The 121,896-nt window shown below is 43.5% G+C and overlaps 8 protein-coding genes across 19 annotated transcripts in view; 3 read left to right on the top strand and 5 right to left on the bottom strand.

The window, feature by feature from the left end:
• LOC125771549 (ATP synthase subunit d, mitochondrial) overlaps positions 1 to 260 on the top strand; it is a 941-nt gene extending 681 nt beyond the window's left edge. Inside the window, exon 3 of the mRNA XM_049442267.1 lies at positions 63 to 260. Coding sequence (XP_049298224.1) covers positions 63 to 155 — 93 coding nt within the window. The 3' untranslated portion in view covers positions 156 to 260. The remainder of the gene's footprint in view (positions 1 to 62) is intronic.
• A 44-nt stretch (positions 261 to 304) lies between these two features.
• Positions 305 to 1,180, bottom strand: LOC125771548 (DNA replication complex GINS protein PSF3). Its single transcript, XM_049442266.1, has 3 exons — positions 974 to 1,180; positions 808 to 913; positions 305 to 738 (listed from the first exon to the last, which is right to left on the bottom strand). The coding sequence occupies exons 1-3, from the start codon at positions 1,074 to 1,076 to the stop codon at positions 336 to 338; spliced, it is 612 nt and encodes a 203-aa protein (XP_049298223.1). The 5' UTR covers positions 1,077 to 1,180; the 3' UTR covers positions 305 to 335.
• An 86-nt stretch (positions 1,181 to 1,266) lies between these two features.
• LOC125771545 (inosine-5'-monophosphate dehydrogenase) lies at positions 1,267 to 4,864 on the top strand. Its single transcript, XM_049442261.1, has 4 exons — positions 1,267 to 1,664; positions 1,803 to 1,953; positions 2,294 to 3,492; positions 3,558 to 4,864. The coding sequence occupies exons 1-4, from the start codon at positions 1,582 to 1,584 to the stop codon at positions 3,661 to 3,663; spliced, it is 1,539 nt and encodes a 512-aa protein (XP_049298218.1). The 5' UTR covers positions 1,267 to 1,581; the 3' UTR covers positions 3,664 to 4,864.
• Positions 4,865 to 43,496: 38,632 nt separating this feature from the next.
• On the bottom strand, positions 43,497 to 79,963 carry LOC125771645 (LIM/homeobox protein Lhx1). Of its 2 annotated transcripts, none has more exons than XM_049442468.1 (6): positions 78,179 to 79,963; positions 75,556 to 75,751; positions 72,291 to 72,505; positions 60,710 to 61,122; positions 46,682 to 46,946; positions 43,497 to 46,581 (listed from the first exon to the last, which is right to left on the bottom strand). In XM_049442468.1, the coding sequence occupies exons 1-6, from the start codon at positions 78,219 to 78,221 to the stop codon at positions 46,235 to 46,237; spliced, it is 1,479 nt and encodes a 492-aa protein (XP_049298425.1). In that variant the 5' UTR covers positions 78,222 to 79,963; the 3' UTR covers positions 43,497 to 46,234. The 2 variants fall into 2 exon arrangements, with proteins under 2 accessions (XP_049298425.1, XP_049298426.1); XM_049442469.1 differs by having other exon boundaries at positions 46,455 to 46,598; positions 78,179 to 79,962.
• Positions 79,964 to 85,892: 5,929 nt separating this feature from the next.
• On the bottom strand, positions 85,893 to 89,752 carry LOC125768510 (synaptosomal-associated protein 29-like). The gene is made up of 2 exons (XM_049436278.1): positions 89,329 to 89,752; positions 85,893 to 89,201 (listed from the first exon to the last, which is right to left on the bottom strand). The coding sequence occupies exons 1-2, from the start codon at positions 89,422 to 89,424 to the stop codon at positions 88,077 to 88,079; spliced, it is 1,221 nt and encodes a 406-aa protein (XP_049292235.1). The 5' UTR covers positions 89,425 to 89,752; the 3' UTR covers positions 85,893 to 88,076.
• A 117-nt stretch (positions 89,753 to 89,869) lies between these two features.
• Positions 89,870 to 92,336, top strand: LOC125768504 (testin). Of its 3 annotated transcripts, none has more exons than XM_049436262.1 (4): positions 89,870 to 90,059; positions 90,131 to 90,389; positions 90,487 to 90,636; positions 90,713 to 92,336. In XM_049436262.1, exons 2-4 carry the CDS (start codon positions 90,263 to 90,265, stop codon positions 92,149 to 92,151), a joined length of 1,716 nt encoding a protein of 571 aa, XP_049292219.1. In that variant the 5' UTR covers positions 89,870 to 90,059; positions 90,131 to 90,262; the 3' UTR covers positions 92,152 to 92,336. The 3 variants fall into 3 exon arrangements, with proteins under 3 accessions (XP_049292219.1, XP_049292220.1, XP_049292221.1); XM_049436263.1 differs by having other exon boundaries at positions 89,870 to 90,039; XM_049436264.1 differs by having other exon boundaries at positions 89,870 to 90,033.
• A 252-nt stretch (positions 92,337 to 92,588) lies between these two features.
• LOC125768511 (ketimine reductase mu-crystallin) lies at positions 92,589 to 94,231 on the bottom strand. The gene is made up of 3 exons (XM_049436279.1): positions 93,923 to 94,231; positions 93,260 to 93,856; positions 92,589 to 93,197 (listed from the first exon to the last, which is right to left on the bottom strand). Exons 1-3 carry the CDS (start codon positions 94,131 to 94,133, stop codon positions 92,896 to 92,898), a joined length of 1,110 nt encoding a protein of 369 aa, XP_049292236.1. The 5' UTR covers positions 94,134 to 94,231; the 3' UTR covers positions 92,589 to 92,895.
• A 933-nt stretch (positions 94,232 to 95,164) lies between these two features.
• Positions 95,165 to 121,405, bottom strand: LOC125768494 (unconventional myosin-XVIIIa). Of its 9 annotated transcripts, none has more exons than XM_049436234.1 (9): positions 121,137 to 121,405; positions 119,303 to 119,691; positions 115,775 to 119,227; positions 115,469 to 115,687; positions 109,920 to 110,282; positions 99,471 to 101,509; positions 99,226 to 99,405; positions 98,076 to 98,893; positions 96,569 to 96,682 (listed from the first exon to the last, which is right to left on the bottom strand). In XM_049436234.1, the coding sequence occupies exons 2-8, from the start codon at positions 119,588 to 119,590 to the stop codon at positions 98,290 to 98,292; spliced, it is 7,146 nt and encodes a 2,381-aa protein (XP_049292191.1). In that variant the 5' UTR covers positions 119,591 to 119,691; positions 121,137 to 121,405; the 3' UTR covers positions 96,569 to 96,682; positions 98,076 to 98,289. The 9 variants fall into 9 exon arrangements, with proteins under 9 accessions (XP_049292198.1, XP_049292191.1, XP_049292195.1 ...); XM_049436238.1 differs by having other exon boundaries at positions 121,288 to 121,400; XM_049436237.1 differs by lacking the exon at positions 121,137 to 121,405 and adding an exon at positions 120,843 to 121,090.
• Between the last annotated feature and the right edge of the window lie 491 nt (positions 121,406 to 121,896).

A 121,896-nucleotide genomic window follows, 5' to 3' on the forward strand; every position in this document is an offset into this window, starting at 1 on the left:
CTTTCGGATGACCATAAGCGTCATCGTTTCTAATGCTGTCCCTATTCATTCTCTTCCTACAGCAAGCTCTGGATCCCATCAATCGTCCCTCGTTCTGGCCCCACACTCCGGAGGAGCAGGAGCCAGGTGCACCGAACGCTGAACCGCACCATTAAGAAACGTACGTCACAATGCCGAATTATCAGTGATGCCGACAGTTGGTGCACCCGGGGTAGATCCGGTATAGAAATAAAGCAGTTTGCTGTTTACTAACTCCGTAATACGCCCGAATCGACTGTAGAAAAGTGCAATGAGAAAGAAGAAATGTCTACGCAATCTACACCAAGTGGTTCGATTTATTGTTCTTCCTGCGCTTCAACATCGGGACTTCGCTTGCGTTTGCGCAAGTTGACGGCAATTTCGGTCGATTTGATGTGAACCTGCTTCTCCTGGAGCCAATCATCAAACAGTTTGTTCGTTTTGCCACCTTCGTTGAACAACAATCGTTCGATGAAGTCAAACTTGCTGCTTACATTCAGGCTCTCATTTCCTACGTTTTGGCACAGATCTTTCAATACTTTCATCCGTTCCTGGGCCGTGACGTGCAACATTTCCGAAACGCTGTTGGTTCCATCGTAGCGCGTCAAGTATATTCCTAGCTCGAAATAGAATTTACACAAAGCGCCCAGTTCCACGTAATTAGCATCGGCTTTGTAAATTTCCTTGTACGCCGCACTGTAAATGTCCGGAATCTGTGCTCTACGAATGAAAGGAAATTACACACACCATAACTGGCAATCGATCAATGTGCGGTATTGGGTTACTAACTCAAAATGTGGATTTCTCTCATCTTGCTGCAGAACAGCCCAAAGTGGAAGCTCGAGGGCATGGTTGTTACTTAGGTTGGTCGACTTTTCGGAAGCATCCAAAAATCCTGCAAAACAAACAATTTTTCAATACACCACACACGGCTAGTGCAACCGCTTTTACTTACCCATCATGTACAGATCCTGAGTCGTTCGACATGGTACGCGTTCTTGTGTTACCGTTATATCGTCTAGGCTGTAGTAATTCGGACGATAGCTTGGAATATTCATGGCGTGGGAAAGCTGGTGAGAATTTGTTTTGATTTCAACGTTTTGTGCGCCTCCGAGCGAAGTGCAACCGCGCTGTCAGCTGTTATCCGTTTCCATGCTACAGTTGGTTTCTCGGCTGAAGTATCTGTTCTAAGCAGCTTTCAAGCGGGCCTGTTGTCAAAGCAGTCTAGTTGATTGGACCCCGTTCTTGTTTCACATTGTTTAATTTCTTGTGGCAAATGTGGAGTGGAAGTTGTTCTCTGTGCCAATAATCTTTTGACCCAAAAGGCTAAATAGTTCCCTCAATTTGACCGAACGCAACACCAAACTGTTGCGGCTACAACGAATCCGGTTCAGTGAAAGTAATTTTATTCGACCGTGCATTTATATTGTGTGAAGAGCGTGGTGAAATAGCAATCTCGAATTCCCTCACCACCACGTGTTTTTGCGCAATTCTCAAGAGGTTTTGCCGATCGCAAAACAAGAAACCAAACCAAACGGACTTATCTCCCATCGTTGATAAACAATGGAGAACGGAACTTCCAACAATCTGCAGGATGGACTTTCGTGCGAGGAGCTGTTCATGAAAAGCGATGGACTGACGTACAAGTAAGTGGAGTGGGTGCAGGAAAGGTGTTGCCAGGCCCACCCAAACCACCCTTTGCCTTAGCTTGACGAAACATATGTTTTGATCTGTAATTACTTTATTATGCTTTTCCGTCGTTTGGTTGCGCTTTATTCCAACAGTGACTTCATCATCCTGCCCGGGTACATCGATTTTACTGCCGAAGAAGTGGATCTATCATCACCGTTGACGAAGAAAATTATGCTGAAGGCACCGCTCGTATCCTCTCCCATGGACACGGTTACCGAAGCCGAAATGGCAATCTCCATGGCGGTGAGCATAACTCTTTTCCTCCCTTTATGCTTTCTCTCTCTCTCGCGCGCGCGTATTGTTTTTAGCTCGATTCCCATGTGGGTGAAAAACAAAATGCTGCTGCATGAGGAATGGGCGAGCGACAGCAACAACAATAATAATTCTTCCACCCCTTTGAACTTGTTGCATTTGACAACGTTCCAAAGGCTTCCGGCCGGCATTCTGTGTGAAAGAGATGAAGAGAGAGCGAGGAAGGGTTAGGGGTAGAAAAAAACAGGAATCCATAGAAATGGCCAGACAGACAACGTTTGTTTAATCGTAATTTCATTTCTCGTTTGTGTGATATGTGTTTTTCTTCCAGCTGTGTGGTGGAATCGGCATTATCCATCACAATTGCACTCCCGAGTACCAGGCGAACGAGGTTCATAAGGTGAAAAAGTACAAGCATGGCTTCATCCGTGACCCACTCGTGATGGGTCCAGAAAATACGGTCGCCGACGTACTGGAGGCTAAACGCAAGAATGGCTTCACCGGGTATCCGATCACTGAGAATGGCAAAATCGGTACCCGACTGGTGGGCATCGTTACGTCACGCGATATCGACTTCCGCGAGCACGACGTGGATATCAAGCTGAAGGACATTATGACGAAGCTGGAGGATCTGATAACGGCACCGAACGGGGTAACGTTGCAGGAGGCGAACAGCATAATGGAGAAAAGTAAGAAGGGAAAACTTCCGATCGTGAATAAAACCGGCGAGCTGGTAGCACTGATCGCCCGAACCGATCTGAAGAAGGGACGTACCTATCCGAACGCACTGAAGGACAGCAACAAGCAGCTGCTTGTGGGTGCAGCCATTGGCACGCGCGAAGAGGACAAAGATCGGCTGGAGCTGCTGTACCACAACGGGGTGGACGTGATCGTGCTGGATTCGTCCCAGGGCAACTCGCTCTATCAGATCAACATGATCAAGTACATCAAGGAGAAGTATCCTACGCTGCAAGTAATTGCGGGCAACGTGGTGACAAGGCAGCAGGCCTACAATCTCATTACGGCCGGGTGCGATGCGTTGCGCGTGGGCATGGGTTCGGGCTCGATCTGCATCACGCAGGAGGTGATGGCGTGCGGTTGCCCGCAGGCAACGGCCGTCTATCAGGTGTGCAATCTTGCCCGTCAGTACGGTGTGCCGGTGATAGCGGACGGTGGCATTCAGTCGATCGGACACATCGTGAAAGCACTGTCACTGGGCGCATCGGCTGTGATGATGGGATCGCTTCTGGCTGGTACATCGGAAGCGCCCGGCGAATACTACTTCAGCGATGGCGTACGCTTGAAGAAGTACCGTGGCATGGGCAGTTTGGAAGCGATGGAACGCAAAGATGGTAAGGGTTCGGCCAGTTCCCGTTACTATCACACGGAGATCGAAAAGATGCGTGTTGCGCAGGGTGTCAGTGGTAGCATTGTCGATAAGGGTTCGATATTGCGCTTTGTGCCGTACTTGTTGTGCGGTCTTCAGCACAGCTGCCAAGATATTGGTGCACGTTCCATCACAAACCTAAGGTAAGTCGGTGCGAAATCGTGCCCGAGTCGGACAACTTCAATAATACCATTGCGGCTTGTTTCAGAAAAATGATCTACAACGGAGAGTTACGTTTCATGAAGCGTACCCATTCGGCCCAGCTGGAGGGCAACGTGCACGGTCTATTCTCCTACGAGAAACGTCTGTTCTGAGATCAACCCAACGCCCCGGAGCATCCGTGAGGGACCATGGGACCCTTTCGATCGTCCTATCCGGTTTGATAGAATGCCGAGGGTAGCGGCATTCGGTGGGTTCGTGCAGAAAATCCAAGCCTCTGCCACGATGACACTTAAAAAGAAACACAGAGCGTAGGTCTGAAGGTGTTCAGATTGATGCTACCACTGTACTAAGCATGATTTGTAGATCGTAAAGTTAAAAAGTAAGAATGAGACAGACACAACCACAGCAGAGGGTAACAGGAAAAATAGGCTAATGGCGTATAACGCGTACCAGCGCTCCTGCAACCGATGATTAATTTGTAAGCATTTATAATTTGCAAACCAATATGAAACAATCAATCGTGAGGAAGTGATGTCATCGGGAATTATTTTAAGTTCCTTAATTATGAGACGTTTTAGTTGAGTTTTTGGTACTGTCGCCGCTGCACCGCAACAAAGTAAATCGTTCGTCTTCTCCATGTTGGAGAAAGCACCAAAACAACCAGCTGTGTGTTTAGTCATGATAAATCCAACTGATTGAATATAAATTTCAAATACACACACACTTATCTTGTGTGAGTGCAGTAAACATTAATTAAAAAGTTAGGGGGGAAAAATCTAAAAACGATCGTGAAACAGTTCTGGCGTATCATTGGAACCGCTTGCCTTCAGATTGTGTAAAACACTGCTAGTAAGATTGTACTAGGGCTGTTCAATTGAATTCAATTGAGCGGGGGTAAAAAAATGTTAAGCTTAAGCAACACCATTTGCATTGCAATACGTACGCAACCTTCTGTCGTACGAGGACGCCGTTAATGAAAAAGGATTATTACACACCGATTGTACTAATAATTCAAAAACAATGAATCAACTTCTCAGAGCGTGTACAGGAGATATTGCAATTCACAACCACTGCAGACTTTCTTCTATGACTTTTCGGTTATCTTAGAACGATTAAATTAAGTGACTTTATTCCTTTGGAACATGCTTGAATATGTTGCGTATTACGTATGAAATGGAAATTCGAATGATGGTTAAATGTCCAAACATTGCTATTGTACGGTAATAATGAGAGATACTTAATGAGCTTTTATGGGAAAAAAGTGTACGTCTGTGTCTAATGTTAGTTTGGTACAATCGGCAATGGAAAATGTAAAGAAAATAAACGTTAATGAGAGTGGGAGCTACGAACCAATTGCACATCTGGTTATTAGTACTATCCGATTACAGTACAGTTTGAGAAGATTTTTGATATGGTGACTTAGTTATCTTAAAGTGGATTTATAGGATGTGAAAGGAATAGTTTTTAACATAAAGTATGGTTTTGGTAGCATTTTTACTTAAAATTCTGTTCATTTTGATCAATTTTATCTTTCAATGTTGATAAAAAAGCTCGCCATTTTTCGCCTTTTCTGGGAAGCTGTGCTTAGTTTACAGAGATGTATTCTATGAATTTAGCATCCTAATGTAAAACGGTTCTATACGAACCACAGAAAAAAAGAATGCAATTCCGTCCAAAAACCAATCTCATTTATTTTGTGTCTGTGAAGCAAATACTTCAAATCTCTTGTCCATTTTCTCGTTATTTTATACACTCCGGACGTCTTTCGGCAAGTTTTCGGGGAGAATTGGAGGCCAGACTGGTACAGGGATTTATTTTTCGCTCGTTAAACACACAATGCGACGGTGCGAAATGTCATCCGAGAACGGTCGACATCAACACAAAGCAGACAAATCCTGGCGTATTGGTTCGTCCTGTAGTGAAACACCGAAGTCAGCGACGGTGTTGAACCTGGGACGTTTTTTTTTTCTTTCTTTATTTCGTTGAGCGCCAACCGTTCCACGTGCCAAAGCGCACGTTTCGCTTACGATCGAGCGAATCGATAAAAGTTGATTGAGTTGTCCCGTGCTGCCTAATCCCGGGATGTTCTCTCTCTCCCAAAAACGTTGTACGAGACGGATTCGCGATTTGTGATGTTGACAGATTCGAGCGAAAATCAACCGCGAACACACTCGAAAGTTCATCAGAAGACCACCTCCGCTGTGTACGGATGAAATGGAACATTTTTTTTATTTTGTACCTTTGGTCTGGTTGCCATTTTCCAAAAATATACACACCAGCAGCAGGTTTGATGTTCCGGAGATCCTGATGGTTCGATGTACTCCACTGCCAAGAGTGGTTTTGGGGGTTTTTGTGGGTGAAATCAAGAAGATACTCCTCACTTGATATCATACACACATCCACAGAGGTTTGTGGATCTTCTCGCGTGTGAAAAGGTATAAATTATTCCCCGTTCAATTAATGTGCACCGACTGTCAATCAAGGGAAAATTGGGTTTCGATTCTTCGGCATTCTTCAACTCTTTTGATGATTTTTTGAACTTTTGCCATCTTGTCCTATTTTTAATACAGAGTTGAAGAGGGGAAAAGGATAACCTTTACTATTAAGTAAAGTATAATCTGAGATAAAATTATTTCTTCATGACTTTCTGTATAAATAAATTTAATATCTGAGTAACGTTGTAAACACTCTATATTTTCCACTCATTAAAAGTTTTTTTTCATGTTCCATTTTTATGTAATTTACGTTAAAAAATGTTTTATTTCACCTGTCGCTTTTCGTTACAGTAAACCGGCTCTTGCGTGTTAACTATTTAAGTCAGCGTGTGAAACACGAATTAAGAAAATAATTAATCAATAAACTGGTGCTCTTCGGACGACGGTATCTTGTGGGGAGCAAACATTTCGGACACGAATGATTAAAACATTTTTATTTTTTATATCCATTAACTGTGACGCATACTTACGAGCACATGCTTGTACAGGTACGTTTGTTGATAGTTGATACAAGCAAAAAATTAAAATAAAACAACATTCTTTCCACCAATCCTAGAGATGGAATAGTATTTTCAAAGACGATCTTTACGATCGATTAAATATTCATAGCTTTTCATATATTCATAGCGTCGACAAGATCAAAGGCCGTTTCCTCTATCTAGCCGGCCGCTTTTCATCGTGTGGACAGCATTGATAGGAAATGTTCCATAATTTATACGGCACATCATCATTGCGCACCATTTAAGAGCAGATGGAAATGGGAGAAATAAACCATTGCTTTATGACAATCGTGTGAATTATTTCTTTGGACCTTTAGAACTTTTGAACATTTCTTTGATAAAGTTTTGTGTTTAATAGAAATGGAGAAGAAAGGTTTCTTATCTGTTCCGAAACAAACACTAACTTACCTAACAGAAAGCACAGAGTTTTTGTTGGTCGAATCCGTCTCTGCAAAACTGTTGATAAACATCATCGAACGAAATAAATCAGTTCCTCGTTATTATTCACCCCAGCTTTCTGTATAGTCGGCTGTTTGGGAAATCCTCGTTGTCCTTTTGCACCGTTTTAATGTGGGACATGGCAATGTATATAGTACACCCGTACAATAATGTACACACCAGTACGCTGTAAACGGCTTTAGCTAACGTTCGGCAGGATCGCTTGTCACTCTGTTAAGCGAAATTGGAAAAAAGGCTCGGACCAAAAAAAAAGTGTAAGACTCACCTGTAAAGTACTATAACAGGGATATGAAACAGGGAATGGAAGTGGGAAAAAATTGCGTTACATTTAGCCAGTGGTTTGGTGTTTTTATTTTACTTTTTTCTCGCTCTCTTTTATTTGGCTTTTTGGAGTTTTGTTCTTCCGTACCACAGTCCGGGGGCGCATGATATCGATGGTAAAATCATGGCCGGTATCATCACCATAAGCAAGAGATGACCTCATTCGTTATTCTATGGTTTTGCAGGTCGCAAGATAATAGAACCTATGTACAGTATCGGGCGAATGTTTAGTGGACGACACACAAAATGAGAAGTGTTTTTGTTGAGGTATTTAAAATACATGAAACGGATGAAGATTTTAAACTTAAAAGGAAGATAGTTTCACGAAATCCAGGAGATCCCAGAATCATAGAAAATATGTCTATTGGATTGTCAGACAATTGGGTAATGTCAGACAAATGGGTACAAAAGACTTCGTTTAAGAGGTGCCTCTTCATATTAGAAATTCAGAGATATGGTACTAATACATGAAGAAACTCCTCCATTAGAGTTACCCGAACGTTTGTAAAGGCTGACTTAGAATAACACCGAACGACCCATCTCGTAAATTCTATTGAAATAGTTAGAGAAAAATGTAGTCGAGGAACTCCAAGTCCTTATAGAAGAAAACAATCAACCTTCTCAGGCAATCCACCTAAACGTTGGAGGAATTATATACCCAAATGCAGATGAAGAGATCATGGTAATGGATCATAATTAATTTTGTGAAGGATTGTTACTGATCGTACGAAGATCGCTATATTGCGTTCATTCAAAACTATGATCTTTAAGTGATGAGCACTTCTTTAATTTCGGATTATATCCTTAATTTATAAAAGATTATTTTCATGACAAAGAATTCAATTTTATTTACAGTGATTGATTGAAATACATATATGACTTCCCACTTGTGGTTAACACCTGTTAGGCGAAGTTAAATTTTGTGGCCGCAAGTACTTTCTCTCAAAGCAGCATATAATTTGTAAGGTGTGAAAACGGACAACAAAATAGAGACGACCTTCACGTTTCATGTCCTCGAATGCATTAGCAACAACTGGCCAATTTGAAGATCCAATAATTATGTTCATCCCTGTCCACCAGAGTCCGATAACGACACGAAGATTAAAAGTTGCGATCTTTTGGACAAAGTTCAAGAAGAATTTTGAGTTTTTCTAGAAGAATAGTAGAATAATGCAGACAAGGACTGTCTGAACTCCTGTTGGTTGGTCACGTCTGTATTATAAAATACATAAATTATTTTTCTCTTTACAAATGATTAAATATTTAAATTCGATAGAAGCTCATAACTCAGATCACTAAAGTGCTCAAGTTCTAGATTTATAAATTTCCAATACTTCTATTCGCATGTTTCTTGTGTCCTTCAACCTGCACCATACACTGTAGTGCCACTAGGTTGGCCAGAAGATAAACACCACAAACCAACGAAACGAAACCACCAACATCAAAATCCTACCACCCCGGTCAGCCCCATCCTCCCGTCCCCTTTCCACGCATCCTTCGGCCAAATGTTAATGTTGGGGGGTGGTGAAAAATACCACCCACCGGGGGCAGAATAAACCCATCGAGCGTATAAGGGAGGGTGAATTGTCTCCAAGTTTTTCCACCCTTCCCGTGTGGGTGGGTGTGGGGTTTGTGGCTATGCAAAAGCCATCGACTGTGGGCTGTACTGGTCGTCCGATCGTCACCAGTCTCTTCCACAAGAACCCCCTTCTTGTGCAGCCTGTTCTACACACTGGTAGGGTACCTACCACGATTATGTTGTCGATCCAATTTTTCTTCCCATTTGTGCTGATGGTACACAGCGCAACAAACACATTTCGCACCACGCTCTGTGGACTAGTCTCTCTGTGTATGTGTATGTGTGTATATATATAAATGCCAGGGAATTATCCTTGTTGAAAACTCAACACTCTCGTTTATCTTTTTCTTTTTCGCATCCTTTTTGTATTTCCTTTTTGCTCTCCGGATGCCCACACTTTTCCTCTCTAGAGCGCATTTTCCTTTTGGCACATAAAAAAGGCGATCTTTTCCTTTCTCCGAATCCGGAGGCCATTCGTTCGCTATTGGACTTTTCCCACCCCCTTCGCCATCATTACCATCGCAGCAACACGCTCCAAAAAAGAAAAAAAGGACTCCATCTTTATCCCTCTCTCTTTCTTTCTCACCATCCCTCTCGCAAGGTATTCTCATCAGCATTTGGAGTAAAAAAGAAAAACAAGAGAAAATTGTCGAACTCCATCGTGTATTCATCGTCACAGCAGGCGATGAAGGAGTAAAGGTGGAAAATATAGGCAAAGCGAACGTACGTGTGTACGTGTGTGCGCCAGGTCCCGAAAAAGAGACACACGCTCGGCGTACGGGTGGTGTTGTATCCGGTTGTGCGTGGGCGTGCGTGAGAACGGAAAAGTCCTCCGGTCCGGTATTGGACCGTGGCGGGACCGATCCAACAACCATCAGCCTAAGGTTTTTTTTGGGGAGGGTGGAAGTGGTGGTCTCCGGTAGTGGTAATAACCAATCTATATGCATAGATTTTTCTGCTCCTTCACCTTCTTGTCCCACCAACCCAAACCACCCCTCATTCTTTCTCCGAGAATCGTAGCGAAGCTCTAACGATAGCAAGGCGTGGGCTGGCAAGGCTGGTTCCGAGCGATGCGCACCGGGGATGAAAACTACCTCCAAAACATTGCCACCATCGTCGTCGTCGTCGTAGTCGTCGTAGTCGTTACCGTCGTGGTCCTTGCTTGATGGTGCAAGGATCGAATGTTTCCCCCGTGGGGAAAACGTGGAAAATATGTACCATTGTGAATGTCGTGCCTGTGTGTGCCTGTATGGGTTTGGTAAAGAAATGAACCAGCTGAACGAGGAGACTTAAACAGTGTGCCGGGAGGGATGCGAGGCAGGAAGGGATTATGGAAGCAGCGAACGGGATGGTGGCAAATCGGCAATGGATGAATGAGTTCGCCGGAGCGATAGTCAGCGCAGGATAGACACGGGGAAGACAAAACGAGAGCTTCAGCATAAATGCTATTTCTGTGCTGTTGAGACACGATGATGCACAGAGAGAAAGCGAGAGAGAGAGAGAGAGAGAGAAGAGAGAGTCGCGCACGAGCACGGCTGCAGGGGACGTGGTCGCAATATGATTGGTGTCGGAGGTACGGATGTTGTGGGGGGAAGGGGGGGGGAGGTTGAGGGTGTAGAAGATAGCGTCCCGGAGGCGACGACGATGACGACGACCGGCAGGAAGGATGATGGTTCCCCGGGACGGATTTTGGAGTGAGTGTACCACAGTACTACTTGTGCCATGGAACAACGAAATTTCATCTCCGTGGCCACCTGGCGGTGTGCAACCGAACTACATCCACGGTACGGGGTTTTTGGTTCGGCTTTGCTGGCGATGGTATGGTGTGGCGATGATGCCCAATCCTCCCAGAGGGATGAATGGTTCTTTTTTTTTCTTTTGCTTCTCCCCCATTTGATTCGGCTTTATTTCCACCGGTCCACCGGTCCAGAAGTGTGAACACAGGGCTTAAAACACTGCAAAGTTCAGCCAAAAAAAAAGGTTCCCAACCAAACACAAAAATGTTGTACAAAGTTGTCAAGATAGTATTTGTCTTTTATATAGTTTTTTTTCTCTTCATCTCTTAGCTTTAGGTGCACATAGTTTTCCACGATGCACATTTTAATTTGCCCTTTTATATGCATCATTTAAGGGAAAAATTTAAGTTTTTCCCTAAAAAGCATTTTTGCACAATTTTCTTTTGTTTCTTTATCAACTGCAGTTTTACTATCTATCTTTGTTTTGTCACATTTTCAATGATAACTATTTCATTGTTTCTTTGTTATGCAGCATCTGAGGGAAATTGGTATGTTTCCATACTGTTTAAAGTTTTCTATTTTTAAAATTTATTGTTATATACTTTTCTTCTATCTTTCTTTACTATAAGACAATGTATAGAGAGATTAAGTTGTAACATTTTTTTTAACTATCTTATCACAACTTTTCCATTTCTGAAAATAGTAAAAATTAATAATATTAAGTATAAGAACTAAAAAGTTTAATTGTAAATCGAATTAAAAATTCAAAACAAATAGGTAAAATGAGCACCAAAGAAAGCTACTTAAAGAAACAAAAACTCTTAAAGCTCTGCTAACAATTCCCAACGAGAAGTTTTCTACTGGCGCCATATACGCTCAAAGTACGTTTTCAAATTTGTAACAATTATTCGCCCTTTACGTTCAGCCACCAGCGGGTACATCACTCATAGCAAACTACACTAAAATTAATACGTTACTATATCAAAATGGACGGGATTGGGATGAAAAATTCCCTAACTACCCTTTAAAGCATTCCATCACACTCTAATCGTGCGGGAAAATCGGTCGGTCGGTTTGAAATAAAAAAAACGCACACCCACACACACACATACAGCTGAGGTTTCTGCTTTAAAACCTATCGACAAACCAAACCGCCCCGGTTGTACGAGGAAAAAAAATAACTCCCCTCACCCCCAACCAAATGATGGTTTTTCATTTTCCCCGCATCAACCATAAGCCGCGTGGCTCAACGTGCCGCAAAACCCGAGTCGCGCATTACTATTGTGTGTGTGTGTGCGCAATCGCTCGCAGACGCAAACTGGGAACCATGCTACCAAGGTACAAAACGAGAGAAAAAAGAAAAACGATGACAAACGAATTTCCCCTCATCTCCCGCTTCCGTCGTTGCCCCTTGGTTTCACGAATCCCCGGGAAATATTTGCCGGGATTCTGGCAGTGCTGACAACACTGCTCGGGGTACATAAACCAGTGGCATTATGTTTTTCGGGTTGCCATCCATTCCAATCAGATGGGGAAAGGTAAGGGGGGAGAAAATGGCAGGATTGTTGAGTTAGGTAACAGACCCAACGTAGGGCACGTACACAACGGTGGCAGGCAACGCATATATAGACCGTACCGAGTCCAATGTTTTATAGCATCCGATATGGAGTGACTTTCCAAGTCCGATTCCGATGGGGGACTCCCGAGATATTGCCTCCTCACGAGGGGGGGTTTGGTTGTGCGATACGGTACGCTGTTTTTTTTTGCAAGTGCCCGCATGCGTTCGGTACACTTTATTCACGAATTTATATCCCTATCCCCACTGCTGGTGCTCGCTTTTCACAACCCTGCACGGCATTACGTGCCATCTCACCGATCTTAATCCGCCGCCTTACGGAAGTTCTTCCGAGAAAAGGTTTTGGAGTATCTTTTGCCGCCTGCTTATCCTGATGCGTCTTATTACGGGTCACGGCACGGCACCGATCAGGATTGGGAAATTGGAGCTACGACTCGTATTGGCACTACACAGCGACGACGACGATGATGATGATGGTTTCGGTGTTCCTTTGGCTCAATTTTTGGGGATCCCGCTCGGCCGTCCTTATTCTCGACATGGTGGCTCCATCACCACAAGATCAAAAGCTTGCCTTCAACCAAAAAAAAAGATCTTGCGCTCTCGATTCGATGGTGCAATTTTTATGCTGTTGTGTGTGTATGTATGTTGGGAGTTGCTCTTTTTGTTTTATCCCCGTCTTTGCTTTGCCTCCCATTTTTTTTATTCCATTTTTATGCTGTTTTACATAAATTATGTCTAACCTTTCTTTCTACCTTCGTGATCTTGCCGTTGGTCTTTCGCTTTGCCAATGTGCTGTGTTCTTGTGCTTTTCCTTTCTTTTATTTCCCTTTTTATCCACCCCATTTTCTTCGCTTGGTGCGGGCTCCATCTTTTTGTCTTTTCTTGGTTTATGTTTATACGCTTCCCATCCCTTTTTGTGCTCAACCACTACCCACCCACCCACCCACGGTGTGCGGTGAGTGGGGAAGGATTTACGTGCCCAGGCACGAAACCCGAATCGAAGAAAATGGCTCATCGACCATCGGTGCCACTGTGTGCCACGAGATTATTCTGGTCCCTTTAACTTATCCCCGTCCCTAACCGCCCGCTTTCGCAAAAAAGGGCATCTCACGATACGGTGGATTTCTTCGGTTCTAATACGTTCCTTGCCTCGGTGCTCGGTTTGTACCGTAATTTACAGTTACCATCCACCGCCACCTTAACGCCTTTGTGCCACCCATTTGCAACCATGGCCATTTGGAGGATAATTTAAAGTACGACCGTTCAGGCGCACCCTAAAGTGCCGCACAAAATGGCTTTAAGTGGTCTTACACGCTGCCGTGTGCTGTATCGGGTTTTTCCGGTGCACGCACGTGACGATGGATCGTTGCCGGTGAGGTAGGGAAAGCGCTGAGTGTGTGCTGGACACATTATGCTGCCCGGCAGATTGCGAGCTTTGATCGGGGGTCCCGGTCAGGACAAAACGTTGAAAGTGGATTATTTAGATACAAGGATTGTCTACGAGATGATCCGAGAAATAGAGATAGAGGGTATCAATAACCGGCAAACAACGACAACGGATTCCAATTATACTTCAGCAAAAAGTGGGAAAGGCGAGTGAAAGGCGAGTGAAGAAGTGCGGGGTAGATCGGTCGCTAATCAACCTCGATCTGGACATTTGAAACCGAGATTTATCATAACAAAACGTTCCGATTTGGATTGCATCCGTGCGATCGATTGAAATTTTGCAACGGCCAACGGCTCAACAAAGGATAATAGCTGTTCGGCTATTGTTGTTTCTGGTTGCATCACTAAGAGAACGCATATCATTTAGAGACGATTTAATTGGAACCAATAGACTGTTATAAGCGCTATAATTAATCGAAATGGAGCGAAATTCAATAAACATGTTAGTGCAATCGATTTCGTTACACAATTTGGTGATTAACCATTGCTTTTTGCATAATCAGCAGAAGTTGTTTAATGTATTAAATGCAAGAAATATATCTATATTTCTAATCTTTAATTTCTAATATATCTAATGCAATACACTGAATTTATTTATTTGTTTTTATTTATTGCAACAAAGTAGGGAGCATTGGACGTTTTACAATTTTTTTTTTATTTTTTTTTTTGGGAAAATATAGTTACCTTCACTAGTTCAGGTTCCTTCAAATTGCTTCAAATCATGCAAAAAATGGACTTAATTTCTTTGCACAAATTTTGCACAAAATAATTGCAAACTTTTTTTTATGAAATGACGAACTGTATAATGTATAACAACAAATTACAAAAATAAAACTTTAATATAATAATAACTAATAAAACTGGCTAAATTTCAATAACTCTTAGGAAAATAAATGCAATTGCACATACATATCAGGTTAAAGTTGTAAATAGAACATAACCAAAAGAATTCGTAAAGTCGCGTATTTTATTTATCCTGCAAGCCTGCTTTCAACACTACCATTAACCTCAGTCTGGAAGATTTATCGACTTTTATCGATCTACCGAATAATCGAAACAACTTTAAGCGTTTGAAATAAAATAAAACTTTTCCATGTCCCGGTGCGTCTCCATCGCATCCCATCGTTCTTTGTTTTGACAAGAAAACTTCTTTTACGCCACGCCAACATATAAAACCTTCCCCGGCAAACATAATCTCTGTACCGCGAGGGCGGCCTCAATCTTGAAGCGAAACTGCTGAAACAAAAGACCCCCGAACGCAAAAGGGGGGACTGGGGAATTAAATCTCCAGCAGAATGCAATCCACTGCCGCCATTGCATAGGCATTGCAGCACCAACTTCCAGATAATCATTCCAGTATCCAGCCCCCGCGGTTATTCAGGCATCGTCACAACCAGTAGGGGCAGGCAATGGCATCGAGTGGTTCACTTTGATATGATTTTCCCACCCCCAGTGCCAGCCAATCTTCCCTTTTCCCAGGAAACCCCCTCCCGCGAATGGAACGGTGTACCGCGATGCACAAGATCATCGGCATCTTTGGGCGCGTTTTGCGAGAGCGAAGTGCATTTATCTTCCACCCCAAAAACATTCGGTGGCATGGGAAGGCGTGGTATGGCATCGCAAACTCTCGGCGACTTCGCCGATGACTTATTTCCTTTTTGCACCGAGTACCGCCGAGTGGTTTTTGTTCCATGCCGGGCACTTTTCTTTATTTTCCCGTTTGCCCGTTTGGTCTTTTGCCTGGGTCTGGCAACGATCAGCCCATTACCGTCCGCAGAAGCCTGGGTATGTAGAGAGAACCCGGGAAAGTGGACGGTTGCATTTTTTTTTCGATTTGGAATCGTAAGCTACCGGCATAATCATGGCAATTCCAGTTTTCTTTAGCCACAGCCAATATCGGTGTGGTACTTCTTTTCTGATGCTCATGTCCCCAACCAACCAGCGAGTTCGGCCACTGGTTCCCTCAGAGTCCTCGATGGTTTTCTTCTCTCCTTGTTTTATCTCAACTCACACCCGTTCCCCGGGTCGGTCGTCAGTTTTCTCATTAGTCTTGGCTTGGCCTTACATCCATCATGCCAACCCGTGCACGACACGTTGCAGCTTCTGCAGTACGGTGTAACCGATTGGACATTTTGTTTTGTTTTCACAAATCACCATCAACACCGAACCTACTCGGAACAATGTACGAGATTGATTTTGTGCAATTCTTTCCATTCTGTTCCACGAGCGAGCGTGGGGGATGAGGGGAAAAATAGAGACAATCACAAAATTACAGCAAATGTGCAGCACCCGTATCTTTCCACTGACGAGCGACTGCTCCGGTTTGACATACTGATACATTGAGGCAGCAGCAAGTTAAGTTCAAAAGATCACCGAGGTAAATCTTGTGTAATGGAGAGGAAAATGGAAAAGATTGATCGAGCCCAAGGGCAATGTGGAACGTACAATATGACCCACACGCACTTATGTATGATTGAGCGTTTCTATAGAAAATGTTGCAAAAACGCAACTTTTGTGAATAAAAAATTTCATTCTACAAAATATCATTTAAATTAATATCATTACCAGGACATTCTGTGCTTCAACGTTCCTCAGCTTTGTCATTTAAAACTTCTTAATGTAGAATTCTTTGGGAAAATAATGTTGGCAACATATTTTATTGAAAAGGATTTACAATAAGGACATCAGAATATTTGTGGGAAAATATTCTTTCTTTTCATTATGTTATTTGATGTTGATCATTGCTAAGCGATTCCCTTTTAGTTGAAGATAGGAATCTAAGATTCATATCCTTCTTATCAATCTGACTGCATATAAAGGTTGTGTATCTGTAGAACTGGTGAGACCACGCATTGATAGTGCACGATGCAGATCTTGGTTGAGTATGTAGCCAACTCTAGTCAATCAATTGTCAGTCTTTTTGTGCTAGACATCTGTACTAAGAAAATAAAAAAAACTCCCGTATTAAACTCCAGTTTTGCAGATATTATAGAGATCTTGATCTTCCAATCGGTAGTATAATGAAGAATATTATCATTCATGTTTTGTAATATACTCAATCTTCTACACTTCATTATCGTGACATTTTTTTCTGGGAATAGGTACACCTGACGAACTCAGGGAAGTGCAAACATATCCACTGGGACAATAGCTACCCCGAATATCCTTGGAATTACATAAATAGTCATTCATGATCTTAACAAAACATGATGTATGATCAACACCAAACAGCTTACAAAGGGGACCTTCTCTATTGTTTTGGGCTCGCAATTATTGGAGTTTTGAATTAAATTTCTAGTTATCAAAAAAGTTTAAGGGGCGGCCCGGTGGAGCATATGATAAACGGCGCCCGTCCACAGGGCAGGACCGGGTTCAAATCCCATCCGGACCGTCCCCCCGTAGCATGGATTGACTATCCTGCTACGTGGTAAAATAAGTCTTGATATGGCCGGACCGTTCTAACCGAGCAAAACAAAAAAAAAATCAAAAAAGTTTGATGAATCACATCTGAGGATCATTGGGACGTCTAAGTTGACGGACACCAACTATTACAATGTCCATCTTTTATAGGAACTTCTTTATAATTTGACGGATTTTTTCCGGCCTCTTTGTGGAACTGTGAGGTTAGTTTTTTCACCATTTTTATTACTACAAAATGCTGTTTGCTTTTGTTTTGCTAAATCGTTTAAGAATTGAAATTGATTCAATGGCCTAAACATCCCAGAACTTTTCAATATTGCAGATTGGGTATTATGATATGTAGAAAAATGATTTTAGGAGAATTCAGTGATTGTGCCACAAAAAAACTAAAACAAATGAATGAAAATAACTAACAAAATGAGAAAAGAGCAAAACGTTTTCATTCAATTTTCTACCTCCCCTAAACCTCAAGTGAGTGTTTTTCCCGCCATATACCATATTTACTCCACTTGTTTCGTATTCTTTAGATAAGAACCGTGTAATACTTGTTTCCCTGAATCAAAAAAAAAACTTCGAATGCTGAGAACATAATTTTAGTTGGCCTTACGATTGAACTCTGATTGCCGGTAACTTGTCGATTAAGGCATGACCAGCGCACGGTAAGCGAAGGGAAGGATCATTATTCCTTCGCATCGATCGGCTCAACCCAGTCAACCCAATCGCGTTGGCCGTGTTTTATTTTCAATAGCCGTTAAAAAACCGTTCCAACATCCGGCCATGGTAAACAACGAAATAAAAAAACAAAACAAAAAACACGCACCAGAAGTAAAAGCTCCGAAACGCAGCATCCGATCATCCGTATGAATGGAGCAGTTACGCGCACTCTTCACGCGAGGAAGCATTGAAGATCCGAATTTCGTGGCTGGAAAACCGACACGACCGTGACGCTAAATTATACCTTCGCGGATGCTTCTCGAATATGGGGATGTGAAGAACAGCGGAGGATAGTGTTCTGTGATGAGTGGAATAGGTGTAAACGGTTCTCGGTGCGGTTAGTGCGGATGGTGCAGCAAACGAAAGCAAAATCGTAAAATTGGGATAGTTTTAATACTTCCGATATGGTTTCGGTTCGTTTCGATTCGTTCTGGGGGTTTGTTACTTGTTCTTCTTTTTTTTTGGGAGCTAAAAACGACTGCTGAAAGGACGTTTCGATCGTGACGGTTGGGAAAACATCGCTGTTACTGTGTATGCTTTGTCATCGGTTGGTTTGGTACACCTGTCTTCAAACTTTTACATTTTTACACTCAAAGTTTATTTATTCAATAACAAAATTAAATGTTAACAAAAATTTTGTTTATTAACTTAGATAGACACACTAAAAATTATTTCAATAATTCAGTGTCAAAAAGTATTTCAACTTCAAATAAAAAGGTTGGGGATATTTCTGGATTTTTTTTAAGTGGAAATAGATTAAAAGTAAAGTATAGGAAGCTTTGAAACCTTTTTATTTTTCCCTTTGTAAATTGAAATCACTTCTGTTTAAAGCTTTTTTAATTCATATATTTGTAAAACTTTCTTTATGGTAGTCGAGAAAGCTTTAAAAAAATTAGTACCGTTTTTATTAAGACTCAGAAAGTGAAATGGCATCCCAACGACCTTAGAGGTCGTTAAGCCAAGAAAGAAGAAAATAGTGACAACGATTTCAGATCTACCTCAACAAATTATAGTTGAATTTTATGCAGAATTTATTTATCTTAATAGAAATTCTACAAAATTAGAAGAAAAAAATTATAAATCTATAATAATATTTAAATTCTTAGTAATTCAACACATTCCAGTTCAATTTGAAAAGCATCCAAAAATGGCATCAAATTTATCACTTAAACTCAGCAATCCCAACATGTTATCCTACTGCCGTACAAACACCCCTCCGGAAAAAGACAATCCCCAAAATTAGTGGCTTTCATCGTGTGCACGCCTGTTGCCACTTATCTGATCGGGGTTGAAGTTTTTCCAAATCAACGTCACATCATAATTACAGCGCTGTCCGTACCACCACGGTACAAGCGTAATAAGCTCATGTACCGTGCACGTTCCCAGCAGCAAAAAAAAAGGCCCCAAGAGCTTGATGGCGACCGACATGTGTCCATCTGCGCGGGCTTCTGCTTGCGCTTTGCTGGCAACAATATCGCTGCGGCCCCATTTCGCCCTCAATATGAAAGGGGTTGGTGGTGTTTTTCTTATACCTTATAATTTTTATGATCACTCCTAAACGCGCTCGATCACACCCGCACGCGCACCTTTCTCACGTCTTTGCATCTCGCCGTAACCATCGTTTAGGGACACACAATTTTTCAACAGGACCCGGCGCACCAGTGGATCCCATCGAACTGCACCGAACCCGCATGGTCCGACGTGACGATGGACGGTAGAAAAAAGGGGGCCGCCGCTAGCGTTATGCTTCTGCAACCGGACGGCTTACGTGACGTGTGATGAACGTAGTTGGTCGAAGGGCGACGGTTTTGGGGCTGAGCCTACCGCCGGACCAGTAGGGATTACAATTTGAAGGCAGAAAAACGGATATTATGCTTATAATGACCATAATTACAAATAATTTTGTGAATTATCGAAAAAATCCCAAGAGACAGAGCGTCGCGGTGAACCGTCGCGCAACACAAACATACACACCTGCGACAGTACGTATAAGTATGTATACCGGGCGTGGAAAATAAGGCCAAACGGTCTATCGATTCTGCTCGGTGGCACGGTACGGACGGGATACGGGACGACAGTGAACCATTTGGTGGCGCTATTTCCACCTGGACAACTGCGCGATCGTTTACTCACTTATGATTGGAACATCGAGCGTAAAAGCTAATTATCTCCGTAATAGGTTGACCACCATACGATATTACAACAGTCCATCGCGTTTCGTGCCGATATTCCGTGTCTCTAATCATGCTTAACTCCATCCGGTGCGGTACGCGACCCCGGTGACGTTCGTTCGGTTCATCCGGTTATTCGACGGCAGCGGATTTCCGAACTTGGTGCCGGGAAATTGTTGTATTTTTTTCCTTCTCTCTCTCTCTCTCTCTCTCTCTCTCTCTCTCTTCTCCGGTTCAACACAAATGGGTCATTTTCTCTAACGATTCGGATATGATCATAGCCACTCTACGATCGAGCAATTGAACGGGATAGAAATTGTAAAATGAAATTAGAATTGCTATCTTGCGTGGTGTACGTGGCCGCCACAAAACACTATCAGAATGTTCAGGTGTAGTTTAAGACATAAAGCTTATCGATGATGAGAATATTGCTAACACTCGAACAACATGAAACTGTAAAATTATCTTGTTTCACCGTGTTTTTTCTTTATGAGTGAATAATATTTTATTGTCCTCTTTCCCATTTCAACAGTTTTGTTTCTTGTTTCTTGCGATCCACGAACCATTAAAATTGAATTCAAACAATCAAATTGATCCACTATAAGACAGCACAAAATCGACAGCTTCGACATCCCGATACCGGGAACCATGTTCATTCATGGCCAACGCGAACGAGTGGACATTCTAGGAAAGTTGCCCTTCGGGAAAAAACACATAAACCCAGGAAGCACTACAACATTTGGAAGGCGAGCGAGCATCCTTCGGACTGTTGATTTTTCCTTAAAAACGATTATGTTTTATACCGCATAATGGGGTTTTGCGCGTCTGTCCCGGGTCCCGATACCTTCACGATCCAATTATTGTGACCATCCGTTTCGTACGCGAGACGCGAAATTGGCGCTAATCGTTAGGTACGAGGGTTTTTTTTCTTGGCTTTTACGAGTCGATCATCCATCCATCAATGAGGGTATCCATTGCCTGGGTGGCTTTCGATCGATCGATCAATTCCTGTTCCGGAAAAAGGGTTGCAGATCGAACACGATGCGGAGTGCGATTAACGAAAACTGCACCGTGACGGATAGGGGACTTCGAAGTTACGTTGGTTTTGATGGGTTTGAAGGTACGATGTCGACGGCGATCAAAGTTTTTGGCTATTATGGTGCATGAGATGGTTGTAGTTTTACCGCGGTAAGTGGTTCTATGTTTATTTTGTTTTATGTTATTTTTCTATTACATGAAGGAAAGAAATAGACAAGTAATCTTACAAGATTATATATCCTTTGACTTTACATTTAGGTCAGAATCAACAGGTTCCTAACTTATCAAGCGAATGTTAATCAAGCAATACGAATTTTAAATGAGTTTTGGTCTGGACTTAATTGTGATTTAAGCAAAACTTTCAATGGAATAAAGAAGATACATAAAAAGCTCGTATATGAAGTACCAAGCAAAGAGACAGCCATCGGAACTCTAAGTCTACTTTGTGTCCAATTCATCCAACATATAAATCCATCCAATCAGAAGAAAAAGGTTTTTTCCCATCACCTAGTAGTTAAATCCATCAAAGAATTGTCTATTGTATTCATCTTAAAATTGATAACAAGATCAAATGATCAGATGATAAATAAATATAAATACAATCAAACAAATGAGCTGCGCTGATGATGACGAGGGACATTGTGAGGTCCTTCGTGCCCGAAGGGTAAACCTCATAAGTCGTTGGAAATTATAATATTTCCAATGTATTCTCTAGAAAAAATAAAGTCTCATTAGGAGTTCTAGTCATAGTATGTAACAGGAGATACTTAGCAGATGAAAATCGAAACCGAAAGTGACCTCATCGTTCTGCCGGGAACCGCCCAAAAGTGAAGAAGAACCTGGACTACATGGACTACAATTTAGAAAGCGCTAGTGACAGTCGTGGTCTGCCGTATTTATGGATATGTCAATCAGCAAAAAAAAAGCGTCTGAAGCGGCTGAACTTCATCTGATCTTCATCAGCAGGAGCTACTAAATCTGAAGAAGGTGCTTCTGAAGAAATGTTCAGGAAATGATTCAGGACATATATCTATTTGGGATAGAGCCACAACATCTTTTACAGAAGATTTCTGACAAGAAGTACAATGTGTTCTATAAGATCTGGCCTCATGATAAGAAATAACTGAAGGAACCGCCAAATATATCAGAATTTGTTGAAGACAATCAATGCTTCCGATGACACTTACGTATATAACTTTTTTGCCTCAAAACCTCAAAAGATGTACTTTATCAAATTTGATGCCAAAATGATTGGAACATTCTATTTTCAATCCCACGCAAAATCTTGATTCCTTCAACTCCAGTTTGATCCTCAAAAAAACACATCAGAAAGTAACAAAATCTCTTAGGCAACCGAACATTTTACTCACACCAAATGCCCCTGAATTGATCGCGCCATCAGTAAACCGAGTCAGCAGCAGACAATTGTTGCCTTGAAGTTTTCCCTATGCCGATCGTTACAGCCCAAGCCTTGTTTTGAGCTAAAAATCCTGTCGCGTCACCGTCACTCCACGGGGGAGCCCGCTTGATGTGAGTGTGCCGCCTCACAGATACGGTTGTTGGCGGTACGGACAGGATCTTCGCGGTGCTGTGTCCGGGGTTCCTTAAAAGCGAAAAAAAGCCGTCAAGTCAGCGGGAGTAAAAGAAGCGCACCGGTGAAAAGCCACCGAAAGGCAAGTTTGGCTGTTTAGTCTGCCGTTTTTATCTGCTTTCGAACCATTTTCGAACCATGGTGACGAGGCGAAAACTTGCCCCTTTTCGGACGTGCCCCTGCACGTGTAGTGCCGTTGGTACAAAATGGCCGCAAGGGCCCTAGCGGACATAGGGATGGAACGTTGCGCTTGTAACAGAAGAAGCACACCCCCCGTTGGCCGGAGCCCGTTAACCCAGAAGCTAGAAAGAGAAGCCCTGGTTGCAACTTCAACAGGCGTACAAAGATGAAGAAGAAAAGTGAACTAAAATTACGTTGTATATTACGACTAGATGACGATGCAACAATTTCGGCGTCCGTAAACATTGCCCACCAATAGGGCGAAGGAGGGCGACTTGATCCGAAACGGCAGCGGCCAAATCGAAGGCCAGCCAGTGTCGAAAGTCGATCAATCGATCGTCGCTATAGCCATTCCCGCCGCACCGGACCAGGACCGAACAGCAACTCATGCTTCCCGGCCTTCGACTGCGACTCGAGGCAGGCGCGCGGTTTTGATTCGTTCCCATGGTCCTCCCTCCGACGTAACACCGGCGCATGGCTTCGTAACACGAATCTATTCCAAAAAAAAAACCCCTTAACCATAGGCTGATGATACTGGCGGTGAGTGGACGAAAAAACAAAAGACTTCAATACACACTGCATGCGAACACCGCTTTTGGCCAGCGTCGCCGTCGCCGAATGGGAAGTCGAACGAAAAGATTAATTATTATTTTTTCTCTGCTTTCTGTTTTAATCTTAGCATTTCCACCAACACCAGCCGGTTTTTGGGATGCATCCTTCCGTTCCGGCATGGTCAGGGTGGTCTAGGTGGAAACTAGATCTCGTCTTCCGAAGGCTGGAAGGAAAAACCACACAATCACCCACCCCATAGACACAGACACACACACACGGTGTAACGTGTCCGAACTGCTCACTCGTAACCGATTGTTTGCCTTATGAAGAAGCACCAGCTAAGTAAGCCTTTTCCGAAAGGCTTAAGCTGGAAAAATAAAAGGCAAACAACAAAAACTCCACTTAAATGGATCAATGATGACGTGATGAAATTTCGAAAAACAAACGTTTGCTCACATACAACACCCACCGATCACTTCGGGGATGATTATTGTTACGACACTTACGGCACACTCATACACACACGCTGTGATGGTTCCATTGTAGCGGCCAAACATCAAAGTTTCACCTGCCAACATGGGGACGATTTGGCCAACTCATTCGGGGCCAGGCTTCCTTGAATTAATGATGTTTTGGTTATTGAAAAATTTATTACCTTTAATACAGACGATGGGGATGATCCGTGAGCATCAAGCGAACAAGCGAGCTGTTGGGTAAAGAGGTGGAAAAAATGGCAAAAGCTTCTACAAAGAAAATTAAATACGAATATACTACAACCCTTTAAAAAGCAGCCATAAATTTCTTCCATAAAGAGTTAAGCGTGGATTCGACGAGTAGCAGTGGAACACATTCTTACTTTATTGCTCGTAACAGAAGGTCAAATTAATCATTTTCTGGAGCATTTGAAAGCAATGGAGCAATTCTTCGGTTGCTCTAACTTCCGTGTAGATGTTAAGCTTTATTATTCTAGGGACGGTTCCATGATATTCTGCCTATCAATTTTTACTTCAAGTTAAGCCAAGAGTAAGATTTGCGTATTGCAGTTCTTAAGGATATCCATAAAATTTAAGAAAATATCTATATACTTAATGTGATAAATGAATTAAAAAATATAGCAAAACAAAACTGTAGCTGTAGGAAAACAGATATTCAGTTAAGCTGTATGTCAGTTTCAAATCGGGATTGTTACAATGAGTTTGTAATAAAGTATAAAGATTAACTCTGATCAAACGTCACATAACTTAATTGAACTCTCTATTAAGACTTTTTTTATAAATTTTGCCTCTTCATGACTCTCTCAAAAGTGTGTTATATAAAACACAAAAAAATTGTCCAAATTTTTAAAGAAGTTTTGTGCTTGCTGAGTGTTTCGGTTTTAGTTTTGCTGTTTTTTTATGGGACTGTTTTTTATAGCACATTAGTATCAAATTGTTTCATGCTCCTGTTATACTGTTCTATATACTACTAATTTAAAAAAAAAACTTTCATACAACAACTTTAAATTTGTTAATTTGTATATTTTCTTCAAATATAGGAACAGCAGAGCCGAATTCATATGACAAGACCGTTAAAAAATCCCATTCGAATCGTTTGAACGTAGTGAGGACTGACTAATCGGCTATGTATACAATAAGCCTAGAATACAACCGGGATGTTCATTAAGAAAACAAATTCTTCGACAATCATTGAGATGATTCATCATTGATGACAATCATTGAACATGAGATCACTGATACTTATCACTTATGAGTTTAGCGGATTTTTAGGTTTGACCGTTCAGTGATTTTATTGCACAAACTTTTAGGAGATAAGTAAAACTTGAATTCTTAGTGCTTTCTAATACAGTTTAATACTGTTTTAAATGTTTCTGCAAATGTTTTTCTTTTAAAAATTAGAAATGTTTTTCTTTAAATATTAGAAAGAATAAAATTGATTCTAAAACATTCAAATTTAAACCCAAATTGTAATGGGGTGGATCGGAGACTTCCGTTGATTGAAATTGATTTGAAATTCTTATCATATTATCTAATAGATTTCGATCCAGAAAATGTTGAACATAATATCCGTGCATCTTGTTTTGTTGCAGTTATAATTCTTAACTTGTTCCATTGCCTTACTGAACCAAGGACGTCATTTTTTCAAATTATTTCTCCCAAGAATGCCCAAACAGTTTTTTTTGGATTCTTTGATCTAGTTTATCGAATATTTTTTCAACATATTCACCAATGAATAAGGAATAAAAAGATTATTTTAAGCAAATGTGTACAGAAATTAAATACATAAAGGCGGTGTACCATTACAGCTGTATCATGAAGTACTTAATTATACATGCTGGGTTGTAACTACGCGACATCTACCTTATGACATAACCCATCGTAATCCGTAATGGATTATAACTCCTCCACCATTGCTGTTCGTGTGAATAATTTCATCGATTTTTTTCTCTCTCCCTTTTGCCACTTATCCCTTAAGGGGGACGAGTGTCAAGGCACCAAGGCAAAGGGCAAAAAGGAACGTCATCCCAGCATCCCAGCCTGACGGATAATCATTCATATCTGACCGACATTGCACGCGTTTCACACTACCCTATCCTTTTGGACCTACCTTAGCCCACGGTACGTCACATTTCTTGCCCATTTCCGGCCCGAAAAGCCGCCTATCACGAAAACCCATCATTTAGCTGTGCCCGTGAACCGGGGACGCCCGCTTCCGGTAGGGATCTGCCCAAAACCAGAAAACGGTCCCGATGCTGCTGGTGTGCACGGAAGCGTAAAGCGAATGTCCTCAAGCCGAGCACAAGCGTTATCGCTCCCTTTCCGGGTTGACGAGTTTCAGCAGTAGCTCCGGACCGAACCGAACCAATTGCTGCCAGGGCGCAATACTCGTCGCCTGTCGTTTCCTGGGGCATCCCGGAGAAGGGTAAGAGACTGCACGTGACTACACCCGAGCGTCACTCCGTGCCATCGTAAATCAGATTTCTGTACCATCGGATTAGTGCACCTCGGGACCAACGGGTCTTCGCGCGGAACGGTACTATCTAAATCCTTTAACGTGACATGATCGCAGGATAAAGCCGAACGACGGTCGCACGTTTTGCACCAAAAGGAGTTGCAAGAGTTGCAGGAGAAGGCAGAGAAGAAGAAAAATATAAGACACCATCTAAAACAACATCACGACACCGTCAGGCACGGCCACATGCGACGCGTACGTGGTTCACGGGGTTTGGCCGTGGTATGAAATATGAAGATTATCTGTATGTTCCCAGGTGAATATATGCATGTGATGCGAGAATTTTAGCCTCTTTGTTTTTTGGTGTTGTGTGGGGAATACATCTTTTCTCATCGTTCAAAGTGCATCTTGGATTCCCGTGCTTTTTCCGGCGATGCCCCATAACAAACGCGAAGCGAATATCTTTTTGGTGTTTTTGTTTTTCCTTCCCAAAAAAACGAGCTGCTCAGTGATTTGTCTTCCGTGCACTTCAATCGTCTTACACTCTGCGAATGGAAACAATTTTGCCCGTTATAAGGCAAAAACAAAACCAGAAAAATGTTGCAATCAAATGTGCAATAGACGGAAGTGGGTTGGGCAACGATAAAATCTGGTTTCTTCTGTTCTGTGTGTTCCCCTTTTTGAGTTAATTTTCGGTTTGTAAGCCCTTTTCTGGTGGACTTCAACTTCTGCAGCGTTTTAGTGAGTTTAGAAGCCTTCGTGTTGTTTTTGTGTTTTTCGTTTTAAAAAGCCTCCAGTTTTAAAGGGTATTTCATCCATGTCGGCATCACTGCCGAATCGCTGGACGCGTCCATATTCATTCATGCAATTTCATTTTCATTCATTCACAAACTACTGGAACGAAACGATTCCAACTTCCAAAGGTTTTGTGGCAAGACAACCAGGGAACAACGGGAAAACCCTCCCAGTCTGTCCAGCTGTCCAGCATCCTTTTGCGCAGCAGGATATATGCGAAAACGGGAATGAAGCACCTACAGCGGAGGCAATGCAACGGAATTGAAACTTAATCAAAACTTGAGAAACGCATTTCGTCGGCTTTTTGGGGCTTTTTTCCACCGGTTAAAGTTAAAGCGCAGACTTTCAAAGCTACAGTCAAATGGTTTGGGGCTAAAATAATGGCAAATTCCGAATGGCATTCCGCGTTGATTTATTATTAATCAACATTGTTTTGAATTATGCATAGGTCCATTTTTTCCGATGCAATTTTTTAATCGGTATGACATAAATTATTAAATTTGCATTCCTTTTGCGTGGGTTTTAATTACGATTGAACCTCAAATGCAAACCCATTATGAGAATTCAAAAATATTGTAAAACATAGTATAAAAATCTATTATTCTTTTGTTAAAGAAGGGAATTCTCTGCGTAAGAAAAGATAAATCTGTGTAAGAACTTTCGCGGATTTCACGGAGTGGATGACAGATTCATGAGCAGATATGCCAACTCGTAACTTCACTGTTCCTGCTGTCCCCATTTGCGTCAAATCCTGTTACAGTTCTATCATTTGCTACATAAACATCACTTTGATCTTCCGGTGTTCGGTATCGGAACACGCCACCACTTCTCCATTTCTTCTGCTGCTGCTGCTGATAAGCTTCATTCCACCATCGTTCCAGTTGAGCTACAACTTTTGCTTCTGTTTCTGACTGACATGGAATCTACAGAGAGGGAGAGAGAGTAGACAAAAAAAAATCGCCAAACGTCGGCAAACGTCACTAATCTCGGTACCCGGAATACAGCCCTCAATAGATGGTCTAAAAGTTTCCGAGCAAATAACTATATTTATGCACCCAATCTCGGGGCGTTTGTTTGATAATTCTTGCACGTGTCCGTCGGTACGGCACGTGGCACGCGCGAGGACACCTCCGGACACCGGGCGGGAACGGGAATACCAGGAACCGGTGCCACGTGGCTGCGTGTTTTTCATTGTTATCATATCATGTTCCACTTACAGCATTTATACTAGTGCCGCCGATCTAGTTCCTCAATGGCAATAGTTGAATGATTTTGTCGTACTTTTACCCAAATCATCTCCAGCACTTGATTGACCCCGGAACAGTACGTCGGGCCCAACGGGTACGCGGCTTGTTACGCGGCCAGTTAACCGTTTCGTCATGGAGCTGCATCGAAAACCGGCCTAGGAAAGTCGTATAAGTCGCTAGTTGGCGGAAACGATGACGGTTGGTTGGCGGTGGTTCTAATGAATAGACGACACTTGCCAGATTTCCTAAACAGACAGAGGAATGGGCAGGAAACCGTTCCGTATTTCCTAACTGAATTATGTTTTTTTTTTTTGTGTTTTCGAGGGTCCAAACGAAATTGGTAATGGTTTAACACATTAGCTTCGCGCGTTTTTGGGTAGTTTAAGCCAATTTTGACTTAATTGAGTTATCGAATGGTTTAGAATGATTGAGGTTAAATGTGGCAGATTTTTATCGCTTTATGTGTGAACGTACATAATTGGTAAACGATCGATTGTTTTAAGTTTTGCTTTGTTTTGTGGAGGGTTCTGATGATAAAAAAAAAACATTTATTTTTGTTTTTATAATCTGTTCGTAATATTTTTAACTTTTGAGCCTTTTTTCATGTGGATCTGCTCTGACCAATTCCTATACTAATCTTTTGATTAATCGTGTTCATTTTATGTCACTCACTCTCTGCGCCGACAAACAACTCATTCCTTTGGGATTAAAATCAATTTATTAGCCGTCACCGATCAATTAGTGATTGAAGATGTTTAATTTCTTAGGTTTACTTAATATGTGGAATGTGTATGAAATTTGGTTTTATTGTGTATTTCGTCTATTTATTTTAAAATCAAAGGACTAATAAAGAATTCAATTTAGAATTTGATATGGGTAATTGGAATGTAACTACGTGGAATGTAAATGAAATAAACTGTATCTTTTAAATATATTTTCCAATTTATTGTGAATTTTAGAGACATTTTTTATAAACTAATATATAAATTTCACAATTTTCCTCTTCAAAACCAAACTAAAATACAGTTTTTTTTATTTATTTGGTACTTTGTTCTTAAGAAGTGTGGCAATCGTAGCACATTGAATCAGGTTAAACTATAACGCCCTCCATATTTTATTATACTTTTTCCATTATGATCTCAACAGTACATAAACCAAATATTTCTAACCATTCCTGACTGAATAAATTTGCTTTTGTTAAGTTGATCAAAATTACATCATTTTTTCTATGTTTTTCATAATTTCCTAACTTACTTTTTTACTTACTTTGAACTTAGTATACCTTCAAAATAAAACGCTTGCCATCAAATATAAGAGAATTTTTTTCTTTTAAAAAAGACGCCCATTTTACGAGCTTTCTGAGTGTATATTTCCCTTCCATAAAACACCGAATCTAGCAAAAATGTCATTTACCTGCAATCTCATCCGCAAGAAAAGAAAACGATTTGTATATTGTTTTGTAATCAAATTCCCCCAAATCAGTGACTGTCAACTGTCCACACTATCAAAAAGTCAAACCAACCGTGGTAGAGCGGTGATAACATTATCATAAATATATATCCACCCATTGTTTTATTGTTGTTTTCGTAGCAAATACACAAGAATGGGGATGGGGTGGGTATCCTTGTACCCTATCTGAAGGTACACGCGAAGATATATTTATTCATACCAAAGCCAAAAATCAAATTGTTCCACTTTCGATTCCGGTACGCAGCGCCCGCGGGGAGGGTAACTTGTATGCGGTGCTGGCTGCATGCGCAGGAAAAGACACAAACCCTTCGGGTAACGCCTTTACAGTGATGCCTCCCACGAGGCACGGTTGCAACATTTGGCAAGGACCGGAAATTTTCCCTCTTAATTTGCAACACCATCTGTCGTCACCGATGTCGCGGATGGGCGATGCCACGGAGGGCAATTCCGAATCCCTTCGGCTAAGCAGAGGGAAATTATAAAACTGTTACAAGTTTACCATTGTCCGTTAATCTTTTTCTTCCCTTTTCGAAATTCGTTATTCTACGATTATCCGGCGGGTGAGAACTCGTCGCAACAACAGGCCACCTCGGTGCATGCTGAGTTGTTCCTGCTGGTAAAGCTGCCACGGCGGGGGACGGCGGGTCCTGGTGTGCATCCTTTCTTGTCGAGGGTGTTTTACTCGAGCGGAGGGACAAGTGCCAGCAAGTGGATGACAAATTTGAGGACGAAATCGTAAACGGACGCACCCCGCACAGTGCAATGTTCGCAATGTTCGCAGATACTTTGGCCCAAACATATGGGACACACCATCACCCCGTTCGGTTTGGTGAAGTGGATTGTACTCTTGAAGTGTAACAGCACTTGAGTCTCTTGAAGAATTGAACAGAAACAGTGACAAACATACTTTAAATCGATTTTTTTTTCGAATATTTAAATAAAGTAAAACAAAAGTGTATTTTGGGCTGCCCTTTAAAACGAACCACATTTAGCGATCCAATGTCCGCACAGGACATTCGATTTTATACATTTTTTTTATTTTACATCAAACAACTTTCAAACGCACCAAAAAATAATCCCGAATGTCCTGCTCACTGTTCCCTTTGGCAAGCAAAATTTTCCATCACACAGTGCGCGGGTTGTCTCCGCAGGAGCAGAAAAGGCCCCTAGGGTAATGTAGAGGGCACACGCAAAAAAAAAAACATGTCGCACCGAGTGGTTTTCGGTGGCCTCATAAACAGCCGGTATGGTTATAAGAGCATTAGCAATTATGATTACCGATCACATCATCCCAACGGGATTGACTTTTCTATCCAGCTTCGGTTGATGTTGTCGCGCGGTCAGCAGGGGATAACTGCCGCTTGGTGGACCCTTTTCGGACGCTTTTTTTGTTGTTGTTGTTATGTGCCTATTTTTATTGACACCTCTGCAAACATGGTTCGGTGTTTGGTTTGAGCTACTTCAGCTGAAGAACTCTCTGAAGGGAATTTCGGGATGATGACAATTGTTGGGTGATGAGATTTTTTCCTACATGTTCCGTACGTTCGTATGCAAACACTTTACGATTGGTTGTCACAATTTTATGACCATAATCATTACAAACTGCCTGGTATTTTTTTAAGCATATTTTATTAGATTTCGGTTTAAGGTTTGAATATAAGGAAGAGAGTAAACATCCTTTTTGCTGTTTTAAAGCATTTTGTTTAAGCATGACACATTTTTTTTTTTAATGTTTTACAAAATGTGTTTTACACATCGTTTCTCAGATGATATCGTAATGTCATCCACATTTCTTGTAAAAGCTTCATATGAAAAGTTAAATATCGTAGCCGCTCCAGATAACAAGAAGGAAAAGCACTTTTTAGTGTAAAGTGACCATATGACTGGGCATTCTAAAACCTGCAGGTATAAACGCATACAGGAATTTGATGAAAAGTATTATTTTGAAATGAAATATTTTCAAAAAATGGGAATAACAGTGACGCGCAAAGGAAAATTTGATTCCCAAAAACATATTTTCATTCGTGAGATTAAGTGTATTTTCTTTTTAAAAAATTTAATGCTATTTGTTAATTAAAACGTACATTATATTTACATTAAATTTACATTTACATTAAAACGTACATGCCCCTCTATGTCAAATGGCACGTTTACGATATCAACTAACGAGTTTACCTTTTCATATGAAGCCTTCTCAAGAAATGTTTATGAATTTACATTATCATGTAAACATATATAAGTTTTTTTTAGTACATCTTGTTGTATTGATACATTTTATTTGGATTAGTATAAAATACTCCTTTTCCGTTACCTCAAATTATTTGTTTCATTCCCTTGAGTCTTCTCGTTTTTCTTCACGTTTCGTTACAAAGTCTTCTGTATGTTCGGAACTCTACTAGTTTGAGAGTTTAATGATACTTTGTTACAAGCGACTGCTAACTGACATACCAATTTACACCGCACCGAAGTACATCAATGGCAGCTTCTTGCTATCCCACGGTACACCGGGTACGCCCGTGGTTGTTGGAAAAACTAAAACCTATACAACCATCTGTACACTATTTCTCATTTCCCATGATTACTTCATCAGGTTCGGGAAACGGGAATGGAGCACTAGTGACAAGTCAAAGATGACACGTGTACACAGCCGAGACGTGCCCTTTTGCCCTCGCTCCCCTCCACCCAAACAATCCGGGAGAAGCGAGTGAGCCGCATGAGCGAAAACAATCTGTCACCTGTCAAATATCGGAATACGTGGCTGTGGCTGGGGAACGAAAATGAACTCGCGCAAAGCAAAAAAAAAAATCAACCCTGGAGGAATGCACATCGCTACTGATGGACATTTTTCCGACTGTTAATCTCGGAAGGAAGGAAAAGTCGTAAAAAAGTAACAAAATGAACATGAAGACAAGGCGAAAAAAACAAGATCAATCGCTTACCTCACTGTGTTGGGGGGCAGTAAAAACCCGATGGCCCGAAATGATGATGTGTACAGCCGTTTTGGATTCCACCATCACCGTGGAGACCTGCCTTCAATGACGGTCGTTCGCAGTGGTTCGCTGTTTTCCTTCTCAGCTTATTGTTTAATTTTCTCGCTCCCGATTGAATTGAAACGAATTCGTATTCGACATCCTTCAAGCTTCATTCACATCCCGCAGCAGCAGCAGCAGCACAAGCAACAGATCGTCTTCAGACGAGATGAGCCCTGATGAACTCAAACCCCCGTACGTACGGGGTACATAGACAATGTTTCGCAACCCCCGATTGGTAGTACGGTCCGGCCTTCGGGTGGGTCGATTCGTTCCGGGCCAAGTTTATTAAACACCAGCCGTTTCTTTGCCAAACAAAACTGCGAGCTCCCATCCGAATACCTCCGAATCGGGTCCGAATTGGAATGGCTTACGATGGTGTGGTGTGTTTACAAATAAATTCAAATTAACACACTCGCGCACCTTTCCCCTCTACACACCTTGAGCACTGACCTTGCCCATCTGACCGGGCGTTCGAAAGGCGTGAAAAACGGAAAATGCTTTTCCGATTTTCGAGGGTTCTGATGATCGTCTCGCTTTCACTTCCCATCACTCCGCTACACTCTTCAGGCGTGTGACTGACCAACTTGAACGTTTTGGAAGGATCTCCTTGTCCTCCTTCATCGCTTCCACTTTTCCACCCAACAAACGACAAGGATCCAACAAAACTGGAATGAGAATGGCTGGCTACGACCACATTACACGCTCATGTTCCTACAGTCTGCTGACGGTTTCTGCCTGGCGGTCGTCGTAGGTGGATTGCGTAGTGTTTCCCTCACTCAAACCGGAACGGGCTAGGAATTCGTGAATTTTTACGGATGGTCATCGGGAATCGATTCGCTCTGCCAGCCGCACTCGATTGCTGTTGCTGTGGCTGCTGCCATCGATTGGTTCCGGATCGGTTTCGGCATCGGAAATTCACGTGCGTCAGCGAAAAGTAGCTATCCCAGTACTTACGCCTCCTATGCTGTGGTGCGTGTGTGTGTATTGTGGGTAGAACGCAAGCAAAACTGCATTTGGTGTTGAGGGTTTGATTGTAAACGTAAACGGTAAACCATTCTAGGAAATACTTATTTGATACGTTTTATACATGTCGACCAGGTAGCAGCGTATTCGTTTGCTATTGTACTTGTATTGCATTGTAAATAATACTACACGAAATGGGCAAAAAAATGTCTGAAGGAGTCCCACAAGGATCAATCGTTGGATGTATCATAAGGAATTGTATGTATGAGAAGTTTCTAAGATTACAGTCACAGAATCAACGATCAAAAAGTATGAACGCCTGCCATCAATCTATCCTTAGGTCGCATTGGTATAGCATTAGGTCGACATTGGTATAATTGGTGATATAGATAGATTATTGGACAACAAGTAGTCGAAAGAATTGACGCCAGGATCTATATATATCAGACTTAAATCTCAAGAGAGGTTTTTTACTGATAATTCTGGTTTTCCTCGACTTTATTCATTCGTAGCTGGATAATTAGTCCTCCGTATGGCGAAACGGCCCGGATGGGATTTTACGGTCGTGTCTTGTAGATGATTAGTGTCACTACCACATGCAGCACTTGTACAATATTCTAACTAAATAGCCACAGAATGGCGCCAGGATGTCTTCGCTAAGATATAAGTCTACATCCCCATCTGTAACTGGAAATCGTTTGGTAAATCTCATGAAGATTTTAAACAGTAAAGTCTCACGGAACCCAGGATAGTTATAACACGATTTGGAAAAAAAATCTTGAATGAAAAAACATCTGAGGGTCATAACTGACAAACATTACGAAAACGGTAGAAATCCTGTAGTAGCGGCAGTTATTGCCAGTGTTATTTCACCAAGTTGCTCCTAGAGAAGGAAAAGTGCAACGCTCTAATGAGTTCTTGTTCCCGGAATATGTAGAGATATTCTTGGATCATGTCTGTTGCTGGCGGAGCAACTTCCAGATCTTCAAGTTAGAACTCTATGAAAAGGAGTACAGGAGTATGTCAAACCTGTCGGAGATCAAATGCAGCCGTGGATGGAGGACTGCAGCCGTGGACCGAGTTTCCTGGAAACGGATTGGCCAAACCAGGTCAAGTCTACGCGACGTGCTCGACCGTGAGCAGGCCAGAAAAGAAGAAGAAGAAGATGTCCTTAAACATTCATTCAATCATACTCTCGTTAATTTGCCCTGCAACGATTTGAATGTTTTCCCTCCAGAAAAATCTCATCTCAGCGAATCTCTGGGAAAGGTTTGTTTGGAGAGAATAAAAAAAACATAGTTATCAGCAAACATCAGTTGATGAAGAATCCAATGCAACTATGTAGAATCATTCCAATTTTATCCACAATTTATTCACATTATAAAAGTGAAGCACATGAAGCAAATATTACAATTTGTGGACCAAACTAAAAACAAAATTGTGTGTGACTACACACCGTTCTGGCTTTTCATCCCCCGCGCACTTATTTCTGACCTTTAACGTGATAGCACAGGACAATTATAAAAATCCCGTCTAATCCTGCCACACCGCCATCGATTACAAAGCACACCCGCCCTAATCGTACAGTGTCCATCATGTGCATGTGCGTGTGCATTGCATGATCAAACGCATAACAAAATAGCATGAAGCAAAAGTGTCTGAATGCACCTCGTAAGCACCTATCAATCAACAATAATTACTTATCAATCATAGACGGTTTCCCCGTGTGCCCGTATCGATAGATCGCAGCAAGACAAAACGGTGTGCAGTGTGTTTTGTTTGTGCCCAAACCGATTGAGTTTGTTTTTACTTCCCCCGATCCCTTTTTTTTTTTAGGTTCAAATTCCGAGCCTGCGGCAAGGCTTAAATGGGAAAGCCTTTTTTTCATCCCAAAAACCCTACGCCGGTGGAGGACATAATGGGAGCAACGGTTGGAAGAAAGCAAGAAACTAATTGCACACAATTAACTTGTCGTCGGTGTCATTCGGGAAACAATTCCGGAAACGCACCCAAACAACGAAGAACCCTTCCAACTTCGCGGAATATCCACGTACGTGCAAGCGTGTAGTTTCTGTTCTAGACAGCCGGGTTTTACTTTCGAAGACAGTTTTTGTGTCGATGGTGGAAAGCATGTGAATAACAAAACCAAGTACCGCACCGAATTGGTGGACAACAAAAAAAAAGAAGGAAGAAAAAAAGAAAATCCCCACCCCATGAGAAGGACGGCGGCGCAAACGGATAAAGCCCATCAGGGCTAACGTTGGTTTGACATGCAGGTGAGCACCGTCGGTATTGTTGGGTTTACGCTGTTTACGGTGTGGGCAAGAACCGCTATACCGTACCACGAACCACGACACAGTGATGCGACATATGTGTGGCCGTCCCTCGGTTGTGGTTTAGCCCATCCGCATTGCTTTCGTGTATGTGTGTTCGATGATGTACGTCGGATGGATAACGGTGGCAGTGATGTTCCGGACGTGACGGTATCAACCTTACCGTGAGCATATACACCCGGGGTGGTCAATATCTTGGTTGGGCCGGAATTGCTGTTGCGGTGTGCTACCGGGTTGTTTTATCGGTTTTGCTAGGTGGTGGTCGAAGCCTTTTGCGGGCCATGCTGCGGGTCCCGGCCACAAACTCTGTCATGTCTGTCATACTATTGTTGCTACCGTTTTAGTGTTTGAGGGTTGCACAGCGATCGCTAAAACATGAGCACTTTGTACGAGTGTTTAAAGCAACGTTTGAAAACGTTTTACAAATGTTTAAATTTTGCTGTAAATGTCCCCTTCTGTATGCATGATAATTGTTTGTGCTATTTCTAACGGCTATTTTAGCACTAGAGTTCAAAACGCTACTAATCTGCATCTGTCATCAAATCACACTTGACAGCTGTCAATTCAAAACAGCGCGCAAGCATAAAAGACGTTGCACTGTAGATACATTTTAAATTTAAAAAATCAATTCATTTCAAAGGCAAATATTGAACGTTCTACATTGTTACATACCACATTCTATGTAAATAGTAGGAAAAATCGCTTCTCAATCTCCTTACACAACAAAACCCGTAGCTTCTCTCACTACGAAAGAAATTAATCTTCTTCACAGCCATCCTTAACAATAGCTTTAAATCGTATGGAAGCCGAAAGACCGAGTACACTCCCTTCGATTGTGCCACTATTGTGTCGCTCAGTGTGAGTGTGTGCTCCTGTGCGCATTCGAAGCCCAAGCCCATCCGCCTATCAGTCATTCTGTCCGGCTATCCTGTTTGGCAGGTGCCATTGCCACTTCCTTTTGCGCTGTAGCATTCTTGGTCTTGTGCGCGGAGAATGAATGAATGAGAAATGAGGCACGCTGCCGGTACGCCCGGAGGAAATGCGGCGTCGATCATCATTGTGCACATCGATGAGCTTCTGGTCTTTCGATGCGTCACTCGCTCTCCCCCGGCCCTCTCTCTGTGTGGTCCCTGAATTCGATACGTTTTCTTGCATTTATTGAGGCCACAGACCGCAGACAGCACAACATACGCACTTTTCACGGCAACGCCAACGCCATCTGCCATCTCACATAACGTCCACAAAACAGGGAGAATAACCCCCCGGGGGAGGGTGGAATTCACGGCAGAAGAAAATGATTGATTTTTGTCTGCAGTTTTTCCTATTTCTGTTTTCTTCAAAACATTTCATGGCGCTGCAATCGACAAACTCCACAAAACGTATGGGCAACAAGGGGAAACTCTGTACTGGTATAGCGTACTGGACAAGTTTGTGGAAAGTCCATCGTGTGAATTAGCCATCGAAGGCGGAGGGCAGTACTGCAGACGGAAGAAGGACATCGAACGCTTGCCGTTGTATGCACGGCCAATTGTAGTCCACCAAGTAGTCCATGAATGATGTACCTCTGGCACGCCATCGATGGGACAATCGGGGTTCCGGGGAGTGTGAAAAGAAAACCTCAAACAACTCATCATCGATACAATGTAGGGTGCCGATGGGTCTTACACACGGTACAAAACCTTAGTTACTGCACGAAAGATACAACGGACACGGATGTTTCGTGACATCCAGACCCGAGACTCAGGTACACGTTGTTAGCACGCAATCAACACCTTCACTTTGCTTTAGACGACCGCTTACGGTCTCCGGATACGGTGTTGGGGGTTTTTGGGGGAGGGTTCCGAACAAAGCGGCCAGTTAAAACCAACATTGAACAAACCTTTAAATATACTGTTTTGATTGTCATCAAAGTTGTTTAGACAGGACGTTCGGTTCGGAACCATTGGTGTCCTCGATGACTGCACATACATTCACTTGGTGGCCACAGTTAACGATGTTGTTTGATGTTCCGTTTCATTTGGAATCGACACAAATCTTGTTTGTTCGATAAGAATCTTTTAGATTGCATAAGTAGAAAAATACTAATTAAGTACCTATTTTTAGTAGCTACTGTACTCTATAGGAAAATCGATGAGATTTCTTCAAAAACATTCTGCCCGTTACCATTTCGGATTCCCATTTTAATTTCATATGTAAACCAGTTCTTAATGTCCTCATCATCATTTATTTTAACCTGCAAAAACACAGTCCCACATACAGTTCAATATTTTCTTTCCCATTTAATCGAATCGAATGGTAAACTTTTGAGTTTGAAAAACGGTTATTAGACAAGGGTGTAAAAGCTGTAATTCGCAAAGTAACTTCTGCAATGCAACAGGTCACAGTCGAGCAAGAGGGAAACCTGCCATACACTGGCTGCAATACGGCCACTATCAGCCGTAGAACAAACTTCTTTATGGCCACCAAAAAGCCAAACCATGCTGGTAAGTTTCGTTTCGAGCAGTGGGCGCCAATGCTCGCCGGCAAGCAGTGCCGATGACAACCGGTTTTATTATATGATACGATTGTTGCTGAACTATCATTAGCACAAATCAGCGTCCATTTGCATCCATTTGCAACACTTGTATTATGATGTTTCGCTCAACATTTGAAAGCTAATTGACATCACATTTGGACTTCAAGTCCGTTCTCACGGTATCAATAAATAAAAGTATATATGCATATTACGAAAGGCATATTAGCCTATTTGCTTTAAAATGCAAATTTAATTATTATAAAATAATTTCACATAACCTTCGAAGCTACGAGAGCTACGAAAGCGAAATGTCTTCCATCATCATAAAGCACGTTTTATAGCAAAAAAAAGAGGAAAAAAAAGCTCACCATAATTTTTACGATCATTCGCTTTTACTATCTCTTTCATTAACAGTAACAACACTTAAAGCAAACCTTTATCGTCACCATGTTTGGCCGTCTTGGCAACTCTCTCGGGCACTTCCCGGTACAGTCCGTATTCTTTATTAATAACGATCATCATCAGTTCTGTTCGTGTTCGACATAAATGCGCATAGTTTTGCAGGGTAATTAACCGTGTTACGATGCGTATCAAGTGAGAAGAGTAATGAAGAGTTCCTTGCTGAATCGTGCTCGAGCTCGTGTTAGCTAAGAAATAGGGACAGACCAACCATCCGGAGCGATTGAAGTGTGACTGCAAAATTTGTACTGACACTTTTGTCTCTTGCGTGTCTAAACGAAGGCACGCGGAATATGGTAGAACCGTCCTCTTCAGGGTTAGACAAAAAGCGGAGAACGGAATTTATTTGTCAAAGAAGAAGAACATGATAGGGAGGTGGTAGTAAAAACGAAGCACTATTCACGACCAGATTCACAAGAATGCCATAAAAAAGGCAGGCAACATTTGTGTTCCTGTTCCCTTGCCGTTCACATTGTGCACAACTCCCGAAGGAATCTTTCCAGCCTCGACTGATCGCTCGACGACGGTCCAATGCATCCTGGCAAACCCCCGGGGGAGTCCTTCCTTTGAGCTTCGAAAGGGATTTAGCCTTTGGCGCACAGATAACATTCAAATACGACGCATCTGTCATCATTTAAACGACACTAAACAAACATACACTCCTGGGGCAATCTCGACCGCTACGGACCGCGGGTGCGGGTGAATGATTGATACGCGATACAAGATGCGCGTGTCCTACCGGTGTCCTGCAAACCCTGTGATAAACCCCTTATCGGTGCGTACACCACACCCGTTTGTACATGTACACCCATCGACAAGTGGCAGAATCGTTTGCTGAAGCTGCAACTGCTTTAATCGTTTTTTTTTCCTTCCTAAATTCCATCCCCTCGTAACCCTCGGTGGGAAAAATGGGACCATTTTTCCCTACGCGTCATCGCGCACCAGACAAGGTAGGGATGATGGAGTGGGATTCGTCGAGAGTTTTGTGTGTGGCTCGGGATCAGAGGGAGATTCGTAGTAACCGATGCGTGGATAACTTTTTACCGACGTCAACAGCAGCAATCGAAGTAGGCTACACGCAAGGGTGATGGTGCGCGCGTACAGTTCAGCAGGGGTTGAGCAAAACATGTGCTTGACTTGTTACTACAGTACGTAATGGAAAAAAGGTCGACAGGGAGTGTTCCCAGCACAGCAGGGCGATAAACCCGTGTTGAGCTCTCGGACCGGAGTATCAAACTCCGACCGAGGGTGAGAGAAGGTAGAAACTAAACTAATTTATCCGCGGCCAACCGAAATAAAAAGGCTTTTTGTTCCGGTTGTGAGAAAGCTTATTTATTTAGGGCTACCTCCCCGTAGCCCCCTTTTATCGTACATGCTGCCTTAGCGATACATAAGCGATACATTTCCTTGACGGCGACGCATAACCGTGTTTTCCTCGCGTTTCTCAACCCTTTATTCACCCTTTATCCTTTCGCCCTACTCCTTATTCATATTATTAATTCCTGTAACTATGTAAATTTATCTAATTCCTCTAATTTCCTGTAATCAACTATTTCAACTATTATTTCCTTATTTGCCTAATAAATGTAATAATTTTGGGGAGGATTTTTCGCGCCGATCCCCGCATTGTCCTTGCATTATCTGTCTGCGCCTGCAGGAGCAAGCGAGACAGACAGAGACGCTTAACTTCCCTCTCACTCATCGCTTCACGGTGAAGCGATGCGAGAGAGGTAAGCTTAGTCTCCTAGCTTATCTTTACGTTGAGAGCGGCTAAGTCCGCTCTCCTGCTACTATTCTCCTAAGCTAGGGACCTTTTTTGAGCGCGGACAGCGGTTCCTAAAAAGGACATAATTTCCGTTAGCGACAGGGAGAACTTTTGTTTCTGTTTTTATCTTCGAGAGAACATATTAAACTTGATAAGTACATTAAACAACAACAATCAATTTAAGAAAAAGACGGTTAAAACAAAAAAAAATAATTTTAAATAATTATAATTTAAAAAAATATCATCAAGAGAGTAATTTTTTTTATTTTTATTTTTTTGCTCGGTTAGAATGGCCTGACCGTATCAAGACTTATTTTACCACGTAGCAGGATAGTCAGTCCATGCTACGCGGAGACGGCCCGGATGGGATTTGATACCGGGTCCTGCCGTGTGGACGGGCGTCGTCTATCACATGCACCACCGGGCCGCCCCACAAGAGGATAATTGTCAATAAAGAAATTAACAAATGTATGCAAATGTTGACCAAATTGATATCATAAAAGGGATAAGATACTATGAGTTATTTTTTTTACTGTGAGTTATTTTTAAATAACGATACTGTGGGATATTTTAAAATACTTTATTGTGATGTTTTCTCGAGTTCGAGGGAACTAACTAACCAATGGGATTTGGTACCGTCTCTGTCTTGGGGTAAATCAACGACACTGCCGTTACAGTATCACGTCACCCCAAGGTGATGTACTAAACAAGAGAAAATGATTTAATTGATCGCTTTGTCATGAAGAGTATAGTATCTTTTAATAAAATTTGTAAAACCTTTCTAAAACAGCTTTCTAGCAACAATTATTGAAAAATTGTTGCATAAATAGTTTTACATTTTTCCACTACAACTATCGGTAAGGAACATGTTGCTCAAAATTGTCAATCACTGTTGTTGTTCTGCTGAAAAATCTGGCCAGAACATCCCGGGGACAGAAATGCTGCGGTCTTATCGACACAAATGCAACCAACCGATACAACCGGAGCAGAAACGATGGATGGGTGTAGAAGAGAGATACTCTCTGTGTGTGTGTTTTTGTATGTCCCTTCCACCCTGCCAGGAAGGAAAAATGGTAAATCTGTTTCAGGCCCTCGTGTACCGCACGATAAGCTATTCCGTACCGTAAACCGTTTCTCCCCTAATTCCATTGACCTGCTTCCCCTTTTTTTGCGTAAGGAAAAACCCATCGGCCCATCGAACGTGGTGCCACTTGCAAAAACGTTCCCAAAAGGGCGCCCAACCCGGCATTTTACGATCGTTTGAAAAATGTTTCATCTTCCGCATGAGATCCGCAGCACCCGGAGTGATGCAGGGCTGTATGCTGCTACCCGTTTCCTGATTCGATTATTCTACCAGAAATTGCGGAAAAATTAGCGGCTGATTTAGTTTTAGTTTAGTACGACGGGATTCGTGTTGGTGGTGGTGGTCACCCTCTCGAAGGGATGTACAAGCCCAGGAAGAGACAGTTCTCAAGCGGAGGGTTTGAATAAATTGCTTCTTACTGAGGGTTGATTTTGTGTACAAAACGAAACCAAAAAAAAAAAACAGGAAAAGATAGAAGCAACCTAGAAGGACTTGATCCGTTCCGTGTCCGTGTGTTGTTTTGTTACCGTTGTCGAATTTATTATTATTATTATGATTAGTTCCATTAGCCTGGTTCCATGGCCTATCATTATGTGCCGCGTTCCAGGGTTTACAAATGCAGAAAAAAGGTGAGGAAAACATATCATAATTGATAATGTAACGTGTTCTCGTTTCATACATCTTAACGTTAAACAGAACGCCGCCGTTGACGACCATGCTGGGCGATGCCAATTTACAAGCGAAGCGACAAGCCCGAATTCGGTACGGCCGGGAAGCAACCTATGCTAATTAACTCCCGACATGCAAAGTGCACCCATGCAGACAAAAGGTGATGAAGGGATCTTCGGCCGTACCCGGTCGGATGAAGACATCCAACCACACGACCGGGGAGTCCGCACTTTTGCGCTTCGTTGTTCGCACGTGATCATTCGAATTCCGGAACATTACTTCACGCGCACATTCGGACATATGTTTCCCCGCCGAACCGGTTTCCCTTTTTCGGCTTCGGTACCGCATCGCACCGTAATCGAATGTCATCAGAGCCTTCATTAATTAGGTAAAGCGATGCCTACACACTGTGGCGTGGCGATTCGTGAAAGGCGCGAGCATTAAACTTAATCGCTGTACTAATGGAACTGTCCCGAAACAGGGGACTCCCCTTTGCTGTTTGTTTGTACCGTATAGGGAATCCCTGTTGTTGTTTTTATTTTGGGTCTTTTTGTCTTAAATTTCCATTTTCATATACTTACCGATTAAATGGTAACTTTATATTTGTAGCAAAGAGGGCTTAGGAATTAATTGGCCTAAAAATAAAGGACTGAACCAAGCAAAACAATCATCAATCCAGACTCACCAGCAATCAAAACAAGCTGGTCAGAAAACTCCATCAACACTTGTGAGATTTCTCTGCAAAACAAATGAAAACAATGAAAGTAACCAAAACAAAAAATACGACCATCTTAATGAACTTTCTACCTACCTTCCCCAAGTGCACAACGTGAAAGTGAATTAGCAAATCGGTTTTTACTTCTTTGCGTTTCTTTCTATACTGCAAAATAAAAAAACACATCCCCCCGCTGAAAGGGGGCACTGTATTATTTGTCGTTATTATTTTCATTTATTATTTCTCTTCCCCACCTTTTTTCCATCCCGCTCCACATAATTGTCCTCTTTTTTGTATGTTTTCTCCCCTCTCTCTCTCTTTGTCTCTATTGTGGTTGTTGTTTTTTTTTCAGTTTTGTTTCTCTACTTTTACCTTTTTTTCTTTATTCTCTTCCTGTTTTTTCTTCCTAACTGTACGGTGTCCTTAAACAAATAATAACACAATTGGGTCGTTTTTCTCTTTCCTGTTTTTCTCTTTTCTAAACTTCTCTTGATGTGATTTTTTTTCTTTCTTGTTTTTGCGTTTTCTATTGTTGTGATGGTGTTTCTTTTTTTTTTACTGTGTGTACATTTTTCATTCGAATGAACCCCATCACCAGATTTTACTTACGGCGGGAATATATGTACGTTTTATATATTGAGTTTCAGTTTTTGTTGTTATTTTCAGTTTTTTTTGTTGTTGTTGTATTTTCAAAATCCGCACAATATGTTTTACTTTTGCTTACTTTCATCTTCTTTTTGTTTTCACTGTTTCACTAAAATTGTTAATTTTACAACTCGCTAAGCACAAAATGGGAGAGTTTCATATGCTTTACTTTTGCCGGTCATTTGTTTGTTTCCTCTTTGTTTTTTTTTTGCTATTAACGTGTGTGTGTTTGTTTTTTGTGTTTTGTTTTTATTCTTTGCTTTATCTCTATCTCACCCCCACTCAACATACTTCAATCTATCAAGGTTTTTTTTTTGAATGTTTTTTTTTACTTCTCGGCCCCATTTTGTGTGGCTAGAGTTTCTATTTACACGCCATCACGTTCAGCTTCTTTACTGCTAACTGCTGTTCGCGCTATTTACACTCACAAAACACTGCCTTTCGACCAGTTGGTCTATTTTACTGATACTGTTTCACTGATTTCTTTTCCCCACCACTCATGATAGTTGTCTCCGGTCAGAAGAAAAAAAAACACACACAGAACGATTGGTGGGTTTGTGTAAAAATAAGAAAACATCCTACCCACCGCCCCTTCCGGTACTTGAACTTGAATTCGATCTGCAAATCGGTAAAACCCTGGACATAGTTCTGGTTTGGTTTCGAGCAAATGCTTTCAGCTTTCGTAGCTCGTTTCTCATCAAACTAAATGTACCATCTTTACACCGCTTATGATTTCACATTGCTACTTAACTTGTCAGGAGGAGCACTAACATTCACCCTTAATCCGAATCTCCGAATCGCTACTATAAACGCAAACCTCCCACAAAATCGATTAACTAGAAATTGATAATATTGTACAGGCTCTGAATGAATGAACGAATGAATGAATGGGAAGAAATGGGGAAGCTACTTTCCATCCATCGAATGCCATGTCAGCGGAAAACTTAAAACACAAAACCCCCCACAAAACACGCTTCTTGCCGATGAAGGAGACACCATCTCCCCGCCGTTCCGGGGAGGATGGTCTGCTTGAATAATTTAATTTACCATATAGCTTACTCACGAAACAAAACTATTAATAATAGAAAACAACAATTGCTTGCTTCAACCTGCCCTGTCTGCATCTGCTAACATCTGCGCCCCCATTATTGTGCTTGGGGCGTCAAGCGTTTATTAGTTCCTTAAAAATAAATATCTTACGAGCAGTGCTCGTCGTCACGTCGTCGGCCTGACGTCACGAGGAACGTGACGAGTGTGCGATGAGTGGGCCTAAAGATGCCTGATGCACCTTTTGGGGTTACGTACACTTTGTGAGGACACTATGTGACTTCTTCCACTGAGCTGATGTGGGTGTGTGTGTGGGTGTGCGTAACGATTGTGTTTTTTTTCTGCTGGTTAATGCTGTTTTGCTGCAGTACTATTGATTGATTGCTGCCATTTTAATACTGATCTGTTTGGTTGATTCCTGAAGGAATGAACGGTTTCACACATTGTCACTATTGTCCACAAAATTTGTTTGGTACCAACTCGGCGTACAGTGTCCACCGCCACTTGCATTGAAGGAAGATGTCCGTTTCTTTGCTTTTTTTGCCCTCCTCCCTTTTTGTTTGATGCTAACGGATCGATTACGTCATTGGATTGAAATTTCGTTCCACAAACGCTCGATCGTGTCCAGAGAGTTCCAGAGTTCCAATGCTAAATTTATGAGTCGCCAACTCGTTACCCTCTAACGCGTAACATGATCCTTGCGCCAATGTATGCGTTAGGCGGTTGAAATAAAAATACCCTACTGTGTCACCGATACAACCGAAACCATGGCGCCAATGAATGGGCCCTTCGGCCATAAAAACCTCAGCAACAAGAAGTACCACACAACTGGGGCGCCACTCATAATCGGCACGCATCGGTTACTAATTACGCACCCACAGAGGGACTTGCGTGAAGTGCGTTTGTCACCGCCGTTTTTAAGTTCATACCAGATGAAAAAGTGCGTGCCGTTTGCACATAAACAAAGGCACGGCCGAAGGTCGAAAAACAATTCCGCCTTCAAATTGGACACGTTCGAGTGGTACAAATAAATCAACGAATCGACGAGGTCAGCTAGGCCACCGATGTGGTTTGAAAAAGAAAGCGAACAAACGCAACCTCCATTCCGACCGACTGCACTCCCACGTTTGAAATAAGTTAAAACTCTTCCTGCTCGCGCTCCGTAAGATAACAACCGTGATAAGAAGATGCCGCTAGGGCGTTGGTAGCCTGGGAGGAACGGGAGTGATGCAGCGCACTCCTATTCCCCAACCTCACTTACCACACCAGGCCCTCGTTCTGCATGTTTTGCGATTCCGAGAAGTTGCCCGACGTCAGGAACTCTACCGGGCTGCCACCGGGCCGGGAGGATGGAAGCATTCCACCGACACCACCGTCCGGTCCGTGTCCTTGCTGTTGCTGCTGTGGATTACCACCGCCGGGTCCGCCCGGTCCACCCGGTCCACCCGGTTGGCCCATGAAACCGCCCGGACCACCGGGACCGCCGGGACCGAGCATGCCGCCGGGACCACCGCCCGGACCGCCCGCACCTCCGCCACCATCCGGACCGGCCATACCGCCCACGAAGTCGCCTACCATTGGGATCGGGTGATCCATGGGTCCTCCTGCATCGGTGAAAAGCCTGACATTAACACCGCACTGTTATTTGCAACCGGAAAAGTGTCGTACGAAGGGAAAAACGGGGGGTGGGAAAAGTCAACTTACCGGGACCGCCGAAAGGCATCGGACCCGCGCCCGGGTGTCCACCGAAGAATGGTGCATCGTGCGGATGGAACGGTGGCCCACCGTACCCGAAGTCGAATTTACCGTCCGCCGCAAAGTACGGGAAGCCCGGCTCATCCAGTCCGCCGGGCGACAGGTTCATCGGGAAGCCGCGCATCTTTCGTGCGCCGCCAAAAAATGGACCCCGTCCCATGCTGGTCAGCTGCTTCAGCCGTCGCTCCTTCGAACGCTTGTTCTGAAACCAAACCTGCCGGATGATAAAGAAAGCGGATGAAACCCATTAGCATTCGATTTGATAAACGTTGGCCACCCGGCGAAAGGAATCCGAAGACGGTATAGCGCCTATAATAATCGCATTAAGATCGCATTTCGCTACGGCGGGGAAATATCTTGCGCTACCTAATGGCATGTTGCTAGCAAACATCTCAATACTGTTCGTTAATCATCTTCAAAGGTACATGTGGTTACTGTGGATAGCTTTTGAACTGAAGCCGCTTAAGCTTTAATTTATGTTAAGTAGCTTAACTGCGGGCTTTCACAGACATACTCGTTGAGAAATAGTGACTATCATTTGCTCAGTGTTCTTATGCTTTGTATGCTTATGTATTGGGAATTAAAAAATAAAAAGCAGGAATTGCATTTTTTAAGGAGAGAATATGTATCAATATGTCGTTACGTAGAAACTCGTCCTTACCATGTCCTCACCATGCTGTGGGATGGAGAGAACATTCTACATTCTCTTTCTAGCTAGTTACAAGTACAGTTTTGACACAAAACAATGAGAAGACAACATAAATTAGAGACATGCGCATGTCCTTATGGGAATATATCACACTCGAGCGATCTGGAAACTCCTCACGATCTCCACTCATTTAGTAATAACCGTAGGTGATCGTTAACAGATACATTAGCAGTACTCCTGTTCTAGAACACAGAAGTTTGATTTCAGATGTCTGATATATCTCGTCAGAATTCATTAGAACTGGACAGATTCAATAAACAGTGGCGCTCTGGAAAGTAGTGGAGCAGTATCATTTATACTAAGTATCGGATCACTGCCTTTTACCAAAGATTCGAACCGAAGAATTATACAGCTAAGCATTAGGTCTACTTTACAGCTCTAGAGAATCAATCATATTCATAAGTATTCTAGCCTTAAATAGTCTTGAGATCATGGTCGTGTCATGACCTATTATTGAAGATTGATAAAGCATGGATTATTGTGGATTATTATTTATCGATTCAGATAATAGGTCGATAACACCATATTAAAGGAAAATGCCCAAATACTGACCAAACAAACGATAAATAGAGTAACTGTGTGTGGACATTAAAGTGATAAGGAATCTTTCGTTTTGCATGGGCAAAGTCGCTGTGACATTCATCCATTGATTCGTCATCCGTATATTATAGCTCTTTATTTCCTAGTAGCGGTGTAACAAAATATTTAAATCTTATTTGTTCTCGAACATAGTTCTCGAACTCGAACAACATAAATCACAAAACCCTGGAATTCAGTGTAATATAATGAATTAATATAAATCATAATAAAATATAATAAACAACAGAGCGTTCACAAAACAGACGACACCGAATAATAGAAATTACTAACATACTGCCTTCAAGGAAATGCCGTAGGCATGACGTCATGTATTAAACATTCGAAAGAAATCTCAATTTTTCCATGTAAAACAACACAATTATCAACGCAAATGATGCGCAAAAGGAGCATGAATCATTAAGCTGTTAACTGCCATTAATACGTTCGTTTGCAACCATCTTATCAACATTTCTTTTCCACCCTTCGCCAATGCCATTGCCATTTTCTTGCGTGGCCATCCCAAAAACCCTTCACCTGTGCAAATTTGTGACTAAAATTAAATACGATGATTATGACACTGTTGTACAGTTTTACACTTCACTCAGTTCACTCTTACGCACCCCAACGAACCCCAGGAAAATTCAACGGGTCAGGGGGTGTTTTTTTTTTATCCGCAAGTTTATACTTTGAACAAACGACCTTCTCACTCGATCGATATGGACATTATCACATCATGAGCGTAATCCACTCCCGCGATCGAGTGGCCACCAATTCTTCTGGCTGGCCGAGTGTGTATGCGGATCTTCAACCCCGGCACCGTCACTAAAGGGGGGAAGGATTAGTGCTGGCTCTTGTCAAGCAGAGAATAAAATTAGCATAACAAAACGGTGACAACAATCGGTGCTGCCGCTCGATCGGTCGGACGCTGTCGTTCAACCAACGTTCGCTTCCCGGACTGGAACTAATTTTTAACGACTCCTTTTTCCGGCTCTCGCCAAGCCGGCAGTTCCCAGTTGGGGACATTCTTACGTGTGTCTGTGTGTGTGTTTTTGTGTGTATCAAACCGTTGGCTGCAGAACGGCGAGACTTTGTGACGGTGCCGACTCGCAAAGCTTGACGGTTGGACCATCAGCAGCCGATCCGTATGAAGCGTACCGCGCGCGCACTAAATGTCCACCGCTGACCGATCAATAAAAAATATCAAAGAGTCAATAAAAATCGGAAAACTGCCTGCAGCCGCGATACGGTCGATGGTAAAGGTAGCATGCGACGAAGCGAACATCCGAAACGGCGGTAACGATAGCCGGTCACCCGCGTGTCATATAATGAGCCGGTGTGGTACCGGCGAATATGATGTGGAGATGTGAGACGCTTTTCTGACGATCTTCCCAGTGAAAGGTCCGTGTGTTGCCCGCGAGTCGCGTGAATAAAATCAATGAAATGATGGCATTTTTGAACGTGACGTGTCCGAAGGGGGGAGGGTGGGAAGACCGGGAAAAACAGACGGCTCAACGCGGGTCATCTTTAACGACGCGTTTTATTTGCCGCGGCCTTTATGTACAGAACCGTGGTGTGGCTTGACAAGCTGACCGGCTCACCACCTCGGTCTCCCGAAAAGGTGCTCAGCTCCCGTTGCCGCTAATATGCCGGTAAATGTGGCTGCTGCCGAAGCTGCCAATGCTGCCGTTGTCGGTTATTATTAACATCATCGAAAACATAAGCACCCCGGAGGGGAAATTGGACGGTTTTTGTTCGACGCGCCATAACACGACACGGACACACCGTGATTTTGCTGTTGTACACTGTCTTCACCCGTTTTGCTTCAGGAGAAAGACTTCGTCTTTTAACACAACATTATGTGTGATTGTCCGTATTTTTTTTCCTTCTTCTGTGTGAGACAAGCCAAAACATCAGAACACGAACAGCGGACGGAAGAAGATTTTGGTTGTTTATTATTTATGACCGCACTCCACGCGGTGATCGGGAAAGCTGCTGGACCGCGAAACAGGAATTTCTAACGCATGGGCCGACCCGGCCCATCAAACGTCTTAAATGCTCATCCGAGCGAACCGGACGATCAAACATAATTTTATGTTTAGAAGAATGTATTTTATATCTGTTTCGCTGCTCTTTTTAACGACCATATTTCGGTGGGGGCTTTTAAAAATTCAACCGACCGCTAATCATTCGTTTCGCGATAAAAATTAGGCTCATTTCATTCATAACATCGTTCGGATCGGATCGTTTATCGATCGTTCGGAGAAGCGATTCGCTCTGACGGATCCAGCCCGTCGTTTTGGGGTCGCAAAATTTGGCAAACCAACGGCCACTTTTCAACAAACTCTTGTCGGGGTTTTCGTGTTTTTTAAGTTCAAAGTCCTGTAAAGCAGATTTATAGCTCTGTAAGCTATTGGGTGAACCTGTGCAACATTTTCTTCCGGATTCAGCAACTCTTCGTCTAATTGCATTAGTCACAGAAGAGTGCCTCGGATTTGGGGGCCCTGCCGCGAATTCGCCGAGGATCGCCAACCCACTGTCCAAACAAGCTCCTCAGCAAGAAGCGAACGATCGCACACAGGAAGCTAGTCGTGTGCATGCAGGGAGCAACAACTGGTGGCCACAACTGGTGGCCAAAACATGCAACATGCTGTGCTTGAAGCCGTAGGTTTCCTGGAGCTTGTTGTATACCTCACCGTGCCCACCTTCCTAGCCCATCCGGACATAAAGCACTCTTCGACGGAATGGGTGGAATGGGCCGAAGTGAGAAACGAACACAAATCGCCCGTCATCGTGCTGTCTATTCGGTCGGTTTTACAATCCGTCACCTCGGGAACAAAGTTGACTCGGGCAGTGCAAAGCTCGCGGACAGCATAAAATCTGTACGACGAGAAGACGGCGACCAAACAGGCACAAAACCACAACAACAAAAAAACGATTCCGTGAAAGAAACGGAAGATCGCGGAATTCGTCGGCTAGCCGGCTGCATACTCGATGACTTTACAGCTTCGGTTCGGTTCGCGGGAGGTGGTCCACGGTTTCAACAGTAACAAACAAAAAAACACACGGGAAAGAATTGGTTACGCCACAAGGCAAGATCTCGGTCGACACGACCTGAAGGAGTAACGCCATTACGCGCACCTAGCAGTAGGTAGCACATCGAAATGTGCCGAAACATGCCGGACGTTTGCCGGTTCAGAAAGCCTAGCCGAAGAATGACTGACGAACTGAACGCAAATGCTACAGATTCTCTCCACCAGGCGATCGATGGGCCGAGATGGTTCGGCCGAAAGCAAATCTTCCGACCTAACCTTAACGTTGGCTAGCTGCCAACATGAGATTGCAAAAAAAAAAACCAGCGTACAGACACACGATTTTTTTCTCTCCTTAGTTCCTTCTTTTATTCCTACAAAACCCTCCCGCTGTCTTTCCGCTGTCGATCGAACTTTTGACTCGCAGACTTATCGAACGATCTGTTACGCTTCGGTCTGCTCTGCTACGACCGGGGGTTTTGCTGCTTGTCGGGCGTATCGGTCGGAATCTGCTCGTCAGCAGGGCAAGCAAGTCGCCGCTACACCATGACTTCAACACCTTTCAATCGAATGATTGTGATTGCGTTCGTAACACTTCTTTCCCGATCGTGCCTGGTAGAACTGAAGCACGACAAAACAGACCGCCCTTTGCGGGACTCTCAATACACACACACACACGGGGCAATCTGTCGAGGCAAATGTCATAGCAAAGCTCTTCTCGGTTGGTGAAGAGACGACAAAACGTCGGTAGATGCGTTCGGTCGGGAATCTCCCGCTGGTTTCTCAAGGTTGGAAAATGATGGCGCAGCCGTAATGATGGGCAAATGGTGATAACAATTTTCCAACCTCCGAAACCTACTACCTCCTTTCGGGGTGGGTTCTACGAGGTCTTTTTTTGGAAGCGTGGGAGCATCATAAGGTGTGAAAATATTAAAAAGAGAACCATTTCGAGCGTCTTCTTTGACCGCTTTTCTCTTACATTCCCATTCTGGGTGTGAAGCGAAGTTCCCTTTTCACAGTAGACAGATCAACTGTAAGCAGTACTAATTGAATATAAAGATAGAATTTATCACACACACAAATGCGCTCTTGGAGGCTATAAATTATAGTCAATCATAACTCTTGCTCCCAGTGAATACTAATTAGAATGTTTATCGCGTTACACCCGGCACTGGGGTGTACTATGTTATCAGTAGAGCGAAACTGACAGGTAAGGATGTATGTTGTATGTGATTTACACTTAATTGCGTATACTCACTATCACTTAATGCTTGTTTTTTTATAACGACACCATTTCATGGCCATTAAATCAACTACACAGCTTGTAGATTATGGTTTTATGCAAAAATGATAATTTAATTTATGTTGTTTGGCGGCTTGGGAAGTGTGAAAAAAATTAAATAAAATTAATTGAGACTAAGAATATATTTCAAAAACAGTTTCTACCTGCTATACCTTACTATCATTCGATAATTGATTGATTTGTTTTTATTTTTTAATTGATTAATAACAAAAATTTACCAATAAAATCCATTTAACTAAAAGCCTGTAGGGATTCCATTAATTAATTTGCAAAATAAATTTTTATCAACAATAAATCCTCATGGGTAGGTGGATTGTTTTCGTTTAATTTTTCCTCTATCGGAGTTTTTTTAAGATAACATAAAAAAGTGTTAAAGAGTAAAAGTAGAGCATCCTACCCTGGAGCAAATCGATGCTTTCGTACTTCATTTCGCCCCCGTTTCACTAGCCAAAACGAGAAGGGTGGGGGGGGAACAAATCAACCACTTGAAACCGATCCATTTGCAACCCTGCGAGAAGGGTTTTCCAACATCCCCATGCCAAAACCATCCCACTTTGACCCCACGAGGCTAACCTTTTCCGCTTTCTAACTGCGAACGCGATCAGGCAGTTTGTAACGATCGCCGTAAACCATGCAAAACCTTACGATGGGTAACGGGGTTTGCTGATCTTTTCTACCCCGTATTTTTTTTTTCGTTTTGGTTTTACTTCTTTCTCGGCTATGACCTGTGTATCGGTGTAAAACTCTCTTAAATCGTACTGGCACAGTTTTGGTTTTTTTCTTTTGCCCCATTTGGAGGCTTATGTCAGAGGCGTATTTTATGGGTACCCCGTGTATCCCTGTATATCCTTCGCCTCACAATGAATTATTGTGAGAGTTCGGAGATTTTTTTAGCCAATATTTCATGAGAACATGAGTTGGACAGCAGCAGCAGCAAAAAAATAAGGAGGCCCCCATACCCAAACCTTGGTTCTTTGCAGTAGTTTCGGGTTCCCAAACATAGTCGCTTGAAGTGATTCTCAGCGCCAGCTTCGCTTGCAAAGCGCTTCAGTCTAAAGTCTTGCTGAAGTTTATTACACTTTTACAGTGTGCAACTTGAACAGCATCAACCACCGACCCCGTACCAGAACGACTAAAAAAACGTTGGTGTTCGAGTGCTTTTTGAAAGAAATTATTGGACACCAAACAAAAAAAAAAGGAAAAAGTCATTCCCCATCCAAATTCTTGCCCCTTTTACGCGCGAGCAAGGGGCGAAGAATTATTGCCTCACAAATCCTTGACATATTTTAGCGTGGTGCGGAAAAATTTTTGCATGTCTAATGATGATTTAAAGCACGGCTCAAGTCGCTTTTGGGGTTTCGAAAAAAAAAACACACACACTTCCGAGAAGCCGGGACGGATGGAAAACCGAAATGCGCCTCAGCCAGCGTAAAACTCACATTATTTTGACAGCCTATAATAACGATCGATAAATTATGTGTCGTTCCGAGGTTCGGGGTTCTGGTAGCTAGCCTTCCGGTATAGGAGGAATCCGTCCGTCAGTTGTCATCGCGGTAGTACCCTCTCCAACTGGTCGCCCGATTCAATCTCTCTTTGATCCTGTCAGGTTCTAACGGATCTTCGCCTCGGGGGGGACGGGCATATACAGGACAAGATATGAAGATGCTGCAGCTCACAGGCTCTCGAGGCTTTTGCCTAATCAAAACCATATTACGATGCACACCCATGTACTGTGTGGCGTTTTGAAAACGAGCGGGTGAACGAAGCCACTTTCAATTTCACAGTTCAATTCGTTCGTGCTCATCTGCGCACGAAATAAACAACAGTCAACCACCGGCACTAAATCTGAGACAGGACCGGGATAAGAACACACAAAAAACACCAGCCATTCGCTCTCGCGCCACACGGAACGGAGATCACTCAAAAGTGGTCGGTTTCGTGTTGGACTTTTTTGGGGTAGGAAAAATCGAATGGAACGAACAGGCACCGTAACATAGAGAAGAGAAGAAAAAAAAACAACCCCGAACCAAGCAACAGTGACATGTGTCGGGCACGCCCTTCACGGCGACCCAGCAGGATATCGGTGTACGTGTTTGTCTGTGCGAACTAAACAGACATAATCCTGAGGCATAAGGTATGTGGCATAAGGCACCGCAGCAGCGTTCTCTATTTCAACTGCTGCGTCCTATCCGTACGTGGATCGTTTGTAACACCTGTCAAAAATGTTAACTATGAGAAAACTGACGCGCGAAACTGAACGATACGATGCGCCGTGGACAGTCCGATCGTCGGTTCGTCGGTGGTCGGTCGTGAGCCAACAAGGGGAATAGGAAACACATCTCACGGTCACTTTTTCCCATATTCCTCCCTAATCTGTTCTCGCGTGTCTGTTTGATGCCATTCGCGCGGTTCGGCGGGATTTTTTTTGTGTGTGGTACACATGAAAGGCCCAAAAACTCATATTTCTTGTGCAAAATTCCTGACGTCAGAATTTATGACAACAAATCTGAGCGAAACGAGCTTTCGGAAAATAAAACCACAAGAAAAAAACATAACCCTTTTTAACGGGCTGATCATTAGAAACAAGGAGTGCATTTTGTTACATTGTGCTACACGTCCTGGGAGCGTAAATGAACAGCAGTCTTCAACAGAGTAAAAGAGTCCCGTGACTTTAAGGCGACTTTAAGCTAAACGTCTGTTTTGCAGTGAAATTGAACAATATTATTATTGTATGATTAAACTTTGCAGTTTATTCTTTTTTTTTGTTGTTGCTTCCCTTGCATAACAATTTTAAAATTGGCTACCATTGTTTTTTTTTCTACTCCCCACGGTCTCAACAGTGTTGTCCGGACAAAATGATGCATTAAAATATGGACCAACCATCAGCGCGCGTCTCGCAAATTCACGAACTGCATGAATAATTGCATTACCCACCCATCGTGCTCCAGGTCGCTATTCGCTCACCCCCCCTCCCTTCCACCCCAAAAAAACCTCTTCCCAATATCTTCTTCGGAAACCCAGCTGGGGTTTTGCTTCACGATTATGATGTAAACAACGTCCATCCTGCGGCGTCCAACAAAATGTGCCCCGGCCAACCGATTCGCCTCGGAAAGCGTGGAAGCTGCCGCCATTGCATCGTGGCAGCAACTTCTATATAATTATATCCTTCCGTGCAATCGACTCGGCACGGCTACTTCTGCTGCTGCTGCTGCTGCCGTCGGCTGACTACCCAAGAAGGAGGGCGTGTACGATCAAGGACTAGCGAGAGTGGATGGAACGAGTGTGGTAAAAATAATAGCAATGTGCAAAGGCAGCGAGGGCAACAAGAGATGAAATCGCAAAAATGGAACCCATCCCAGAGTGATGTTTCAACGCTTTCCCTGGGCGCTTGTTGCACAAGCTTTGCTTCCTTCTTGCCTGAAACTCCTAAGAACTTCACCTGAACCATTTCGTCCCCTGTTTTTGCGGTGGTTTTGAAAATGTCTCACACCCGGTGCCGGTGTATAGTTTTGTGCCAACAAAATAAGCGTCTTTCTACACAAACGCAGCACCAGAGTTCGCATGGACTCGTCTGATCGGGGATCGGAGTAAAACCATATCCTTCTTTGGCGAGGTTACATACGAACCGGTTGGTTGGTGTTTTTGGGATGGAAAAATCGAACCAGCCAAACGGAAGGCAAATGGAAGAACCGCTTGATAGAAGTACATTCAAGCGTGAAATTATATACGATAAGATTCTACCCCCCAAAAAAAAACAAGCAGCAGAGGGAACGGAAACATCGAAACACGGGAACAGATATAATCGAATCGAAAGACGGCACGGCAATGGAAAACAAAAAAAAGAAAATCGTGCAAATGGGAGCCCCCTTTTCTTGAAAAAAAAAATAAAGGCGGTTTGGCGAACTAAAGAGAAGAAATAAAAAGCGACGAACTTGACAACGAATGAATGAACGAACAAAATGGTGCCGTTCGCGTGCAATCGAAATGCAGGTTTCCAGGTTTCCACAAACCAACCAACTCTGTGCTCTGTACTTTGTGCACCGTGCCACCCTGTTCGATGTGTGTACTACTATAAATAAAAGCAGCTATCATAATATGTGCAAGCCACCACAGCTCGTACTGCGTCTCCAGACTGCTGCGTTGCAGACAGGGCGTGAGAAACTGAATGAAAACCGGTCCAGTTGCATGGCTTGAAGTTACTAAACCACAGTACAAAAAAACGAAACAATAATTTTTCGCGGTTAAAAACGGTTGTAATAGTACACCTTCACAGAAACTTATCGCTAGAATGATAGCTTTAAAAGTCACCGACACTTTAAGAAAAAAAAGGATAATTCAACCAACAAACAGAAATGTTGAGGGAAAAAACAGTTAACCGAAAAAGGCTACCGTCGGTGGTGACGAAAATGACACCACAGAAAGTTAAAAAAAAATCCACCGTATGATGACCCATCTTCTCACTTCGTTCGTTTGCTGGTTAACCACTTTTCGGGTGTGTCACTTGTTGCTACACCTACTGAAACGGTGGCTACGTTCCTTAATAATCCCCGATCGTGTCGAAGGAAAAGGTTCCCGCAGCAGAAAGGAAGATCACATTTCGCTGACACTATTGCCGCCTGGAGTCGTGTGTCATACGTTTTTGGGCACACGGAAACAACAATGAACCAGTCCCAAACCAAACCAAAAAAAAAAAGGAAAAAGAAATGAGTGTCAAGTGATTTGTCATCGGCGGTGCAGCCTTTTTCTTGTCGCCGCTTTCGTTTCGCTCCTTTCACCGGGCCAGGCAAAGGGTCCAGTATTTCCCCCGAAACACGTCGTGGGTAGGCTCAAGCCGCACGCCATCCGGAGACACATGCTGCGAACCAGATAACCCACAATCCACAGCGGACCACATGAATGCGTCTCCGATTATAGAGACATTAGAGGGATTCGGGATTCAGGGCGACGATCTTCAGCAGCAGAAAACAAAGCCAAACCCAAACAACAAAAAAAGGGGTTTCAATCGAGGGCACCAAAGAGGACGGTTTTAATTCACCACACCGGAGGGAAGGTAAATAATGGACGATTTTGGTTGTGTTTATTGGATCGTTTGATGTCATTTTAATGCGCCATGTTGCATGGTTGTTCACATAAATATGTTGTTTTGATCACGCATAATAGCACCAAACACTAGAAGCCATTGGAACAATTTGCAGTTATTGTGTTTGGAATGATCCGTTTTAAAAGGTGGTAATTATTGGAATATTTCAAATGTATCAAAAAGGATAGAATGGGAAATATTGGAAGTGGAAGTCATTGAAATAATTGCTTAAGAAATATTGGAATTTAGGTATTGGAAATAATCTTCATCCAATGCTAAAAAACCAAGTCAGATCTGAATTTCGTAACGCCCTTTCAAGTCATTGCAATATCTTTGTTCACAAATCCCTTTGGTAGAAAAATCCATAATCCTAAACGACTGCCCAATAGTTTGATGTAAGTTCTTAAGTTCATCGCTGCAAATGTCTGAATAGAAATAAGAAATATATCTCGAAAAAGGTCTCGACAATCTTTAGTTTGGTCTAACATCTGAAGCATGCCAATAAGTGGGCAGACTGTCAGAAGCATCTTGATAAAACTTGTTCTTAGTGGAAAACTTAGGTATTGCAGTTTGACTTCCAAGACTTGCAATATCTGGAGAAAACCAAACTCACCTGTATATGACTAGGAGTTCTTCAATTTAACGTAGTTGCGTCTAGTTGCAATAATAAGTCTATGTTGTCACTTTATTTCTAATTAAATCAAACATTTTTGTTCTGCTTAGTAATTGTACAGTTCTCTTCTCCATCCTTCTCTAGTTCTTCTTGAAAAACGAGATATTCGTGTGTGTTTTTCCGCTGTCTATTGCTCGTACGTGAAATTGCTCTATTTCAACAATATCCATCATCTTAATAGTTTATCTACGTTTTGAATCATTTAGGATCTTGTCTTCGAAACGATATTTATTTTTTAAAAACTAGCAGACATCTTGCAGTCAAATGCAATTCAATGCGAAATTAAACACCTATTTTCTGTAGTATAAATATTATCTTTTGAAACTGAAATAAAATTAAAACAATGTTACAGCCAGGAACAATTGGCTAGGCAGTGTAACATTTTCTTTTTCCTTGTAAAGGTCTATTCCATTTAATTCTAATATTCACAAGAAACCATCGAAACCGCTACCAAGAATGACTCACTCCCTCCGATCCGCAATGTCAATGTACCAACTCATGGAACAACTTCCCATTTGTTTACGTTACATGAGTTTTATTTGCCAATCCCTCCAGATTCCAGCGACACTGGCAGATCGTTCAAAAGCGATAAAAAGCTAAACGCCAGCAAAATACACCAAACGCTCCAATATATGGTGACTACTTGGCAGCTACTGTTACATGCTGAGCATGCGAAGTCCAGCAATCAGTTAGTGGCAAACGAAACAACATTCCAACACAGGACAATTCCGGTACTATGTGTTTCACCCAGAATGGAACGATTCTGTAGTTGTTCGACAGCAAACAACAAAAAAAAACACACATAAAAACAACGGACACAGTAAAAAGAACACCTTAAACCAACCAAAACCAAAAACGGTGAACGAGATAATCGAGCACGTGATGGACGATTTATTCCTTCATTTCGTACTCCCAAACGTATTACGTCCGGGGGCACATTCTAGAGGGCACCCGTTGCCTTATGGTTTTAATGTTTTCCCAGTCTTTCCCATAAAACGCACAGCGCAGAACGATGAGGCTCATTGTCCCTGATGAGCGAAATCTCGTTCGAAAGCATGAATGATTTTCGTCAAATTCGTCGAACGTGCGCGCGCGCCCTTTCGGTCAGCGAGAACCCCGTCGGCCCGTCAGACAGCTCGGGATGCAATTTATCAAATAAATGATGATGAAAGCATCCTCAGCATGGGCTTTTGGGTGCTATGCTGGGGGGGTTGGTAAGGGTGGCTCCAAACCGTAAGGGCCACGGTACCGGAGGCTGCATTTGTGTTTTTTTCCTCCTCCCTCTCCCCTTTCGCCATTCGGTTTTTGGGAAGTCTATCGAAAACGACAAAACAGCAACCGGCGTCACCGTAATGGCCTTTTGCGTGTTGGTTCGTTATGAGTTATGAGGTTTCGGATTGAATGCGTACCATTCTCCATCGCGGATTGCTGGGCTGGAGCACTACACCGGTTGTGCGCCATTAGTTTTTCGGGTGAGTATGATGATGAGGTTTTCGTTGCGGTTAGACTACGGTTGTGTTGTTGCTGTTGGAAACTACTGCCGATGGTGGTGCTTTTGTTTTTAGCGATCATCTAGCATTGTGGCTCTTGTGGTTACAGTACACGAAATTAGTTTCCCTTGCGCTTGTCATTCGTGTATGGAGTTTTGTTTTTTTTTGTTTCACGTTTCTTGTACACTGATTTGCTCATAATGCCCCAGTGTCGATCAATTGGAATAACGATTGTTTTTTTTCCAACTTTTTCAGGACGTAATGATTGTTCAGAGAACATGAGTTACTTTAACGCTTTGCTTAAATCTTAAAGATCTTATCGAATTTTGAAGCAAATGGAATTACTTTAACATGAATACATTATTTCTCCGAAAAACCCCACAAGTTTCTTGTAGAAATTCTTTCCCATACTCCCGGACTCAAGATGTTACAAAATTTGCTTTCTATTCTTCAATTCTAAACTCAAAACACGTCATTCGCAACGGTTAAACATACCGTTTTGCAAACGCCGCCGCCCGAGTACAATATCCTTCCGTTACGCTATTTACGTACGGTCAAATTTCTCCAGTTTTGTAAGTCACTGTACATTTTAACAAAAAAAAGCACACACACTCACAATTCTATATGTTGAAATACCCCAAAAAAAAACTCTCGAAACCGTGGTAATCCACTGCGTCATCTTCATCATAATTATCATTATTCAAAGCTCTCACACAAGTCGTCCCAGTCAATCGCAGTCAAAGTTTCGAATGCTTTTCGAATCCCTGAATCCCACCATGGTCCACTCAAGCACGGATATGATTTATTGCTTATTTTCCCCCCTGTGTTTTTTTTCTTTGATTTCCTATCGACTCTCTACACCCGACGGCTGATCGACGGATTCTAACCTTTTTTTCCCTCTCTTTGGACGTATTTACGCAGGGACCTATGATAAATAGACGAAGAACCAGGAGATCGTTACAGTAAAGTTCTTGGACTTGAATTGATTGCAGGCGCTAACCACAACTAGACATCCCAAATGGGGTCAAGCAACAAACAAAAAAAAAGGATCGATGAAAGGATTCCGTCCACTGACCCTACCGGTAGGAAGGAGCAAAACGCATGAAAGGCTTACCTGTATCACCCGCATCGGCAGTCCCGTCTCCTTGGCCAGCTGTTCCCTTATGTGTCTAGTGGGTTTTGGTGTTTGACTAAATGCGTTCTTCAGCACCTCGAGCTGTTTGGCTTTGATCGTCGTTCGGGGTCCTCTCCGCTTCGAGCCGGCACCATCGTCGGGGCTCTTGTTTTCGGCCTGCGAGTCACCCCGGCAGTCCGGGTCACCGTCCAGCGAACCCTGGTCCGAGTCGTCGTGGCCCGTCTTACTGTCCGTGCTCATGCTCTGTACCGAAAGGTCCGACGCACCGAGTGGTCCATCGCCGTGATGCAGACCGGCAGCTCCCGTACCACTACCGACCAAACCCGCCAACACGCCAGGCCTCATCTGGTCCTCCTCATCTTCGTCTTCCGAGGCCGAACCCATGAGGGAGTCTGCAAAGAAGAAAGCAAACAAAACGGGAAAAAAGTTAAAGACATTGGATCGGATCAGACCGGGCAAAGAAAAACCTGCTGTTGATAAACATACATTTTCTTCCAGTCGTTCTCACTCCGCAACCAGAAGGACACCATACTCTTGTAGTACCCACTCGAACTGAACGAAGCAAGTGAATCGTGAAAATCGATTTTACCCCTCAAAGACATTTCCTCAACCCTGTAATGGGTTTTCTAACTCCCAGCACAAAAAACCCCTCACGGCTCACTGTTGCTTTTGTCAGCGATATCGAAACTCCCCTCACTGTTTCTTGTATTTATTTGTGTGTTTTATAAGTTTTCCCTCCTTCGCTTCATCTTCAAAACCCATTCCAATAGGGCACTTTGTACAAACGGCAAAGGGAAAATACGCATACATTTTCCACCAGCCATGTCATCCCTATTGCCATTGCAGGCAGAATTGGATAAGGAGTACCGAAAATACAACACCGCTGATCGAGTAGGGAGGAATCCGTTTAAAATCTCTTTATCAACGGTCCACATCCGGACGCACAAAGCGGTTTCCTTAGCCACCAGCCCTAAGGGGGCGCCTCCGTACATTGCCCATTGGTAGGCATCCTGCTGAACGATCCCCCGCCAGTATTGCCGTATTGTTACAATAAATTGAGTACGCGCGCTCAAGGACTTCCCCAAGGAGTGCCTGGAGTGGAGTGTCCACCGCTGTGCGTCAGGGTTGCGTGTTGTTTACTTTGTTTTTCCTCCTCCTACTACTCTCTCCCTCACTGTAAAACAACACACTTCCTCTTGGGAAGACTGAGGGTGAAATTGGCATTTGTGTGAATAGGGCAAAACCACCTCCACGCACCAACGCCTCGCCGGTATTCGATTTGCGTACGAAGAAAAACTTCGGATCGGAATGTTTTGGGCTATAGAAAAAAAAGAGGGAAAACAATACACGAAACAACATAACAACAACATCGTGTAAAAACAAAGCTATTGTTTACAGTTTGGTGCTACATCCACTACAAAACAGGCAGTGCGCCGATAAATATACATATCGAGACATGAACGGGAAACGTTCGCTGGGAACCGATACCATCCGGTATGGCACATGACGGATTCTAGCAAAAAAAAAAGAAACCCCGACAGCCGGCAAGCGAGACAACATAGTAAGATTGACAATTTGTACCTTCAAAGGTACAGCCTCAAACCCAGGACGAGAATTCCCGGTGTCTAGGAGCTTCCTACGGTGCCAAACTTAACCAGGCCCTCCCTTTCTAAACGACCAACTGAACCCGAAGGCTTCAGGCGTGTACGCCCGTATAGTATCGCCCAGTAGTGTATCGCCGACAGGCTCACACGAAAACACACGTAGAGGGCGGAAGGTACTGCGTATACTGAAATTGACAGCATCAGCAGTAAACCCTTTTTGGCCTAAAGAGAGGGAAAGAGAGCGAGAGAACCCAACATGTTCGAAGCGAGTTTGACAGCTGCACATACAGACGGGAGTTGCAGAACTCTCCCTAGCCTGCCCGCTGTGAGCTGAGACACGGAAATAAAAAGGGTGCACATATCAAGCGCGCTTCCAACACACGAATTCTCACCCTCGCTGTTGCTATTTCTCCGTGGCTCGTAATTTCTGCTGGGCATTTTGCTTCATTTTTTTGTTACGTCCATACCTATAAACTCCCGCTCGATGTCTTGCCCCGATGGGTAGAAATAAAACTGAGCCTACTTTAACTGACAGGTTGGTACGGTACTCGGGTGGACTTGGACTTCAGGAGGAGAGTTTGGGGGGAACATAGTTCTCGGTTGTTTTGTACTGCTGCTGTCAGTTTTGGGTCCCGTGAGCTAAGAATCGGTTCGCTTCCTGCCTTGCGTGCCAACTGTGATCGACGGTGAGAGAACCCTGACCCGTCACATCCAGCGTACACGTGAGCCCATCAAAAACACTACACCCGTTGGCATTCTTGCAACTCCATCGCTTGTTTCTTTCCGTTTTCCATGACGCCGGGATCTGTGTCCGTTGCTGCAAAACATAAACAGGGTGAGCGCACTACAGTAAAGACCTCCACGATCCCCTGTCTCCACCAGTGTTCGATCAGATGGCTATTTCGAGCCGGAACGAATACGACCTTGGAAGTAGTTCCGGACAGAAATAAAAACCATTATGTCACTCTAAGCTCGTTTTGAGGCTCCCCTGCCTCAGGAGGCTGCGTAAGCTTTCATGTAATAGTGTGCAGAATTGTTTGCGTGCTTTACGAAAATGTGTTTTAGCTCAATGTATACACAGCCTCATGATTAAAATCTTAACGACTTGCTTCAGTCTCAGCATATTGTATATTTTTTCCTTCTCTTCAAACCATTAAGTGACCGGGCGTCTTCTGCCCGGAAGAGGTCAGCCATAGACAGCCCGTGTAAAATGATTGATGAGGTGAGATCGTAAAATCTTCATCTTCAACTATGGGGAGCATCGAAACGCAAAACGGTTGGCCAGAGACGGTGTACCAGAAAGTGCGCAACCGATCGTGATCGTTCGGGCTGCCGGTCGATGCCTGAAATCGATTCCAACAGGTGTCGAAAGCCGAAACCAAACAAATCGACAATCGGGTTGAAGATTAATTAATCTTCTTGCGCCGGCCAACCGAAATCAAGCGTCATATGTGGGTTGAGGCACAATGTGCGGTACATTGCGGGCTATTGCTTTCGAGGTAAAAAAAATATCAGTATGCTATAAAAGTAATGCGACAAGTTTCTAATTGAATGTTCAATTAACACAAATCACACATATTTGCATTCACATTTTACAGTTCCACACGTAGGTATCTTGTCACCAACAATAGCTTCTAGAATGCTACCATAAAACGGTCCCTCCATGCATCGGTGATACGATTCATTGCACCGAATTGCAATAGCTTGAGATCAACAAACTGCATTTGCATAAATTGAATCACACAATCAGGTAATGGGGTTAGCATTTTTGTCGGTGAGAGGCGTACTTTCTAATTTCAATATATTCCCCATATGGATGTTCATTATGAAAAAAGCATCAAATTGTTATTGACAATGAGTAACCGTTCATCGTTGGCCTTTCTCCGGAGTTCTCCGACAATCAAATATCATCTGCGAAGCACTATTAACCGACACTATTTATTCAATTACTTTCGCAACTGTGTCGACCCATCTTCTTTGACACACTGTGCCTATTTGGCTTTCGAAAGGTAATTTAAAGGTAAGGTAAAGCGTAACGACAAGAAATTGTCATTTAATATCAGAAAGGTGACCTTCTTCAAGACAAATGAAACAAACGATTCGAAAAAATTGCCAATAGTTTTTGTTGATTCAAATCATTCGCTTATGATCTTGATAGAGTACTCGTCTGGAATTGTCCTCAGCAATTGCAAGATTTGTTGGAAACAAAGTGATCTTCATCTAGTTACAAGTTATCACAGAATAACGTTAGTTGTCAAATGTTGACAAATGTATGTAATATTATTTTGTGTCCAGTAACGCACCATTTTTAATGCATTCTAATGACATTCAAATATGTATACAACTCTATTAAAGAGCTACTGATAAGCTTAAGACGGGATGTTATACAATTAGTGCAAAATCCTTGGAGAACTATGCTTATATTTGAATTTATTTGATACCTTTCGGATATTCTGCAAATCATATTGGTTGTTTTGTTATTTTTATTAGAGTTCGGTATAAGAACATTATTGTCTTCAAGAAAGATTACATCTTATCGAAAAATTCATCCGAATAAATTAAAAAGTTTGATAGCTCTTTGATACCATGAAAGTTCCAATAACGTAAACTTAATTTAGATCAATTTAAGTTAAACATTTTTAGCACATTTTTGATATACTGAAGTTATGTTATTTTTTTAAATATCCTGATAGGTTGCACTGTAGATCATACAAAAATGAGATAAACTCAAAGCCAAACCACCCTTACAATTTAACGAAAACCCTCCCTAGCATGCATGACAGAAGTGACAGAGATAAGAGATCCATTTGCCGCATCCAATGCGCATTTGACGGGGATAAAGATTGCTTATCGCTCGTGTGCCGTGTGCCATCGGTCGGCGTAACAAACCGGAACGCTCTACAGAATCCATATCGGGTACCGGAGAACTAATCTTCACACTCAAAACTATGGTTACAAAACGTCATAAACTCGTGACAACGGACTTGGTGAGTCGCCCGGGCAAACGGTTTCATCCTTCAGTGTAAAACGACTCCGGTGGTCTCGTGCATCTTTTACAACACTTTTTCATCCGTTGATTGTGTATCGATTACGAGCTTACGAGCGTACGTTGCATGTTGCAATAAGTGCAAGAAAGTCGAGTTGTTACAACGTAGATTGAGTACGTTAAAGAAAAACGCATCACGCCCTGGGTGGCATTCCGGTGCTGGCAGCAAACAACGCCCCGAGATTCCACATTGGAGCGATAAAATGGCTTAGAAAATTGGCGCGCGCGTTTAAAGTGTGTGGGGAAAATTTCGCGCACATTAACGGTAGAACAAACAAAAGTAAAGCCGCCCTTTGTCTAAGCGATATGCGATATGCGACAAAGTGTAGCGCAATTTCATACACATCAAACTGACGTACCGACAAAGGTACGTTGCTCTACAAATCTTGTTTGATTTTCCGACGTGTGTGACTAAAGAAATAAGCCCGTTTTTAAGGTTCAGTCTTTTTGTTGCTTTCTGTGGCTATGTGAAATAAAGTGCAAAACAATTAAAATTAATTAAAAAATGTGTTTGCCATTTGAAATGCAGAATGCAATTTAGATAACAAATATTGCAGAATTTATTTGCACTAAAACGCAGAATTTATGTTCATTGCAAAAAAAAACGAACAAAATTTATATCGTTCCACAGTAAAGCACAGTTGTTTACAAAACATGCGGAATGGAAATGTAATAACGAAATGGTAATTAAAATTTTATCTTAAACCCTTAGTACGATTTAACGTCCAAAGCGCGAAGATAACAACATACGGAACCACCCATAAACCCGAAATGGAAAATGCATTCAGCCAACCATTGCACCTACAAAACCCGATGCACTTTATGAACGTTTCGATGCGATTTACAAAATGTAATTTATGCTAAACGTGTACATAAACATTTCTCAAATCAGTCATGCGACAATCCGCACGGAAAGACAGGTGGTGGTGGTGATGCTGTTGAGGTGGTTGAGTCCAGGAGGTGCAAAAAACAGTAAACCGATAAACCCAGATCGAACTAATAGACTCGTAAAGGGATCACGTTCACGGGTAAGCAACGTGCGGCAGGTTAGCTTATCGACTTTCGGTGGACTTTTGTCGTGCGTACAAGCATCGATCACTACCTGGTGATCACAAATTACAAGCGTGCGACATTCGTTTAAGAATCTACATAAGTTAAGCGAATTACCGCCCAAGGTCTTTACCTACAAGAGAATCTTCAAATTCACCGACACCAAAAACAAGGGGGCAAGAAACAGAGGGAGGGAGAGAGAGAGAGAGAGAGAGAGAGAGAGAGAGGAAGAGTAGAGCGTTAATTTTAAATGTCAGAATGCCTCAAAACGACAGCCCAAAAGAAGATCAACCAAGTGTCAATGGAATGGTTGTCATCCGAAAGGATACCGATACTGACGAGATCCGTTGTGCCGAACGGAACGGCCAACCGAACCAAAGAAAAGCACATCCCCCGTACCGGGTCCGATCACATTACGCTGATTACATTCGCCAAACCGACCGAAAAACGGTCAGTCAGGCACGATCGCATCGCAAAACAAAAGCCGATACCGGACCGGCTGAATTTTGCGTTGCCTTCAAAGTTAGAAGCTTAGCCGAACGGTGAAAGCTCCGGCTTTCCATCCTAAAGCCGATCCCGAGCTAAACGGATCAAACCAGTTCTTCGGTGCTTAAACCCACCGCCAGAAAAGCAAAGAAAAAAAGGATCAACCGAAAGGACCAAATTTTTCTTTTTTTTTGGCCAGGAAGCAGCTTTTCGTACAGCCACCAGGATTTGCCGCTTCCGAGGCGTGTGAACGAAACGAAAAGAGCTGTGTGTCAACCGTACAATACTTACCTTTTCCCGGTGGACATGGGTATCGATTGTTTTCTTCACCCCGTGTCTACCCGTCCCTCGTCCCCTTTGCGTCCCCTGCTCCCGTGCGGTTCCTTTTCAGCGGTACGTTTCGGGTGCGGTTTTACGCATGTAAATCTGGTTAGCCACCAGATCGGTACACACAGAGGGAACGTGATTACGCTAGCACCCGATCAGTGCTATGGTTTCGACTGTTTACTTTTCATTTCACTATCTCGTTTAGCATGGTTTGAACAAACAATAAAAACACACGCATAGGTGCACATGCGAAAATTAGCTTCGTTCTGTCCTTTTTCCGATGCTCCTCGTTCAAGGTGAATGAGCGCACCAAAGAACCGGCCGGAAAATTTAAGCTTCTGTCAAACAAAAACAAAGACTGGCCGGAGCTTTACTTGGTGTTTTTTTTTCGCTTTTACCGAACTCGAAAGGAAATAGTAAATGCAAAACGCACGGAAGTTGGAAGAAGATCGGCATGATCGCATTCCGAATGGCATTAGCCACAGAGATCCAATATGTAAATTGATCTCGGGCGGTAAGCTTGTAAAATTTTGACAGTACCTGTTCGGGGTTGACATGGCCGCTTAGTGAACGATTTGTAGAAACCAATTTAACGTTGTTCGCGTTGTTGCTTTTGTAAGCATATAAGCATATACACCCTCAGCAAGTTCGGAAAAAACGATATTTTTTGTGTATTGCATCTATGGTCTGGGTAAGATCTAACTAAAGAGTAAACTCATCCACACGCAAACATCACAAGATTTTGAATTTTCCTATACAACAGTTTGGAAATCTCAATCCAGAATTTCTCAAATACCTGTGAACCAGTTCTTTTGACATGTCCATTTTTTCATGCGTTCTTCACATCACATGTACAAGTACATGCTGAATCAGGTTTGGAAAATTTCAATTCATGTCAGAATTTCCCTTTTCTTGCATCAAACCTCAGCACCGAGATCAAACGAGCTAGAGTGCTGTTAATTCTGAGCATTTCTGGTAAATTGGGAGAAGTCTCCAACATATTCGTCGTGATGGTGTACGATGGGAATGTGTAGAAATTACAATTTTTCCAATGTTTGGTGAATATTGTTTAGCCAAAAGTTGCACAAGACGCTCAGGAATGCTTAGGAATATTTTTATAATTTATCCAATAATGTGGAAGGACAAAGGAGCCACTACAATGACGAGGTCTGGAAATTCCAAGAAGTACCCACTCACAGTAAATGTCATTAGAATGACACCGAACAATTCAATCTGTTGTCGTTTTAGGTCGTCCACAGGGACAGAGAAGATGTGTTAGATAAAAATGTTGTTGGAGTGATGCTGCCGAGGATTTTCAATATTTTTTGTATATTACTACACAAAAATACTTGCATTCCAACATTCAAGGTTAAAAAAAATTGCAAATATCCCAGTTTTTCGACTATCTAAGTGTCTGTAAGTGTCCACCATGTAAGCCGTCTATTGCACAACCACTTGCTACTTGTTGCACGTTACAATCACATTACTCATAGAACTTGCAGACTTCCACGAGAGGGGCAAAAAGTTCTTTCCCACAAGCCACACCCCACAGAAGAAAAAGTTGAAATCAATTCCAGCGCTTTAAATAGCATAAATTCTTCGTATGCATTTGTAACACTTCCGATGCGCGTTGCATTTGCTTCAAGGGCAGTACAAGAAAAAACAAAAAAAGAGGTTTCCAGCTGCTTTTGCCGAAATAAACCAAAACAAGAAAGACAAAAAGTGTTGGGCAATCTTCCAAGCATTAACAACAAAAAAATAAGTATCCCTCTGAAGGAGCATTGGACTTGTGGATTGTTCAGGGGATGGGGAAGAGTGAGATTTTTTTTTTGGCTGTTATATTTTTCTTCAACTCTTTTTTTCAAATATTTTCTACACCCTTTAGACTATGTTCATTAACAATGTATAAACAAAACTAATCACCAAATCCACGCCACGTTGCTCCCCTGCTGGGCGGCGGTGAATTGAACGTTTTTTTTTTTTGCTCTCTTCCCCCAGTTTTGGTTTCTCACTTACACTGCCGAATGTTTTTGAAAGCCATTAAAAAAGAAACCCACACGCAGCGCACAAGAAACATCATCACATCATGCGAAAACGGTTGGTGCAACCGGCAACATACGCTGGAAAATAATATTAATGCAAAATTGGTTTAAAAATCTCAATTCCAACGAAAGAGAGAAGAAAAAACAACTCTTTTTCTCGTTAGTGTTATGGGTTGCGGAATTCTAGACCGTAGGCATATAATACAATCTTTCCGCAAAATGCCGAATCCACGTATGGCCCATCATTGGCAGCAAACATTCTTCAAAAACCCGATAAACCTGAACCGATTGTACGGCGGTCGTTAAATAAAAAAAAACAGAGAAGAAACTCCATTTTTATGGTGTATTAATTATGATCGAAGTTATGGTTGAGATTTTTTTTTTTTGGTTTTTATTCATATCTTTTTTTTTTGCTCTCTCTCTCTATCGCCCGTCAAAACAGACTGCCATAGCGTTACAAAGCTCGTAATGTCTGTATAAAGAACCATCATTGCAAACACCAAATCAGCTGCATATCGCAACATATATTCGTAACTGCAAAAAAATAAACCCCCAACATAAAATATCACACAACTCCCCTTTTGGGGGTTTTGAGAGATTTTGATACGGGGTCTTTGGGGTCTGTTTGTCGGCAAAACCACAAGACACACACAAACACACACACCAAACAAGACAAACGATTTGCTTCGTGACGGACGGTATAACAAAAACGCACATTAACTCATTTGTCGTAATGCCAACGAGCAGCGATGTGAGCAAAGATGCATGCACGTTGCAATTTTCATGTCCCTCTCCACACACACACACGCACAAAAGCAGGGAACCCCGGCAAGTGACAACAGCACCAGGGTACTACCATAACAATAAATGAAACGTGTACTAAAACGGTCGAGAAAATATTTTGAACCGTGGCAACGAAACCGGCAGCAATAACAACAAAGAGAAGAAAAAAACGACGCAGAACAAGCGCGACAACATGCTTGACCATTCGTCGTTTGCACCGTTGAAAAGAAGCATAAATTATGCTTTAAATATGCTAATCCCTCCCTTCCTCTCAATTTCGCTCCCTTTTTCCCCCCGATTACACTCTTCCATGTTTAAGTGTGTTTCGGGGAGTCACAGTGCCGTAGGGTGTACGATTTTATTGCTACATAAAGGACTTGTGTGCGTTTTTTTTAAAGCAATGCACTTTCTTTCTTGCCCTTTTTGTTGCTGCTCATTTCCACACGTTTGACAGTTTTCCATACTAATTATTCATCTACAAGGTGAGTTTTTTTCTGTTTTGTTTTTTTTCCTTTTTGTTCAAGGTCCTACCACATTGGCAATATTTTTATGAACGCTTCGAACGGTACTTAACGCGTGCAAAAACTGCCACTTTAACGAACAACCTTGAAATATTAATGTTTTAGTGCAGTGCGATTTAGTATTCACAATTCCGTGAGGTACCACAAAAAAACCACACAATACATAATCCGCCCAAGACTGCCATTTTTCTATGTGGGAAAACGCTCCCCTAAAATGGGGGGGGGGTGAAGAAAAGCTCCCCTAAAACGGAAAAAATGGCGGCAACGTTTGGTGGGGCCAATCTTCGCTTTTGCTGGATAATGTTGTACATACATCGATTTATTGCAAAACGCAAAAATGTGTCTGTCCAGTGGTCCTGTGGCTTTTCCCCTTCACCGTGTACCGCCACTATTGGGAAGATTTGTGGAACCGCGTACCTGGGCACCGTACTACAAGCAACATACGGCGCGCGTTTGGATAATTTATAGTGCAATGTTTCTTGTATTATTTTTTTTTCCCCTCCCGCGGTACGTCAGTACGGAGACCATGGGTAACGCCGTTCAACGTTGGACGAAAAACCAGAACCCATCACAACCGCTACAGAGCTACGGTTGAGCGTTGTTGTTTATTGGCAAAATTTTCCATTCGAAGGGCACCATTAAAAATGTTCCGATACTGGTTGTGTGAAGTGTTTTACAGCGCCCGGAACGATACCCGGTTCTGGGTTGATGGTGCATAAATTCCGAAAGGCCTGTAGCAAACTGTATGGAGGAGTAAAAATATTGAAAACACTTCCATTGGATCTCGTACGATTATCATTTAAAGAAAGTTTTTTTTCTGTAGATCAAAATAAACCGAAAAAAGAGTAATCTTCATGTAGAAAGACTCAAAGAATTGGAAAATATATGCTTCACCAGTAAAGAGCTTGTCACGCTCGAAACAAATGAACAAATCAAAATCCATCTCCAACAAGTACGTTAGAACATCTTCATTTCCAATTCATCTTAGTGTACGACATGTCTGACAAATGTCATGCCGATGACATCAAATCTTGGGATCTATTTTTCTCTCCCAAGAAAAGCCATCCCAAGAACAGAACGTGAAAATAGGAAAATGATACTTTAAACGAAAAAACACAAAACCAAATGCCATCGATTGAACGAAATAACGCTACAGCTATGTGAAAGCTCAAATCCTGTACAAATACAGGCACGTATTCATTTCCTGCACAGAGGATACTCCCCAAGAACACGCACCGTTCAAAACCATGGATATATGTATGTTCCAACCGTATCTCACCACTACCAGCAAGAATTGGATTTTTGGGGAATTATCATGGGGAAACGTACCGTGCAGTGTTAGACAGAGACCATCGGTGTCCCCAGGCAACGCAACAAATGCGCATGAGCCGGGAAAAACCTCACGCGAACCACAGCGAAGTGGTGCCCTTTCGCAAGGGAAAACTAGCAGGAAAATGGATCCGACAGAAAAGCCGCCGGCTTTCCGCACACTACAAGATGGACGTCCGTGGTAAAAAGAGCAAAATGGGAATACGAGTACAGCGCCCGCGTTAGTCGTTCCGTTCCGCTTCTTTGCACGGTACGAGATGGCGCCCGAGATGGAAGACTGGAGTTGGAAAATCGATTTCTACATCCCAGACACCAAGTATCACTCCAGTGCCTTGGGAGTGTACGGGTTGCGTGTTAGGTTTTGTTGCGTACCTGTCATCGGGTGGGGTCCCTTGCCGAGCATGTAATCGTCCTTGCAGATGAACTTATTGTCGTCCAGCACGTACAGCTGCTCGCCGGTACTGATCTGCTTCCGGCAGATGCAGCACGTGAAGCAGTTCAGATGGAACACCTTGTCGCGTGGTTTCCGCACCAGATCCGACGGTGCGATGCCCTGCCCGCAACCACTGCACTTGGTACCGTAGCGCCTGGAAAGAGAAAAAGAGAAATGTGGGATGTGTGATTAGAGAACTCAGGTTGTTCATTTGAAGTGCTTTAACTTTACGGTTCGGGTGTGTGGGGGCATATTTAGCGAGTTGTATGTGGGCATGTGATAAGAAGAAACTAATGGCTAAACGATCCGATAAAGGTGCGAGATGTCACGTAGGAAGATTTGGGTTTGGTAACTCAAGTACGGAGAATACAACTTCACCAAACTTCACAACACTTGAACCTGTATTTTCTTGTTAATTTTGGCCACTATTCTTGGTGCGTTCGGGAATAGAATTTGACATTTGAATAGATACACATTAGAAAAAAAATTCCACAGAAATTCCTTGGAATAGGAGCGTTGGATTTCCTTAGAAAAGTATCTTGAGCAATCCTTTCCATTCCTGTTTCATATGAAAGATATGGATTAAGTTCCATCTGAAATCTACTACATTGTACGTGTTCTTGTTTGTTCTGTTGAAGTGGATGAAGTTTGTACTACATCCTCAAAAGCCGAAATAACGAGTACACTATCAATCAATATGGTTTGACGAGAACAGACCACATACCGTGATCTCTCGAAGAAATGGGGACATAGAAGTAAAACATTGTGAACAATATTTACGATGGCAAAGTCTTCTAATTCTACTATTAAAGTTTTTGAGAAAAAGAAGAATTATTGTTAGAGAAAGTTGATCGCTACTATCGCTACTTAACGCTACTTGATGTAGTGTCATCTATAGTATTTCTCAGAAACTCAATTCACATCCCAACAGAGATTAGAAATGGGCCATAGAATAGCACAATGCATATAACACATAATTGAGGCACTTTGAATTTAACCTTAATATCAGGACTTCGACAAATAGGAAGTTTGAGGAATTGGTATATAAAAAGAGAAGATCTCTAATCTAATGTCTAATCGTCATTTGGTCTCGAGCATTCAGTTTAGAAAATGATTAAAGGTCTGATCGTTAATAATCTAATTATTATTTAAATTATTTTCTCAACAAAAACCCCCACTTTAATTGTTCTTCTCTCACAAGAAAGAGTCAAAAATTGCACACGAGAGTATGCATAAAAATGCATACAAAACAGAAACCCACCACCTAAACCTCAATTCAAGTCTCAACAAAGTGAAGTGGACATTTTTAAGACTAACATTAATTCGCTCCCTGAAGCTCGTTAATAAACCAATTTAAAATCTCCCACACACAAATACGCGTAGACGAATAAGCTTCAAAGAACAATCGATCCGATTTAATTGTGACATTAAATAGCATCCCTGCGACGCACAGCAAAAGCACGCCACATACACAACAGGAAAAGCACCCCAAAAGGCTTTAAAACAATTGATCGCTAATCAGTTTTATTGGATGGATTTTTGCTTTCGATTAAAGAGGTCTGCGCTGCTCGCCTACGCAACATAATAAAACAAAACTCCCTGATGAATGAATCGGTTTTCTTTTTCTTTTTGTTGCCTTTTTGGAGTTCCTCTTCTTCTCCTTGGGAGGGTGAATAAATGATCTGCTGTCTGGGAAGTGGAAAGTAATCCTTCCGTTCAGCAATCAAACAAAAAAACCACGCTCACTACGGCCTCTTCGATCGATCAACCGGGAGATTGGGAGAAACGCAAAAAAACGGCCTGATGATTGAATGTGACCTCCGGCATGAAGCTGTAACAACGGCACCACATTACAACACACAATGCCCGCAAGATGAACACGTGACGATGAACAGCGTACCGGGCTTCCTGACGCAAACCCCCGCAAAAGGCGTCTGGCGGGCGACGATTTTCAAGTAACGCTGCGCCGTCCGAAAACTGGCGGACGAAAAATCGCACTCAATGAATTTCTTTTTCTTCCCTTAAAATCTCGTGGTACGGGTTTTGATATTTTTCTCCTTCGCGATGTACCCAGGGAACACACCCCGAAAATGAAACACGAAGCAAAAAGCAGTAACTGGCCAAAAAAGAAACAATCAGCCAGCAGCAGCGAGCTCGGGAGCTAGCGGAAGCGGGAGCATTTCGAGCCGGAAAACGATCAATCTCGGATGGTCGGATCTTAACTGCAACCTCCTTAAAACCGTCTCCGGGCACTGTGCGCTGCTGTGGATCAATTTTGAGACAATTTCAAACCTGGGCCCCACCAATAATGTATGGAGTGAATAAAAGAACACGAAAATCCGAGGCGTTACCGGCTCTTTGGTGCACTTTCGTGGTTTGAGGCATTTTCCTGTCCCATCACTGAATGAGTCTGTTGTGTTTTTCCTTTACACAATCAACTCTCGCACGCACTCAACAATCATCAGATCACGATCGTCGAGCTTTGATCCTCCTACCATTGATTCCTCTCTCTCCGTGAATACCATCCTTGTCTGGCTACCAACACGGATCCCAACCATCACCCGAAAGATCACTGATTACAGTGCGAAAATTGAAGCAAGAAAAGCACAACAGACAGCACCTTAAAGGAGAGAGAAAAAAAGACTCGCCAAAGATAAATGTTTAGCGATCACCGCATCACACACCGAGTTGATAATTATATTTTTTTTCACTCCCCAACACAAGTTCCGTACAAAAACAAAACACAAGCAAGGGGACCATTTTGGGGACCACCACCACTCTTGCTAAGCGACCAACGGGGACCGGGGTTCTTCAATCTGTGGATGCGAGTGCTTGTTTAGCATTTTTTGTTTTTTTGCCTCATCCGCCCCACTAATTTTCGTAAAGGCTCGAGGGTGACTGTTTTGCCTACCGTTTAAATGGTGGTTATTGTATGTAAATCATATAGCTTGAGGATTTGTGTGTTCTCGAGATATTTTATACACCTCTGATGGGCCACTCCCTTTTGGGAAGTTGGGATCGTGAACAAGGAAACAAGAAGGAAAAAAAAAACGGAAGACATCCAAAAGTTAAAGCTTTGAAGTTTTCGAGGGTGCTTCCGGAAGCTGGTAGCGCTACAACCTATTGTTACGCACGATTAGTAAGATGTTGTTATATTTGGTTTCTCTTAAGTGATTTCTCTATCTTCTTTCGCTCTTCTCTTACCTGAAGAAGTCATTCCGACAGTAAAGCTTCGACTCCCGGCTAAAGCATTTGTCGGCGAGCGGTTGGTGACATTCGCAGCATCGTACGCACGTCGCATGCCAGCCGCGTTCGAGCACATTGAGCAGGAATTTGTCCAGGATCGGTTTGTTGCAGCCGGCGCACGGATCGCCCAACCCAGACGGTGGTTCACCGCGACCTGTGAAATGGGGGAAGAGAGTTTTAGTTTGAGCTTTATTGGAGAAATCTTAATTCTGGACTATTTTCAAGTTGAATTAGAATGTGTTGAGATAAAGCTGGAATTCTTTCTCCCTTACCAGAACTTTTCTGGAACTCTGTTTTAAGAAAGCTTTGTGCAGATTCGAGTTTTACTTGCAAAAGTTCCAGAAAGTGAGAAAAATTTTTCATATATGTACTTAACCAAAAATGTTGGAACTCAAAAACCCTGTGATTGCTTGGGAAATTCTACGGGTTATGATATGAAATAGTAAAATGGAAAAAAATACCTGGATTTCTGGATTAAGATATGAATTCTCTTCAAGAGGGATACGTGCAAAATTCTCAACGTGAGCTTATTTGCAAAATGAAATTGATTGTGTGTTAAAGCTTTCAGAAGCAGAAATTGTAAAAAAAAAACAAATCTTTAAACAAACTCAAACTCATATTAAATAAGATCAATAAAGTTGGGGAAGGCTTCACATCAAGCCTTGTATACTCCAGTTCAACTTGAATAGAATCTAGAAATATCTGCTACTTCCTCATTTCAACTCGGCAATTTTGAAATGATATTATCAAGGATTTTTTTTTTTTTTGTAAAAATCATCAAAGGGAAGGAGACCCAAACATTCCAGCAAATCAAATCCATCTGTTGTCGAATGGTTGCGCTCACCATCACCTTTTGTTTTGATTAACCTCACGGGAACCGACTTCCATTGCTTTCTCGGAAACGGAAGATCCTTGCAAACCTTCCATTATATTTTTTTCTCGCTAGCTTAACACCCGGTGGCCCCTTTTGTTGTGACGGGCTGCCACCTAAAAAATCATCACCAACAAGGATCAAAACGGATCGTATTACGCATTAGCTTGCCAATTGCAGAGCGATTCGACAAAACGGTCCCGCGGTGTTTATACCAGGGAAAGGAAGCGGGAATTTTCACACATGCGTTACGGATTTGGGCACAATAATGTGACCGCGCCGCAAGGAAAAAAAGGTGCGATCCCTGGTACGTAACCGTTCCTCTGCCACACTGCGATGTGGTTAGTATTTTTACAGCCGACCAGTATCAGTTACCGAAAAGGTTCCAACAATTGGAAAGTGGTTGTTTTTACAGCCACTCAACCATCGGAAGCAAAAACAACTTCTCAAAAAAGGGAGTCCGCTTGTTCCCGTTTTGCCTTGCTCAACCCTTGTGAGGTGTGCTGATATGTGTTGATATCGGTTTTGTTTTCGGTAAGCAGCTCGACATTTGATACGATTTGTTCGAGAAATGGTGGGATTTATGTAGCAAATCGTAAGCGATACTTTTTTCCTTTTTGTGCAAATTACGAGGCGGGATATTTGTGATCTATTTCCTTCATATTTCCTACTATTTTCCGCATTAAAATGAAAGTTTTCTGTTCTGGTTCAATATTCATAAATAAAAAAATAAAAATATATTTTTAACAAATAACGTATAAACTTCATTCCGTTGTCATACAAAAAACTCACTCCGATTCGGACACCTTTGCTTCTAATCACACCGTTCACAGTATCCGATCTGATAGCAGCTAGAAAGTTTTGTGTAAACTACTGGCATTTCGTATCATTACACTTTGTTGACATAGGACTAGATAAAACAAGTCGCACACATCCGTATTCTTAATTTTATTGGAACCGGCTAAAAGGGTTGTCCTTCCACCCCCAAAAGGTGTTAGTGAGGTATTAGGGCTGCTTCTCATTACACCCCCACCCCAAAGACGATCGTGTGTCTAATCGAGCGGATCGTGTTTGTGTTTGTAATGAACTGTCCATGTCTTGCCATTGCGTTGTGTTAAATTATGCTAAAAAGTGTTCTATCAAATTTGATTTCATTACAAAACGGAACAACTTTGGGGGCATAAGTATCGAAATTTAAATGATAAAATAAACATTATCCTTGCTTAGCCTTAGGTAGTGTACAGTGCGTAACATATTTTTACTGCCATTAGGTTTTTTAGAAAAGAAAAGACTAAATGGACATTTACAAAGTAATAAAAAAAAATACGTTTCAAGAAGTGTTTTAGAAGTGTGAAAAGAAATGAAATCATGAATTTTTACAACATATTTTTCAACTTTGTCTGATTGATCGATTTTATTTGCTGAATATGTTTGATAAAACATACATGAAATCATGTAAAATAAAGTTAATTGTGGCCTTCTATTAATAAACTAAGGAAGAGTTTTTATTGAATGTTTATAGAGATCAGAGAGAGAACTGATGCTGCAGCAATAATTAGTACATTAATCTTAGTACTAATAACGTTTTATTGCTATTAATAGGAACAATAAAGATGCAGATTTTTAAACAAATTTTAACGATAAATATTTCACATGCAAATTAGATGCAATAAAACGAGGAAACAGATGGAAAACTTATCCGACACGCACCGATATTGTGCTGGTTGTGCTGCAATACCGAACCGAACGCCATCAGATCCTTGGCCGGTGGTGCCCGGGCACCGATTGCTGCGAAACTGTCCCCCAGAAAGGACGCCAGCGCGACTGCCCGTGGGGGCGTTTTGGTCGCTTCCGTTAAAATTTTGAAATCCGTTTCAACCGAACGGGGGGAATGGAAATAATGGAAGCTGAAGTGTACACCTTTCCCCGTTTTACACCGTCGCGTACACAAACGCACACACACGCACAGGTAGTTTTCCACACCCTGTCTACAGGTGTTTATAGATCCACCCTGTAGCGGAGTGTTTTGGTGACCTAGAAATGTGATTATTTTTTGGGTGGCTTTTGTGGCACCACCTTGTCTAATGGAAGGTTAAAAGAAAACTTTAAATCACCCACGGCATGTACACAAATTTTCTTTTTCGATCACTTTTTTTTTGGGTGGGGATGGTAGGGAGTGAGACTTTTCACACTTTTCACGTGACTTTCATTCCCGTTTTCGGTTTCATTTTCCACAGGTCACTACGATTGCTGCACGCACCATACACGCATGTGTGTGTTATCCTGGTTACATTCACTACTTCGTTACTTCGTACGCAACATGATCTTGAGTAGGCGGCGGGGAATGCACTTTGCTTTCCTTTTGCCACCCCTTTTTTTTATTCAAGTAAAATTGCACATGAGAAGGGAATGATTTTCCTCGCACAGCTGTGAAGGAATTCGACCGAATCTTCGTTTCCTATCACCGACGGTAGTGAAAATAGTGGATGTTTGAAGAACACAATTTTCCGACACACTCGCGATCGTGGAAAAGCACGCACACACACGCGCGCGCGGCTAGACGTGGTTAACGATTTTCCCTAAACTACGCGCCGTCCACGTAGACAGAATGATTTATGATGCTGCCTTTCAACCTTATCCATGCCGTTCGTTGGCGTACATTCTTCTTTTTTTGTTATTATTTTCTTCAAATTTCCACGCTTAATCTTGTCACTGATTGGCACGCATTTATTCAACGCATCGATTTACGCTCGGACGACAATATGGTTGATGAAAATCAAAGCAAAACACACACTCAGATACGCGGCACACGTCACTGTTACTTCTCCCGCAGCCCGTCGTTTGTTGTTGTCGAAAAAAATACTTTTTTACGCACCCGAACTGACCGTGTGTAAACTCGGCAGCCTCGCTCGAATATCGAACCGCACCGAACAAGGGATAAATGTTGACTTGCCGCGTCCAACATCGACGACGTGCAAGAGGAAAGCCCAAGACCGTATCGAGTGGCCGTACTGAAGTGTCTGCAGTAAGTGTGAAGCGACACGACATTCAGCGACCAGCGTGTTATCTCTTTCGTGCACATGCATCCCCATAGAGGGTTCCGTTCCGTTCCGCTCCGCTCCGAACGCTGAACCCGTTTTGCTACCCCATGTTACAACAAAGAGCAGACAAGCTATACACATTCACCCCTTATCGTGTCTCTCCCTCTCGCACATTGTAGAGCCATTTTCTTGGAAAAGAAGGCGTTGCTTAGCAACAAACAAAAAGGGAACGGAATGGGTGAACGGGAAAGGGATGCCGCTATTGTTTATTCTATCCAATCGGATGCATGATTTTTACACGCACACGACTTTTGTCAACACCCCCTTTGGTTAGGGAATGTGACGGGGTTTGGAGGGGGGTTGAATAACTTGAATGAATCCGGAGATGGCGTCTTTGGCGGCCTGGAGATGAGGCGTTGATGAGGAAAAACTGTTCTCCAATACACCACCGTGTACGTTGGGACGATTTTGCTCTGACGGTGGGTTTTTTTGGGAGGTTTTCCTTCACCCCAAAAGGTGTGATTCTGGGGAAATGCTGACCCGCTGACTGTAGCTTCTTCTACACCGACTAAGCATTTTCCTGGCTCGCTTGGAATGTTGCAACCTAGCTAGCTGTATTTGTCTTTCCCACGTGAGTGCTCTTCCTCTCTCACACATACAGACTCTCTTTCTCTCTCACTCGTGCATTCTCTTTCATCCCCTATCGGTTCGATTTTGGCATGGTAGGAAAATTCGACTCGAATGGGAGAAACATTTTCTTTCGGAGACACTTTTCGCGACACTCACACACACACACACGTTCTGAGAAGTCATCCAGCAACACTATTGATCCAGTGAACTTTGATTTTTTTTCTTTCCCTTTTCTTTGCCAAAGGGGAGCGCTATCCCCTTTCAACCCCTTTTTGCGCAAGATCGAGGCAAAAGAAAAAGTTTTCCTTTTTTTTACTATTGTGCGAACCAAAGGTGCCGTAGGCGGTTTTTGGGCCTTGCCGTTGCAATTTAAGGATGGATGTGCACATTAATTATTACGTATTTTCGATTATTAATGGGCGAGACTTGTGCGTCGCGATTTACGGAGAGAGGCTCAATGTTTGGTCTATCCAGACCGAACGGCATTGAGTGTTTTGGGCTTTCCGAGGGTAAAACCTTCTTGGTGGCTTGGTGAATTGTTCTTGGTGAGGTTATAGAGTGTCCTTGAAAATTGGAAAACTGCTGCCTCCCGGATGTTTGAACCCCGAAACGAGTGATGAAAACCGGAATATAAATGGAGCTTCAGTTCCCTACAGCCGTAATGTGGTGGAAATCGATACATCAACCCCTTATCATTGTCATCAAAGGAGAAGGTTAGATATATTGTTCTGCACCTATCATTTAAACATTTTTAAGTAATGTTTGTTAGTCTGTTATAACTTTTTAAAGCTATTACTTTAAGAAGTTATAACAGGCGAAATATTTTAAACTTTTTGTCAATTTTCCAAATTTTTATGTTTATCATTTCACTTTAATCTAAATTTGAATGCTTTTCTGTATAGGATTATAAATTTCCGATTTTTTTACCTATATTATATTATTTAAAAAAATTACAACAAGAACAACTTTTGAGAGATATAATAATATTCATTTCAGTTTTAGTTTTATTCTATCTTCTTTTAACCTTAATTTTAATCTAAACTTTTTTACACATACTTTCATTTCACTGCCATTCATTTTCAGTTTATTCGATCCAAAATTGATTTGTATAAATTTTTGTAAATAAATAATGCTGCATTGGTAATTTTTTTATCAATGTTACTTTTTCGTAATCTAACCTTTAAGTTATTTAAATTTAATTTAACTTGCGTGAACTTTTTTATTGCATACACAACTCAATGGAATAATTTCCATTTACTTTTTTCTCAAAAATAATTCAAGTTTAAAAGTTCAGTGCAAATTCAAAGCACACAAAAAGCTGAACCACTTAAAGCGAATTCACCCTTATCACAGCAAAGCATTAAATTTACAATTGTGCCAACTAGCGTGGTGCTAGCTCGAGCCCGAAGCTTTAATTTAATGTAAACGATTAATCACATTAAAGCGACACATCTCGCTCGTTCAACCAACCCGGACACAATTGGGCGAAAATGTGAAAACACACAAAGTATACTTTAAGCCGGTGACTTTACCCTCCCCCCCTGGACGGTGGCTTGGTTTGGTTTTGGTCCGTACGAAAATGTGTGTGTGTGTTTGTGTGTGAATGTGTGAACCTCGGGGATAGAAAAGGAGGCGAGAAAATGGCCCCACAACAGAGCCATTAAATGTGCCGTTCAGCATGTCTAAATCGCTCCGTTTAAATACCAATTAATAATCGCTAATGTGTGTGCATACACACGCTGTTTTGCGTGCAACATATTCGGTGGTGAGTTTTTGTTCGAGGGGCACCGAGGGGCAGGCGAATGATAAAACAACAGCGTGAAACTTTTGCGCGCCCAGAAACGCGGAATACGAAATGAGTGCAGATATTTGCATAATTCACTGGGCGCAATCAGGCGATCCTCAATGGGGTCCGGATAGAACACACACACAGCAGAAATAAGTGACCCGCAAAAAAAAGTATTTTCGTCCTGTAGTGGGTCATCGCTTCATCGCTCATTAATGTTTTCTACATCATGCATTTATTACAAATTACGATGTACGAAGCATTTGTTTCTGCCGGTTTTTTTTTTACTTTTTTTTACCACTTTTTATTTCGGATTCGGAGATAATAAGCAAAATTGTCCCTTTGTTGTATTAGCTATTTCCTGTTGATTCCTTTTCACATTTCGTTTTTTCTTGTCCTTTTTTCTCTTCTTTTGCTTACTTTATAAACACCAGACTTCGACGGTTTCTTTAACAAAAACTCGGAAAAATATTCTTTAGGTACTTAAGACTTTAGGTACTTAAAAGTCTACTTTATCGTTGTCCATTTACCAGTATCATTGCTTACTAGATTTGTTTTGAATACGTATGCCAATAAACAATTTTTTTTCGACAAGCTTGGTCTATATGAGAATTGATCTTCGAACTTTGGTGTACAAGGACGAACGAACACCACAGTCACGTTTGCTACGGATTACGTTATACTTTAAGTTCTTTTTTTCTTCAAATTCAATCGAAAACACAAATTTATAAACAATTTATGAACAGGTCTTTAATTTTTTATTAGTTTTATTCGTTTTTTTTAATATAAAGCATTATTTGAGTGAAAAGAAACTTATGTCAACAAATTCGCATTAAAATACATTAATTTATAAAATTTTGCTAAATTTCCCAAAAAAAAACTAAGGCCTTAGGAAATTTTCAAATTTTTAGAATTTTTTTAATTTCTTAAATTTTGTATTCTTTTTTTTTATTTAAAACATTATTTGAGTGAAAAGAAACTTATTTCAACTGATTGACATTAAAATAAATCAATTTAATTTTTTTTGCAAAATTTCTCAAAAAAAACGTAAGGGGTAAGCCTTATGAAATTTTCGAGTGAAATTTTTTTTTTTTAATTTTTTTCTGATTTTTTATTCTTTTTTTAATTTAAATCATTATTTGAGTGAAAAGAAACCTTTTTCAAAGAATTCGCATTAAAATATATCAATTTTTAAAATTTTGCTAAACTGCTTAAAAAAATCTAAGGCTATAGCCTTAGGCAATTTTCAAATTTTTAGAATTTTTTTAATTTTTTTATTATTTTTTATTCATTTTTCATTTAAAGCATTATTTGAGCGAAAAGAAACTTCTTTCAACATATCAGACTTGTTATAAAAGCTCTAATAAATTTTATTTATTTTTTTTTTTAATTTTATTACATGATTACGGCCTTTGCCGTATTGTAACTCCAATAAAATTTTCTTTAGTTTTTTTTTTTAAATTGGCAGAAGACCTACTAAATCAATGCTTGTCCTGATCTGACTTTCTAGACTTATTTTTCCCACATAAAGCTCGGTTCAGATTAAAATTCGTTATATTCGTAAGATATTCCACAATGTATTATTTACCAAATATTTAACAGTAGTTTCTTAATATTACTAATACCTAGTAGTACACCACAAATTTAAAACGGAAATTAAAACACACCAATAACCTCGCAACCTCATCTTTCTTTCATCCAGCCTCCAAATTTCTATTCGGTAACAACAACAACAAAAAAGCTGGAGTTCTTGAGCAACCGCAAACATCAAAGGAGCCTGCTTGCCTAGACATCGTTACAACCGAACGCGTTCATATTTCATCGTTTATTACAAATTTTGACATTTCGTCGTAGCAATCCATTTTCACCGCATCCACTTAACGCCTCCTACCGGCATTTTGGGTCCTTTAATTTATGGCACTTTTTCGCTCCTACATCGCTCCCGTTTAACATGTTTTTCCACCACAAGCACGCGCAAGTGTGATTTTTTCATCTCTCGCTTTAATATCTTATCTAAAATTGAGTTACTAGGACCATGCCCGATTCCATGAAGGCTGTCAATTACACGGCCCGTCAGCATCACTGCGTCCCACCGAAAGGAGGCAACCGGAACACGCGCGTTAAAGTGAGATCGGTGTGGAGGGATGATCACAGATCATCATCGGGCCGTACCGGAGCCACATGTGCGTAAAATTACGTTCAACAAAACTTTCCGCTCGGCCTGACCCGAACGAGTCAAAAAAAAAGCTTCCACATATGGAAAGTCAAGCTGCTCACGTGTGTAATCCCAGAACACCGTACGGAGGATGTCACGACCTCAACAACCTGACATACGAACGGTAACGAAACGGAACGAAGTTACCAGAAAATGAAACAAAATTAATACATCGATATGCAACAGCAAATTGAGAGCTAATACGACAGAGAGATAGACAGAAGAAGGGAGAAAAAAAAGTTTGACCTTTTTCCACGCACACGACAACGACTCCAAAACGATGCTGGATCGTATGGAATATCCGGCAGCCTCCAAAAATGCCGGTGATAATTGCGTTCAATTAATCAAAAGATCACAACCATGAAATTATTAAACAGACAGACAGCAAGCGCACCGGCAGGATGATACGGAATGGAACGGAAGAACACAAAACGATATAGCCAGCCGGGGCCAAACAAATTGAGGATTAACGCCAACTGCTGGCAGAAGAAAATGGATACAAGGAGAGAAGGAAACAAAAACACACACAACAAACAAACAAACTTAACTGGAATCGACAGACGCAGAAACGCACGCACATTGATGGTTTGATGTGACTTTTTTGATGACTTAATACGATGTGGCCGAGGAGCCGAGGAAAATCGAGATTGTCATCAATGGAGTGGGAGAGATAATAAAAAAACACATACACACAGGACATAATGAACAATTTGAAAATAGGATAGGAAAGGTATGTTTTTTGTTGAATCAATCTTATTAAACTGGGCGTGCAATGAAAAATAAAATAGGAATAGAAGTTTCAATTGTCGAAAGTGAGTTTATATAACACTTATTTGGTAAAACTACAATTAGTATAGTCTCACATCAGCCTCTGAGAAATTGACTTTGAGAAAAGCTGAGCTGAAAATCTGAGGAACTAGAAGGACTATGGAGAAACTACTTCAATGAATTAGACTCACAAGTCTCCGGTGGGCTGGTCATGTCATACGAATGACACCGAACAACCCAGCGCGTAAAAACTTTTTTGGGCCGTTAATTGATGTCTGAGGTTGAGTCTTCCAGAAGATTTGGAATAAGTGAGTGGCAGAAAAGTCCATGTCTCTGTGGCATATGAAAATATACGACCTATTAATGAAATTTCCTCAACTACGTGTGCACTTGTCCTGGCTTTAACGAGTCCAGGTGGCAAACAATACCGGAACAGATAACTTAATATTAATATTATTGCCACAACTCAGATTTCTTTGAAATTAGCAAAAATTCAGTTAGGATAAACATCTCATTATTCCAAAGTTTCACGGACCTCTCACAAGAGGTGAGTTCATGTCACCTAGTCACCTATAGGCCAAGAAACTATCATGAAGAAGCTCTGGAGCAATAGAAATAGAAGTAAGCGTTAGTGTTCTGCGTTAGAGCTTCTTAGCTTCTATTGGAGAACGAAACGTCTTTAACAAAAATTTATCCTAATTTCCATCCTAAAAGAAAGGAACGGAACGAACGAAACGAACGGAAATTCGCATCAATTTTGAAGTTCAAATTATTCACAAAACAGGAAACGCGTTTCCTAGCGAACCCTGTAATGTTCTGTAATGCATGTCGATTTAGCACAGACACAAACCATGTAACCTAACAGCACATCAGCGCCATCTACATAACACGTTATTCACCACGTGTTTCGTCAACCAGGCCGCATTTCTTCCATACGTGTTTTTAAAACAATTTAAAATAAAGTTAAACACAACATCGCTCGCATTGATTGCACGTATCGTCTGACTAAATTGTAACGAGTCTCCTTTATTTCAAATATATCCGCACATAAACGAGTGTGTCCTTTTTTTGTGTTTTTGTTTTGCTGATCGCTTCGTCTCGCCCCACATTTGTCTCTCGGTAATCATTGTAATAAATGTAATAATTATTGCTAAACAATCCAGTGAGGGTATGAGTGGTATGCATTTGTTTTTTGAGCGTTTAGCTGTTTGTTTTTTTTTTGTTCCGTATCATTGCACATGCGTTACCAAAAACCCTATTGCCACACCAGCACCACCACCTGATCATCATCTGGCCCAGCAAGGACAGATCGATCGCGCACCGTTCGGCTTCTCGCTGTTGTGGGCTCTATCTCTCTCGCTTACAAATATATGTTTTTGTATATGATTTGTTTTTTTTTGTTAATGTTTTTTGGTTTGGTTTTTTTTTTTAATTCTTGTTTGTATGATACTTATTTTGCATTACGTTTACGTTTTGCTCCACTTGCAACCTGATTGCATTCTCTAAAGCTAGTGCCGGACCCGTTGTGGTTTGAACCCTTCCCGGTGGCTGTGTTGCTGTTGCTGTCTATCTAATTCCTTTCCGTGTACATTTTAAATTTTTGTATTATATGCTGCTCTATCATTACCATTTCAATCAGATTATCTAACAATATCATCATCGTATGTGTATGTTTGTGTGGAAATGTGTTTCTTTTTTTTTACTTCTTTTTCTTATGATCAATTCAAGTATCAAAGGTGATGAAGGAAGGAAGGAAAGTGTGTCAGAATGTTTTTTTTTTATTTTGTATTAGAGTTGGATTTAAGAATAGGAATCTTTCTTTAGATTGGAATCTGATTTTTTTAAGACATCTGGTTACGTTTACGTTTCATGTTTTTTTTTTGTTTATTTTGTTGGGTAGTAGTTTTGTTTTGCCTATCCTGCGACTATGAACAGATCCTTCTGCTTTCTGCCACGGTATGCCGTTCGGTATCTAAGGTAGTGCAAGCAAGTAGAAGAAGTTCTAGCGTGTTGAAGGATTGAACGGAACATTCGTTATTAGAACAGTCTATAAGAGTGGCCGGCGATCAAATCCCGTTTAGCCTGACACAGTTGTATGTGATGTATGAAGTTTGGGAATCACCTATTACTATTCTCTCCTCTCTGGCGCGTGTTTGATTATTTACATTTATTCGATTTGGTAGAATATAATGTTCATTTTGGATTTTAGTTGGTAGCTTTTGTAAGTTTTCTTTTTTTGTTTTGTTTTGGGTTGTGTTTGCTTGAAGATGTGTATCATATATTTTGTATGTATAACGTTCATGCACGTGATTAGAATATACTTGTAACTTTTGTTTGTCCATTTTTTGTTTTTTGTTTGCTGCTGTCCGGCCCCATTCCTTCCTAACACGTACAATTCCCTCACCCTAAGTGAAACTGAATCATCAACTAGAACACGCTGTTTTGTGATGTTGCAGATGGCACCGTACCCATAAACCGATTGGGTGCCCGTTTAAATCTGAGGAGAAAACGTTCCCGTTCTTAGCGATAGGGAAAAATATGCTACGAAAGTAATATTAAATATGTAAATTCTTCCGCCATATGTATATATATATAGATACTCGTCGATCATACAAACTAACTAAAACTTCTTCCTCGTCGATTCGTAACCGAAAAAACTATTAAACAGCCTTAGAGTAGAGCGCTATAGCTTCAAAAAACACAGAAACATAATCTACTTCTTTGTAAAAGGTGGTGAAGAAACAAACCAAGATCAACAAAACAGAAAAAAAACATTCTACCTTAACGTACTTAACCTTGCAATCTTCAGTGATAACACCTTTTGCTTTGTTTGCCCTGCTTTTATGTTGCCTTTGTCTCGTCCCTGATGCGGGCGGAACAGATTGCCGATTTTTTTTTTTTGCGGGGTTGGTTGTAAATACTGTACACAGAACACCCACTGTATCTAAACTGCCCAAACTGCCCTCTATGGCTGCCAACAACGATAGCAATTTAACGACATTCGACCGGTCAGATCGGTCAGTCTGTGGCGGGTAGACGGCGGCGCGCCCTTGCGGCCTCCCAGCCTCTTTTGTAACTAATAATAATATCGTCCATAAATGGTAGTAGTTTCTCAAGACCTCTCAAAGACCCTGACCCGAATTCGATGTACAAGTTTACCGTTTCGCCTTACTTCCGCAACAGCCGGTTCATGTCTTTGTTCTGCTTGCCGATCTTCACGTCCACGTCCTCCACCCGGTCCGAGATGTCGTCGATCAGATCGTTCTGGCTGTCGATTTCCTGATTCAAGTCCAAGGCCAAATTCTTCAACCGCGACAGATTGCCCCGCATTTCGTCCAGGTTTTGGTCCAGCTGGTGGCTAAAGCCACCTCCGGCACTGTTGCCACCGCCACCATTAGCCAACTGCTGCTGTTGATGGAGGTGTTGCTGCTGCTGCTGCTGCTGCGGATGATGAGGATGATGAGGATGATGGGGATGATGATGGTAGTCACCGGCCACCTGTGGCGGTGGTACCGGAGATTGGTCCGCTGTCCAGTACGGGTCCGCAATGCGGAAATCCTGCGGGTTCGGATAGAGATCGTCCTCCTCGGTCGGTGTCGGAGATGATATGTTCTGCCGCGGTATTCCACCGGCCGTCGTCACACCGTGCTCACCGTGAACACTGCCCGGACCGATGGGGCCACTGCCACCACCACCACCGCCCGCCACCATCCGGCCGGAAAGATAGTTCTTTAACCCGCCGAACACGCTCTTCAGACTGTTCAGATGCTTCTGGCTGAAGCGGAGCGAGTTGTTTATCTCGTCCAGCTGCTTCTTGGTCTTTTCCAGCTGCTCCCGCTGGCGATGCAACTCCTCGGCCGTCGCAATACCGACCTGCTCCGTTTCGCGTAACACCCCAAGGCACCGTTGCGACGTGAGCAGCGTACTTTCCTCCAGCTCGCGACGCCGCTGCTCGAACGTCTGTCGCTGCCGGGCGATTTCGTCGTCCACCGTCACATCGGCCGCGTCCGGTCCGAGGCTGGAATACATGTTTGCCGCACTGCCGTACACGAGCGGCTTGGTAGGAACAACACCTGCACCGTAACCACCGTACCCTGCTGCCACTGGCATATCCATCACGTAGCCACCGGGGCCAACGCTTACGACACTACCGCCAGCACTGCCGCTACTCCCTGCGTATCCCAACCCGCTTCCATCGTATGCTGCCGTGGGGCCTAGCACATCCGGTCGTGTATATGCGGCCCCCGTCACCTTCGACATGCCATACTTATCGTCTGCGGGCAGATATCCGTCCTGCAAAAATGAAGCGTAATAGAGGGAAAAAACACATACACGCATTACTCATACGCTTTGTTAACGACCTCATTCGGCTGCTGGGGCTGCTTTGTTTTCTTTGCTACCATTGCCTAGTGAGACTTACGTTTCGACGGGCGTTTCTCAAGAACAGCTCATCGTCTATTTCGTCCTCGTCCGTAAATAGGTTCGCTGGGTTCGGTACGTATTGATGGCCGGACATTACCGTATCACCGCCCCCTCCCCGCACCGATACCGATGATAATTTCTGGATGAAATTCCACCCCCACCACTGGAATGCGGAACTGCCTGCTCTCTATCGTACGCGATGGCGTATGGCGATACTGCGGAACGACGGATTGTTTTTCACTAGACTGTTATGCACCGAGCAAAACTAGCACCGTCCACGTAGCACTGCTTTTATCTCGCAACGAATGAATTCCGTTTTTCCTTTCCAAAGCACCAAAACGAATCACTGATTTTTCTTGCCAAGCCTTAATGTTTTTTTTATCAATTTTTTGCTGCCAAAGTTTGGCAGCTGTCACTGCACATAGGTTGCGACTACACGACAGGAATGATGAGCAGCAAAAATTAACAAATTCTTGTGTTTTTAGTTTACAAACAATTTTTAACATAAGCTTTGTATGTAGATAATAATTGACTAAATGCTTTTTTCCGGTAGTTTCCTTGGATCTTCATGCAACATATTTTATTCCTTTATGTACTAAAACTATTCGCCCAATCAACCACCCTGTGTGGAAGTAATGAAGCGGGGCGTTGTAAACACACCTTTATCAAAACATTCCCGAGTGCCGTGTAGTTAACACAGATTGTAATTGTAAATTTTCTTTTAAAAATGTAATTTGTAGACCGCTTGCAGTTTAGATTAGTCTATAATTTTGAAACCTCAAACAACTTACAACTTTCAGATTTATGTAGAAGCAGGAACTGAGCGATTATATTCCTAATGAGTCTTGTTTCTTCGTACTGGACCGTGCTGAGTCATAAACAAGAACAAAAGCCAAACAACAGACGGAGCTGAAAACGATCGCAGCTGAAAAATGACCGATTCCGGGATAGAATCTCCTGCCGCACCCGAATGGTTGCTAAAACTCGAAAGCCGCCGTGAGCAGATTAAAGCGAAACTAAGTCATGAAAGTGGTAACGGTGCACCTTGTAACGTGTGCGGTGAGTAATCTTTATCGATCGGTTGCCTCTCGGCATGACCTTCATGTGCAACAAAGTTTGAACCAATTACAATTGTGTTGTTGTGTTTCTTTGTTAGGAAGTTCCTGTCCCGGGCTAGACTTACACTTTTGGCGTAAAATCTGTCGAAACTGCAAATGCCGCAAAGAGCAGCACGATTGCATCGACGATGATGTTAGTGGATGGGCACAGTTTGAAATTTTGGGTGCCATCCGGTCCAAACCGGCATGTACGTTGTGCGCAAAAAAAAGGTTTTGTGGTTCTTTTATTCTTAACGATTTGTTTACGTTTTTTCCCACCGTTAGATATCCGCATTTCGGAACTTACTGATAAGCCGGTACAGCTGGCTTGGGTGCCACCGAACGTTACGCCGGAACTGGCCTCGGACTATATGCGTACGCTGGGTCAACAGAACATCCCGATCGTTGGCAGTGAGGCGGCTGAAAAGCGTAAACAGCAGCTCGAATATCAAGTACCAGCGCACGATCTTGATACGAACCTGTGCCATAATCTAACGCCGTACGAAGCCGGACAGCTGAGTGATTATGTTGAGAAGATTAAGACTCACTGCGTTGGTCAGGGCACGGTTATGCGCATTGGGGGTGATACGGCTGGCATGTTGCAGTATGGCACGGTAGTACAGCAACCAACAGCGCAAACTGCTACAATCAGTAACAATACGTCCGCGGCGGGCAGTGAATCGAAACGTCCTGACTATATGGAAAGTGGTGTGCTTTCTGACAAAATGAAGTACAAACTGAACCTGATGGGTATCAGCAGTTCGGAAATGGTGGCACAAGCGATGCTGTACGATCCGGCAACCGTGCTCAGTGGAACGGATAAGAGCATACCGGAAGCGATCGTAAAATTCCATCAGGAATATCAAGCGAATCCGAAATTTCGTGCCGAAATGGATAATTTCAAAGATCGCTTACAGTTCCCGGGTCGTCAAACGGCCCACAGCGAGTCGGTGCCATATGGTGGTGCTTCGATCGTACCGTCTGGTAGTAATGATTCCGGCTTCGGTTCGGTTCCGGTCACTCCTCGGGAGGACGGTCCATCGCACGCGCAGCTGGTCGGTCCCATGGAAGCGATGGGATTGGTGGGCGGTGAAAGTATGCCTCCACCACAGCAAGCAGTGCGGGATGCGGTTGCTATGACAGCACATCGCTGTACCGGCTGTTCGCTTCCCATTGTCGTTGGCGAGGTAGCGGTAAAGGTTGATCGTGCAAGTAACAGCGATCGTTCGATCTGGCACCCACAGTGCTTCAAGTGTAACCGGTGCGGTGAGCTGTTGGCCGATCTTGTCTACTTCTATCACGCTGGTGCCGTGTACTGTGGTCGAGATTTAGCGGCGATCCTGAAAATACCGCGCTGCGCTGCGTGCGATGAGCTGATCTTCACCAAGGAGTATACGGCCGCCGAGGGGGCAACGTTCCACGTGCGTCACTTTTGCTGCTACCATTGCGATGGACCGCTTGCAGGGCAGCAGTACGTGACGGATGAGAAATCGGCCCAACCGCTTTGCTTACCGTGCTACAAGGGACATTATGCGCAGACTTGTGCGACGTGCAATCGGTGCATCGGTCCGATGGAACAGGGCGTCGGTTGGGACAAAATCCACTGGCACAAGGAATGTTTTCTTTGCAGTGGTGTACACTGCCGAAAGTCGCTCATTGGCGGACGGTTCTGTGTTAAAGCGAACCGTCCGTACTGCAGTGCCCAGTGCACGAAGGACGTCTAGCGGGGAAGTGTGTCAGCCATGAAGCGTGCCGATTGCCATAGCAAACGATGGAGAAGTTTAAAATCTTCCTTAATACGTAAGCGAGACCCGTAGTGTGGATTATTATTTGGTAGTAATGAAAACAGAATGCATTTAACAGAGTTGATCACTTGCAGCCTAGTCGAAAGATATACGATCTTTTTTTTGGAAGCATAGCAAATTAGAAATCAAAAGTGGAAAGGAATTTTATTCCCCCCCCATAAAAAAAGAACTACAAACACACCAACGGCAATTTTATCCAACCGTAGGATATCAGTGCCAGTCTTTGAGTAACACAAAGGAATTGAAGATATCGCGTGTGCCTATTGTGGGATTTTCTAGATAAATTAAGCATATTTTCTCTCTTTTATATACATCATACATTTTCAATACGAACTATACAACAAATGCGTACTACATTCAATTGAAAACAAAAGTACCGGCAGATGCTATATTTTAAAACATAATTGCGCTACAAATTCCATGAATCTTCAATAGTGTTCTAACGAATACAATAATATTTATCTGATAGTGCCTAATGATCCACATTCAACTGAAAATAATTCACATGCCAACCGAACAAATAAACATGTACAATATTTTTAGATAAACATTTGTCTGTCGAGCTTGGAATGTATTAACATCCTTGCTAGTTTTTTACAGTATTAAATATACCCTTTTTTGTATCTGTGCTAGTTAAAAGAACTCTCGCATTTTGCTTTTGTTTTAATTTTCATTCGAACGAACCTGGGCTTTTAGGTACTTCTCGTAGATTAATCTCCCAACGGTGACATCTTCCGTGGCCATGCCGAGCGATTGGAACACACTAATTCCGCCCGGTTTCGGGAGTAGGCTGCTTTCCTCGGCACGGTTTTCACGCAAGATCACTTCACCAACCTCTCCGACGATGTTAGATCGTAGAGTTGCCAGTTCCTTTCGGGCTCCTTCCTGATGATCGATGTACACCTGACAATCGTCGTACACATCCTGTGCCAGCTCAGCATGATGGTATTCACCTGCTCCGACAGCTAAAATGGAAAAAGGACACATTTATTGTTGCTTTGCAACCTAGCGTTCTACCAAAACTTACCATTAATGTGAACGTTTGGTTTGAGGAAATTGCGATAAACGAGCGGTTCGCTAGATCCGGTCGCCGTAACTATCACATCGCAATCCCGACAACAGTCCTCAACCGTATCGCAAACAAACACCGAATAGTTGCTGTTCGTTTTCTCGGCCTCTTCGGTCAAAATTTGCTTCAGCTGAACGGCACGTCCAGGCGTTCGGTTCCACAGTCGAATCGCCCGTACCCGCGCCATCGACTGCGTGCGGACGAAACCAATCGCATGCATCATGCCCTGAAACCCGCACCCAACAATGCCGAGCTGGATGCTAACCATTCCGTCCGGTGCGCTGTTACGGGCAGGTCGCAGAAAGAGATGATCGGTCGCCACCAGGGAAGCAGTAGCCGTTCGTATACCGGTCAGATGGTTGGCTTCAACGATCGCTTCCAGCTTGCCGGTCGTACTGTTAAACACAAACACTTCCCCGTTGATGGAAGGCAACCCCAGGGAAGCATTCTTACGGAAGCTTGTGATCAACTTACACGCCAACGTTGATGTGCGCTCGGCAGTGCCGGAACTTAACCGATGCTGACCAACGAAACCGGGCATACAAAGAAGCACTCCTGAAAAAATAGGAAATATTACTTCAAATCTCATCAAAATTGTTCCTTTTCCTTTCGTTTGCTTACCACCCTCCGCTTGCACAAACGTTCTGGCCGGTTGGGAACTGACCGGTTGATCGGACAACCGTGTGGCCGTATCCCGAGCTTGGTTCGAGACGGACACAAACGCTTGCTCGATGGCGTAGCGTGCCTCATTCCAATCGAGCAGCTCCTTCACTTGATCCTCGTCAATAAAAACGGGCCGCGATCGAGTGTTTGTTCCCACGCTCTTGCTCATTGTTGCTTGCTCGTTAGTGTTTGTTTTGATGACTGCTTCTTTAACTTTTTAATTCCTTCTTATCAATAAAAACTGGAAGGCTGTACACTCGCATTGAAGGCTAGCAAAGATGCGTAAGCTGTTTACGCATCCGTCTTATATACACAAATATGTCTTCGGTTTTGTATCACGATTTTCTTATCTTTTAGCAAGACTATCAGAAACCACAAATGTGTCACATATCGTATTATTGTTTCATCACTTTATCTTACTATAAAATAGCTCACTTGAATGAGATAAGGTAGGGAAGATTTTTTTCACAATGATGAAATACCCAACGATCCATATGCTCACATTGCGTGAGCTAATTCACTGTAGTATTTGGGATCCATATTATTTTATTATTGTACCATGTCACAGCATCCGGTTGGTTCAAAAAGCTCCAGAAACATCCAGTGATATCATTTGAAGAACTCAATATATCATTTCAATATATCATTCTCAAGATATCATTTCTCAATAAGAACTTCCACGAAGATCACTGAGGTCCTTCATATGCTATACTTCTTTTTACTAGTCCTGTTTCGCATTGTATGCACTGATCATCCGACAGAAGAGTGATCGATATATTCGAGATTAATAATATTCAAGATGAAAAGGGAATAAGAAATTCAGCTGACGAGAATTTCAAAAAATTGGATCAGATGAAAGCTTAGATCTTCAAGCATGATCATTGATAACGTACCGGAATTCACTTTGTGGTTAACAAGGGTCGGTACTCTTCATGTCTTTGCTCTTGAAGTCATCACTTTGACATACTTTTGTTACACAGCAGAGATCCATGCACCGCTTCGCTGATATGGCTCTGTACTTTACGATACTGATTTTTTCTACCTTTTGGCCAAAGGATTTCTATTGATCTTCTCATGATCATGTGAAATGATTATCCTAAGTGCAAGTAGTACATTCTTAAAGAAATAGGAAAAAGTCATTTTTAAAAACAGGCAAATGTCATCACACGTTTTCAACCATCTACGGAACACTACACTGCGTAATATTTTGGAGTATTTTTTTATTATAACAATTCGATAAATAATAATAAATTGCGATAAAAATAAGGATAAAAATTGCCGTTTTTTTGACTACGATGGGCTAAAGAGAGATAGAGCGGGAGAGGTTATGTGTACTTCTTACTCGTCGGTGTTTATTATCATCGAGATATAATAGTATCAAAGATAGTTAAATTTACTTTTGCAAACACCTGAATACGTGTTCCTCTATCATATATGCTTAGCCGACTGTGCTTTACCGGTATTGTAACGGCGCACAATAAAAGGCGTCCTGCTCCCAACAACTTCTTTCACGGGTTGCGCACAATTCCTTCACGCGGGACATTCACTGAAAGTCGCCTAAAGGTACCTACACCCAAAACGGACATTCCCATCCAAATAAAAGCTACATTTAACCTAATTTAAGTAAGTAGCAAGACAACAGTGAATAAACACATTTGTGAGTTTTAGGAGATATGCTCCTCGTCAACGCGTGACGACCATTCCGTTTTTGTTTCCTTCCTTCCACTGCCTTCCCATAGCACATAGTACATATTCCGTTTAAAATTTGTTCGATTACATTTGTTCGTGCTTAAATCATTCTTCTACTCTCATTAATCAAGTCCACCGCGTGCTAATACTATGTAGCCGCTAAATTCAACACGTTACACGTTACGGAAAGGAGAAAAAAAAGGTGAAACATTTAATACACTCCTATAAAACGACATAAGAAAAAAGAAGTCTCTACCTACGATATGCTTTTTTGGAAGAAAGAAAAAAAATGGTAATAAAACCCTAACAACACACAGCCACACAGCCACACACACACACGGTACAAAAAAGGAGTTGTGTAGTTGCGTGTGTGCGATCGTAATTTGCTGTCCGTGCGCAAAAAGGTTTTCCTCAACTCCTTAACCCCCGGGAAGGGTGGGGGATTACCTCAAAAGCATGAATAAATACGAACAGTTTATTCGATTGGTTTATCATTTACCATACTATAAGCACATTATAATGTATATGTATATAAATATGTACGCATATAGACAATTTTTTGTTCGTTCTGTGTTTTTTGTTGTTTTCTGTCCTGACTAACGCTTGGCTGAATCCGATCGATTACATACCGTTTTTTTTTTGGGGCGGAAGGAAAATCGAGTGTTTTGTCTCGAATTGAGTAAATTTGGTTTTGTTCGATTTAAAAGGTTAGATAAGTGTAGTATCGGAACAGCAAACAGGATAATTGGAAAATGGCGCTGCATAATGTGGTGTATATAAATATATGGTTAAAGTTTCCTTCTTTTTGTGTTTAATATGGCATAAGGATTACTACGGGGAAAAGGGATCCATTACTATTGCACGCACAAAAGCTGGTCCACAACTCCTCAAGCGAAAGACGAATCGTCCAACGTGCCTTCGCCATTTCCGTTGCTTAGTCTCGTTGTTGCAGGTGCTGTCGTGCTCGGTGGTGCTGTCGTTACCGGCTGATGACTGCCTTCGGAACCAGTAGCCATTGTTAGTGTGATTCTGTTGAGTAAGAATAGGCAAAAGACAAAAAAAAACCCATTAATTACATCTTTCAGGTTATTATATTGCATAAACGAATAACGATCAAGCCTATTAATAATTTATACATTCTGATGCAAGTAAATCATTAAAGGGCGAAAACTGTATTCACTGCCAAAAAGACACAAAAGGGGAAATAGCGCACTCAAAAATCCTGTGCTTCACAAGATATGTTATTGTTTTTCTCTCTCCTTTTTTCACTATTTTTGTTAATATTTGCTCTAACTGCAAACAAAACAAACGCACATATACAGCTTCCCGCTTAATTAGTCACTCGGCATACGGAAAAGGCAAACTCTCTAGTCACGATTTCACTGCTTTCTATTTCTTTCTTCATTTCGGTACCTTTACGGATGTTGCCACCAGTAATAGAACGATCTCTGTCGTTGTTGTTTATTACGATCGCTACTGTTGCTGCTGATTATGCTCGTGTTCGACGGTTCCTTCCTCATGGCCGTAACATTTGTGCGTACGTACGTAGCGTTTACGACAGCTTTACAACGAGCTGTCGCCGTCGCCGGTTTACTTTTGAAACGATGATGATCGATGCTTAGTGCTCTGCGATATTCAGTCAACATGCTGGTATACGAAGGTGCTGGCGAGGAAGCCACGGAAACTGGTGCACGCTGTGGTTGCGGTCTTCGGTAAAAGCTAGCTCTATATTTGTAGTGTGATGTTTTGGTTTTTTGGGGGTGGAGTTCATTCAAACAAGTAATTTATGAAGGTCGAAAGGAACGAAAAGAAATAAAAGGAAAGGATTCATTTGTGATCTTTAAAAGTAATATGCGAAACCATCAGCAAAACTGAAAATTAGTGACTGATATTTGTTTTAACAGTAGAACGACCTACCAACTATTTTGATTCACTTTCATTATTTCAAAAATAATAAAAATAAGGTGGAATTTCAAGTATTCACCATTAAACAGAACCAATTTTTTTCCTGTTCTTGGCCGTTCTAGTGTTAAAAGGCGCACACATGTACGATGCAATGAATATTAAATGGCGAATAAACAGAAAGCAAAACACGTACGTTTCGTTTATCGAACGCATCAACATGAAAGGGGAGAAAAAAAGGTGGAAAAGAACAAAAGCGAAACACGGAAATAGGCTGCTGGATAGCGACAAGCATTGCATCCTGTGATCGGACGATCCGGTACAGAAAGGATTTCCCACAACACAACAGAGTACGCCAGCTCTATGGGGCGTATTTTCTTGCTGTGGTAGTTCGGTTTACACGTTTTGCCAACCCGCCAAACAGGATTCAGGATTGCATTCAGGCAGATGCAGCAAGCAGAGCAAAAGGGCAGGGAAAAGTATCAGCATTGCGCAGCAGCAATCGTACAAATTTGCTTACATTTTGCCGTGTTGTCATTGAAGCGAAGATGGTAGTGCCTTTCTTTTCTAATTACGTCCAAATTGGTCCCTTTGGATGTGGAAATAGTATTCAGAGTTTTGTTTCGCAGTAACACAAAAAAATGCGTCGATACGTCTACTAAAATGCACTATTGAGTTTCTGCTCTACATTCCTTAGGCAGTCATATTACGCTCAGCTTGTTTGAGCTGGGTTCTTATAACAGTGGTTCAGTGCTGGCCGACCCGGTAGAGGCCGATGTCGTTATGATGCCAGCAGATAGCGTACTTCCACCACTATTGACAAGCTTATCCATCGAGCGTGAGCGACTACATTCGATCGCTTTCTTGAACTCGTGTATTTGGTTCTTCAGGTTCTTCAGATCCACCAGATCGATTTCCGAGCTCGTGTCGTGCGACTCATCGCGTATGATCTGATTTAGCGAGTGTATCTTCTCCTTGATCGATTTCAGCGTGTCGATATCGAAGGGAAATTCACACTGCTCGCCTTTAACTTCTGCGGGTGGTGCGGACTCTTTTGTTGCCGTAGCTGTTTCTTCGCGTACCATGCTCGATTCACTCATTCTCCGACAAGCAGCTGCCACCGTCTCGACCTGCTCGGTGTCTGTGGTGTTTGGGCTTTGGTCCATATGATTAAGATGCCCGTTTTCCAGGGAAGTTAATAGATCTGGCGTTTGGCTTTGCGGTAAACTCGTTCCAGTACCGGTCTGATCGTCGGTAATGTAACTTTCGTCTTCTTCTTTTATAGTCGGTGGTAAGCGTTTTTTACGCCGTACACTTCCTATCAGGCTTGGACGAATCCTAGGATTATGATGTACACATGGATAGTACATGAAGGTTTTAAATGATTATTTCCTTTAATGAATGAAACGTTGATGATGTTTTCAGCAATTCAATGGGAACATACAATTTTAAGTACACACGTAAATTGCTAAAATATAAAACTAAGATCAACTAATCGTATGTACTGATAATATCAAGACAAGAAGATCAGCTCTGAGTCAATCTAAATGAGTAATCTGGACAATACCGTCAAGGTAGTCAACATGACACATATGTTTGTTTTAAATTGAATTTATGAATGATTTTTTTTTGTTGGTGAAACCTGAAACATTTGCACAATGGTGGCCTACCTTGGATTGTTGCTTTCCTTACGCCCATCCCGCGTACTGCTGGCCAGACTACCGATGCTTCCCCGGCTACTGCCTCCATTTGTTGTACCGAAATGATCTCCGCTGCCGACGCTCGGTGATTTGCGTGTTACAGTCGACTCGTGGAATGAATCCATCGACGACGAACTATCGCTCGTATCGCTAAAAGTATAAATCAAATGTATCCCTTTCTATATGGCCCTGGCCGTCTGATTCTTCCAGCGTACCTGTCCGATTGGTATGAGTCTCCCTCTTCTTCCATCGCCTGCTGCAGATCGGCTATTCGTTGTAGTGCGAGCCGCAGATCCGCTCTCGCCGATGCCGTCTCCGATTCGGCCGTTTCGATGCGTTTTTCGAGCTCCTTCCGCTTCAGCAGTCCCTCCTGATCGCGGTTCGCAAGCGTCGATAGCTCATCCCGCAGCTCGCGGATCGTCTTCTGCGCCTTTTTCAGTGCGTCCTGTGCCTGCGATTCACGGTTTCTCGCCTGCATCAGCTCGCCCTGCAACTTTTCCAACGAATCCTTGTGCCGGTTTAGCTGTATCTCGATGCGGGCGCGGGTCGCCTGCTCGAACTCGAGACGCGAATCCAGCTCTTTGGTGCGCAGCTCCAGCCGCTTGAACGCCATACTGTTCGACGGTTCGCCGATGGTTTCCACACTCTCAAGCCGGGTCGCCAGCTCGACGACCTGCTCCTTGAGCGACTTCTTCTCACCCTCCAGCTCCGATACCCGCAGCTCGTACTCCGCTATCAGCGACTGTTCGCTCGACAGCTGCTTCACCGTGGCACTGTACTTCTTCATCAGCTCCGCCATTTCCTCCTCGTTTTCATCGATCTGCGCCTGCAGCTCCGTCCGATCGCGCTGTGCCATCGTGGCCTTATCTTCCGCCTCGTTGCGCGCCCGTTGCGTTTCCTCGAGCAACATTTGTGCATCCTGCAGCTCGCCTTCTAGCACTTGCCGTGCCTTCAGTGCACCTACCCTCGCGGATTCCGCATCTTCCAGCTGGTTGCGCAACTGTCGAACAAGCGCTTTGCTTGCCGAGTCACCCTTCGCACGATCCAGCTGACTTTGGGCGTCTCGCAGCAGGGCACGATATTTGCGAGCATCACGCTTTAACCGTTGCACCATCGCTTCTTCGGCCGCCCGTTCGGCACGATCCTGATCCTCCAGACTGGCCAGCTTGCGTTCCAGCTCGTGCTTGTCACGAAGCAGCTGCGTGCGCTCCTCGTGCTCCTGCTCCAGCTGACATTCCAATGATTTTATCTTCTTGTACGAAGCGCCACGGATCTCTTCCATCTCATCATCCCGCTGCTGTGCTTCTTTGCGTGACTCCTTGCGGCTCGTTTCAAGCGACATTTCCAATCGAAGCTTCGCCTGCTCCAGCAACTGTATCTGGCCGGCCATCTCATCCAGCTCATCGTCCTGCTCCTTACAACGCCGATCAAGCTCCATCTTCTGACGCTTTAGCTGGGCAATCTCTTCCTCCGTACCACCACCGAACGCCATTTCGTCCAGTTCATGCTGAAGCGCTGCGTTCTTTTCATCCTTCAGTTCCAACTCAAGCCGGATGTCGGATACGGTTTGTTCTAGTTTACATTTCTCCGCCATCAGTACATCTTTCTCGCGGGTGAGCCGTTCTTTCGCTTGCTTCTCCTGTCGTGCGCTATCCTGTAACGTTTGACACTCAGCATCGAATTTACGTTGTCGCTTCTCCAGCAAGTTGTTCCGACTGTTCTGTTCCTCGTACAGCATGCGCAGATCATTCATTTCATTCGTCATTTTCTGTGCCTTTCGTTTCCATTGCGCAACCACCTGACGTTGCTCTTCGACTTCCTCGTACGCATCGGATAGTTTCTTTTCAAGCTGCTTCTTCAAACCGACGAGTTGTTCAAGATCGTGCTCGTGTTGCGTCTGTAAACGTTTCTTCGTAAACTCCAGCTCACGGGCGACTCGTTCGTACCGTAAGCGGTAGCTTTTGGCCACTTCACCATCAGCACCACCGAGTGGTAGTCCGTCCCGATCCGTACCATCACCATCGTACTCGCCGATTGTGCTGCAGTCGTCAAAGTCGCAGTTTAGTTCCGACTTGGCACACAGCAGTTCCATCTCCATTTTTTCGGACGACTCCTGCAGATTGCGATACTTGGACTCATAGTCCTTTACTTCCTTCTCGAGGCGCAACCGTTCCGATGTTTCCGTAGCAAGCCGTTCCGTGATCAAATTGGACGACGAGTGCTCCTCCGTCAGCTCGGATGTAATGTCGCTCAGCTAAAAGAAATACGAAAATAGAAAAAAAGAAACTGTTAGTGAAGTGTTTCAAGGCAAAAAGACGAATATAAGAGGTATCTTCCATTCTACCACTCCGCTTCTGGCTGTCCGTAAGGATATAAAGCAAAGTAAATGAGACCCATGTTTGAATTTCTCCCATTTGTGTAGTGCACGCGACATTGCGAAACTACGGTTTACCTCTTCGCTCATATCCACCACCGTGCTGCAATCGTCATCTTCGTCATCATCCAAACCTCCTAAACTAGCAAGACTGCTTCGATCGTCACCAAGACGGCGACGACGCAACAACATCCTTTGATTGTTTTTCTTTTCGGCGCCTGTCGCCGGTAGTTCACAGTAGAACGACGAGCGCGAACTAGACCGCGAGACGCTCGAGCGGCCGGACAGCGAGCGTGGAGTCGATTGCTCCCTGAGCAGTTGCAGTCCGCGCGCGATAATGTTCGAAACGCTACGCGATCGCACCGTTCCGAGCCCGGTGACGTCACTGATCGTGCCGCGCACGCCGTAATCTCCCCGTCGGCCCAACGTACGGCCAATATTGCGCCAATCTTGCATAACGTGATCGGTACGGCGAAGGAAATCGTGAATCTTGCTGCTAAGATACTGTGAAGCCGAACGTGCTAGGGAACGATTACTGCCGAACCGGGGTAGCGGTGTGACAGCCGGCAGATCTACGGCGATTTCTTGAGGCAAGGTTGCCAAAGAGAACAGGAACTGTTCCAACATTGCACCGGAACGATCATCTTCGAGCGGACCACATGACATGGCGCGATCGATCGTCGATCGCTTCCGAATAGCCCAATGCTTTCGTTCGCTCAACTGACGATCCTTACTGACGCTGGAGGATGTGGTCGTTTCTTCGCCATTTTCTGTCACTTCTTTCGTCTCAGTTTTTGCCACTTCTTTAGGTTTATCCTTATCTTTCTCTTCCTTGGTGATCTTGCTAATCGTCTTCTTTTTCTCCTTCTCAACGGGGCGATCTTTAGCCGGCATTTTGGAAATTTCCACAATTCCCTTCACCACAGCCGTATCGGCCATTTCGTGTGTAATTGTTGTCTCTACCGCACCCATCATTGCCGAAGAGCTCTCGGTAGTATCTTCTTTTTTAGCCAACTCCTTGCTCTGTACATCATCAGTCGCTTCAGTTACTTTTGGTTTCTTTTTGATAATTTTCTTTATTACTTTGCGCACCTTCACTACAGGACGGCTTGTTGGCGTTGGAGTAGAAGACGTCAATACGGCAGTGGTTGCATCACCATCCTTGACCTCCATCGTCTTGTCGGGTTCCACTTTTGCCGACAGACTCTTGGACGAAGCTGACCGCAATGGGGTTTTCTCGCGTTTCACCTCCGTACCGAGTACCCGCCGGTCGGAGGGTGACTTTTCTTTCGGCATACCATCATCGATCGTGATACTACGCATCGGGGAAGCCCTTGTTGATGTTTTGATCGTTCGATCATTCTTCTCCGTCCGATCGGGTGTTACTGATCGGCTCGGTTTCAGCGATAACCGTACACCCATAGCGCCAGTTTTCTCCGTACCTGCAGTTTTTCCTCCCGGTGACTTGGTTTTAGCAAGTCCTTTGCCATTTTCATTCGTACCATCCGTTAGTAGGTATGCGGATCGTTTTTTCTCCTTCGGTTCTTCCGTACCACCATTGGTGCAGAGAAGTTTTTCACCATTTTCCTCCACAACTGTAGATGCTGTCGAGGAAGATGTCGTCAATCGGTGCCCACTGGTGGAACGTTTTAATTCCAACGTTTTAGACGAAACTTTGCCCATCGTCGTGGTGGTAACCGTTGTGGGTTCTTTCTTTTCATCTTTTGGCGATATTTTTACTTTGATTTCGCTTTTCATACTTTCCTTACGGGTGATCGCCATCACGCCAGATCCAGTTGTCGGTGTGCCATTAATGGTCGTCGGTGGTGGCAATGGCGGTGTGCCGTTTACTGTCAGTTGCTTCCGAACCACCGACGACGATGGGGATTTTTCTACGCTTTTTATGTCACCATTAGACGCAGTTGGAGATTGGACATGCTTTTCGGTGCTGTTTTCCTTCGAGGAGCTAGATTTAAGTCGTCCATTTTCTTGAATTTCTCCGTTTTGCACGCAACCACCATTCGACATGGATTGTTTATCCTTTACACTGCCGCTATCGATCGCAATGGAATGGGAGTGTTTTTCAGATTCCTTCTTTTCGCTTGCAACTGTCGTACCATTCACGTTCGCTGCTGCCGTCATCAGCTGCTTCGGTGGAACCATTTCGTTGTTGTTTTCATCAACAATCGCTTCCTTCGGACGCGTAACATTTTCGCTTGTCGCCGAAGAAGCATTTCTGTTGGCCGAACCGCTAACGACACTGGGAAGAAAATGTTTCCACGACAGCTTTCCACCCACGGGCGGTGGTTTGGTGGCCACCGGTTTTGCTAGTGGCGCTTCGCCCGAGGTCGTTGATAATGACAGTGCGGATGGTTCTTTTTTCAGTTTCTTTGCGCTGATGCTGCTAGTACTGGTGCTACCGACGATGCCAGTGCCAAAACCGTTGTTTTGCAACGGCTGATCGACGCCACTGCTTCGGTCCTGTCCCTGCGCCACATCCGCCTGTGGTGTTCCGTTCGATTGTGGGACAGTAGAAGTATTTCCCGATCCCGGTACAGCTGGTGGTGCGATACGCGACGATGAAGGTGATTGCACCACCGCGGACGGCGCCGAGATGATCGGACGCATTTCGATAGGATTATCTGCCAAGCACAGCCCCACACACACACACGCTGCTTTCACTGCTAGTGATTGCGTTTTTATTTGCCTTTTTTCTATATTTTTGTGTAGTAAACTTCTTTTCCCTCTCTCTTTCTCTTCCAAAGCCCTATTTTGATCGCGACGTTTTATGGGCGTTTTTTATTGCCACACCGTTGTTACTGTAATCGGGACGATCAGCAACAAATTTCTTCATTTCTTTAAACGAAAACAACAATTTGCTTTCGTTTCTCGTCGCCTTTAACGATCGATAAAACTTCGCGATCATACAACAGTTCGCGCGCACGGTACTTTCTTCTGTAAATCAATAGCAAAACCCCAAAACAATTCACGACAATTTTTTAAACCAATTCACAATTCCCTGTCGTTTCGATTCTGTTCCGTTCCCGATTATTCGCTTCTTCCGTTTTTTTAGTGCGCTTTTTTGTTTATTTTCGAATTTAAAAAGCCAATGCACTTTCTTCTCGATTTTTTTTTATTAGAGCGAATCACTTCAAATTTTTCGTATTAATTTCGACACAAATATTTCGACAGGGATTTCAATCTCCCACCGGATACGTGGGAGTGCACTCCCGCTTTTTGATTCCTCCTCGCTTCTTCTTCTAGCACAGCACCACACCGTCCGTCGAAGTCGATCTTCAGGCCGCGGAGAACTTCTTCGTTGATCGATTGCGATTGCCGATCGTGGATTAAATTTGACTTTTAATGCGTGCCACTTCTACACCGCCGCGCTTCTTGCTTAATCCGTTCCCTTGCTATTGTATATTGAGCAATTTGGTACCGCGGTTCGGTCGTTCTCGCGCTTCCACGTTCGATCGGTCGCGCGGATGGTCGCGGTGCGAGCAAATAATAATGATCGCCGATTGGTTTCGTCGTTGTGTTCCCTGGTGGTTGCATCCGAACGCAAACGCAACCAACACTGAACTGAAACGGGCGCGTGTCCGGGAACGAGCTGACCGAGCCGCTAACGGCGAAGGGTTCGTCTTTGCGTTGGCGCAGTATTTGTTCGCATCCGTAGGCCCTACTTTTCTGTACGATGCGCACAGTTGCCGCACTTCTATTTAAACACCATGGATCCGAGGTCGGTACAAAGGTGGTCATAATTTAAAGTACGATTGCAATTAGCAATTGTACACATTAACTAGAAATATGGATATGTTTCAACCATGATAATTTCAAGTGAAGTGACTGATCCTCAATAGTGAAGAAAATGGGCAATAGTGAAGAAATACTGCAAGATAAATTGAAACTTTGTAGCCAGATAGTTGAAGACTTCAAAGTCCTGAGAATTGTGCTTGAAGAAACAAAGATACCATTTGATAGAATTTCTACTACGCATGACTGAGAACTTCAACGACCTTTTTCCCCACAAGAACTTGTACTTGGTGTCGTTCGTTGATCACTCTAATACGCATATATAGTTTCAGAAGCCTGTTTGGGTAGTTTATACCCCGCTCAAACTCTCTCCCTTCCTTAGATTTTTAAAATAAATAAAGGATAAAGGTCCTTTGTGACCGAAATGAACTAGGAATTTAAACTGCTTAGCTCTATTAGAACTACTTAATGTTTACACTTTCAGAACTCCCCAACTACATTCACTACTTTGGGATATCCCGTCATCACTCACTAACTTCATTTTTTTAACATTCATTCTTAACAAATTCTTAATATGATGCTGATAATACTCCTTGGGCTAATGATATTCAGAAGAGCATTCAGAAAAATGAACAGCTTTCACATCCTTTTACATTCACGCATTGCCAAGTTCTTGCTCAGTAAGATGAATTCTCGAGCGTCCTTTCGTAATAGCCAATGCCCCGATAATCTCAGAGCTTCGCTGCTTTCTATCTAGCCATGTCCTCTGGATCGCAATATTTATTGTTTCGTTCACCAAACATATCTTTTTGCCAAAACTTGCCAACACATTCACTCACTGTTCTCCTTAGACCGACGCACTAGGTCGCCTTTCTGGTCGCGTCAACCAGAGAAGAGCATCATTCAACCTGCACCCAACCTCCCACATACATGGACGCATCTACACACACACACATACATACACACACGGCATGTCCGCCAGATTCATCGGTGACAAAATATACCAATCCCTCTTGTTCGTCCGACACATCTGTTCCTTCACCACCACCAGTACCTGTGCCCTCGGTACTCGGCCCCCTATTCGAACCCTAGGAAGACAAATCAGTCAAGTGAACCAACGACAAATGTAACATCGGTATTATGGCATACGTCTCGTCGCGCCATCCGATGGTTCAAGCTGGTGGTGTGGCCGGGGCTGTCGGAGTGTATCTTATTTTTAGAACCCGCGAGAGTCCGCAAGTGTTGTGATCGACGTTTCGTACAGTGTCGGCCAGCGGTGTGTCACTGATGCGTCAGTGAAAAAGGGTAATAATTTTAAGCAATTAGATCGATCGTTTGGTAATAAATATCAATCTAAATCAAATGTATTTAACTAACGTTATTACATTTTTTTCTTCATAGTAAAACTTATACGAAATAACATTCAAACAAAGTACATACAAGTGTGCACGGTTCTCGCCGGTTCATACACATTGAGCTGCAACAACAGTGATTCCACACCAAAATTAAATAATCGTAGCTTCGTTCCTTCGGGAATAGCTTGTTTCACCACACAATAAGCCGGCACCGATTGGTGAATGAGAGTGTGCGAACATGAGTGTGTTCCTTCCTTCATCATCTTCAGCAGCCTGGTGAACGACATCGCGTAATTATCGAAACCAATCGACGGAGACGTTGTACGTGATGAAGCTACTAAAAACAAAAAAACGGATTAAATAGAATCCCCTCCGCCAGACACTGATGTTGAAGAATGATGGGGCAGATACCGTGCCCGGCAGCATCTGTGTGCCGCTAGTCAGCTGTTTGTCTTGTGCCAGCAAGTGGCACGACATGAACGACACCCGAGAGGCGCATCATCGTCGTGCATGCGGCTCTTCTTGCGTGCTATTCCTGCATGGTTGAAATTGGATCGTGCATGGGACGAAGATTCGCATTTGAACCTTCCTGTAGGGTCACATCACTCCACAGGATGGGGACGTATCGAGAGCGAACTCACACACTTCCTTCACATTGGCTGAAGGAAGAAACAAAAAATCGGCAAGATACGGCGAAAAAGGTTGGGAAGCGTGCGAGACATGAAATCAACAACCAACAAACACACCACCACCGACAAAAACAACAAACAGGAACATCATTTTATACGTATCCTATCCCGTAATGTTCCACCATGGCATGAGACGACGACCTGGCAGGCAAGTGAAGCGAACACAAATCTTGGCTCGGTTGCGCTATTGCCCAGATACGCTCAACAACGAACGAAAGAAGAAGAAAAACTTCACTCGGCAGCGAAAATTCGGTCACCCGTGTTTAAATTAACGCGGAACCAACGCTGCCGTCGTGCTTGCGAGATACACTGCAAGACCACACTGGGTCACTAATGAGCTGCTGATGGGTTCCCGCAAAGCAACGGGTTTGAAAGTGGCTTTTAGCCGCCGCACCATACATTGTTTTGCTTGACTGACATGGAGGAAACAGTTGTTGTGCTGGTATTGCTCTCTAAATGGGAATCAAGTAACCGAAACAGTGGTGATTTACTTTGTGATCCAGTTCTGCAATCAAAGTAAGGATAGTGATTGAGCACTTTAGATTGTAAGTGATTAAAATTAATTTAAACAGTGTCGATACGATTTATCAATGAACGTACAGGTCTTTACGGGAGGATACGTTCGAGATATACAGTAAGCATGTTCGAAAGCATCGATTGTAATTATATTTTCTTGAAGCCTAATGCTTCAGGAATATCTGATCAAAGATACAGTCCAAAGAGTAAAGCCGTCCCTTAACAAAAACCCAGAATTACGCAAAACTCTATGAACCTATTAACTCTCAATTTACACCCTGTGTTCTTGGCAATATTTAGTAGTATTTATATAGAAGCTCTTTCCTTTAAATTAATTTCTTTTTGTCTCTGACAAATTTATCATGAAAAATCGTGTTGACAACTTTAATCGTTAACCATTTTGTTTTTAACTGAAGATTCCAACATCCGATCGTTGAGGCCGGACTATTGTGTAGTATCTTCTCTCGTAACATTTTGAAATATTTAGATTCCAATTACATTCGACGAATCGCCAGACGGTAAGGTAAACTTGGATTTTTACAGCCTCCAAAAACTTTGTTGTATTTTGAACATTTTTTAACTTATTCTTCAATGTGTAAACTTTAACATGGAAAAACTCATTTTCCAGATAAATGAGATCATTTTCCGCTTAAAAAATCTTAAAAATCTTTATATCTTTCCTTAAGTTTGATAACCTTATTGGAAAGAATTTTTTTTTAATAAAAAACTCAATAAAGCGTAAAACACTGGGTATACTACTTTCTTTAGCATAACAATACGATCCAACATGCCAACCACCCCGAGTCTCATGAAAGCGAAATCCGTTTGTGTGCGGAGTAGAAATTCGCCACCGTGTCTCGTTTGAATCGCGTCTCTTAAAGATTTGCTACCACGGCAACAATTTATGGTCATATGTAAATCTAGCGCTTGGAGATGTGCAAAAGCAACTCTTCCACTCCCTTCGCACCCTCATTTCCCTTTTCCCCCACACCCACACACACACACACACACATAGCTTCAACGTTTCTTGGCTTCCAAATAACGAACGAGCGGGCGCACGCTGGAAGGCGTATAAATATACGTCCGTTTGTTATGGTTGGCGACTTTCCAAACACCAATCGAAATCGAAATCCAAAACCAATTGTCCATCATTACACCATCGGCGTGAACGTTCCGGGCGAGATTGCAAACCGAAGATGATGTATTTTCGATAAACCGTGCCCTTCTTCGCTTCTTGCCGATGGTACGCTTACATGTAAATGGAAAGAAAAACATTTAGAACAGACACAATCGGACATGTGTAGTTTTGCATTCCCTCTCCCAATTTACATACGAACCAAACAAATGCTATGTGGACATGGTAAAACTTTCTCCTCCTACAGCAATCAGGTGGGTTTCATGAAACTAGCATCTACCTTGTTTTTCCACCCCCAAAGCCGCCAGACGAATTTTCACTAACAATGCACGCTCTGTGTAGTGTTTTTTTTTCTTTTGCACTAGATATTCACGAAATATTCACAACGCACCTGTTGGTTTAGGGACCAGGTACACAATCCACACGGTGTCCATGACAATCAACAACAACTCAGGCGCGTTACACTTACATTACAACGCCCTCTTGTACGATGGTATAAATTTTCCTCCCACATTTTCCCACTGCATGGACGGTCGGGGTCGGGGTCTCCCTACCTACACTCTCTTCCCAACGTGTTGCTACTACGCATTGCAAGTGTTTGCATCGGAATGACACACATGTCAAGCGTGTTGCAGCTGATGAGCGGACTATGACTTCACTGCCGACTTCCATTCATTGCAACCATTCTGGCGGGGGTGCGCGTTCCGTAGCAAGGTCGAAGGTTAATGTAGGTGGTACCCGAGGGTGAAGTTAGTTAACTTCCCGCCAGCCAGCCAGCCAGTCGCGGTTCGGTACGGATGGGTGTTGGGAAAGAAGGTCATTTGCCTTATGCTAACACTTACCCGTGCCTCCAGCTTGTGGTTGGTCGCCTTCAGCTCGTTACGCTCCGCTTCGATCTTCTCCAGCTTTGCCCGAACCTGCTGCAGTTCGACCGTCGCCACCTTCAGCTGTTCCTCCGTCCGGTGGACGGCGAGCAGTGGTGTCACGCGCACAAGCAACCGCCACCAGGGCCAGTCGCGCACCTTCAGGAAGGCGCGCACATTGCGCTGGATGCATTTAACGGCGAGTTCCTGCAGACGGCGTCGGGCGAGCCGCCTCCGTGCCAGATACCCACGGCAATGGGCCTGCAGCTGTATGACCCGATCGGAGAGTAGATCGTCGCGTTTTGCTTCAAGCGCACCCAGCACACCGGAACGGAAGAACACCTAGAAAACGGAACAAACATAGAGACATTAGATGATAGCAGTAAGAGAGGAAAAAAATGGCCCGGAAATAGATAAAGATTTCAATGCACATTGCAAGTAGTGGGGAAGAACAAAAAAAGCACCTCCGAAGGCGTATGTTTTCTCTCTTTGGGCTGGTGACCTTATTAGTTAGGCTCATGCTGAGATTTTATTGGAAGGACGGAATAACAACAAAAAACTACGTTCACCTCCGCATGCATTTGCGAAGGCCCTGTCTGTACCACACATGGGATATAGCCGTCGATGGTTGGTCGGAGATAAGGAAATTGATACATTTTAAATGTCTTGCAAAGCGCCACAAAAATCATCAACCATCCCCCCCAACAAAAAAACATGTTTCATCATGTGGAGCATCATATTTGCTAACTGCCACAATAACACCTTGAAGTTTGGGGACTTATTGAAACCAAACCAACCGTAATGGCAAGTGGCGCATGAACGGTTTCGTCTCATCCGCAAAGCACGCGCGAAGTTTCATAAGTGTTACCGTTTACTGTGTAAACTGTCGAAATGTTTTTATCTTTCGAAAACAAAATCCTCCCCGCCCGCTCGCCAAACACCAATATCTACTCCTCATTTTTGCGCCGGAAAGAAACTCCTCAGTTTTGCGCCGTGTAATGTTGACGATTAACGTACGAAACAATTAATCTTTTCCCTTTCGTTGTAATGAGTATAATTCGATGCTAATTTTAGAGTCCCAATATAGACGAACAACGAACCAGAAGCTACCAGACTTTCCATTTCGTCTGCCCACTCTGCCCACTCTACGTCAACTGACCATCTCTCAGTTCCATCTCTACCAGCGTTCCGTTGCAATTTTCTCGGATTGTCTAACAGACACGAAATGAAGATCACCGACCCGATGATCGCGTACAATGCACAATTAAGCCGAACCCGTTCATTGCATCTCGGTTCCGGATCGACGAGATTGACGAGAGCTTTCGTCCAAAATAAATGACGGGAAATTGAGATTCAATAAAAAAAAACAAAATCGCGACCACAACCACAACTCCCCACACGAAATACGGGAGGCTTTCTCCTGAGTGAAGACGCTGAAGTTTAATGTTACCTTTTCGCCTTCATCGCCGGCATCACCATTGATCGTAATTGTCGGTTGCTCGATCTGGCCACCCTTGGAACTCTTCTTGCGCATCGGTGCACTGGCACCGATCGAACGATTCCAGCGTCCTCCTGCATACGGTGCACTGGAATGGATGGTTGGTGCCGGAACCGCGACCATGCCATCCACTCCTCCACCACCGTTAGACGACGAATTTTCAAATATTCCCAACAAACTTTCGTTCAGCTTTCCCGGTAGCACCGTGCTGCCGTTGCTCGCACTGCTCGGTGGTTTCTCCGGTTCGCCACCGAACAGTTCCAAATTTTCGTTTGACATACGTCCAGAATCTTCACTCCAGTCACTCTCGTGGTACGAGTCTTTGGTAGACGATGCCGTCGCCATCATTAGCGGCGTTGTGGTGGGTGTTGGTTGGGGTGCGGTAATCACCAGCGGTGGACAGGACCCGTCGGTGACCGTCAGTGAAATCGTTGGAGGCGTCAACGAGGGTCGACGAGCCGTTGTTATCAGTGTACCCGTCGATAGAGACTTCGCTTTGCTACTCTCATTACCGTTCACACCGATGAGGGAACTGAGTACTGCCTGTGGAACGGAGCTAACGGACGACAAAGGTTTTACTAGCGGTGGGCAAGCTTTATTTTGCTTCACCAGCGCAGGTGATTTGAGCGGTGCTGGAGCAATCGTTAGCGCTGGTGGTTTAGGCCAAGATTTTCCTCCTGATCCACTGTTGGCCAAACGTGGCGATCCTTTTACACTAACGTTCGTGTTACAGTGCCTTCCAGCCGTAGGTCCACCACTATCCGCTACCTTTGATAAACGTTTGCCATCGGTCAGCGCTACACGGTTACTGGTGGCCATCATGCTGTTACTACGACCGCTACCAGTTGCCCCAGTGCCAGCTGTCTTAGTTACACCCGCACCCGCTGTGGGGTGATGTTTCTTTTCACCTGCTCCACTGCTACGACCATCGGACACCGGATGACTTCCAACGCCTTTACCGAGGCCTCCTCCTACCGAAGTCACTGGGGCGTGATTGTTTTTAGGACCACCACCACCACCACCACCGGCACCGTTGGTGGCGTTCGTTGTCGTGTGTGTTTGGGTCATCACGTTTGACGTGATCAACGCTGCCGTCGACGGTAGTGTCGTTGCACCTGCACCCGGCTGCTGCTGCTGCTGTTGATAGTGCGTTGATACACGCGATACCGTGCGTATTCGGATCGGGTTAACCGTTAGTTCTTCCACTTTGCGCAGTATTTCCTGGCCCTTCTCCAGACATTTGCACAGCAACTGATCGCCTTTCAGTGACTGGTGCTGCTGCGAGCGCCTCACATTTCCACCATTGGCCGTGAGATTACGCTTGCTTTGGGTGCTCATCTCACCAGCACCATGTTTACTAATTTTTTGCTTATGTTTTCTCCTCCTCGCTTAGTGTGTAGAATGCGGTATTTCACTTGCAACAACAACAACAAAAAGGGCGTGCGTTTGTGTTTTTTTCTTCTATTTTACAGACAAATACTCAACGCAAAAACACACAACATCAGTACTGCTACAAGAGCACTAGCGAACTGATAAATATTATTCAGCAAATGAAAACTAACAGCAATGCGGCTTGTAATTATAGTGTCCTCGAGCAGTGAACACTATCGCAAACCGGCTACGATCTACACGCACGAGACCCGGTATCTCGACATATCGATCAAAACTGACACAATCGATCACATTCACCCAAGAGGCAACGTGCCCTCCACAACACAAGCACACTCCTTTTTTTTACGCACACGTGTACCGTCCCATATAGCGGGCGAGCTTTGAGGGTTTTTTGTTTGGTGCTGCCACCAGACCAGTACCTTCGCAAATTTCAATGAACTCACAACTGAAAGAAGAGAATCCGATTTATTCGACTGTGCGTTCCTTCCACCAACTAAAGCCTATTATTATTATTATGATCGCACATCCGCTACCTGCAGCATCATCGGCGCCACACAACGTTCACTTCGCCCCGATCATCATTCGTCATAAAACACATTAATTTCCCCCTCTACAACCGAAACTGAAACGATTTTCAAAAAACCGGCGATCAAGACTATTTGCAAGTAACAAACGTTAAATTGAAAACTGCCTCCGACACACAATGGAAATCTGTGCACACACTGAGAAGAACTCAAATAGGGTCGATCGTCGCAACGGTCGCATATACCCCCCCGAAAAGACAGGGCTTTTTAAAGAGGGGTAGGAATAGCAAGAAGAAAAAGAAGAAGCAGCAAAAACAATAAGAAACTATTAGCCTCGGATAGGTACACCAGAGTACTCCAGTGGCTCGGTGGGCTTTCCTCCAACGTAGTAGAGAAACATAACAATTTTCCCTATCCACGATCACTTCTTTCACCACCGAAAAGGGGTTGCTTCTTAAGATGAAGGGAGTGGGTGTGTGTGTGTGTATCTGCGCACATACAACGTATCCGTTGCAGTTTTCGTTGTCTTTTTTTCACCTCGCCATTGAAATAGAAAAGGTATAATGAAATACGCTTTCACGCTTTTCTCTTTCCTTCCACGCCAAACACACACACACACACACACACACAAACGGGCACCACAAACCAAAACAGTGCCACTCGGCAAGCCACTCTCACGCATCTACAGATGCAATGGAACTATAGCTGGGAAGGAAAAATTAGAGGCCGGTCGGTGAAAGCCACACCGTACCGTGCGGGTCTATTGTATGGGCCATTCTCTTCTTGGCAGTTAAAGGATATTCTTTACTCAAAATGCGTTTTTTTTTTTTGGTGAATTCCTTCTTCCTTATTCTAATACTGCACGGCACGTCGTTAACACCTGGCAAGCACACCCCCTTGAGCGCTTTGTGAGGGTTGTACAGCAATAATAACCAGCCGTTCGAAGCGATGACACTCTATATACGCACAGTCAGCAGCACTGGAAAGAACGCTTAACTGTGGAGTTCCGGCGCGCACTTGAAGTTGCAACGTTGCCACAAACCGACTGCAGGCACCGTTACGATCGTTTGCCTGTTTTTGTATTGCGCTTCTGATAAAGGGAAAACAACATTCGCAGGGTTCGTCGTTTCCTGCTTTCGAAACAAACGATTCAGCAACGATTCGAACTAAATCGATCACAACCTCGAAACCTCCCGGAAAGGAAGTCAGGAACTGTACGCGAGATGAACAGCATTAACGTGTCTGCACTGTTTCGATGTTTTTTATGCACTAAAGGCGTGGATTAGTTTATTGGATAATTGAAGAAAAGCTGTTTTTTTCTTCACCCTCTCTTTGAGCAGACACTTTTCTTTTGGTAATGTTTGCTGCTAACCAACAAAATCTTTCACAAATGATCAGACACTTGAAAACGAATCCACCGCCGACACGCGATCGTTAGCGAATGATGCAGGGCTTCGGTATGATCGCCGTCTTGTGTTGATGCTGGAAGCCCACTCCACGATTCATCTGGGCAATTGATCATCACAAGAGCTGTGCGCAAGAGCGAGCGCAAGCGACACAGCGGAGATGGCAAATGCTACACACTTCCGATTCTATATATGCTCGTGCTCGCTGGAATGCTTTTATGCTGTTGCCTTTTCTTTCTCTAGCTACGAATATGTTGCGGCACGCACACACAAACGCTATCCCAATATCGAGATGAGCTGCTATAGCACGTTAACCACGATCAAGAGGGTACGATTTACGATGAGTTCTCTCCTCTTGGCAACCTGTCCGTGCAACTTGCTGCGCTACCTGGCCGGAATGCTAATGGTGCTGTTTCAATCGCACAACTACCCAACCAAACCCGTGGCATGCGGCCACCTTCGTGTGCGTGTGTTCGTACGATCGCGTGCGTACGATCAAGTGAAAGCGCACAACATCAACAAGACGTACACGCGCGTACGAGTAAATGCGCCAGGTATAATGTGGGGCTTTAAGTGCTCGAAAAATCAGGTGTGTACTGATCGAACGGCGCTTTACCATCTGACAGTTAAAATAACAATTGTACGCTACGGATACGCACTTAAAAATACAATATTTCTTTAAATTTCGTTCTCATTGTTGTTGCTTACCTGGCTCGTTCCAATTCTGTACACGGACGAGTCGACTTCGCAGTTGTTCAGGATACTATCAACCATTGCCGCTTCCCCGTTCACATTCGTGCCGGTGCTGGTGGATGTGCCACCTTCCGCGAGCAACCCAAACCGAATCACAAACTCTCCCAAGGGCAGACTGATGGGGAACCCTAACCGATAAAGGCGCGCAAAGTCGAGCATCTGGGAACCGCGGAGCTGTGTGAAACGAAGTTCATATAAATAAAAGCAATCGATAGATAGCAATCGATCAATAGGTCCCGCCAAAGCCCGCTTATCATTTACCTGACTGCGGACCAATGGAATGTTGATTAAATCGTCCTCCCGTTGTCGGGTGCCGCTGATTTCGGTCGCTGATTGATGTTGCTGCTCCAGCGATACGCACCCGCCAGTGGCCATGGCCGTACCACCGTTGTGCTGTGGCAGATAGCAGTACACGAAGTGCATTCCCGTGCGTCGCAGCGTATCGATAAGACAATCCACCGTATACTTCACCTGCACGATCACACTGTTGCGCTTGGGAAATCCGGTTCCGGTGTACGTGCGCCGGATGCTGCTCATACGCCGAAGCGACTGTTGCTGCAACTGCTGCGATGAGCCACCGCCGCCGAACGCGAGCGAATCCATCGCTCCACCAAGCGTTCCCACAAACAGGCCGTTTATTTCCGGCTTCACACTGTCACGCAAACAGTTGAGCGCTCGCTGGGGCATGTAGTGTGCTTGGGCGGCCGCCTCCTTTAACCAGCTGGTGACCGAGTAGAGTACCGGGTTGGTACCAAGCAGATGTTGCAGCACCACGTCACACGCACCGGTCGGTACGCTGGCACGTAACAGTAACGTTTCACGACTCTCGCGATCACCGTACGATGCAAAGAGACGTTCGAGAAACCGTCCATCACGCTCGTCGCTTCCACTGCCACCAGCAACACCATCGTCGTCAAAATCATCCCCCCCGGTGCCATCGCTTTTCGACATTTGTGGATTTAGCAGTTGCTCTTCGTCCAACATCCACAGCAAACCTTTGCGAGGCTCATGGCTCTGGGGAACTTTATCGAGCAGGGCCACCATTGCAGCTGGACTGCTGTGTCCACCACCACCACCGCCACCAGTACCCGCATCCGTGGCCATTAATGCTAGTGAATCTTCCACCGTGACCATTTCCTGTGCATATCGTGCACGCGGCTGCACTAACATTGCATTGTGAAACAGTAACTGCAAACGCTCATGCAGATAGTTAAAACGCAAATCGGCCAACGTACTAGCGGTAGTACCTCCACCAACGCTGGCCGGATTCTGGAACCCGGGCACATCCACCAGCAATACCGAACCGATCGTTTGATGCGGCGTTACTGCAGCGATCGATTTATTGATAAGTCCCACAATCGTGTAGAACAGCTCGGTGTAAAGCGCTTCAATAAAGGCGGTCAAACACTCCACTACTGTAGCCGTGCTGAGCGTCATTTTCGTTGTACCGCCCGAACCATTCTCCGGGAAAACGTACGACAGTAAATCTTCCACCGGTATGCCGAGCAGCATGGCAGCTTTTTGTGCTGATCGTGGATTAACGAATTGTACCCGTCCCGCCACTATCACCGCACCCGACTGGGACAGATGGTGAATGGCAGCCAGCACGTACCAAATGCCTCGTACCGCCGCTTGATCGATGTTAAGCACACGGAACGCTTGGCAAAGCCGTTGGTAATCGATTGATTCCTGTTCCACGGTCGCATTATTTCCCGGCGATGATTCACCAGCCGCCGGTTCAAGCAGTAACTCTTTCCGTAACGCTCCACCATCAACGCCGGCAAGAAAACTCCACCGTGGTACACCTGATCGTCCACGATTAGTGCCACCGGCGGGGCGCATACGATCGATCGGCATTATCTGTACCGAACCCGACACGATCTGTCCACCGTGATCAAAGTCGAGTGCGAAAATTTGCGTAAATTTCGTTGCATTCCCGTTCAGTGCCGTTCGTTCATTGCCAAACGCGTCCATTATCGTACCGATGGCGCTCACCTTCTCGACGGTGAGTGCCCGCACGGATGGTTGCAGCTCCTGACGGCTGGCCAGCGTTAGATAGTAAAGGGCATGCTTGAAGCTGGTAGTTTTGCCCGCACCGGAACGACCGAGAAAGATAAGACTTTGATCACGCCGTGTCTCCAACATCGCCCGGTATGCCGTTTGTGCCTGAGCGAAGATGTGCGGTGGCATATCGTCTTCGGCTTTGCAGCCACGAAACATCGACGCCACCTTTTCCGAGTAGAGAGCGAGCGGTGCCATCGGATTAACGATCAGTAGCACCGGACCGGCACGCGTGTGGATGAGATTGTTTGCGAACCGTTGCCGTAGAACGTGCAGAACGGACGATTCGTTCAGGTGTGGCAACTGACAGACGTCCTCCACGAGATCGAGGGAGTTAGGGTTCGCTACCTCGAGGTCATCCTCGTCGATTAGCAACTCTTCACCGGTAGCCTCGAGCCGGATCCACACCTTTCCTGCCTGATGATGGGAAGGCATCGCTACCGTCGAAGGTGACAACTGTTGTTTGAAGGCCGCGGTAAAACCACCCCGATGGATCAACCATACCCGGCCACCGACGGTGCTCGGTTCGAGGTCGTTCCTTCCGCCCAGATCTGTTGCGCTGTTGCTAGCCGTTGTTTGAATCTTTTGAAAGCGACGACTGGCACTGCGCTTAAGCGTATTACAGTCGTCCACCGGTGCACTATTGGGAGTCACACTAACACAGCGTCGAGACAGTTCGATAAGCTCCGCAATGGGCTGCACCTGTACCAACACCGAATCACCACTGTTCCGTATCATCTCGATGATCGTTTCGCGGCTTAGCTCTTCAACTGGTTGACCGTTTACGCGCAGCAATCGATCACCCGGCAACAGCCCCGTTCGCACGGCACCGGTAGAACTCGGTTCAGCAAAAATGATTGCCCGCATCTGGGGAGGACCCGGTCGGGAAAGAGACATCCCACCGACCGTCGGACGATCAAGCACAAATGCCTTACGGAGGCTGAAACCAAAATCGTTCCGTGGACCTCTCTGCCGTTGAATGACGAGTTCCCGTGGTGCTGGTAAAGGTTGTAGATGTATTGGAGGTAACGCCAGCGTAACGCTCCCGTTCGCCGTTACGCGCTCATCGAACGGATGTACACGTCCGATTCGTCCTTCGTAACCCTGTGACTCACCGACCGGACTTAACGAAAACGGAGGTGTTGCGAAGGAAGAGTTGGTGGTCGTCGTCGTTGTGTCCGTAAGGCTGTCTGCACTCGGTGAAGGTGATGCAAGTAACTGCAGCATGGCAGCTGATGATGGGGACGATACCGTGCCCATGTCGATCATTCCTCCACTGCTACCGGTGAGAGACGATCGTGACCCTTTCAGAATGCCACGTTTCGGTGGCCTTGGCGGTATGGGCGGTAGGTTCGTTTTTGTACCACCGGGTGTGTGCGGTTGCGATCCATCCGATCCTGCACCGTACGAAGGTGAGGTGGGCTGTAGTGTCGTGGTAGTGCTGCTGAACGATACTCGCTCAACCATTTCACCGTTGCGGTCAATGTAGGTGGTGGTATTGGCAACGGCCAGCACTTCCTCCGTACCACGATCCAGTTCCCGATGGTCCACGTCAAGCTGGGCGAAAAACGACGCACTATAGTCGGCCGTAATGCCACTCGGTAACTTTTCCTTCTCTTTCCGCCGACCACGAATCTTGAGCGATCGACGAACCTAAAAAACAAAAAGATCCTGTTAATGTTCCTGTTGGTGATTGAAGAAACCAGAGAATATCGATATGTCTCCTACCTCATCTAAGCGTAACAGCTCCTCAGCACTCATACTACTGGAATGGCCACCGGATATACTGCCCACACCTAGCAGTAACTGTTTGCCCTCCTTCCGTAGCTTTTTCTCCTTCTTCCGGCGATCCTTATCATCGCGATCGTCCATTCCGGACAGGGCGCCAATAACGGATAGCCCACCGGAAGACACTGTACTACCTCCTCCGCTTCCGTTTCCCGTGCTGCTGTTGCCACTGCCGCCACCTCCTCCTCCACCCACTCCAGCAACGCCTTTCTTCATAAAGTTAAACATGCTTGGCTAGAACTATGTCCTTACTGTTGATAGTATTATTGCTTATTTCTTGCTGCTTATTGTTGTCGTTACCACCTTTACCCGGTCGGTGGTTTCTTTGCCTAAGAAAGGTAAGAGAAGCAAAAGGCAGATTATGCCACAGATTGTTATTTGATGTTCTCATCACCACACAAACACGCGCACACACATCGGTCGCTATCTGGTTGTTTTTTTTTCGAGTGGCTAAAGTATGCAGTGTCCCGTTATGATTTCGTCACCTTCGTCGCACCGTCATACTTATGTTCGGGAGCTATTTTTTGGACAGCAAACCTATGTTTGCCAAGCACACTCTTCACAAAGCCACTGTCTCACTCTTATCGCCTTATCATTTGGTACGGAATTGGAATCCCCCTGTAATGTTTGCTATGCGTATCCACTGTTTATCTGGTGCTCGCTACACACCTTACCGATATGGTGGTAGACACCGATTCAGCATTTGCGGTGTGTACCTATCGAGTTTGCCCAAGGAACCACCAACGTTTGTGGTGATTCGACGTCGCGCAATCGTTTCGATTGCAGGCGATTTGATCTTAGCAGTCGGCCAGCGCGAACCTCCTCAATATCGCTCGTGTGGGCTACTTTATGCGAAAGGAGTGTTATATTAATATGCATCGATTGTTGCTTTCTTTCGCTTTCTTGCTTTACATACACCAGTGTCTGGGCAGAGCTCTTCAGTTTCAGCCTGGAGGACGAACGGTCTTTAGTCAAGCAAGCAAGGGAAAACCAGCACAGCCGCGCACTCGTATCGTTCCCCGCACGCACTACGGAACCCCGAACCAACAAAACACAAACCTTCATGGGCGCGCCAGATTGACCGCGCGCACTGCGGCGGATACACTACTGCACACAAGGTATATCTCTTTACACGGGCGGGTGTGTAATTCCGGGATTTTCTCCATTTTCTACGCAAAAACAGGCTCGCGAAAACATTGAACGTTTACATTTGCGAACCATACCAGACCAGGGCAGGACAGCAATGCACCCAAACGTGGTTTTATGTACGGTTTGTGGTTTATTATAGCGCACGTCTGTCTGTCGCTCCGGGGAAAGCACGGGTGTGGGTGACGGAACGGAAAAGGGCTTCACACGCAGGGGCACAAAAGCAAACAAGGGATGATGGTAGCAATAACAACCCTCATATGTCCCACAGTCTCGAGTGTCTCGAGGGGACTACGCTAGTGGGATGTTTTTGATTAACAAAAGCTGAACGAACATTTCTTCTTTCTACATGCTTACAACAGTTTTACACTTTTCATAACTTTTGCCACCTTTAAAACTGCTGCAAATCTAAACGAAGGGCGTGTACGACGGGTGTGAGGAAATTAAGAACATCGTCTGGAGCACTTTCGGGATACAAGTACCATATAGCCACACACAAGGGGGGGAAAGGTAACCGTTTTGCAAACAGCAGCAGCAGAAGAGGCCAACACAAAACCAGATAGCGACTACGATTTTCCGGAGCGTTTCGGTACGTTTGGGGGTCAAACACCGTTTTGGGAATGTGTACCTATTTCTAAAAAACCCTTCCTAGCGGGGCGGGGGTCCGTCCAAGATGACGACGACAAACATCCAAACGGGAAACTGCTGCTGGCAAATAGCTGTGGAACTAGAGGGAAAAAAAAACCACACACACAACACAAACACACACACGCACACACCTAGAAAAAGTAGTCCACTCTCTGGCACGGTGGTGTCGCGTTTGCTGTTGTGTTGTGTTGTGTGCGGCTGTCTGTCTTCCAGTACGGTGAGGGCAGTGAGTAAAAAAAAAACCAAAAGAGACAACGGGCGACAGCAGTGCAGAGAGAGGACAGATGGCTTTTAAAGTGTTTTTTTCTCTCTCTCTCTCTTCGCTGGAGCGTGTTTATGGTGGTGGATACAGTGTTTGGATGTGAGCCTACCATGCCTACTGCATTTGTAGAGATTTTCTGCTTTTGGTGGACAATCGTTTGATTGCTTTGAATTGAAACGATTTGATTGCACGTGGTAGTTGACAATTTGTTTTTAATTACTAGTTGATCAGTTCTTTATCACTTTATGTATGTTGAACTTATATATTCTCGTGTCGAGAAGTTTGTTACCGAACTGCTTCGAAATATCCTCACCGATTTGTATGAAATTTTCGCTGAACGTTAAACATCCTACTTTCGTTTCCCTAGCTGGCCAATATTATTTGTTCTTTTCTGCTAAAACACCTAAAGCCAGTGCTAAATGAAAGCAAGTGCAGCGTGTGTTTAATGGAAAACCAGTGTGTTGGGAATGGCGACCCG

This window comes from Anopheles funestus, chromosome 3RL, assembly GCF_943734845.2.
Source record: "Anopheles funestus chromosome 3RL, idAnoFuneDA-416_04, whole genome shotgun sequence".
Classification (NCBI taxonomy): Eukaryota; Metazoa; Arthropoda; class Insecta; order Diptera; family Culicidae; genus Anopheles; species Anopheles funestus.

Coding starts and splice junctions, on each gene's coding strand:
- LOC125771548 (XM_049442266.1), bottom strand. CDS start 1,076: ATGAATATTCCAAGCTATCGTCCGAATTACTACAGCCTAGACGATATA. Junction 914..973: donor TCAGGATCTGTACATGATGG/GTAAGTAAAAGC, acceptor TTTGTTTTGCAG/GATTTTTGGATGCTTCCGAA. Junction 739..807: donor GAGAGAAATCCACATTTTGA/GTTAGTAACCCA, acceptor TTTCATTCGTAG/AGCACAGATTCCGGACATTT.
- LOC125771545 (XM_049442261.1), top strand. CDS start 1,582: ATGGAGAACGGAACTTCCAACAATCTGCAGGATGGACTTTCGTGCGAG. Junction 1,665..1,802: donor AGCGATGGACTGACGTACAA/GTAAGTGGAGTG, acceptor TTATTCCAACAG/TGACTTCATCATCCTGCCCG. Junction 3,493..3,557: donor CGTTCCATCACAAACCTAAG/GTAAGTCGGTGC, acceptor GGCTTGTTTCAG/AAAAATGATCTACAACGGAG.
- LOC125771645 (XM_049442468.1), bottom strand. CDS start 78,221: ATGGCGTTCGGTTCGGTATTGCAGCACAACCAGCACAATATCG. Junction 72,506..75,555: donor TGTCGGAATGACTTCTTCAG/GTAAGAGAAGAG, acceptor TTCTCTTTCCAG/GCGCTACGGTACCAAGTGCA. Junction 46,582..46,681: donor GATGCCTTTCGGCGGTCCCG/GTAAGTTGACTT, acceptor TCACCGATGCAG/GAGGACCCATGGATCACCCG.
- LOC125768510 (XM_049436278.1), bottom strand. CDS start 89,424: ATGTCCGGCCATCAATACGTACCGAACCCAGCGAACCTATTTACGGAC. Junction 89,202..89,328: donor TGAGAAACGCCCGTCGAAAC/GTAAGTCTCACT, acceptor TCATTTTTGCAG/GACGGATATCTGCCCGCAGA.
- LOC125768504 (XM_049436262.1), top strand. CDS start 90,263: ATGACCGATTCCGGGATAGAATCTCCTGCCGCACCCGAATGGTTGCTA. Junction 90,390..90,486: donor TGCACCTTGTAACGTGTGCG/GTGAGTAATCTT, acceptor TTTCTTTGTTAG/GAAGTTCCTGTCCCGGGCTA. Junction 90,637..90,712: donor CATCCGGTCCAAACCGGCAT/GTACGTTGTGCG, acceptor TCCCACCGTTAG/ATATCCGCATTTCGGAACTT.
- LOC125768511 (XM_049436279.1), bottom strand. CDS start 94,133: ATGAGCAAGAGCGTGGGAACAAACACTCGATCGCGGCCCGTTTTTATT. Junction 93,857..93,922: donor GTTTGTGCAAGCGGAGGGTG/GTAAGCAAACGA, acceptor CTATTTTTTCAG/GAGTGCTTCTTTGTATGCCC. Junction 93,198..93,259: donor ACCAAACGTTCACATTAATG/GTAAGTTTTGGT, acceptor TTTCCATTTTAG/CTGTCGGAGCAGGTGAATAC.
- LOC125768494 (XM_049436234.1), bottom strand. CDS start 119,590: ATGTTTAACTTTATGAAGAAAGGCGTTGCTGGAGTGGGTGGAGGAGGA. Junction 119,228..119,302: donor AGCTGTTACGCTTAGATGAG/GTAGGAGACATA, acceptor TTTGTTTTTTAG/GTTCGTCGATCGCTCAAGAT. Junction 101,510..109,919: donor ACCACAAGCTGGAGGCACGG/GTAAGTGTTAGC, acceptor TATTTCTTTTAG/CTGAGCGACATTACATCCGA.